The sequence below is a fragment of the Parasteatoda tepidariorum genome, chromosome 7 (assembly GCF_982258835.1).
Source record: "Parasteatoda tepidariorum strain Cologne lab strain chromosome 7, Ptep-v5.0, whole genome shotgun sequence".
Lineage (NCBI taxonomy): Eukaryota > Metazoa > Arthropoda > Arachnida > Araneae > Theridiidae > Parasteatoda > Parasteatoda tepidariorum.
Window position 1 is genome coordinate 96,895,531 of NC_141761.1, and position 143,278 is coordinate 97,038,808.

The 143,278-nt window shown below is 31.0% G+C and overlaps 3 protein-coding genes and 1 long non-coding RNA gene across 8 annotated transcripts; 2 read left to right on the top strand and 2 right to left on the bottom strand.

The window, feature by feature from the left end:
* Positions 1-10,469: 10,469 nt before the first annotated feature.
* Positions 10,470-14,772, bottom strand: LOC147807341 (uncharacterized). The gene is made up of 3 exons (XR_015435623.1): positions 14,572-14,772; positions 13,514-13,658; positions 10,470-10,711 (listed from the first exon to the last, which is right to left on the bottom strand). It is a non-coding gene; the product is annotated as an uncharacterized LOC147807341 (long non-coding RNA).
* A 12,559-nt stretch (positions 14,773-27,331) lies between these two features.
* On the top strand, positions 27,332-96,224 carry LOC107444912 (salivary peroxidase/catechol oxidase). 2 transcript variants are annotated; one of them, XM_087168315.1, is made up of 21 exons: positions 27,332-27,633; positions 37,875-37,984; positions 44,661-44,752; positions 48,696-48,980; positions 50,717-50,758; positions 52,857-52,925; positions 57,539-57,658; positions 62,542-62,673; positions 65,459-65,585; positions 67,387-67,556; positions 69,022-69,192; positions 70,661-70,825; positions 71,392-71,493; positions 76,907-77,002; positions 80,516-80,713; positions 82,043-82,179; positions 83,170-83,331; positions 86,717-86,919; positions 87,964-88,133; positions 91,486-91,591; positions 95,728-96,224. In XM_087168315.1, exons 2-21 carry the CDS (start codon positions 37,881-37,883, stop codon positions 95,786-95,788), a joined length of 2,712 nt encoding a protein of 903 aa, XP_087024441.1. In that variant the 5' UTR covers positions 27,332-27,633; positions 37,875-37,880; the 3' UTR covers positions 95,789-96,224. The 2 variants fall into 2 exon arrangements, with proteins under 2 accessions (XP_087024441.1, XP_087024440.1); XM_087168314.1 differs by lacking the exon at positions 27,332-27,633 and adding an exon at positions 29,235-29,285.
* A 1,569-nt stretch (positions 96,225-97,793) lies between these two features.
* LOC107444913 (uncharacterized) lies at positions 97,794-115,101 on the top strand. Of its 4 annotated transcripts, none has more exons than XM_016059183.4 (4): positions 97,794-97,932; positions 100,872-100,945; positions 109,562-109,846; positions 114,724-115,101. In XM_016059183.4, exons 2-4 carry the CDS (start codon positions 100,876-100,878, stop codon positions 114,996-114,998), a joined length of 630 nt encoding a protein of 209 aa, XP_015914669.1. In that variant the 5' UTR covers positions 97,794-97,932; positions 100,872-100,875; the 3' UTR covers positions 114,999-115,101. The 4 variants fall into 4 exon arrangements, with proteins under 4 accessions (XP_015914669.1, XP_071039206.1, XP_015914667.1 ...); XM_071183105.2 differs by having other exon boundaries at positions 97,858-97,932; positions 100,874-100,945; positions 112,493-115,101; XM_016059181.4 differs by having other exon boundaries at positions 97,925-98,167; positions 112,493-115,101.
* An 11,272-nt stretch (positions 115,102-126,373) lies between these two features.
* On the bottom strand, positions 126,374-136,408 carry LOC107444910 (uncharacterized). Its single transcript, XM_016059177.5, has 4 exons — positions 136,147-136,408; positions 134,039-134,127; positions 131,605-131,895; positions 126,374-128,030 (listed from the first exon to the last, which is right to left on the bottom strand). The coding sequence occupies exons 1-4, from the start codon at positions 136,218-136,220 to the stop codon at positions 127,975-127,977; spliced, it is 510 nt and encodes a 169-aa protein (XP_015914663.1). The 5' UTR covers positions 136,221-136,408; the 3' UTR covers positions 126,374-127,974.
* Positions 136,409-143,278: the final 6,870 nt, after the last annotated feature.

Here is a 143,278-nt window from a genome sequence, read left to right on the forward strand (position 1 = left end):
CTAATATCTTCTAAGAGCAGTTCTAAAGGATGTAACACCACTGACTGGATCTTACTTTCAGATGAATTTTAATACATTTTCGTTTTAATTGATGTGTGGCTTTCGTGTCTGTTTTCATATATTTTTTTGTGTACCGGAGATTGTGTGGCTTTTCAAAAAAGTGTCTCTATTTCTCACAATCATAATATGATTTTATAATACACAAAATTTGTTTATTGAACACAATATTAAAAAGTGTAAATAATTTACTCTAATTTTTATTTCATCAAAGTTTTTTTTAAAATTTTTTATAGGATTGTTTTGTGTTGAATGAATATCTAATTTAAATTGGTCTAAATGTTGCTAGCATATATATATATATATATATATATATATATATATATATATATATATATATATATAGATTTTTTTTTTCTGAAAAAGTTATGTATGAATGCTGAAACATGAAGGAAGAAATTTTTTTTACAGTACAACTATCGTTTTATGTTAAAAGGGCATTTATTTTTTATGCTTTGTTTAGAAACATAAGGAGACCAAAGAACATCTTAAGGGATTGTGGATCTCATTTCAAATCAGCTTAAGTAAATAGAATTAAATTGTTTTTTATTATTTGAATTAACAGTATTTGTTTATGCTTACATGGTTACTGCTACTTTATAGCCTAAAATAATAATTTCTTGTTTTGTAATCAAATGGAGAAGTGTATTATTTCTTCTTAGTCTAAATCAACTACAGTTTAAATGGTCATAAAAAGTATATTTAATTCTTAATTTATTTACCATTTGTATCAATGTTAATGTACTCAAAGTTTGGTATGAAATAAAACCTAATATAAAAAAGAAGCTGCTTTTGTACATAGTCTTAAAAAAAGCTACAAGTAAAGTAAAGTTTCATTTTTTCATAACATGTTACACATATATAATTTTTTTTTTTTCATTTTTTTATCATGACTAAAATAAATTTTCATAAATTTAATACAGAAAATGAGATTTGTTAAATATTTAGTTAATTTTTTACTCATGAAAAAAAATATATATATAATTTTTATTTTATTTGCATGTATAGAATTGGCCTTTTATGTATAATCTGCACTAAGGCTCTTTCTCATACTGTTTAGCAGTTTTGGAATTTTGACATTTTTTTCAAAAAAATTATTGAATATAGCTTTTTTTATTTTATTTATTTTTGTCATTTCTTAGATGACCCTTTGACTATCCTTGGGCTGCAACCCGCAAACAGTAAGCCTATACTTATCCCCATGATTCATGCATAGAATAAAAAGGCATACCCCATTAATTTAACAGTACTTTTTATTATTTATTTTTAATTGTTTATTTGTAAAATCGCTGTTTGAACTCTAATGCACCATTGAAAAAGATTTTCCTTAGAGCATGAGTGGTGAGTTTTCATTGCTTATTACTAAGGAAAATAGTGAGGTTAACTGGTAATCAATAAATAATGTTTCAATTTTGATTTGCTACGTTTTATATATGGATTAATTGTATTTGAAGAGAAGTGTGCTTAGGATAAAGCTCAAACTGGACTGACTCTTTCTAGATGAAATTTCAGTTATAGTTTAATGACAGCATTACCAGAATCGACTACACTGTTCCAAACATCAATGATATTAAAGAAAGCTCATCAATATTTGCAACATGCCTGATAAACCTAGTATGAAACACAAGGATAAAAGCAGCAGAATTTTATTATTTTTTTTTTTTCCAGAGTGCCTTCGACATTCTAAATGCTCCTCAATATCGTTTGAACACTAAGTTGTTCTTTTTTTCGTAAAATCTATGCAACTTTTTACAATAGCTCATTCTAAAGAGCGGTCGAAAATATGAGCACAAATGCTATGGCAATTCGCATTTCCGTCGTATCTATGAAGTTAAATTCAAGAATTTAAAAATATTTTCACATTACAGTAAAATTTATTTGTCCAAAACTAATGTTGAAGTTCCTTTAAGAATTAAAGATTATTTGTATTTTATTCATTAATGATTATAAAAAGAAGTGTATTTTAAAAGGTATGAAACATTTTATATCATTCTTAACATCATAATTTTTCAACATAATTTTGAAGAGACGTAGTAATTACAAGAAGTTAAAAAATGATATTTTTAAATTTTAGGTATTAGAAAAGCTATTTATCTTATTAAAATTTAAATTTGATTGTGAAAATTACCTAATTAATAATCACGTAAAATACTGTATATCATACAGGGTGTTCTGTAATTACATCTAACACGTTGTGAAAGCTGCAAATTGATATTTCATAGAGGAGAAAAAATGACAACTTCATCGTATCAGTTAAATTAATTGGTAAATAGGCGGTATGAAAAATAGAAAACCAGTTTGAATGGCCGATGACACACGAACGTGTTAAGTTTTAATCGCCTTCTAAGTTTTGTTTTCTCTAGTAATCACAAGTTTTTAGTCAATCCCACCTTCATCAGTCGTGATTCATTAAATTTTGATTTTTTTTTCCTTACCTAAATATTAATTTATGACCCTTAATGTGTGTACTCGTTTTTTTACTTAAATTTCATCAAGGATTTTAAAAATATACATTAAGGTTGAACTTTATGAAATGCCCTGTTTAAGTTGAAACCTTTTATTGTTTTTAAATGAAATTATTACGACAACCAGTTTCGACAACAATGATTGTAATAGGATGATTTGAATGCAGTCATCCAACTCCATCCAAACTCAAATATGTTATGCAGTTTAAGTAATGATATTTAAGAGCTTTAAATCTGACTCTCAAAAAAAAAAAAAAAAAATCGGGATATTACTGAAAAATATTGTGATTGGAGCGCGTGGTTTTTATTTTATTTCATAATCGTTGTTCAACAGCCGACCCAATTTTGGGTTTACTGTTACCAATGTTCAACAACGTCGCCTTGTAATTTTGTACCCAATCCAGAAGACAAGGGAACTCTTGGATCAAGTGTTGGGAAATTTTTTTATTGAAACTAACCCGCGTTTGCGTTACACGAAGAAAAAAACCACGAAATCCTATAATCCGTCTACCGTGGAGGATATTTTGCATCAGCACTGTAGTAGGTGCAAGCCGGGTGCGGAATTCGTATCGACCAGCCATTATTGGGATTCGAATCTGGTTCACCTCATTCGGAGGCGAATACTCTTTCCCTTGGTTCCATCTTCACTGAGTATTAACTCTACAGGATGTTCCAATTTTATTGATTGGTACCAATTTTATTGTTTTGTCTAAATTTAGTCATCTTCAAAATGTAAATAGCAATTCGATCGTAATTTAAGGAAATAAACGGTTTTTTTCTCTTAATCCGCAATGATTAATGAGAAGCAACCATGAGGGTTGATCAGCAACGTAAACAAGGGGCGGAACTTTCCAGTTTTTAATTATAAAATTACAAAACTACGGAGTTGAACATTACTGGTCGTAAACCCAAAAATTGGATCAGCTGTTCTACGACGGATATAAAATAAAATAAAATCTATCTATTATAGGCCTGGATAGTAGGGCACTGAACCCATGCCCAAGAGTTCGTGGGTTCATCCACAGCCGGCCGAAGACTGCCCGTGTAGTAAATGGTGACTGATGCAAGTTAAATCTATCGAGTTGCAAAGTCGTCCATGTTCCTATAACAAATCAATACCTCTGAGGGTACTGAAACAAAAATTTCCTTGTCTTCTGAATTTGTTCAAAATTACAAGGTTACAGAGTTGAACATTAGGAGTCGTAAACCTAAAATTGGGTCGGCTGTTCAACGATGGTTATAAAACAAAATCTATATTTTAAATAAGGCGAGTTAAAAAGTCTTTCTCACAGTTCAAATAAGGGGAAAAATCAAAACTGTTACTCGAGTAACCAAAAGTAGATTACAAGACAGGATGTGAATATTAAAGTGCAAGAGCGTTTAGTTTAGAATAGTAAATTAAGAAAAAGACTTCGACAAAGGAATAACATAAAAAGATTAGTTGAAGCGCTTTATGTTACACACACACATATATATATAGGGAGGGGGGAGGGACTCCCCCCACTCTATAGGTACTGCCGCTGTCATAATTTTACTTCTTATAATCTTAGCTTAACTAAATTACGCCGAAGGAAAAAAATGTAGCTTTAACTTAAACTAAACTCAGTGGCGCGACAGCCCCTAGGGGGCCAAGGCCTACTGGGCCCATCTCAGTTTTCTTGACATTGGGCTCTGGGGTACAGGAGCAGATGTTCCAGTTAGGTGGTCAGCCGAACGCGGAACCCCAAGTGTTTAGTTCCCAAGCATGCTTGGTACTCATTTGTCTCCCCACTTAAGCGATGAAAGGCTGAGTCAACCTTGCCCGGCCTGAGGATCGAACCCAGGACCGGTGGCACGGGAGCGCAAAGCACTACCACTCAGCCACCGGGCGTCTAGCTTTAACTTAAGATAATTTAAAATCTGTTCTCCTATTTATATCCAATTATGTTAGAGGCTATGTGTCCTTTTCGCTCGCACTCACTTGTTTTTTCCTATATTTTAAAAACATGAATGTAATTATAAATGGATGCAGAATTTAACAGAGTATTTATAGTTTGTCTAAGCTAAGAACTCCCCCCGCCACATGGTCTGAGGCCGTCTGCTGCTATGGATACAAGAATAGCGTATTCCAGGGAAGGTAGCTAGCCGACCGGCCTGTGGAGGGGTTAGGGAACTGCCTTTGCACCAGAAAGGTTCTGGGATCGAATCCCGGGCAAGGCATGGATGTTCTTTTCTTCTCTGTACTATCTGTCCTTACTGTGGGAGCAACGTTGGCCCACCTAATATGGTGCCCTTGTAAGAGAGGCCAACAAATCTGCCCTGTTAATGTCCGAATTGACGAACAATGTTAACACAGGAGGGCATTGGGGGGGAGGGAAGGTAGCTTCTCTTCACTCTAGGGCTAACACAATAGACTGGAAAAAAAGTCCTCTTACTCTCGCTGAATCTTAGCCAAAATCTGTCCTAAGCAATGACACCACATCCCTTGAAATAGTTAGACCTCGTTACCATAGTCACCGCCAAGGGTCTTGACAAATGGCTAGGCGAGTTTTTACTTTAGACAAACTATACATTAATTAGTTCATTAAACATTTTTTTAGAAAAAATTGCACGTTGAGACATAAAGGTTTGCCACCCCTGGACTAAACCATCCGACAGAGAGCAATGAAATTTGGCATACTAATAGTTCGTCGCACGAAGGTTACTGTTCACATTAAAACATTATATTACAAACCGTTCGAGCGAAAAACGGATTGGAACTTTCTTGCGTCATGTCCACTTAATTACATGTCGGATAATCGAATAACAAGCTTACACGAATGGAACCAAATCATTTTGTATGCAACTAATGTTAAACTTCCCCGTTTAAACTGACATTCTTTGTTTTTTGTCCCCGCCTAATTGCATGAAGAAGAGGTACTGAATTGAAAAAAATTTTTTTATTTTGGAGAAATGCTTCACTAACTAAAATGAAATTTTCGTTTTTCAGTTAAGATAAGGATACAATAGGTGGTCACTTCAAAAGGGTCCTGTTCATTAGTTGGTCTAAACAGGTGTTAGGGGTAAAATTGAAAAAAAAAAATCTAATCTTGCTGCTAGTTATACATTGAAGTGAGCGACGAGTGTTTTACCCCTCTTTGAATTATAGTTTGTTTACGGTAAGAACTCCCCCCGCCACTAAATCTGAGGCCGTCTGCTGCTAAGGAAACAAGAATAGCGAATTTCAGGGAGGGTAGCTTCTCTTTACTTTAGGGGAGTTTTTCCCAAACTTATGACTTTTGTGTACCCTTTCTAAATTTTTCGTAATGCTGTGTACCACTAATAAAAAAATGAGTGTATTTTTTACTATAAAAAAAATTGCACAAAAGTTAAAAATCACAACTGGCTGTTGACACCACTAATTATTAACTGCAAACTCCGCAAAAAATAGCAAATAGAAAAATACGTAATCTTAAATTTTCATGGCTAGCTTTGTTTTTAAATAAGTTTGTTTGAAATTTTCGTTTATTGCAAGATATTTCGCATAAGGACGCGTACCCTCGCTAAACTGTTCCCGTACCCCTGGGGGTACGCGTACCACACTTTGGGAAACACTGCTTTAGGGCAATATGAAGAAAAATGATTCCCTTTCTCTCCCCCACCCGAGACAAAATATATCCTAAATAGTGACCCACACCCCTATTTGAAATAGTTATACCTTGTTACCATAGTCACCCCCACAGGTCCAGACGAATAGGGGAGTTCTTACTTTAGACAAATTGTACTTACTTACACATCATTTAGAATTTTAAAAAGGTACAGAGTGATTTGTTTTGTAGTCAAGATTTGTGGTCCCCTCCTGGTGCGCTATTAGCTTTCATAAGAAAAAATTTCAAAAACGTAACAAATCAGTATACAGTGTGTCTTTCTCTTAAGTAAGAATAATTATTGCTTAATCCAGAGAATAACTCTGAGAATGATTGCAAGTTCATCAAGAAAAGGATGGATTTGAATTAATAGAGGAGGGGGGGGGGCAATGAATCTGGGAAACGATATATTAAAAAAAATTCCAAACTAAAACAGCTCATTAATTTGGAAATTCTCAAGACGAGGTTAGAAAAAAAAATTTAAAATAAATAATCTGACTATACGTTTGAGAGGAATACGCAATTATTCATGAAAGTCTTAATAGAAACTGAAAGGGAAAATCTAATTTTGATAAATTGACGAATTAAACGGGTATAAAAATAGTCTTCAATTATAGATTTTTTCGGAAGGGATCAAATAATATTTTAGTACCTAACCTATATATTATACTATTCACTAATATTGATTTATTTTTATATAACTTTAAATGACATTTATATTTTATGATACTAACACAGATACTATTAATCAAAATTGTTTATTGATCATAAAACTAAGTTTATTTAATCAAAACACTATAATTTGCATTAAATACCATTAAAAATAAAATTTCGCAGAAATTTAGGATAGAATATTGCACTATCCTTTTAATCGAATAACCCGCTCAATTGCATAGATTTGGCTGGAACTGATGATATTCCTTTAAGCGGGGTTGACTGGTTAAGCCTTAGCCGTTGTTTCCTCAAAAATCCTAAAGATAACATCATTGATACTTTATAGCTCTATTTAATAACAATAAAAAAGAGTTATTGCTTGTACTTTATTTAGTTTTTTTTTCTCGCTACGTCATAATTTCAATCAACAACAGTTCCGCAATTGACTGATTGTTGACACGTTCTCAGCAGATCACCGAAGTCGAGCATAACTGGCTGCTGTCAGCGTGCGGGTGAAAAACTACTTGGATCAATCTGTGAAGGGACCGAGGGTGTGAGGTATTGTTTCTCGTTAAAATGTTATACGTAAGTACTTGACTTCACGCGCATGTCGTCGGTCTATCGAAGCGAAGGGAGCCTCACCTCGGCAGAGTTCAAAATTGTGATGGCATGTCTTCAGATGATTGTCAGGAATGTTTACCAAACCGTTACCAATAGCCCATTGAGCAGCTTTAGTGCGACGTAAACAACAACAATGAAAAAAAAATTTACGTGGTAGCACTATGTCACCAAATTATCTCTGAAGTTATCTGAAATCACGTATTTAATTTGTCACGTCTGTCAAAATGTGTTTCGGTATAAGTAAATAATTTAAAAACAGCGGTAATTAAAATTAAAAAAAAATTCTTTTGCAATGAAAGGCAAAATTAATGGGAAAGTGGTACTAATTTGCTTAGGAAAAACGTAGAAAATTACTTCAGTTTTATTAACAGCTGTCCCTCTTTTCTTTTTCTCTGGCCTTTTAATTCCTAGTAAGAATATATATATTTTTTTGGTATTCTCTCTTTAAAAATAAAAAGTCAAACAGCTGATAAAAAATATTTGTTAGATTACGGAATTATATATTTTACTGAAATATAAAATTCAAAATAATTAGTTTGGAAAAATCTTTTTTTGATTCATATTCAAAAATGTATTAATGATTTTGTAAATTAAAGAAGTTTCAATTATAAATAACTGTTTCGCTAAGATTTAAATAACTGCATATTAGTTAAATTGTTTGGAAGTGAACCGCGTTTGAAATATTTGACTTTTTATGCAGGAAAAGACATGGTGTTTCACGTTATATTTCATCTCACCAAATATTATTAAACTTCTAAATTTATTTCTCACCTATCCTGACATGAATAAATACAAAGAAATAATGAAAAAAAATATATTTAATGAAAATTCTGAGTCAAAGTGTTAATGCTGACGCTCAGTTCATTTAAGTAATGTAATAGATGCATATTGAAATACTAAAAAGTAAGCCATTATGTTACAAAAAGCAACATTTATGGAGTTCAGGTACTTATTCGTATAGATTAATCGTAAACAAGCGCCATACTATTATTGTCGCCAATGATGCTTAATTAATATGGGTAATTCCTATTATATAAATTAAAAAAATTACTTATTTACAAAAATTCCAAGTTAATGGTTAATTTCGATATTATGCCTAGTAATGTTGAATACAGTTAATCTCAATTTTAATGGGCTGAACAACAAAAAACAGTTTTTGTTATGTTTTTGCTTATTAATTTTGTCAGTATATACCGTTCAGTTTTGTCCACGATTTCATTGGGTTGTTCAGTACCGAGTTATTGTCTTTTTGATTTTATTAATCCTGTTCGAAGAGTGGATATTTAGCTAGTTGAAAATAAAAAAAAGTTGAATTACAGTTCGTTAAAAATAAGTTAACTAACGCTTTTCGTTTCCCGAAACTCTTGTTTTTTTCTCAGGTCAAGAGCTAGCCCTTGTACAATACTTATCAATATTTTAGTCAAATAACTTCTAAACGTACTATTGGACGTATTTTCAAAATTTTAATTAAATATAGTAGCATTAAATTCTAACTTGAGATTCATTTAAACTGAAATAGTTGCAGTGTTATAGTAGTAGCACCTTGGATACATATGTACTATAAAATAGTATCTTTCTCTTGATATACATCTTCAAGAAAGAATAAATAAATGAGATAAATTTTCTTTTGAATATATTTATTTTTAGTGGTAAGAGTACAGCATATGTAAAAAGTATAAAAAAGGAAGAAAAAAAAATTATTCAAGTTGGATCTGAGAATTTGAAGCACGTATATTTGTTTTTGTTCTTACACAATAGACAGAGTATGGTAGCTAGCTTGACTCTATGAAGGTGCTTGCAGATGCAATCATATAAGGTCTATGACCACTATCAGTGGCATCATCCTGAGAAAAAGAGCAGCTAAGTCTTTCTTTATAACTATTGCATAGCTGCCAACCTTATGAATCAAAAATGAGGAACACTATATGCGACAAAATTATACGCACTAATTACGAGAGTAAGATAAAAATTTAATTATTAAATCATAACATTAATAGACATACATTTAAATATGTAAATTAGTAAAACAAAACTATAAACACTATCTTTTGTGGGAAACTTATAATATTAATGTTTTATAATTAGGAATACCGGTATAATATATTAAAAACAAACATTACCTATTAATATATAATTATTTATCTCCAAATTATAAAACACTGGTAAATAATAATCTACATCATAAACAAATATTTCTGATGCAAGTGTTTAAATACTACAAAAAAAAAATTTCCAAAAATAATAATTTAGTGAAATAATCAGCAACAGACAGCTATTGGAATAATATTTTCCAATAAAAAGCTACTAAAAATTACTTTAGCACAATAATCACAGGATGCATGCTTGTGGCGATCAGAAAAAAGGATTGGTTTAAAATCAAAAATTTTATGAAAATTCAGAAAATATCAGATTGGATTTAAAAATTAGGAACAAATCCGAAAAATTCTGAACAGTTGGCAGCTATGCTATTGTCTGCTTAGTCAGCTGTAAAATAAAAGCATTTTTCTAGATAAAAAAATAGAAATCATGTTACTTTAAAATTCTACAGTGGATCAGAATCCAATCAAAGACTTCAGTTATATTAATAACTGACAACCGTGCCCGAAAATAAAGAGCTTAATTATTTTTATGAATTTAAAAAATATACAATTATATTTAATACATATAGCAAAATCAATGACTGAAATGTTATCTTGTTACGGTACAGAGATATTCTTCAAACTAAATGAGACTCTGCATAAACCATTGTAGAAAATCAAGTCCTGGTAAATATATCTCACAGAAAAGCTTTAAGCAGACAATGCTGTGAGACCATTCCCCGGGACAAACATGAATCATCAGCAGAATACAGGCAAAAGCTAGAAGAGAACAAGTTGCTTCAAATTAATATTGTAATCAAGATACCTTGTTAAGATTTCAACCAATGGTTAAGTATATAGATAAAAGCACAACTCTTCAAATTGTGAATCTAATAAAGGATTGCATTAGTTTGAATCAATTTGAATTACAGAGTGAAAGAACTTTTAGCACAGAAGTATAAGTTTTAAGTTATAAGCACAGAAATTTTTTTTTTATTATTAAATCTGGCATATCCATCTTTTCCCACGCATATGGCATACTTGCGACACTTTCAGAGTGGTCTCACAACTCTTTTGGGAGGAAGCATCACTCAAACTCATACTCGGGGATTTGACACATCTGTCACTTTAAAATCAAGACATAAAAAAGGAGTGTAAATTATTGCAACATTAGCTTTGTTGCTCGATTTTTTCTTTTTGCAGATCCCCAATTTAGTCAGGTTACTTACATCTGAAAGAGAGGGAAAGTGTCTGATTAATATTATTTAATATTTCTATTGCAGCATCAATCAGGGTTTACATATAAAGACTAATGGCTTTAAGAACAAGACAATCACAGGACATTACATCACAGCATTTAATAGTTAGTCACAGCACAGATTTTATTATATTTTCTTTACACAACATAAATGACCCCACAGCCAATTGTTCAGTTGGTGTGTGCACTGTTGAGTCACCGTTTACCCTAGAGACAGCCACGTAGGCTTCTTAAAGGCACGAGTCCATGATGGATCATGGAATGTGCATGTTGTGTTATCCCTACGCTGACTTTTAATGATGAGCCAGTACATGTTGATGTGTTTGTCCATTGTTCAGGTTTGATTGCACTGTTCCCAGTTTTATAGTATCTAATCATCTAAATTCTGTCGACATCACCAGTTCCTTAATGAATATTATTTTCTAAACCTTTTACAAGAATAAAAAATAAAATCATAAATTAATTTTCTAAACTTATTAGTATCTAGATCAAACATTAAATTAGTTTTTATTTAGAATGCAATAAATGCCACTGATAAAAACAAAAGTAATAAATATTTTTGAAATAATCAAAGTAAAAGAATATATATTATTAATAAAAGAGGAATATACTAACTGGTAGGGCACTGTCTTTTCCTTAACCACGGTGTGATTAAAGACAAATACTGATAAACATTAAAAGATCATTTAATTCATTCTGACTTTAATTATTTTATTAATACTGTAATAATTTATAAACAGTGCTGTACTAACAGTAAACAATCCATACTATAACAATACAGTTGGGGAAAAAAAACTCACAACGATTAAGGTATAATGCCACTGTTAAAAATATACAATTCTCCGAATAATCAAAACATTATAGTAATAAAAGAGAAAGATACTAACTGAGACACTCATATTAGCTTCTGTTAAGTCTAGATCTCATTTAAGCTAACAAAGAATAGAATTAGATCAATCTCCGTGCAATCTAAAATTTTTTATAATCTCTTTTAGTGTTGAACATATACCCATTGCTATTTAGAAATAGCAATTGGCATTATTCATTAGCGTTATTAGCATTATTCATTTAGTATATTTTACCAAAGGCATTTAAAGTGGAAGAGTATTTATAATTCAGGTACAATGCTCTAAACAATCTTCCCTCTGTCCTTTAAGGGTAGAACCAGAATCATTGAGAGAGAACTAGTCATAAAATATTCTATTGCATCTAAAAAAATTTCTGTATTGTGTAAAGTAGCACAGATAAGAATATTAGAAAAAAACACTCTCTACTGAATATTTTTCTTTACAGCATCATAGTACTAAATCTGTTCAAGTACTGTCAGGGATCTGTCCAGACATTCTGTAAAAGGTCCGTATTTGTAAAATTGGAAAAAAATTACTTGTAATTTGTGAATATAAAATAAACGTTAAGTCACATTCTTTCAACCAGGGTCCTGCTTTTGTGAATTTGTGCAAATAGGGTCTGTTATTGCAAAAAAAAAAAAAAAAAAAAACTTTTTCAAGGAGTTTTTAAATTGTAAAGACTTACAAGATTAGGTCCAACACTGTAAAATTATAATTAAAAAAATTAAAATTTAAAAAATAAACAGCAATTGCTGCTACTAAATTAGAGATGCAACATACAAATATTTGGTATTTTGCCTATACTGCTGAACGCAGAATATTCATTTCGGACGAATAAAGGAAGAAGTGTCTGCCGAAGACAAAATTTATTTAGATTACATCTGTCGTTCTCTCCCCCGGGAAGGGCTTATTCGATTAACAAAACAATAATGAAGATAAATGAATTTGTGAAGGGTCTGAGTAAAGGATAAATTATTTTGTGAAATGTCCGTTTTTATGAAAAGATATTTTGTGAATAGTTCGTTAACGGACCCAAATATCTTCTAAACAGATATCTGACTGTGACTACTCTTTCTTATTTGTATGGGATGAGTTCTGGTTATCTGGCTAAATGTCAAGACAAGATTACAATATTTTTATATTATTAGTATATAAAGTTGTGTATAAATACACTTCTTTTTTTAGCAACTTTGCTATGCATTCTTCAAAGATGTTTGCCAGTTGAATATGGCCCTGGCAGTTTAAATGCATGTGATCTTAACCAATACATTCATCCACAGATAAAGCTGATTCACAGAACATTAACCCAAGTAAAATTCACAAAGTGTTAATTACTTCATTGAATCGCTTTATAGTGACGTTTTCAAGATTAACAAAATGTTGATGCATACGCTGATCTTTCAGCAAGAGAAATTTCTAAACTCTTCGTTCGAGAAAAACAACTCAGAAATATTTCTGTATTGTGATCTGCCGTGCCAACTACAATCGCCAAGGTGCTAAACAGATTTTAAACTTGCAAATTTAATAACAAAAAAAAAAAAAAACACATGTAGATAGTTGTCCGGGGGTGGTTACGAGTTATACCTTCTGAGTTCCCTTCTCTTTTTATTAGTTCCTGGCGGCTGGCTACCCAGAATTATTCTTCCACAGATAACCAAACAAAATCTCCCCAATAACCCCACAAATTTTATTAACCACACAAGCCAGTTTTTTAAAGTTGGGCATTGTACCCAATTGCACATCATTAGTTCCTTTATTTTTAAGAAAAGCAAAATAAATTATTATTTTATAGCACAACCATAAGTAATATTAATAAAAAAATAAATAAGTATCTGAATCAGAATAGTTACACAAGATACTAACAATGCCAACAAATGGTTTAGATACATAATCATTAAATATGTAAATAAATTACATTTCAACTTACCAACATGAATTAAGACAAAAACACAATCGTCCCTTCACAACTGCACACTTAATTTGTCCACACCGATTCCAGGGTGTGCAAACATCGATATCCCATTTTCATTCAGCATTTAAGTAATTAGCCAAATACTTCTCCAAGGAATCACCTAGTAAAAAAGTATTTTATGAAGAGAAAGAAGAAATATGAAAAGTTTGCTTTACATTGTCCACGCAAACTGTCAAAAATCTTAGGGTAATGAAAAAAATACAATTATAGATATAGTTTGAGAAGTTAAATAATTGAAAAAATTCAATTTCATATTAATATCCGATAAAGATAACTTAAATTTAAGATAACTTGCTAATCTGAATTATCTTCTAATTTATTATAGTATTTGTATTATGTATTTTAAATAAAACAAATTATTGAGTACAAATTGTTTTGCACATAATTGTGATACACCTATAGAATAAAAATTTTTTTTTGAAAGTATGCATGCTGATAATTTATTTAATAGTTAAGACAACCTAAAAGAATAATAATGAATGCAGTAACTGTGAATGAAAATGATAAATATTATCTAAATTTGTTCCATTTCTCTCAGAATTTTTTTTTAGATTAGTTTACAATAAAATTGAAACAAATTATTTTAGACATGATCAAAACCCTCTTCACTATTTTTAAGAAAATTCAATATTAATCTTTCTATATATAATAAATTTTAATTAGCAATATATTTCATAGAAAAAAAAAAGATACCTCTATATTATGTCACTAAAATAAACATAAATCAAGTAATTCAACTAAATGAAATTTCATTACTAAACTGCTTCACACAATTTCGGCAGATCAAACAAAGGATTTCTAAGGAAGCAGAGAAAAACTTTGATAAATGAATTTTTATAACGATTTTCTTAAAATACATACATTTTACAAACTATTTACTTTAAAATCTAACGCGTGGTATTCACAGATATTTAATAAAATTCATTAATCTTTTTAAAAATTTCATGTAATTTTTTTATATACTGCTATGAAACGTACACTAATATTATAAATCTTTAATTAATAAGAATTACCTGTAATTAAAACTTTCATGATGATAAAATATGAAATCCCGCGCAGCCAAATACAGAAAATGGCTTCCTCTAACAATAGCTTTTGTTTAAACAACGCCAATTGCTTTGGCGAAAAAGTTTGGTCACACAATCAATATAGGGTTATAAGAAGATTGATGGATAAAAGCTAGCGTCAAGCTCACTCCGCCCAGTTACCAATTCCTAAATTGACCAAATATCAGGGAGATGTGGCAAAAATAGAATTTTGTTGAAAGCCATTTATGTCGTGAAGCTAATGTACTCACTCCCGCTTCTTTGAGAAGGAGTGGAATGGGTGTCCATTGAGGCAAGCCTGTTGCTACACGTAGTGCAGCATTATATTATTATACGCCGAGGGTTCGTACGTTTGAGAAAGAAAAGTTGTGGCTACCAACTCGAGGACACTTCGGATGCATGAGTTTACAATTCAGAGTAGGTGATCTGGTTGAGCACCTTTGCGTGTGGTAGCGATGCAGTTTAGTATTTTCAGTTTTTAATATTCTGAAATGATGGTGGAAGGTTATGTTGCTAGAGAAAGGTAGACCGAGAATCCGAAGGTTTTGAACTCAGGGGATTGGTTTGTTAAAAACAATGAGACTGAAATTTTCAGCAATCCGTCTTCTAGAAAAATTAATGGCAGCACTTTTTCTGGGACAATTTCAAGGTCTCAATCCTTACACCATTTATGAATTTGGTGGGGGAAAAATTGCATCTTATGTTTCACTTCGTAAATAGCTTCACTTCCTGCAATAAGGTAGGTATCGACCCCAAATATAAGACATAATATGTCACCAGGGCGAATAAGATGGAGGTCAGATACGTAAATCATGAAGTGGAAAGAACTGACCTTTGCGGAACGCCTCTGTTCATGGACAATTAGCTGATAGCGTATTCCACCACCGCACAGCTATCTTTCTGTGTTTGACAAAATTGTGGACGAAAAGGGCAGCTCTGTCAGTAATACCGGATTTTAAGAGTTTGAGAATTAAGGCTTTCTGGTTGATATTTTCGTATGCTATGCTGCGTGAATGTCAAGTGAGTAGCAAATCCCAAATTTCTTTTTGTATCGAGCCCGAAGGACTTCGTGATGAAGGATGGCGAGTACTGGATTTACCCTTTTAGACAAGAGGGATCTGCAGTGACAGGGGTGGAAGACTCTAGTCCTTTGTGAAAAATCAGTGAGCCGTTTTAGAAGCATACGTTCGAGAGTTTTACTTAAGTTGATCTTAGCTATATAGGTCTATAAGATGATACAAGATCCGTAGATTTATCTTTTTCTGGACAGGGATGACGTGCGCTAGTTTTCAGGACTCTGGGATTTGTCCAGAAACCCAGATAGAGTTAAACTAATCCAGTAGTTTCTGTAGGGCTGCTTCGCAGAGAGAGTGCAGCACCTTTAAAGGAATTTTATCCTGTCCTGGTGATTTACGATTGAAGGATGAGAGCACACAGCGAAGTTTTTGTAAAGTGAAGAGTTGATTGAATTCCTGGGCTGCTCAACTGAAGTCCAGGGGAAGACGGTTTTTGGTAGGTGTTTTAGAGTAGAAGACTGCAAATGCATTTGCTTGTGCCAAGGCACAATGACGTTCTATGTTGTTCACTGTGATTATTTTTTGAAGTGGAGGGTGCATGAAGGAACTCAGAACGATTTAATATTAAAAGAAGTATTTTGTCACGATTAATATTGAACGAAGGATTTAGATTGCCAAGCGTTAATGCAGATTTAATTCCAGTATTGCCTATGGGCTGCGTGGATTGCCTTCCGCAACTCAGCTGCAGTTTTTTTAAATATGTTTTCCACAATTCTAGATTTTAGAGTTGGGCGTGCAATTCTTAAATATTTGCGTTTTTTACCGAATAAAAAGGAGCATTGACTATTCCAGGAGGGCGGAAAACGTGGGTTGTAAGTTGGTCTATATGAGCTATATTTCTTTAGTTTTTGCTGGTATATATTAATTCAAGACTTTACGTGGAGAAGTTATTTTCCGCAAGGATAGACTCATCGAAGTCGGGAATTAGGTGGTTCCAATGAACTTGAGTTTGTTTACTTGAGGAAGGGTTACTATTGAAGATTGCAAGAGAAATACTCGCAGGCGGGTGATCGCTTTTAAATCTGTCAGAGGCGTTTTTGAAAAAAGGTCAGTTGATGAAATTATAAGATCTAAAAGCGAGGATTGGCGCCCTGGCTTGAAGCATGTTGGGATCTTTGTATTTAGCAGCAGGCAATATTGTCCCCTCTGCAGAGGATCAAAATTGTGATGGCATGTCTTCGGATCATCCTCAGGGATGTTTCCCAGACCGTCGCCAATAGCCCATTGTGCAGCTCTAGGGCGACGTAAATTAGCAACAACAGCAGGCAATATTGTGCCTTATAAGCCACTCGAGAAACTTTTCTTCATTTCATGATGTTGAAAAGGCTACTGAAGCAGCGTGGTGTAGATTAAAGTCTCCTACTAAGAAGAATGGGTTAGTTAGCGATCGTCTAAGAGATTGCGACCAGTCTGCAGAATATTGGCCCTTAGAAGCAGAAAGGTTCACAAGTGAGAAGGGGTAGTCAGGCGTAGCAATCTGAACCGCGAACATTTACTTGTCTGCTGGTGGTAGATTTGGTAGATAGGTACTTTATTTACGTTGCACTAGAGATGCACAATGGGCTATTGGCGACTGTCTTGGAAGCACCCCTGAGGATGATCCGGACATGCCATCGCAATTTTGATCCTCTGCAAGGGAACAGCTCCCCCACTTTAGTAGTTCGATGACCTGCGTGCGAAATCTAGAACTTGCGGTAGAACAATTTTACGGGGACCGATACCGTGCACCCTCGGTCTCAACTCTGTCTGATCAAAGCGGTCACCCACCCACTTACTGACCGCAGCCAGTGATGCTTGACTTCGGTGTTCTACTGGGAACCGTGTTTTTACGACCAGTTCACTGAGGGGCATAGATTTGGTAAGGGTACGACTTTCGATGAACATCACGGTTAACTGCAATAACTTACTCGCCCCCCACGGCCACTAGTTCGATCCTAGCGGAATATTATTTTAGTGGAAACTTGGAAAGTGTCTGATGGAGTTAAAAATGTCTCTTGAAGAGCTATTATTTGAGATTGGGAGAAATAATTTAATTTCAACCATTGGAGTTTTTTTCTTATACTGCAGCAGTTCCAAGAAGTAATATTTATTGACATGCTGAAAATTGTGAGTTGGATGGCTAACTTTTTATAATGCTTCTACAATGCCAAGATATTATTTGTACGATTTGAATTAAAGCAGAGTGTAGATATTAGTGAAGTTATAAGCTTTTAGAATTCTTAACGTGATGTTTGTTCAACTTCATGATGTCACTGATCAAAACGTTTGAACGAGATTGTAGGTTTTTATTGGTGGTTAATTGTAGCAGTATGTCCAGGAGCACTATGTGTTTGTGGTGAGACGATGAAATAACATTTTGTGGGTGTTTCGATGTGTAGGTGGATGAAGATATGTTATTCTAAGGTATTGGTTCAGTGACAGAATTAGCTGGAAGAGAAGGAACAGGTTTGGGAAAAGTTAGAATAGGTAGATGATTGTTTTGATCGCTCAAGGGACGGAATTTTTTTCCTTGAAAAGTATGGCTCGGATGACGAAGTGTCTAGACGGGAGATTAGGTTGTCAATGACTGTAAATAACTTTTAAAAAGGGATATTCTGGCGTTGAGCGAGAACTTATAATTTAGCGTCAAAGAATGTGACTACCTCAGATAAGACGCTCTTGACGATAGACTTAATGTCTTCGACTTCAGTGACGTGGTCAGATTTAGATATGGTCGCATAAGTGGAGGGGGAATTCGTTGACTTAAACTATCATCAGGCTTCTGTGAATAATAGATGGTACTTGTTTTTTAATTCTAAGAAACTCTTCTTCCGTCCGAGATGGGCATGTCAAAGTATTGACTGGATGACAATTAGAACAATGTGGGAGTTAATTATCACATTCCGAGTCGGTGTGTTGATCACCACAGTATGAGCTGTGTTGGTATTTAGATAGAAATTTTTTTAGTGAGTGGCTAAATTCGAAGCCTTTAGAACACTGACGCGGACGATCACAAAAAAAGGGAAGTACGCTCGAGGTTATACCAGAATTTGAGTTTAGTTGGAGCTGATGTGCCCTAAATTGTAATTAGGTAGATCTTAGACAAGGCTGATGATTCCTTATTTGTAAATCTGTAAATGCTGTGGACTAATAAGTTGTTGTACGAGAGTTCAGATGCAAAGTGATCAATCGGTATTTCCTGAGACAAAAATCTGGAGGTGATATATTTGGGAAGAACATAAGAATGAGTGGGATTTCCCATAATGTTGGTTATTTTACAGATTTCGAGAGCAGTCCCATAGTTGACCGTTTAGATTAAGAGTTTACCTTGGCGGGTGTGCACACATGAAATAATATTTCCAGGTGAACTACTACTTCATTTGGATTGTCTTTTAGGAAGATAGGCTTCTGAGGAAAAGAGTTTTATCCAGTAGGAGCAAAAGAAATCGCATATGTAAACGAACCACCAGCTGTCGCATATTCCAATTGTTCAGAAACAGTATCCTCAAATTCGAGTTGTGTAGAAGTTGACACTCTAGTAGTTCGTGATGAACAGAAATTAGAATTAAAATCCATTTCATCTTCCCTCATGTTGAGGAAAGATAAAGGATTATATTAAACCAAAAACTATACTTACGTTAAAGTCGTCAACAATAATTCAAACCGCTAAGGTGGGTGCTACCCAAGTTAAAAAGATCAGGTTTTACTGCAACATATACTTGAAAAGCAAAAATAAACCAATAAGTTTAATCCACTAAACCTCAGAGGATGAAAATAAATATACAACAAACTAATTTTCACTATCCTCGCAAAACTCAATTAAACTCAACATGTACTGTAAACCAGTGTTCCCCAACCTTTTTATCACCGCGGACCTGTCAACGTTTGATAATTTTACCACGGTCCACTAAAGGGGGGGGGGGGGCATTGATTGTTTATTTTTTTGATTATTTTGATTTTATAATTTTAATTTAATTGTATTTAAACTTACCTTTAAAATAAAATACAGTTACACCAAAAAATAAAGTGATTTAACATTTTAACTTACTTGAACGTTACATCAATGAGAACCCTGAGTTTGTTTCTTTGCTATAAGACGGGCTCCATCTGGGGGTAATCGGAGACAATGACACCCGAAGTGTGTTGCTTATCTCCAGTTTATTCCGTTGCCTTGTTTTGGTTGCTGTTTCCGCAGAAAATCCCGCTTCACACAGATAGGTTGTCGGAAATGGCAATAGGGATTTAAGTGCTGTGGTGGCAATCTCGGGGTATTCTGCCAAGACTTTAATCCAGAATACCAGCAGATGTTGTTTCGAACGTAGTCTTAAAGCCGCCGTCATTTGCAATCTCCAACAGTTGATCTTCTTGCATTGACAAGCTAGATTCACCCGATTTGTTGGCAAATGGGTCGCGGATCCATTCCTTACCAGTTCGTGGGTCTTTTGTGGTTGGGAAGCAGCGCTCGAACTCTTTTAAAAGCAAAGACAGGTCGTGAACCAACTGGGAGAATGAATCTCCAGGCTCTGTCTCGCCTAAAATACCCGCTAATGTCTGAAACATGTCGAAAATGCCTCTGTTCACGCGTCGTCCCCATAACTCCAGTTTGGCTTTAAAGGCAGCTACTTTGTCAGCCAACTTGAAAACAGTTGTCATTTTCCCCTGAAGGCACAGATTGAGTTCATTCAGCAGATTGAATATGTCACACAGGTAAGCCAGTTTGGTGACCCATACCTGGTCACTGAAATGTGCTGCCAGCGGTGACTTCTTTTCTAAGAGAAATCTTTGCAATGGCCCTCGCAATTCAAATACTCTCAGTAGCGATTTTCCTCTGGATAACCATCTAATTTCTGTGTATAACAGAAGGCATCTGTACTATGCGTCCATCTCCACACAAAGCTGCTCAAACAGGCGCGAGTTAAGGGCGTGTGCTTTGATGTAGTTAATAACTTTAACGACATCAATCAATACGCTGTTAAATTCTGGTGACATTTTTCGGCTTGCTAGCACTTCCCTGTGAATGAGACAATGTGTAGCTTCACTCTCAGGTGCAACTTCCTTAATCCGAGCAGTTAAACCAGATAGACGTCCGGTCATAGCAGCAGCTCCGTCTGTGCATATGCCTAACAAAAGGACCACTTTAGTTGTCTTTAAATATATACCCATCCAGTGACTTGAACAGTTCTGCTCCTGTGGTGTTGGTTGGCAAAGATAGTGCACATAACAAATCCTCATGCACATCTTCCTGATATAGATATCGCACTTAAACAAGTAGTACTGCCTTGCTGTCAATATCTGTAGATTTGTCAACCTGGAGTGCGTACCACGGTGATGCATTAATCCTCTCCAACAATTGCTTTTCAATGTCTTCGGCTATTTCCTCAATGCGCCTAGTCACAATGCTAGCCGACAAAAGCACATGTGCTATCTTTTCCACAGCAGCTTCTCCTAGTATTTCACGGCAAATGTCTTTAGTGGCGGGCAAGATTAATTCTTCACCTATATTGAATGGCGTTTTAGCTTTAGCAATGCGGATTAGCCACCAAATATGATGCTCTTAGTGCACTCTCCTTTATTGATGTGGTGGTTTTTCTGTCCTTCGTGTTCCCGTTTTTTTCTTTCAAAATACTCCAGGGACTTGTCTTTTAATACAGGGTGCTTGGCGTTCAAGTGGCGAAGCAGTTTTGAAGGTTTCATTGCTTCATTAGAGAGTTGATCGCCGCAAACTATTGAGAGCGGTTTTGGTTTGTGTGAATCGCCTGTCCCGACAAAACCATACTTCAAGTAGGACTCATGGTATTGTCTGTTAAAAGTTGCATGTTTCTTTGATGTTGAAGGCTCTTCGGTCTCTTCACTGAGCCTTTTCTTTTTTCCAAGGAAACTTTCTAAGGACGTCTGTTTTGTATTCATGTTTGCTAACTTGTGAGTTAAATTTGTGCAGACACAATACACACGTACACCAAGCACTGTTAAACCTGAGAAAGTACCGGTGAACAGAGAGAGGAGTGATAGACACTTTCGTTTTACAAAAAACAAACAAATCCACATAAAGCACACAAAACAGTAGAGAGGAATCATGGTCACGTGGTCTTTGGGCGACTAAATGGCAGACGAGCCAGCTTCTCTTTTATAGCCTTACTATGCACTCTCGCTGTGTGAGGCGTCAGAATCGAGAGAGAAGACGAAGTTCTTTATTAGTTCCAATGCAAATGTCGCGTCGCGTTTTCTTTTTTTATTTATGATATTTACAGTTACGATGATTGTTTTTTTTTTTATTAAAACTAATTGAATGAGAAAATAGTTGCAGAAGATTTCTTTTTTTTTTCTTTTTTAAAACATTAAAAAAATTATGTTACTACCTTCGGGGGCATATTTTTTTTAAATAAATAAAATTTTAATGGAACACAGATATTTTTAATTTGGGGTATAAACCTAGGAATTTAAATTCAGTTTCAATGAAATGGGCGGACCGGTACCATTTGATCCACGGACCGGTACCGGTCCGCGGACCGGGGGTTGCGGACCACTGCTGTAAACTGTATAAAATAACTGGGCACCTGAGGCCACTTGTTTTCCCATTCATCTTGAGCTTGGTCTGTGTGGTGCTTCGTTGAGGTTGTGGAATGCAAATAAAGTAAAGGAGTATTCATGTGGATCATTGAGGTTGTGACTGTGTAATTACGTGCAGTAGTGTGATAAGACTACATTGTAGAAGTATGAACTTTAGCTAAGCAGATATGATGAAAATGAGGTTATGTATATGCTATTGATGTCGGGAATATGATGCATCACTGCAATAGTTATGCTGCTTCGGTTAAATTTTCTTGTCTTCAGTTAAATTTTCAATTAGAAATATTTAACTGAAATTTTCTATAGAGCAAGAGGTGGCTTTTTCGTGGAATTTGATATTTAATTTAGCTATATGTTTGTCTATTGCATCTATTTTGAGGCCAAGGTGCATTGTTCAACATGCGCTAGTTTTTTTTCATTTTTATTTATATTTTACATTTGTTCAAAGACAGCTATTGAAAATAATGATTGCCTTAATAAACAAGCTTAGAGCTTTAATCGTCAAACTATTTCAACATTTTGAGGCTCAGGGTTATAGGTGCCGTTCTCTCGCTCTTGTAAAAAACTCGCGTATGATTGAAAATATGACTGGTAAATTTTATTCATAAAAAGGCTTAAAAATTAAATAATTCGGTTGGCGAGCTAAAATTCATTTTAATTACCTATTAATTGTGTCAAATAAATGTAAAGACTAATTTTAAATTTTTAATGCAAATACTTATTTACTTTGTTATACTGTCTTCACAGTTCTTCAACAACGCCATTAAACTAATTCATCATTTTTAAAAAAATTATTTTTTGCTTTAAAATCTATTATGTATTACTATTACAAAAGATTAAGGATAATAGTGTATGGAATTATTAATTATCGCAATTATTAATAATCAATGTTTATTATTTACAATAATAGAATTATATAAGGGATGGGAGTGACATTACAAGTTTACCCTGCACTGTTTTTTTTTAAGGTTAAATACCATTGCCTGATATACATTAGTCGGTATACCCTAAATATAACTAACTTTGAAGAATAATTTTAATTTTTCTAAAGCAAAAGTTTATAAAAGTAGATTCCATGGCAAACACGGCAACAGCAGTTTTATCTTTCTTTTATTATTGCAACGTTTTAATTTCACATAAAGTATTGTAAAAAAAAAAAAAAAAAAAAAAAAAAAAAAAAAAAAAAAAACTGAACAGAAATTTAATACAAATAAACCGTCATTTTATCCCCCATAAAATCACGAGATAATAGTGATCAAATAGATTTTATTTTCTGCCAACCAATTTAACACAAAAATTAAAAAATAAATAAATAAATGATTTTATTCAAAAACTCCGACAACTTTTTTATCTCCTGATATAGATAACGCTCTGTAGTTGAGATGATTATAATGAGCCGACAAATTATCTCAGGGAATCACTTTTTTTCATGGTTGTAGTATTTAGCTAACCTGTTTTCTAGTATATTTCAGAGAATGTCGAAGTTATTATTTTAAGAACGTATAATATGCAACATAAAAACGGAACATCTCAATAAATTTAAACTGAAGATCATGAGGGTTAATCACCTACCAAGATGTGATTTTAATAATTAGAGGGATTTGACTTTAAATATGCTAATTAACTTAATCACGTACAAAGATGTGATTATTGTGATTAGAGGGATTGACTTTAAATATGCTAATTAACTTGAGCAGATGATATTTTAAGATATCAAATCTGACCAGGACCAAAACGTTCTTCCTCAGAATAAATATAAATTTTTTTTCTCGACAGATTTGTTTTCTAAATTCTCAAAAGACATAGGCAGAAGGGAGGGAAGTAGCAGGTATCTGGAAATTATGGCCCAATTTAAATAGGAGAGTTGTCGAAATTTGGGTCTCTTTTCTTAATTAGCTAGCATTTTAAATATTCATAAGATACACAGAATGACGATAAGTGCAAGTCAGTTTTCCTTATTAGACGACACTTTAAATATGTATTGGTTGCGCACTTCATCAATCTAAACACATTTTTGGAAAAAAAAAAATTATTTTGTGGTGAAAAAGAAAGTGTGAAGATCATGCAATGATTTTTTATTTTTTTGATTAATGGCGGGCACTTGGATCTATTTCCCATTGGCCTCAGAAATGCCAGAATTGCTACTCTCTTATCGTACCCAGTGAGCACCTATGGCTAAGCCACGGCGGTGGAGCAGCGTCACCCACGTTATACAACCACAAACCCGTTCATAGGGCGGGTTACATTCACACAGAAGAAAGGACATAGAACACAGAGAGAGAGAGAAAGAAACATCCATGCCCTGAGCGGGATTCGAACCCGCAACCATCAGATCATGCAATATTATCATAAAAGAAATTAATGAAAATTTGATTGTCCTTTTTTTTCCTTCTCTTTTTCATTGCCATAAATATATGTAATCTTTATAGTAAAATAATGGTTAACTCTTTCCTAAAAAAAATAATAATAAAAAAAAAATAATTGTGAACGCTTTATTGCAATCACTGGTTACCCATTGGTCTAATGTGTTTTTTTCCCCTCTCTGCGCCAGTCTAACATAAACTCCACATTTTCAGACACTGCATTAATTGATTTTTGACTTGTTATCGAATGGGCTGGATTGGTCATCAATTCCAATTAATATACGTTTCTTAAGACGTCACGACAGTCTTTTCCATCTTTAGTATTCATATTTATATTAAAATCGCCACCTCAGTAATTATGCGGTTGTTGTTCATTTACGTCGCACTAGAGCTGCACAATGGGCTATTGGCGACGGTCTGGGAAACATCCCGGAGGATGATCCGAAGACATGCCATCACAATTTTGATCCTCTGCGGAGGGAATGGCACCCCCGCTTCGGTAGCACGACGACCTGCAAGCGAAGTCGAGCACTTTACGGTAGCACAGTTTAACGAGGACCAATACCGCACACCCTCGGTCCCTACGCAGACTGATCCAAGTGGTCATCTACCCACACACTGACCACAGCCAGTGATGCTTGACTTCGGTGATCTGATGGGAACCGTGTCTTAGCGATCAGTCCACTGCGAGACTCCACAGTAATTATGAATAAGTGAATCTTGAAAAGAACATAGAAAGATTATCAAACAGTAGCGGTCGCCATAGCAACGCATGCAATGACGACGCATGCGCACTGTTTACTATTACTCTTGAACACAATTGAAAAGTGTGATGACGTCCAAATAAGGTGCGCACGCCATCAAACCCAAATACAACACCCATTTTGCAAATGGGTAAAAAAATAAAAATTTAAATGTTTATGCATTTATTTCCACTCATTACTTCTCTTAGTAATGTACTGAATTTATACCAGCGTTTTCCCAAATAACGTTTCTTATATTAGCAAACACGATACCTTACCTAATTTGATTAAAAGTGCTACATCTAATGTCATTCCGTTGCACACGAGAGTGCTTTAGATTGCGTTTATATTATTTGAATAATTAATTCAGACTTTCAATGAAAATATATCAAAGCACCAAATCTAAATACATCTATCTATCTATCAATCTATCTATCTATATATATATGCGGAAAGAAATAAAAAAGGATTTTTAAAAGAAAAACTGTAAAAAAAAGAAAAAGTTATAAAGTAATTAAAATTCTGAAATCTAGTAGTGAAAAGATGTAATTTCGTCATCAGCACACACGATTATATCCGCTATATATTTTATAATGCATTTTTTTTAATATTCCAAAACTAAATAAGAGAAAAAGTCATCTTTTTTGCTAATTTAAAAAATTCTTCTTAATGGTTTGTCTTGACACTTAATTTCAATTGATTTGAAGTATTATTGCTTTGAAGAACAATTGCTTTGAAGTATGATATCATCGCAATAAATTGTAACAATATTTATTTTACTAAACCACAGAGTACATAAGTAATTAATGCTTGATAGTCAAATTCGTGGATATAATTGAAAGACTATTTTTTACAATTCAAAAATCAAATTAATTTTACGAAGCTTTTCGGCTAAGGGAAAAAAAATGTCAAAAAACTTCAGCTATCATTGACGCCAGCGATGCTTAACCATTTTTTTAAATTTTATTTTATAACCGGCATTAAACAGTCGACCCAATACTGAGCTTACGACTATCAATATTCAAATCAGTAGCCTTGTAATTTTGAACCTAATCCTGAAGATAAGTTAACTCCTGGATTAAGCATTGGGATAAACTAGCCAACGTGGAGGACTCGTTAATGGATCTAACCCTTATTTGCGTTACACGAAGAGGAAAACTACGTAAACCTCCGACAGTTAGCCCGACGACGAGGACATTCTAACTCATGGTCCATCTACCACTGAAGATATTTTACGTCAACACTGTAGTCTATGTAAGCCGGGAGCAGAATTTGTATCAACCAGCCGAAGCAGGGATTTGAGCTGGGGTCACCTCATTGGAAGGCGAATGATCTATCTCCTGAGCAACTGTGGCTCATGCTTAACTAATTAACGGAATTCAAGTTATTAGGTATCTATTACCGTTAAGCATTACTGGCGTCACAACTAATAGTTGGACATATTTCTTCACCATCCCTGGTAATGGAATAAAACGCAAAACATATTAAACTATACATTCCACCTTGGCATAAAGAATTTTCTGATCTGTAGAAAGATTAAATTGCTTAATTCTTGAAAATTAATTAAAAGTTTTTTAATAAAACTTCATGTTCGACTAGATTTTCTCATCTCATATAAAATCATTAAAATTAATGATTAATTCTAATTTCGTTACAGTCAAAAACAACTACTACAAAATTCATAACAGTTATAAAAAAATAGTATATCATTCTCAATTTCATGGGACGAAAAAGATTTCGAAATTGTAAAAAAAATGGTACGTATTAGGTAATTTAAAAACAACATAGTGCCGAAAATGAAACAATAAAAATCCTTATTTTGAAATACATTTTCTTCTCGAAAACCACATTACTAGCAGTATTTACGATTGTGTAATTTCTAGAACATAGCTCAGAGTAGCAAACAAATTGAAACAATTGTGATTCAAAAATCTTGAGAGTTTTTGTATGACTTTGGAGGGCTTCAGATAAGATCTTTTTCTTAAGATGTTTGGCTTATCTTTCTAAAAGATGTAACTTATCTTTCAATAAGCACCGGTTATTGTCTTTTGTGCATTAATACCGTCAATTTAGAATTTTTGTTTTGTTTTATTGTCGACATCTTACTGATTGACAAAATACTTCAAGTTTCTATTGGCACTAAAACTTAGCTCCATTAACAGAAGCTGTTGGTGGTGTACTAGTACTTTAGAATTAATTATTGAAATTTATTTTGATCTATTTAGATATACATTTCATTTTATTAAGCTTCTTTAAGTTATTTTAAGACCAACGGAAGCTTTTTCAAGACTTTCATTATCGGTAAATAATTATTTATTTTTCAAAAAAATTATAAATGATTTTTGTTATATCTGTTTTATCATTGTCATTGAAGAAGAGAATATAACGATCATTATTTAATATTTTTATGTATTATTTTGTGGTATAAATTTATAAAAATAATTTTAATAATTTATTTTGAATTATTTTAATATATTGAATGATGGATTTTTTTCAATTTTTATTTTCGTTTTGAATTGTTTTTTGTTAATTTCATTCTGTTTTTATAATTGGTAGCTTTTTCTCGTTATTTGCAATATTAGTTTTAGTATTTTATTTTGAATTATTTTAACAAATTAAATGAACGATCTTTTTCCAATTGTTCAATTATTTATTTATTAATTCAGTGTTTCTGTTTTGGAATTGTTTTTTATTAACTTCATTTTGTTTTTATAACTGGCACTTTTTCTGTTTATAATTGTTATGTGCATTTCTTATGCATCTGTTTATTTTTTACATTAAATTTTGCACAAAAAAATACATTTCAGTTTTAAATAAGATTTAAATATTATATTTCATAAAATTACTTGTCAATTTTAAATAATAATTAAATAATAATAAGTTCTTTAAAGGTCTCATAAGAAATACCTGTTAATTTGAAATTGAATTTACATTAAGAATATGACCGTTTGTTGTTAATGCAATTAACATTTAATGTCTCAACGATGAATATATGCTAATCATAAATGCGATTAAATGCGTCGTATAAAAAAATATTTGCTAATTTTAAATAAAATGTTTGCTAAAGGGATAAATATTTGTTAATTAAGACTTACATTAAATACAAATGAAAAATACCTTATAGTTACAAATACGATTTACATTTAATGTCTTATAAATGTGTTTAAATGTGGTTTGATGGAAACGTCTTAAACACACGTGTTAATTAAAAGAATTATTACATGAAAACTGGTTTTTAATTTCAAATACGATTTACATAAAAAATATAATAGCGGTAAAGTTAAATTCATTTTAAATTTAATATCTAGATAAATTTACGTTTATTTTAAATGTGATTTGCATGAAATATATATCATATAAATATGCCTCTTCAAGCTAAATGTGATTTATATTAAAATGAAGTATGCACGATAGTTTTAAATACAATTAACTTCAAATTTCTGAAATAGTTTTCTAACTCTCGTAGTTGTTGGAAATTGTTTAACTTGAATACAAATAAGTGTAATATTCCCACTAGATTTTAATAAAAGTGCCAATAGAGATATAACGTATTTGTATGCACGTTACCTTTTCAACTTTAATAAAATTTTATAGGTCACAATGCAAATTTAACCTTGAAACGGTGTTTGTAGAATTTAAAATTCATATAAATCTGATTTAGAATAAATATACAATTGTCTCAAAATGAAATTGGCATTTATTAAGCATTTGATAACTCGATATTATATTTCAATGTCACTAATTTTCTGAGCTATCAGCTTATGAAACGTATTATTAATGATGCGCTATTTTGTCAATTGCTGTTGCGATGCTCAAGGCAAAATACAGCTTATATAAGAAATATTTTTGTTAAATTTTATCACGTTTATATTGATTACTCGATTTTTAACTTTTTTATTTGGAAGTAAAAATATTAAGAGTTGTAGTTTAGTGTCGACTCAACGATGAAAAAGGTGAGGAAATGTTTAGAAATAATTTTAATTTTTTTTATATTTAACAACAACCAAAACATAGCTTTTAATCCTAAATATCGTTGCTTTTTATGCTTTAAAAATGTTCTTAATATTATCTGAAACTATTTTTATAATGTAATTAACAAAAGTAGATTATTATCTATTGAAAATACATCTTGGACGTGATAATCCGATTATTATATCGGTTTGGTTTTTATCCAGTTAAAAGATAAACATGATTTTTTTTTAAAAATTTTAATTACTGTTCCGACTGTTCGTTAAAAGAATATTCTTCAGCCTTTTTTAAGCTGTATTTAAGTATTTTTTATTTTAATTTTATAACCGTCGTTGAACAGCCGACCCAGATTTTTGGGTTTACGACTACTAATGTTTAACTCCGTAGCCTTGTAATTTTATTACTCAATCCAGAAGACAAGGGAACTCCTGGATCAAGTGTTGGGAGAAATTTGCCTTCGTGGAGGGCTTGTTTCGATAGAACTAACCCGCATTTGCGTTACACGTAGAGGAAAACTCCAAAACAAAAAACCTTCTACGGCTAGCCTGACGGCAAGGGGACTCTAACTCATGATCGTTTACCACTGAGGAAATTTTACGTCAGCATTGTGGTCGGTGTAAGCCGGATGCGGAATTCGTATCGACCAGCCATTGTTAAGATTCGAAATCGGTTCACCTCATTCGAAGGCGAACGCTCTATCCCCTGAGCCATCACGGTTCTGTATTTAAGTATTTTTATTTTTATATTTTATGACCATCGTTGAACAGTTGACCCAATTTTTGGGTTTTCGATTACGAATATTCAACTACGTAGCCTTGTAATTTTAAACCCAATCCAATAGACAAGGGAACTTCTGGATCAAGTATGGGGAAAAATTTGCCTTCTTGGAGAACATTTTGATGGAACTAACTCGCATTTGCGTTACACGGAGAAAAAGACCACGAAAACCTCCCATGGTGAGCCTGACGGCAAGGAGACTCTAACCCATGATCCATCTACCACTGAGAATATTTCACGTCAGCACTGTGGTTAGTGCAAGCCTGACGCGGAATTCGTATCAACCAACCATCGCTGGAATTCGAATCCGGTTCACCTCATTGGAAAGCGAACGCTCTATCTTACGAGGCATCGCTACTCAGAGATAGCAGTACTGATGTATGGGCAATAGTAGATAGTAGGGGATGGTATTATTGATATTTAAATGCTGATAAAATAAATAATGATACTTTGGTTACAGAATTTTCATATCGCGATATGTTTTCAAGAAAATATTGATATTTTAAGACGCATCGCACGATATAATGTAAGCGTTGGTTAAGCTATAATTGTAATAAAGTTAGTAAGAATGCATTTTATTGTAAAACATAATGAAGAACGAAAATAAGAAATATATATATATAAAGAACACAAACAGATATTGCTGCTTCGATGAGAGCACGAATATATTTATATTGAAGAATACATTAATATTTTTTATTTTTATTTTATTTAAACGACTTAAAACTCCTCATGCACCACAAAGTATAGCATGAGGCTTACAGTTGTAAGTAAAAAACAAAAGGAGAAAAATTTACAAATTTACATTAAAAACAAAATTCCGCAAGGCCGCAAGACTTTCAATACTTTTGACCAGTTCTGATAAGACAGGTGGCCAACAAATTGAAAGACGTCTCAAATCAGTCTTTAAATTCATTCGGGCACTCGCATAGAGACTACAGTGAATGAGAATATGTTCAGCATTTTCATCAGCATCACCGCAAGCACAAATTCCACTGGTCTGCAGATGGAAACGAAATAAATATCTTTTAAAATTTCCATGGTTTGTTAAAATTTGGGTCAATTTAAAATCAGTTGCGAAGAACTTACATTGCAAACGGTGAAAAATGGATGGAAAGAACCTTTTCGTCCAGAGCGACCGAGGCGAAGCAAGAAATTCTGCATTCCAGTCCGCAATGATTTATACATTAATATTGAAGAAAAGAATAATATTGAATGAATACATTAATATTGAAGAATAGGTAAATATTGACTGAATACATTAATATTGAAGAATAGAATAATATTGAATGAATACATTAATATTGAAGAATAGAATAATATTGAAGAATAGAATAATATTGAATGAATACATTAATATTGAAGAATAGAATAATATTGAATGAATACATTAATATTGAAGAATAGAATAATATTGAATGAATACATTAATATTGAAGAATAGAATAATATTGAATGAATACATTAATATTGAAGAATAGAATAATATTGAATGAATACATTAATATTGAAGAATATAATAATATTGAATGAATACATTAATATTGAAGAATAGAATAATATTGAATGAATACATTAATATTGAAGAATAGAATAATATTGAATGAATACATTAATATTGAAGAATAGATTAATATTGAATGAATACATTAATATTGAAGAATGGAATAATATTGAATGAATACATTAATATTGAAGAATAGAATACTACTGAATGAATACATTAATATTGAAGAATAGAATAATATTGAATGAATACATTAATATTTTTAAAAGAGCAGCCAATTTTATTTCGCCAACTGTGCACCTAAAAGAATATTCGTCGGTCTTTTCAATGGTGAAGTTATTTTCTACTTGGGTAATAAGAAAATAAATATTGGTATTTGTGTTGAGTGATGTTAGAATTTTATTATCGCGATATATCGTCAGAAAATATCGTTATTTTATGATATATCATTCGATTTATTGTAATGTGATATAATGGTGAGCAAATTTAGTTTCATAATTCTTAAAATGTGTGGAATTGAATATTTTCTTAATTAGGATGTTACATTCTGAATAAATAAATAAATAAATAAATAAATGAATAAAAAGTTGTGAGGGTTGATGAGCGAAACGAGGAGGGTGCAGGGCACCCTAGTTGTTAAAATACTATTTTGAAAGAACTATGAAACTTATTGAATCATTGATAATTCTTCCAATTGGAATTTCTTAAAAAGTAAAGGTTGGGGATAAATGATTAGATTTAAATTGACTAAGTTTAATGATAATACAGCTCTATTCTCTTTTAGAACCTAATTTAATCTGTGATTATTAGCTGATTTCAACACGTTAACGGTAACATATAGGTCACCTTTTATGGCTGTGGGCTTGAATGGATTAAATCATATCAGGTAATAGAGGGTCTCACTTTGGAACAAGAAATGTTTCATTGCAAAATAAGTCAACTTTATCTCTTATTTTTTCAAACTGACTCTCTCAAGTTACTGTGACATCTAAAAAAATATTTTCCTTTATTTTTACTCCACTCGAAGTTAAATGATACGAGCAAAATCTTCCGTTTCGAATATCATACGTGAATGAACTGCAATGTCACTTTTATTTCTTCGCATGAGTGAGGCGAGTTGAGTTGTGTTACGCATACATTTTTACATATGACGGGAAATCTTGTTTATCTCTTCTCCTTCATTTTTTCTGGGTTACTGTCTTTTCTTTTTTTAAGATTATATATCAACTGGATTAATGTGCTAGGTGTTAAATCTTTTCTTGATACGTTACAGAAAGCGTCCCCATTTAAGGACAGGTATTAGTTTTTCTTCTAAAGGATTGAAATTCAAATTATTTCTAGGCTTTCTAGCGTCCTAAAAAAACTACTGAACTAATGGTTAAGTTTCTAATAGGATACTCGGAAACTCATTGCGTCATCTCTTCAATAATAATATTAATAATAATAATAATTTTACAACTGCCAATTTAATGATAATAATAACTGCCAATAATAATAATAATAATTTTACAACTGCCAATTTAATGATAATAATAACTGCCAATAATAATAATAATGTTCGATAATTACATGCCTAATATTATTCCTTAATGAATTTTTTTCATTGATTTGGATTTCTGGGAGAGTTTCCATTTCATTAAATATCATTGAACAGTTAATGATCTTACTGATATAGGGGACGCAAAGAAAAAAAACCCTTTCTGGATAATTTCCGATCCTAATGATGGGATTTTCACATTGTAGGACTCAATCTTAATGGTTCGAGGAGGTGACCTCAAATATTCTAATTAATTAGTGCAGACGATATTTTAAGTTACGGAATCAGACACGAAAACGTACTTTCTCAAAGAAATCGACTTTTAGCTAAATGACTTTTTTTTAAAAAAAAAAATTTGCTTTCTCTGAAGCTATTCAACCGAATTCGCTCAAATTTTGTATTTTGCCATGTGAAATTACATTCTTTAGAATAATGTCAAAATTATATATCTTACAGTTCAAAATTTTTTCGACTATTATTAAGTAAAATAATTAAAAATAATAAATATTAACTGAAATTTGTTTTTATCATGAAATGATCTTTGGATAAGCGAATTTTATAATAAAGTGCTAAATTTTTTTTAATTCGCTTAAAAAATTCTCGAGATATTGTGAAGTAAGCATAAAGTAAAAGTAACATTAAGGAGTTCGAACTTAAGATCGCACTCCTGACCAAACTATTTGGACTATTGAAACGTATCAAGCTATATTAAAACAGTTTCTTGTTTTATCAAAAATACATTTATTTAAAACCAAAACAAATACAGTAACGACATTAAATTACCCATATCGGGTTAATAATAATCTTTCAATAAAATATAGAAAATCCCGTAACGGGTACGAATATACTTACAAAAAAACATAGAAAGACCCGAAACGGGTTAGTATGAACTTCAAATTCAAAAACCAAAACTACTCTCCAAAATATCAACAACTCTCTGCTGTTCTAATTTTATCGTCTGCTTTTTTTTATTATTTATCTCTTTATGTGTTTATTTTATTTTATTCATGCTTTTGCTACCCCTTTATTTTTTAATATTTTTACTTTTATTCATGCTTTTGCTAGCCAATTATTTTTTTATATTTTTAGACTTTATACTATATTTCCCAAATTGGGTATAATATGAAAAAAACACAACTACTTCGATTTAGTAGGAACAACATATGACGCAATGCTAAACGAATGGAATTTAGTTTTTGTTTATTTAGTTATTGTTATTAGTAGTTGTTGTTATTTGTTTTAGTTCTTGTTGTTTATTTAGTTTCAATAACTTTTCTTTATAATGCAATAAAATCTGGCGAGCAGCTATTTAAACGATCGAACACTTCGTTTGTTTATTTATGGCTTGAAGTTAGGCTCGCAGAAAATGCCGTTCATGGGTTAAATTTAGTAGGAACAACACAACCTGTGACGTAGGCTATATTATACCCAATTGGGTATAATATAAAAAAAACACAACTACTTCCACTTAGTAGGAATAACATTTACCATGACGCAATGCTAAATTCTATGCCACTATCCACATAAATCAATTATTAATCAAAAATCGAATATCAATTACTTTTCTTTATAATGCAATAAAATCTGGCGAGCAGCTATTTAAACGCTCTAACACTTCGTTTGTTTATTTGTGGCTTGAAGTTAGGCTCACAGAAAATGCCGTTCATGGGTTAAATTTAGTAGGAATAACACAACCTGTGACGTAGGCTATAATATACCCAATTGTGGCTACCTCCCATATTTTGGGAAATTCTGTTGCGGCTTTTATTAATTTTATGCTGATAACATTCAATGATATTTTTATATTCTTAGTCTATGTCATGCGATATTTATGCAAAATGAAAACAATTAAGACAATTATCTTTTTAACCCTTTGACGCAGATGGAACACCGGTGTCTCCTATATATTTTTTCTGTTGCTCTAAAACAGTCTAATAGTTAGTAAAAAACTGTTAGATTAACGGATTTATAAAATATAAAATTTTTAAAAAAGCTGGAAAATTATTTTTTCATTCACATTTAAAAATTTATCATTAATTTATAGGTACATTGAGAAATCTAAATAACGACAAATAAGTGCAAATTTGAAAAATTATTGTTAGGAAGTGAACCGTGTTTGGAAGATTTTACCTTTAACGCAGAAAAAATACCGGTACTTCATGCTGTATTTCATAATCATAAATTATTAAAATGTTAAATTATTTATTTCGACCTAAATTAATCCAAAATAAAAAAAATTGTGATTGCTTAATTACGATCACTGGATACCCATTGGTCAAATGCTTTTTTTTTCTGGTTTGACTCCGATAAACGCCACAACATTTCAAATCTTGAATTGCGAAAACTGTCTCAATTGATGTTTGTCGTCGGATTGGTTTTCATATCCTATGTAATTGTTTCAAGACGGCACAAAATACTTTTCCTTCTTCAGTATTCATATTTATGTTAAAATCACCTTCAAGACAGTAATTATAAGCTAATAATAAAAATAATATAAAAATACTTTAAATTATCATTTTGTAAATACATTAAGAATGACTGCAGGTAAAAAGAAAAAGAAAAAAAAAAAAATTCTAAAAAAATTATCTAACAGCAGCGGTCGCCATGGCAACGCATGCGCACTGTTTACTATTACTCTGGAGCATAGTTGAAAAGTGTGATAACGTCCAAATAAAGTGCGCACGCCATAAAACCCAAAACAAAACCCATTTTGCCAATGGGTAATAGCACAAGTATTAAAATATGTTAAATAAAAATTTTGCGTCAAAGGGTTATGATAAACTACCCTACAATAATGGAAAAACACTTTCAGTTTTTGACTTTTATTTAAATTTCTCATGAAATACTTAGAGGATTGTTTTAAAACTTAGAGATGTTTAGTTCATGCGATTTTTCATACTTAGCAATAAGATTTAAAGCTGACAGAGGTTTGGGAGACATGCGATAAATTACGAAAAAAAAAAGTATTTTTGATCATCATATGCCAGAAAATCAAGCAACAAGCTTGTAACTTGTAACGATAACTTTAGTTGCTTATTTAATAACAAATGATAATACCTTAGGGGCCGTTCAAAAAGTACGTACATCCCGAGGGGGAAGGGGATTTGCTATTTTGTATGGTTTTGTACGATGGGGTGGGGGGAAGTATTATACAAAGTACGTACATTATAAGCATACACCAAATTTAAATTAGACTTTTTCCTACACACTCGTTAAATAAATATTTAATTTTATTTAAAACATAATTATTTTAATTTTTATGAAAAAGGGGGATAGACTAATAAAATGTGCGTACTCTAAGGGGAGGGGGGGAGTAAGACCTTATGTACTGTAATGTACGAAAGGGGGGGAGGGGGTTAAAATTTCTCCATTTTTTGTGTACGTACTTTTTGAACGGCCCCTTACAATAATCTTACGGTAACCAAAATGAGATGGTGATTCCTTATGGAAAAAAAAAACATACTTTTATGGGGAATGATCCCCACAATGCCGGTCTCATTTTTAATATAATCTTGTTTAATAGTACAAAGTGAAATTTGTTGATAACCCCTTATCGTTTCAAGCTTTCTTTTAAAAAAAATACAAGAACTACTTTCAAAATTGCTTGAAACTTTTTAAATTTTTAAGACATTCAAATCAAACTTTTTCATTAGTTTTCAAATACAATTCACTACAAAATTATGAATTTTTTTTTTAAAAACATTTTTTTCTGTGCATGGGCAGCATCAAATAACTACTTGAAACACACATATCTTGCGCAGGTTTAAAGGATTTGTTTTAAACCAATAATTTTAAACCAATAATTTTGTAATTAACTTTAAATTGCTCCAAGAATTTTAAATTCATTGAATTTTTTTTAAAGTTATAGCACAAAAACGAAAGATTTTTTTTTTTTTTTTTTTTTTTTTTTTTTTATAAAAACGTCTACATCTCCATAAATATTTGCACTACTTTTAGGAAATTTTATGCATTTATTCAAAATAACAACTTAAATAATCGCTACTAGTTATATGTTCTTTGATTGGATTTCTGGCATAGGGTGTTCAAAAATACTCGTTTTCTTTCGTAATTTTTTTATTGGTCTCCCATACCTCTGAAAGTTTGTTTGTTTTTGCTAAATTGCGAATTCTTATTGCTAAGCTTGAAAAATAGCCTGAACTAAACACCTATAAAGTTACAAAATAATCCTTTAATTATTTCTTGAGAAGTTTAAAAAAATGTCAAAAACTGAAAGTGTCTCTTCCATTATTGTTGGGTAGTGTATACAGAGATATTGTTACATATTGTTATTGTATCGTATTTGTCGTCATAGCCATAGTAAATATATCTGTTGTAAATCAATATTTTATTTCGAAATACCATTGCATTCTGAATTTGAAATAGAATGCTGATCAAGATATATACAAAAAAAAAAAAAAAAAAGAAAAAAAAGAAAGAAATAAAAAAAAGGTTTCACCCCACCGTATTGGTCGTTTGTAAACATAAGACAAGACAAGAAAAAAACCTCACCTTCGTTCATTCGTATTTCGTTACAAATATCAAGGTTGAATTTTAAGACTTAGTGATTCGATGATTAAGTAACTAGTTCTTATGGTTTTTCATTTCTTCCTCATTTGGATTCGTCTTATCTTCTTCTTTCATACATTCAGAGGAAATCACAATGACTTGAGAAACTTATTGAATTCTAACCGGAAAGAATTTATGAGATAAAAATTAAAAGGAGCATTTATTAGAAATTTATTTATTTTTTAGAATAAAATGGAAACTGAATTTCAACCGCTTCTTCAGAGATTCCCTGAGAAACGGAAACATATTTGCCGGCGTATTCCTAAAGAGGTGACTCTTACTTCCACTGTAGTAGGGTAAGTTACTCATTCTTATTAAACGTAATAGTTATAACATTTTTAAGCGTTGTTAACTTCATTTGAAATAGTTCTTGTTAAATGCATAATTATTAATCTTTTAAAGTCATTAGCAGAAAGTAATTTGCTCAATTTGAAATAGCTCCTGTTGAACTTTAGAATTAACTTTTTTAAAATCGTTTTCTGAAATTAATTTCCTCAATTTGAAATAGCTCCTGTTGAACTTTTGAATTAACTTTTTAAAAATCGTTTTCTGAAATTAATTTCCTCAATTTGAAATAGCTCTTGTTGAACGTTATAATTACAAACTTTTTTAAAATCGTTTTCCGAAAGTAATTTCCTTAATTTGAAATAGCTCTTGTTGAACGTTATAATCACAAACTTTTTTTTAAAATCGTTTTATGAAAGTAATTTCCTCAATTTGAAATAGCTCTTGTTGAGCGTTATAATTACAAACTTTTTTAAAATCGTTTTTTGAAAGTAATTTCCTCAATTTGAAATAGCTCTTGTTGAACGTTATAATTACAAACTTTTTTTAAAATCGTTTTCCGAAAGCAATTTCCTTAATTTGAAATAGCTCTTGTTGAACGTAATAATCATAAACTTTTTTTTTAAAATCGTTTTCTGAAATTAATTTCCTCAATTTGAAATAGCTCTTGTTGAGTGTTATAATTTAAAATTTTTTAAGTTTACGAAGAGTAGTAATGTCTTTGATAGTAAGCATTTTTGAAGTACTAAGATACATCTAGGGTTACGATGAGAATCGAACCCTCTACCTTCACGCTATAGAGCTTTAAGCCGAATGGTCATACAGTTCGGTTAAAGGAAATGATTTTTTCTAATTATAACGTCGTAATTTTTATTTAGATAGTGGTAGAAAAAAACTTGCTTTTGGTTTTTTAAAAGTATCTTTGTAACTTAATACTTTGAAAGCAAAATCTTAAAAATTAGAAATATACAAATTTACATTTCATAATTTGATACACATCTCTCTATATTATTTCGTAAGGGACTTCGACATCGCAATTTGTTTTTTGCTATGCAAAAACTATCAGGCTTAGATACATGAAATTACGAAGGTGAGTAAAAAAATGTACAGTAATTACGATGGAATAAAAAAAATAACATTCAATAATTTGTTTGAGAATTATAAATTGCTATTAAGTTTAGCTTGGTATGCTGAAAGGGTCATGTTTCTTTATGAACATAGTTTTTTTTTCATTAATTTTAATTTGTTCAAACATAATTGCAGTTTTAAGTGCTTTCTTTTTGTTGAAAATTTTGAATGTACATTTTATTTTGAAGCGTAAAAACTATAAAACTTAAAAACTTGAAATATATGATGGTATGTGAAAAGATGTACAGAGAATTTGATAAAATAAAAAACTTTCCGATTTGAATATTGGTTAGAGAATTATTAACTGTTGAGCTTGTAGTTAAAAAAAAAAAAAAACCCTGTTGGCCGATCTACTACCCTTTAAAATGTAACTGCAGAATTGAAATTAGAATGCTGATAGGATCATTTTGAAAAATAAGGTAACGGGAGTCATTTTTTATTTTTTGACTATTCAATGTGCTTGAAAGTTATTCCAATTATTAGTGCTTTTTGTATTTTTTATTTTAAATAATAATTATTTATACATTATTGTAGAAAAATTTATTTCTCTCGTGATTTACATTTTATAAACTCGCGCTTGACGTAATGCCAAAAGTAATAAAAAATTATCTAAAATAATATAAAATGAATAGCTAAAAAAATGTGTGTGTGTGTGAGAGAGAGGGAGAGAGAGGGAGAGAGAGAGGGAGAGAGAGAGAGAGAGGGAGAGAGAGAGGGGGGAGAGTTTTGATGTTGCCAGATATAAATCGTAATATTTATATCAAATTTTTTTAAATTTCGCAGACTGAAGCTAAGCAAAACTGTTTCCAATGCGAACTGTTCTTTGTTCTAAGTTTATCGTTACATATTGTTAACAAATAAAATTGCTTCTCACTTATTACTTCTTACAGCAGATAGTCCTAAGTTTATCGTTACATATTGTTAACAAATAAAATTACTTCTCACTTCTTACTTCTTACTGCAGATAGTCCTAAGTTTAATTTTTTTTCTAAGTTTAATGTTTTAAAGTCCACGTATCCTTTCAATGCGTTACCTTATGTACTTAGATAAAATTATAATTATTATATGTTTGAGACGCTTTCTTTTATCGAGTCTCATGCTATTTTAAATTTTTTTTAATTGCGTGTAAAACTTATTTACTGATTATCAATTTAAAAAAAATTTCCATTCGAGTAAGTTACTTTGGATTTGTATAAGTCTATGTGAGAAATCTGAAGATACGCCATTTACTACTAGAAACTATATTTGAGCATGATTTACATAGGGATTTTTAGTCAATTAGGGTAGAATTTCGTCATTGTTTTCTAAACTTTGTTCGTAACTCGGAAAAGAGAAAAACTAGTTGGTTGTAGACCAGTGGTTCCCATTTGGTGTTCCGTGGAACCCTAGAGATCCATGAAACAGTTTAAGAGGTTCCGCGAGTTGTTAGTTTTTATAACCAGTGATGAGTTTTGAAACCTCTGATTTTATTTAGATACAACCTATAATTCATAATTTATTTATTTTTTGGTTGAATTTAGGAAATATTTGGAGTAAAATGTCATTGAAATAGAAATGGAAGTTTTTTTTTTTAAAAAAAGAATGTAATATTTTTAGTAACTGTATATTGAACAAATTATGAAAAGAACAAGCAATAGGTAATACTAAGTCAAATATTGGGTTAGTACTTCCTATTGCGTTTTTGAAATCAAAACTAAATTCTTTGATAAATAAATATGTTTCCTTAATAACCATTTTAACATTTATAGTTATTATTTTAAGTTTTCATTTCGATGAAAGTCATAATTCGGCATATTTTATTTATTTTCACCTTATGCATATATACCAAAAACAAATTTATAGTCCGTCTAGATATAGCACGAGAACTAAAAATTTAATTGTAGCCCTTGGTTTTAAGTTAGGATAGGTTTGATTAAACATTAAACCTGATTTGAGAATACTCATGATTAGAAAAAAAAAGAAAAATCTTCATTCCTCTAATTAAAATTTACTTTAAATATTTTAAAAATAGTCTAACATAGGTTACGACTTTAACAATTACTGTGATAAACTTTGTTTATAAAGTTGGGATTCCGTCAAAAGATTGTTGATTATTTAGGGTTAAATAGCGAAAAAAAAAAATTGGGAACCGCTGCTGCAGACGATTCTGTTCAGAAGAAAAATGACGATGGTTCTTTTCAAACGATTCAGTCAGACGATTCTATTCTTTTTCCTTTCAAATATTTAAAAGATAACATCAGTGAGGTTTTCTAGGTTACAGCTTTATTTAATCATAAACGGAATTTATTCTACGTTTTTTTTAAATAATTAGCTGAGAAGGTAAACTCAAGGATCAACGTGTATGGCATGTAAGCCCCACTTCACCGAATTAGTATTTCTGAAGTAATCTGAAACTACGTGTTTATTTTATTTTTAGTTACGGTTATGTAATGCGTGGCTATAAATAAAAATAATTTCAAATTAAACGGTGACTGAAAAAAAACAACAACCTAAGTCATGAGCAAAAGAACAAAATTAATGGAGAAAAGTGTTTATGAGTATCATCGGTTAACTGCGATTAATAGCATCATTTTCGGTCTACTTGTGATACTAAATTTAGTTAAACTTTATTTTAATGAGTTGAACTTAGAAAAGCATGTTTTGCTTAATTTCATAACATAAAATCCCTAGGAAAGACAACAAATGATAATGAATAAATTAAAATTTAATTAATTACGCTTAATTCACCCAGTATCCGCTGTCTTCCTCTGACGTCATAGCAGCTCAGTTTAGTGTAAATCAATGCATTCGTATCATCCAGAGGAAGTTATAAATGCCTCTTATTGTACTGCCATCTGCCGATAATATAGAGAACCACACTTGGGAATAGAGTGAATTAATCTTGCTTGAATATGCCTTTCAGTTTGGTGCAAGATTTCGTAGGGTTGATTAATAATGATTTCTTGATTATTTGCTTTCTTTTTTAACCCCTTTCGGCAATCAGGGATATCTTACTCCTTTACAAAACCGATAAAAAGCCATAAAATTTGTTTTACTACCAGTTTTTCCTCATTTCTGGGCTACAAACAGCACTAGGATAATTCCCCCCTCCCCATAAAGGTGGTGGGACAAAAATTTAACATTTACAATTCACCCATAAACAAGATATTCGTATCAATCAAAGTTGATAGATAAAATAAATTATTAATATTTGAATCTGAGTTTATTTCATTTCACTTTATCCCAGCGGTAATTAACAGAAGATGATTTTAAGACTATGATTCTAACAGAAGAGGATTCAAGACAATTCCCTTTCCCACTCTGATAAATTTGTATAAATGCAAACACTTTGTAAAAATACTGGCAGCAAATACAATGTGAGGTGTCAGGGCTCCAGGCAAACCATTGCTGCAGCATAAAAACACACTCTGGCCCCACCCCTGACCAGCAAGCATTTGACAGGCAGTCAGTCAACACAAGCTGTTGTCCGTGAGGCTAATAAAATTTTAAAAAAAAAAAAAAGAAGAAAAAAACTCAAGCTCGATCCACACAAACAAGAGATGGCTTAACTGTCTATAAACGCACACACAATAAAAAACAGTAATCTATATCATGATCCGCCAAAACACTGCCTCAACTACTACTCATAAGAAAAATAGGTAAAACACGCAACACAACATAAACAAAACATACATACCACACAAGCCTCACCACTGACCTTGCTCCCAGTCCCTGGGGACAGACAGTGAGTCCGGAGCTTTTCAGCTACCCGTGATGGCCATTTATGTTAAATGTTAAAAAAAAGAAAAGAAAAAAGAAAAGAAAAAATTATAATAATCAATAAAAAAAAAGAAAAAAAAATAAAAAAAAAAAAAGAAAAAAAAATACTTGTGACGTGGCTAGCTATTTTATATTGTATTGTTATTGTCGATGTCCATTCTTTGTGGCTGTAATGTAACGCTGCTAGTTAATCTATGTAAAATTAAATTGTCGCTACTAGGCCGGGATAGCCTGGTCAGTGGGGTGCCGGGCCCATGTCCAAGAGTTCGGGGGTTCGGTCCCTGCTGGTCGAAGACTCCCCGTGTAGTAAATGGTGACTGATGCACGTTAAATCTGTCGAGTCTCAAAGTCCTCCATGTTCCCATAACAAATCAATACCTCTGGCGGTACCGATCCAGGAGTTTCCTTGTCTTCTGGATTGGTTCAAAATTACGAGGCTACGGCGTTGAACATTTGTAGTCGTAAACCCAAAAATTGGGTCGACTGTTCAACGGCGGTCATAAAATAAAATAAAATATAAATGCAAACACGGAATCCTTTTAAAGTGGTAGGGACATGACAGTTACGATTTGCTAAATATGTTAACTTTTTTCCATTTATTTTTAAAATTTAACTGCACGTTTAGCAGGTCTTACATGTTTGTTTAAATTATTTATTTATATAGGTTGTCAAAATTTATGGTAATTCAAATTCATGGAATCAAATGTAAAATAAAATTAACAGGATGTAAATAATCAGGGTAAAGAGAAAAGTGTTAGCTAAATTATCTAATTATCAATTTATTTCTGTGAGGGTTAATGAGTCTTGGATCTATTTAAGTCACCACTTCTTATTTCAAAACAAAAATTTTACAAGCATCTGAGAACTAAGGCTTGGATCCATTTTATTTCCCACTTCTCATTTCAAAACAAAAATTTTATAAGCATCTTAGAACTAAGGCTTGGATCCATTTTATTTCCCACTTCCTATTTCAAAACAAAAATTTTACAAGCATCTGAGAACTAAGGCTTGGATCCATTTTATTTCCCACTTCTTATTTCAAAACAAAAATTTTACAAGCATCTTAGAACTAAGGCTTGGATCCATCTTATTTCCCACTTCTTATTTCAAAACAAAAATTTTACAAGCATCTGAGAACTGAGGCTTGGATCCATTTTATTTCCCACTTCTTATTTCAAAACAAAAATTTTATAAGCATCTTAGAACTAAGGCTTGGATCCATTTTATTTCCCACTTCCTATTTCAAAACAAAAATTTTACAAGCATCTGAGAACTAAGGCTTGGATCCATTTTATTTCCCACTTCTTATTTCAAAACAAAAATTTTATAAGCATCTTAGAACTAAGGCTTGGATCCATTTTATTTCCCACTTCTTATTTCAAAACAAAAATTTTATAAGCATCTTAGAACTAAGGCTTGGATCCATTTTATTTCCCACTTCTTATTTCAAAACAAAAATTTTAAAAGCATCTTAGAACTAAAATAGATTAAGTACACTAGAACTAAATTAAAGTGAAAACAGAACCATGTCGGTTACAGGGTTGCCTCATACTGGCAAATTTTAAAGAGTGGAGTGACTGAGAAAGATTGAAAAAGGGAATTGTTTTTACTAACATTGACCAAAGTAATTTTGCAAATTGAAGGAACGTTTAAAATAAATGTAAAATTTCAGCCTGTTTGCATTGTGTTAAGAGACAATTAAATTGGATTTTGAATTGAGCCTATATACATTTTCTAGCTACTTTTTTTTCTACATGTGTTCAAAAAAGAAATTTATTGTAAATGTTAATATTTTTCCAGATTATTCCTTTTCGTAGTCACGATATTATTAGTGAAGGAGAACGTCATTTCGCCATCTGATGAGCAATTTTCATTGGCTGAAGATTTGAAAGGTAATATTTTAATCATGCTTCTTTTGCTTCATTGCATGAAAATCAAATATTATAACTGAAATTTTTTAAGGCAGGGTTTCTTAACTTTTACCCTCGCAGCGCCACCCTTACATGGAGAAATAAGTACTGATAAAATTACCGTAGTGTACGGTAAGGACAATTCTGGTAAAAAAAAATAAATCCTAATTCTGGTTTGTAAAGCCAAAATGCACTTCATTTAGCTAGCAATGTTGCAACAGTTATTTAGTAAAATATATTTATTTATTTAAAATATTTACAATTAGAATTATTGATATATATATATATATATATATATATATATATATATATATATATATATACATTATACAATATATATAAGGAAGCGAATTAGTGTATTAATTAGTTAATCAGATTTTAAACTGTTCCAATTAGTTTGGAATTGGTGTTTGAATTATTCGAACTATTATCCGGAAACGAATTAATATTCACAAATTCCGACAGGTATATTTTTTTCTGAACCTGTGGATAATTCACAAAACATAAAAATTATGCTAATCACAGACTTTAATGCGATGCACAGGCTTTTGCGGAATTCCAGCTTTTAGTGTATAAACTTATTTATATAAAACATTTTCGAGAAACTTATCTTAGGCAATTTTCATACCCTCATCAAAAAAATGCTTGATGAGAATTAATTTCTAGATTCATATTAATTAAACATTTAGAAGAGGAACCTAACTTATGTAAGGTATAAATTTGCATAATTTGCTTATCGCTAATTCTTTTGTGCATTACTAGCATGATTCCTTATATATTTATTTTTGACATGATATATATATATTTATTTTTGACATGGCAATGTCGCAGTAGTGTTAGATAAGTATAAATATGGGTTATTTTATAATTTACATTCATACCGATAAGACAGGAACTAAAAGGAAGTTATTTTTTTTCAAAAAAATAAGTTATCGTCCCATCACTTGTACCGATAACTCATAGACAGTCTTGATTTGATAGTAAGGTGTGTTTATGAACCATGTTTTAACAAGGTGCAAATCAAATACTTTATTATGATTTTCATATTAGTTGATATTAAGCATGTATCTAAAAATTGTTTTATCTAGAGAACGACATGATGTCATGCTTATCATTACAAATATTTCTAAAGAAAAAGTAATTATTTACTTAAGTTTTTTATTATTTTTCTACCCGATTAATTAGAAAGAGGTAAGCAAGTGTTTCTGTATAATAATTGCTGTGCATTCAAATACCAGTCAATTGTTGAACTGGGAACTTAGCCTAATATTTTTCACGGTTATTTAAATTAGTAGCAAAATTTATGCTCATAAGTTGGCAGCTTTCCATTTTGCCTTAATAGTTGACCCCGAAAGATTTGTCGTTTCCCATGTTTGAATCCAAATTAGCAAAAAAAGTAGTATTTTTAAATTTTAAGTAGGCTGCGCTTTTTTCCTCTTTCAAAAACGTGCTTATTGAAACTTTTTCGCCAAAGAAAATAAAATAGCTACAACTTAAATACCTTGCACTTGGGAAAAAGCCATAATTTTAGACAATATAAACTATGTCACTATAAATCTGGGCTTTAGAACAGAAAATTTACATATTTTTAAAGGCATTTTTTTAAAAAAAAATCGCCAATTTGGCGAGATTTTCACCCATAGATGAAAGTGATAAAAATCAGCGAATAATTCTCAATTTTCGCAAAACTTCTATGAGCCCAGATAATATAGCATTGTAGATACTTTTTGAACATTTAAAAATTATATCTCAAGCACTTTCCATCTCAAAAAAATTATAGCTTTTTTTTATATTGAGGGTTGCTTCATTTTCTGCATAAGCATATAGCGCGCTGACTAATCTTAACCTATCGGGCATGAATAACTGTTGCCAAGTCTCAGTAGTTAATGAAAATAGCATATAATTCTCAAAAAATCGTTATTTCATGCGAACACAGAGTCTTCGAAAAACAGCCTTAAGTTAGATACATTGATATTCATGTGATGAAAAAATAAAAACTGTTAAGAGTTTTGGCAACAATGTAGATTTTTGCTTTATTGATACTTGGCTCTTTACTGGCGTGTTAAAAAACTTAAAAGGCAATAAATGAGACAATGAAAAAATGAAAAAAATTGGATAAATATGACAACCAAAGCTGACGTCTTAAGGGGGTACCAGCTCCGGAAGTCATAAAAGCAAAACCTTTTCTATCGAGAGAGTAAGACAAAAGTCCAAAATTGCCCTCTCTGTCTCCCAAAGATTTTGCCAAAGTCCAGGAAAAGAATAGAATACATAATATACAATATAAAATACAGAAGAATACAATATAAAATACAGAAGAATACAATATAAAATACAGAAGAATACAATATTAAATACAGAAGCAAATACAGAATAATAAAAACAAGACAAATACATAAGAATGGTACGAACGAAAACTTACTTGAAATAAAAATCCAGTAACTAGATAACACAACTGATTGCGTGACACAACTATAATAAAATAAACATAAAAACAACTCTCCCTAATAAAAATTACTCTCTCGATAGAAAAGGTTTTGCTTTTATGACTTCCGGAGCTGGTACCCCCTGAAGACGTCAGCTTCGGTTGTCATATTTATCCAATTTTTTTCATTTTTTCATTGTCTCGTTTGTTTCAATTCCTTTTGGGTTCACTGCTGCTAAGCGCGTTTTTCCATTGGAAGTAATTACTGTTTTTAATTGCTTTAAAATTTTGAATTCCTTACTTAAAAGGCAATAACTTCTTTAACTTTTTTAGTTGTATTTTTCTTTTACATTTATTGTTTATGGATATACTGAAAAAAATACGAATATTTCGCTCAGAGCGAATTGAAATTTTCTATGATGAAATTATTGGGTTGCCACTTATCTCCTTTTGACAAAGCAAGTCACGCTAAAAGAACGTTAAGGTTAAAATAAATTGTACAAATGCAATGAAAGTGGAAAAAAAAAGCAAAAATATACATTTTCCGGATTCTAAACTTTCATGGAATGGAAATTTCAGCTATTAATATTAACATCCAAAAGATATAACTTTATATTAACGTCTATTATACAATAGAGAAAACGCATAGATTTCTTCATTGTAAATTGTTAATGCAAACCACGATTTTACTGTACACCTTTACTCTTCCCAGAAATTGATCAATATTAGGGTAATTTGTGTCATTTTGCAAAAATGTTAAATTTGTGACAATTATATAATATGGTCATCACTAATATTCTTGCAATTGCTGCGTTTGCAATGATCATTGTGGCATATTCGTCTTAGTTTGATTAACTTTTAACATTGACAATCTGTATCGATTAAAAATTGATTTATATTTAATTATTATTTTATTTTTATTTGTTGATTAACAGGAGAATAAGAAATAACTTGGACATAACGTTATGCAAATTTAAATATCACAATCAAATTTTTAAATTAGCATGCAAGCATTTCCACCTGTAACATATTTACCAATTTTCAAAAGGCCGAGCAGTAAACGTGTCGCTAAATGTTCTTAAGTAGGTCACATCTGACCTAGTAAGATTTTGTTCCATTTCTTGCAAAAGGATTATTTTAAGGACTTCAAAGTCTTCGCAATTAACATAAAACGTTGTCTTCTAATGGATCTGAAACAAAAATCCATTGGATTCAAGTCTGGTGAATAAGGTGGCCACTGTTGTGCTGTAAGAAAGCCAGGAAAAATTCCAGCAGAAAGCCAGCAGAAATGTTAAGTATCTAAATTCTGTGTAATGGAGCAGAATACTGTTAAAAAAATCTCTTCTATTTTTAAAAAAAAAATTCTTACGACTAAGATAGCATAACATCTTCCAAAATGATTTTGCATTAAAAATAAACCATGTTCGAATTATATCTTGTCACCCCGTAATTTTATTTATTGGTTGAAAACTAATCCGAGAACAAAATATTTATATTCAGGTATTACAAAAAACGCACAGAAGTTGTTAGCTAGTCCATCAAAAGATGTATTTAAAGATAAAAATAAAAATACAAGCAAAGAAATAGACTTTCCTTATGAAGAAGAAGAAAATGGAAAAAAGAATAAGGACAAGAAAAAGAAGAAGAAGAATCCGACGCCAAATTCTGTCTCTGAAGAGTTTGAAGAGATAGCAACGAATCAAACACATTTAAAGAAACAGAGTTACATTGAAAAATTGATTTATATTAAATGGAAAAAAGAATGGCTTCAGAATTTTGTAAAAGGTAAATTGAATTTCCTATTTAAAATTTTACTTATTGTAGGATCAGAATTATTGAATTCTTTTTGTGGAAGATATTTTCAAATGACAAACTAAATAGAAATGTTAAAATGTAATTAGAATTATTATACATTTTGATAGCATTTAAAAACATTAAACTATCGCGAAAACTAAAATTAAGCACGAAAAAACAAACATTGAATTATGTGAATTATGATTTGGTTGCGATGGCTCAATAGTTAATCCTTTGAGGCCGATGAGACACCGGTGTTCCTTTTATAGATTTTTTTGATGTTTTAATTACATGTAAAAATATATTTTGGTATTTTCAAATGATAAAAAATAGTCTAAGAGTTACTAAAAAATGTCTGTTTGATTATCGGAATCATATTTGAACTAAAATGTGAAATCAAAAAGAATGCTGTTTAAAAAAACATTTTTTTAATGTTATTGATTCAAAAACTTATCAATAATTTTATAAAATCAAAGAAATTTTAATGATGATTAACCATTTCCCTTAAATCTAAATAATTCCAAATTTGGAAAATGATTGTTTGGAAGTGAGCAAGGCGAGTTGGGAAGATTTTACGTTTAACGCATAGATATTAGTATTCCATGCTGTATTTCATAGTTATAAATTAATAAAATTTTAATGTATTATAATAATATTTTTCAAATCTTTTGACCGAAATTAATACAAAATAATGAAAAAAGTATGAGAAATATGTTTAATTAAATTTCTGCTTCAAAGAGTTAAGGCACGGAACTACCACTATGAATAACTGATGCTAATGGATCACAATTCAATGAAATATTGATAAGTTTTGGTATTTTTTTAAAATTCACCTAATACTAAATATCATCCATTTTTAATATTAAAGTCTGTATCTCACATAGTACATAAAACTAGTATTTAAGTTTAAAAGCGAAGCTTTTTAATTTGCAAACAGTTTTGCATTTGACTTGTAACTGGATCGATAAACCAATTATAATGAATACAGAAAGATAAATGATTTTAAATTTTCTCCCAGGTAGTTAACAGTGATAACTCACATTTTTATAGTATAGAGATAAACAGATTGATATTTTCAATAAATATATGTTTACTACACTATATAGGCAAAAATAGTCTGGCACAGAGTCGTACAAACTTTTCCGGAAGTATTAATATGATGTTAGTCACCATTTTGCATTGATAACAGCCTGGACACGGCTGTTTTCAATATTTATAATTTCTAAACTATCACATAAATTTTACTATGAATGATACTCGATATTAAATAAAACATATCAAACATTTTTTTCAGTTACAAATATTTGATGTATAACCTTTTTTGCAACACGACAAACATTCAATCTATAACCAAGTTCGTTCTAAACATTTTTATAGTTCCACGCTGCTAATGCTGTACAACAAATGCGTTCTTTCTGTTGGCGTAAGGTTCGGTGATCTTGATGGCCATGTGATTAAGTGTAAATTATTTTTCACTGGTAAGCCCGAGGAACTGATTTTTGAATCACCGATGCCGAAAACATTGCACGAATTGCATTTACCGAAACAACTGATAGTGCAAAAATACAAAATTTGTGAAACGAACTTGATTACAGATTAGATGTTTGCCGTGTTGCAAAAAAGTTTACACATGAATCCTTGAACTGAATACCCAAACAAAACGTGTTCAATATCACATCTTTTCACCATATTTTTTTTACATATTGAAGGACTGTTTAATTTTTCAGATAAGGTATCACCATCCTCTGAAAATCAGGAGGAAGATAATGGTAAGAATTTATAAATTAGAGCTAATTAATTAAAAAATTTTTGAGATTGTTTATATGTTTTGATAAATTATTAGGTCTCTAAGCCCCCTGTTCACTGCAGCTCGTCAACTCCGGTGATTGGATCGCAATAACTGTTGTTTCTAAACATAAAACAGTTTTTTTTTCTACAAAAGTTGAAATTATTCACTTAATATACTATGTTCGATGAAGAATTATGTTTGCTTACGATTTTGCCCCCGTTTTCCAAATCTAACATTCATATCTTTAAATTAAATGTATACTTTGCGCTAAATTTAATTGGTAAATAGTATGAAATATTTCGTAAGATTCTACTTCCCTTATGATTCTATGAAGGACTATTTTATCTTATTTTATAACCGTAATTGAACAGCCGACCAAATGTTTGGGTTTACGATTACTTATGTTCAACTACGTAGCCTTGTAATTTTAAACCCGATCCCGAAGACAAGGGAACTCCTGGATCAAGTATAAGGTGATCCACTTACCACTGAGGTGATCCGCTTACCATGATCCGCTTACCACTGAGGATATTTCACGTCACCACTGTGGTCGGAGCAAGCCGGATGCGGAATTCGTATTACCAGCCATTGTTAAGATTCGAACCCGGTTCACCTCATTGGAAAGAGAACGCTCTATCCCCTGTGCCATCGCGGCGCTATTAAGAACTATTTTATTTTATTTTATAACCGTCGTTGAACAGCCGACCCAATCTTTTGGGTTTACGACCACTAATGTTCAACTCCGTAGCCTTGTAATTTTGAGCCCAATCCAGAAGACCTGGGATCAGCTCCTGGATCGAGTATTGGGAGAAATTTGCCTTCGTTGAGAATTTTTTGATGGAGCTAACCCGCATTTGCGTTACACGGACCACGAGAACCTCACACGGTTAGCCTGACGGCAAGGGGACTCTAACCCATGATCCGTCTACCACTGAGGATATTTCACGTCAGCACTGTTATTAAGAACTATTAGTGAAAATCAATAATTTTGCTTAGTAATCATTTTTTGAATATAACATTTAAAATTAAAGGTATATAAATAGACCACACACAAAGCCATGAATTTAATGCAGCTGTCACGACAAATAGTCACAAACTCGGTGAACTTAATACAGCTCTGACCACAAGAGCTCAAATTCCGGTGAACATACAGTTCTTCCGGTCTTTCGCAAATACGGCAACTAGTGGTTATTCGTTCATCGAATTCTTTCAATGATAAAATTCTGGTGAGGGAGTCCTGTGGCAATCTCTATATCAATCTAAATAGCAATCTAAATATCAATTCTCTAGTATATAAGACATGTTAACTCGATTCGAACTTGAGGTACTTTTTGATACAGGAAGGTTAGCATTGTTGATTTCTACTCTCCCCAAATGATTCTTTTAGTTTTCAATTCTTAATTTAGAAAACAATCAAAATCAAGGGCATAATAATAGAGTAAAAAAGGAAAAATAAATATAACAAGCAAAATAAATACCTTTAAATTTGGGATACAGAAACATCCTGCAGAAAAACTATACTTTTATGACTTTTACTAATTTCATGCTGATGACAACCAAAAAAAAATACGAAAATCGATGTGTGAAAACTGCATACTATCATGTTATTTCAGGAAAACAAAAAAGTACAGACAAAATAAAACTACGACACCTTCATTAGTTTTTAAAAAATCATTAGATTAAAAATTATTATATTTTTCCAATTTGTTCACTTGAAAATTGTGTTTTTACGAATCTTTTCAAACCATTAACTACACCGTGTTTTTTTCAAAAATGAATAAATTAACTCAAATAGAACTTAGTGTATTTGTTTAGCTTAGCTTACGAACATACAACAAATTTTCAAGAAAGATTTATCTATAAGCAAATGAGAGAAAAAATTAAATAGTAGTAGAGCAGCGTGTGTCATGTTAGTAAAAAGGTAATAAATATTCTTCAAACCGAAAAAGAAACAAAGTCTATCAAATATTTGTTTATTTTTGCAGCTCAGGGTGCTTATTAGTTTTGTTTTTTAATAGCAGTTATTGTAAATAATTCTTTTTAATGATTTAACATTTTTTTTTTTTTTTTTTACTTAGTGAACGATAAGTTTGGTGATGACAGTAGTTCAGACGAAAGGAACGAAGATTCGTCGATTAAAATCTTAGGTAAGTATCCGTTTTAATATCTTGCATTTTCTATTGAAAAATTAATAATGAATTACGAAAAATAAGAAAAATGGAAGGATTTAGAGCAAAATAGTGATGCATAGAAAAAGGATGAAAATGATGAAATATGTACTGAAATCAGGGGTCTGTCCAGACATTTTGTGAAAGGTCCGTTTTTCGTGAAATTGTGAAAAATTTACTCACATTCTTTCAACCAGGGTCCGCTTTTATGAATTTGTGCAAATAGGGTCCGTTATTGCAAAAAAAAAAAAATTTTCAAGGAGTTTTGAAATTGTAAAGACAAACAAGAATATGCTCAACACTGTAAAATTATAATTAAAAAAATTTAAATTTTAAAAAATAAACAACAATTGCTGCTTCTAAATTAGAGATGCAACATACAAATATGTGGTATTTAGCATATACTGCTGAACGCAGAATATTAATTTCGGACGAATAATGGAAGAATCGTCTGCCGAAGACAAAACTTAATTCGTATACATTCATCTTTCTTGTTTTCGGCCCTGGAAAGGGTTTATTTGATTAACAAAGTAATAATGAAGGTAAACAAATTTGTGAAGGGTCCGATTAAAAAAAAATCATTTTGTGAAGGGTCCGTTTTTAAGTTAAAATATTTTGTGAAGGGTCCGTTTTTAAGTTAAAATATTTTGTGAAGGGTCCGTTTTTATGAAAAGATATTTTGTGAAGGGTCCGTTAACGGACCCAAATTTCTTTTAAACAGACCCCTGGAAATGTGCAATGGATCAAAAATATAAAATTATACAAAATTGAAATATTTTCAAAAAATGTATTTTACGATGTCAAATCCCCGATATCTTCCCCTGGGGATGGCAATTTCTAAGTCCTTAAATAGGAACACTTATTTTTTTATTATTGATTTAGAATTCCCAAAATAATAATAAAAAAACACTAATACTATTTGACGTACGGAGAATGAAAATCGCGAAAAAATTGTTTAAAATCGAGATATCACGAGAAATGCATGTCAGATTAAAAAGAAAAAAACAGACTTGATTGCCATTTTGAAAGAGTCATTTAATAGCTGCGCATTTAATAGCTAGAGTTGGTCATTTAATAGCTCCACACTATATTCCAACTTCCTGCCCTAAACTAGGAAAAACATTTCCCCCACAAAAAATAATTTAACCCCTTAACTTGTGCGCTCGAGTTAATTCGAGCGCGCTAAACCGTTACCTTCGAGCCGTGACCTTGGCCAAACTGTGCACACTCGATATAATTAGAGCGGCGTTGTATTTTATGCTGCTATAATTTTTCACACTCGAATATAATCGAGAATTGAAAATAACAATGTGAAAGGTAACAAAAAAAATTGTTTTATTGATATTTATCATTTACATAGGATTGTAAGCTATAACACTTATTTATTAGCGTTTTCCTATCGAACAAAAGCGCATATCAAAATTGTCCCCCATACGAAAAGACAATGTTCTAAAGTGTGGTTTTTTACATAAAAAATACACTTTAGAGTATTTTTGGCCGGTTTTTTTTCAAAAAAATCTGTGCGTTAAGAGGTTAATTAAAAAACAAGTTATAGTAAAAGAGTTTTATAAAGTATTGTATGTAAATAAAGAATTCATCCAAATGTCTGATCCAAATGTCCGGCATGATTTATAGAGTTCTATGATTCATTTCATGTTATGTAAGTGACCTTGAAATTATTTAAATGCATTACTTTAGAAATGTAACTTAGCCGAAGGCTCGTTATGTAACACAAAGTAATAAAAAAGTTAAATTTAATGCCTTGGAGGCATAATTGAACGGAAAATTATATAACGAGAAAAAAAAATCAATTTAAAAGCAACTATCAAGCAAGAGTCACGCAAAGCGTTAATATTTTTTTCATTCTCAATCGCGCAATAGGCAAACTACAGGTGAAGAGAATACAAAGCAAACGACCTTCAATCGAATAAGAAAAAGAAGACGGGATGAAAAAGTTCAGGAGAAGTGATGTGAGGATGTGAGGTCGAACTTCAAATCACGTTTCATAATCCTTAAACGGATTAAATAACGCGTTTAAGTGCCATGTGTTATTAATGCGCGTTAATTAGTTTTTAAATAAGTTTATCACGCATAAAGCACTTCATAAAATTTAAAGTGATCTGTTTAAATAAATTAAACTGTTATAATAGAAACATTATTAAGCATATGGCGTTCAATGAGAGTACTGCACACTTTTAGAAATTATCTGCATTAAACTGAATTCAATGATAAATAGTTTATAAGGTTTTTCTTTCTATTTTTGTTTTTTTTTCGTCTTGGGATAAAACAACAAATTTTTTTTCTTCCTCTTTATTATTGCATAATTAGAAAGTATTTAAAATAAAATGGTTCTGGCCAATCATATGCTTAAATCAATCCATAAAAACACCTGAGTATTTCGCATTATATATATCAACCAATATTCTTATATATCAACCGTTACATAATCAGTTGTGGGCCAGAGGGGGTTCATGGAGGTTAAGGCTAAATAATTAGCGTTAGGCAGGTTATGTTTCGATAATTAAGTTAAAAATGCGAAGAAGTCACGAAGAAAGAAAATAGATAAAATTTTTTAGGGAGAAGAAAATAAAATATTAATAATAAAAATATTTAAAAAATATTAAAAAAAATAAAATTAATAAATAAATATTTTAAGAAATAAAATTAATAAATAAATATTTTAAAAAATAAAATTAATAAATAAATATTTAAAAAATATTAAAAATATAAAATTAATAAATAAATATTTAAAAAATTAAAATAAATTTTAAAACAAAAATTTCTGTCATTTTTCAGTTCATAAAATCCCAAAAAAGTAAAGTGAATAAAAAGCTCTGAAACTTTTTATATGAATAGAAATATGTAATGGCATTATAAAGAAAGTATATATCCTATAAATTATACTTAATATTTAAATTAATTAATTTTTTAAATAATTAATTTATAATTAATTAATTTATAACAATTAATAATTAATTAATTAATTTAATAAATAAATTAATTAATTTAATAAATTAATTTATTAATTTTTCAATTTATTTTTCAAATTAATTAATAAGTAAATTAATTATTTTCACTATTTAAAAAGTGAGGGAATGACACTAATAGTGAGGGAATGATATTTTATTTTGATACATGTTTTTATCTAAGTTACATCTACCTAAAGTTTGAAAATGATAACATACTAAGTATATCTAATATTTATTATAATTTAGTCTTATATATTAAATAGTTTTTACAGGTTTGAGAAATAAAATTGGCTGGCACGATTGAACAAAAAAAAATTTAATAATATACTCATCTTGAATCATTCCCTCACTTTATACACTAGTGAGGGAATGACGAATTCAATAAAATTTGAAAATAACAGTTAGGCCTAATTAATTTCTGAAGTCAATCACATACAATTATATTCATACAAGAAGGCAACATATAATTATCCACTTTCTCGATGAAGTTGTATTTTATTTTACTCTAAAAAATGACATGAGGGAATGACAAATGTAAAAAATTTTACCTGGTTTGATTCATTCAAATTTATTCCACAGCAAAGCTTCTTTAAGTGGAAGATGGAAACATACTGCAATTTTGTTCTATGATGCCAGTTGTTAACTTCTGAAGTTTTTATTAAAATATTTTTATTCTAAGAAGATTGCAGGTGATAAGAACATTGTTGTGAGGGAATGACGCGAAACACTGGGGACAAAGTTTAAAATAGTGCTGTGTTAATATTTTTACCAGAAATTAAATTTAAAATTTATTTTCTGAATTCTATATTTCAGTATTCTGAAATAAAAAACACGAATTTGTAAAAAAAAATTTTTTGTTTCAGAAACAATTTTTTTCTTTTTTTAAATCAGCAGTGGGGACAAGTGAGGGAATGACATATTGGTATATTTTAATTACCTAAAATAAATAAAAAATAAAAATTGATAATTTTATTTTTATTCTTTTGTTAGCTTGCATTCTGAAGGACACTTTCCCTGAATTTTTTTTTTCGTAAGCTGTAAAACAAACATAAAATATACTGGGGACATGAAAATGACTGTTTTTGTGAGAATGTTTTATATATATATATATAAATATATATATATATATATATATATATATATATATATATATATATATATATATATATATATATATATATATATATATATATATATATATATATATATATATATATATATATATATATATATATATATATATATATATATATATATATAAAGGATGATTTTCGATATCGAGAGTGAGTCAAGAAAAGAAGAAAGGAATTAATTAAAAGGTTAAACCTGTTGCAGACGAGTAGAGAGTGAAGTCAAAGGTTAATACTTACAATTTATCTATTTGGTAGAACACTCTTTTCTTTCTTTTCTTTTTTTAAAGACAAAATAAATTCGGAAATTAAATGCCTACTTTAATTTGTGACATGTATTGTGCAATTTAGTGCTTTTATTCGATTGAATTTGATACTCTTCCGAAAATATAGCGTTTGGAAAATTTTTTCATGTTGATCTATAACTTGCTTTTTCTTCCAAAAAAAAAAAGAAAAAAGAGAAAAGAAAGGTACATTTGAAGTATATTTTTAGGTTCACCTTTCAAATTCAACAAAAAGGTTCTAGATGATACTTGGCAAGATAAAAAAGAAAAATATGGCGGCAAAAAAGACGATTATAATTGGAACAAGAGTTGGAATGGACTTAAAACAGGTAGTTATATAACGCGCTATTAAAAAATCCATGTTCATATTTTTTTTTCTTTAATACCATCAGAAGTATTTCATATAACCTTGTTTGAGAATTATATTAACGCAATACATGCGCATCCCCATGTTTTGTTAAAAAAAATAAATAAATTAAGCGTCGGGTTTACGTTCGTGAAGGACATAAGATTTATAACTCTATTATATAAGAAAATGCTGTGGAAATTTCTAGTTTAAATAGTTGTAATTGCTTCGTCTGTTTATGTTATTTTCGTCTCACTTGTTATAACGATGACTCTTATTATATAAGTAAAGAGCAAATTTGGGAACAATAATGATAACAACAGCTAGCTTTGAATTCTATTAACATATATGTTACATGCCTTAAATATTCCCTACTTATGCGTAATCTTAAAAGGTAAATTTATCGAAAAACTATCGGCGTTGTATGAAATTTATTTACATGGATTGGAGGATATTGGAATATTAGTCAGATAAATATTTTATAAATTTACTTTATATTTAAAAGGATTCGTAATGGCTTAGGGCAGTGTTCCCCAACCTTTTTATCACCGCGGACCTGTCATCGTTTGATAATTTAACTGCGTCCCGATGGGGGGGGGGACGTTGATTGTTTATATTTTAGATTATTTTGTATTATTAAATCAATTTAATTGTATTTAAACATGCCTTCAAAATAAAATACTGATATACCAAAAAATAAGTATAAAGTGATTTAACATTTTAACTTACTAGAACGTTAAATCAATGTTAACCCTGAGCTCGTTTCTTCGCAATGAGACGGTTCCATCTGGGGGTAATCGGAGACAATGATACATTACAAATATTAAGAAATTTATGTCACTACCTTCGGGGGCCACTTTTTTTAAATTAATAAAATTTTAATGGAACACAGATATTTTTAATTTGGGGTATAAACCCAGGAATTTAAATTCAATTTCAATTATTTGGGCGGCCCGGTACCATTTGATCCACGGACCGGCACCGGGGGTTGGGGAACACTGGTTTAGGGGATAGAGCGTTCGCCTTCCAATGACGTGAACAGGTTCGAATATTAGCGATGGCTGATCGATACGAATTCTGCATCCGGCTTGCACTGACCACCGTGCTAACGTAAAATATCCTCATTAGCAGACAAATAATGAGTCCCCTTGCCGTCAACCAAACAGTAGGAGAGTTTCGTGGTTTTTCTCTCCATGTAACGTAAATGCCGGTTAGTTCCATCAAAAAGGCCTCCACGAAAGAAAATTTCTCCCAATACTTGATCAAGAAGTTCCTTTGTCTTCTGGATTGGGTTCAAAATTACAAGACGGCGGAGTTGAACATTAGTAGTCGTAAACTCAAAAAATTGAGTAGGCTGTTTAACGACGGTTATAAAATAAAATACTTTAAAGAGAGTGCCGTGGTGGCTCAGGGGATAGAGCGCTAGTCTCCTAGCGCTCTATCCCCTGAGCCACCACGCTAGGTAACCCATACCGCTAGGTTCAACCGGGTTCGAATCCCATCAATGTCTGGTCGAGTCGAATTCTGCACCAAGCTCGCACCGACCACAGTGCGGACGTAAAGTATCCTCAGTGGTATGGGTTAGAGTCCTCTTTCAATCAGGCTAACCGTGGGAGGTTTTCTTGGTTTTCCTCTTCATGTAATGCTAATGCGGGTTAGTTCCATCAAAAAGTCCTCAACGAAGGCAAATTTTTCCCAATACCTGATCCAGGAGTTCCCTTGTCTTCTGGATTGGGTTCAAAATTAGAAGGCTATGGTGTTGAACATTAGTAGTCGTAAACCCCAAATTGGGTCCGCTGTTCCAAGACGGTAATAAAATAAAATACGTACACGAATATTTTGAGGGCTTATAAATAAGTTTAAAATTCTTTATTTTATTCTATTTTTTTTATAAAATAATATCTCGTTTACATCTTTGATCATGCAACAAATACCGAATTGGTTTTTCTAAAAATATTTCACTCAGTAAAATATAGCTGCTACAATTTTTTAAGGATAATATCAAGTTACCGTCGTATTTAAGTCTGTTACTTTCTTTAGTAAATACTATTTTAAACAATTTTTTCGCGTTAGATTGGCTCAGTTAACATCATTTAGTTCTAAAATTTTCCTTTTCGGTTTGAAAAAAAAATATTTTTAAGGTATTTATAGAAAAATTTTTCAATAATAAATGGTACTTAAACAGTATTATAAATTTACTCCAAGATTTTTACTGTGAATTTAAATATAAACTTAATTGTTGTCAGAGTTAAGGGTTTATATCTGTATTATACACCCACTATAATGGAATATAATATCCCACTAAAATATATTTGAGTGGGATATATATATCCCACTGAAATATATTTGAGAACTGCCCTAATTTTACTTATAATGAGAGAGTGGAAACCGAGGCAATTTACTCATTTGACTCCAGTCGGTTTTAAATATCGGACATTTAAGTTACAATGAATAAAAATGGGTTAGATAAATGAACTTAAAAAGGGGTAAATTTTTATATTCTATGAAGGAAGGAATGAGTGGGCATTTAAACTTCGTGTCTTAATTCAGAGAGTGAACATTTTATTAAAGCGTCATAAAAAGTTTCATTCTTTAAAAAAATGTCACATTCTTCTTTGACCGAATGAACCATCATTTTCTGTTTACTAGTGTGTGTTCCAAGTGCACACCCCCAAATTGAATTAGGGAGTTTATATAATAGCTATATAAATTAAAGATGAACTCCTCTAATGCTGCGGAAGCGGGCTGTGGTAGCCTGGTTGGTAAGATGTTGGACTCGTGTTCGTGTGAACGGGAGTTTGAATCCCGCTGGCCAAAGATCGAAGTGCATCAAATGGTAACTGGTGCACGTTAAGTCTGTCGGGGTCTCAAAGTCCTCCAAGTTCCCATAACGAATCAATATCTCTGGAGGTACTGAGTCGGAGATTGATCATTCACTGGTTTAGGTCAAAATTACTATTTATGGATGAATGAATGGAGTATGAATGGGTCCGCCCTTTAAAACGAGCTGCGACGTGTGTGTGGCTGAAATCGTTTTCCTGGCTGCAGTTAGCATCCCGCTGAGAAACACTGAGAAACAAAAAACACACGCTCTGCGTTAAATTTGCTTGGTTTCCCAAGCAGGCTTGCCAAGTAGGCAATAGAAACAACAAAATAACACTTTAGCAGAAGCTTATTACAATTACGTGTTCTGAGCTTTTTTTTTGTCAAAAAAAGAGATGGCAGTATAAATTAATGGCCAACTCTCTGAATTTTTACAAACATTTCTTAGAGCGTTTCTTCATTTAATTACCTTTCACTGAAAAAATTTTCGGGATTAAATTACTATATGAAGTAGTAGTATTTTGGGTTAATCTTCCGTAAATGTCCATTTTACGGAAAAAATCCATTTTTACCGTAAAATATTATACTGTAATTTTTTAGGGTAATATTTATTTAATTAGAATTATTCAGCAATTTTACAGCAATTATTACTGTAAAAATTATGGTATATCATATTTTTTGTACCGTAATATGTTTTAGCAAAAACGGATTTTACAGTAATAAGTACCGGTACCCTGAGTACCAGCACTATTAACCGTAATATGATCTGGGATTTTTACAGTGTATGTTGATTAAATGAAGAGTGGATTTGACTCACACTTTAGGAATTTTTCGTAAACTTTTAGAATAGTTCATGAATACATAATGCAATCTCTTCTTTTTTGGACAAAACCCCAGTATCCGTTATTGTAATAAGCTTCCGCAAAGTTAATAAAGTTGATCGTTAATTTATGCGGCTATTATATAGAGCTACGTAATTTGATTTGTGGGTTTTCATGATGGTTACAGCATCAGGTTACAAAGACAAAGGTCATACGTTCGAACCAGGGTGGTACCAAAGAACATTTCTCTTGCAATTCCCATACATGAAATCCAAGTCATCTTCATTATAACAGAGTTCATGCTCGCTTTTTAAAATTAAACCGGTTGCTTATGATAAATTTCCTCTTTAAATCTGGGATCAGATTTGATTAGTCCTCGCAATAACCGAGTTCGAACTGCTTTTCCAATCTAAATAAATACTGTTTAAAATTAGAATGAACTTGTTGAAGAACTTTATTCTCTGTATTACATTTATTTTACAACCGCCGTGGAACAGATAATCCAATATTGAGTTTACGACTACCGATGTTCAGCTCCGTAGCCTCGTGATTTTGAGTCCATTACAGAAGACAAGGAAACTTCTGGATTCGGTATTGGGAGAAATTTGCCTTCATAGAGGCCTTTTTGAGGAAAAAAACTTGCATGTGCGTGACATGGGGAAGAAAACCACGATAATCTCCCACGGTTAGCCTGACGGCAAGAGGACTCAAACCAACACCTCCTAGAAGAAGGAAGGTCTCAGTACGGGTTACCATAAACAAGAAATTTGATCCTTTAGTAGTCCAAACGTAATGACATCTTTCGTATAAACCACTACTGCGCAGTTTATGTTCGTTACGTTGAACTACTAAATTGATCAGCGTTGAGGCCTTCTCTTTTCTAGGAGGTATTGCTCTTACCCATGATCCATTAACCACTCAGGATATTTAATGTCAGCACTGTGGTCAGTGCGAGTCGGGTGCGGAATTCGTATCGACCAGCCAATGGGTTACCTTATTGGGAGTCGAGCACTCTATCACTTGAGCCCCTGTCTAAAAATGCCCAGAATTTATGAGAATATTTTTGCGGAATTCTTCTATTTAAATTCTGTTAGCGTCGAAAGAAAATGAACCACTGATGGTAATAAGAGATCAGTTTATGAGACGAATTTTTAAAAGTGTTCAAATTTTAAATTTCATTCATTGATTTTCATTGAATTTTTTTTAAATGTTTACTTTTTAGGTTCTCCATCTGATGGTGGAACAGAAATCGCAAATAACGGGCCTCTTAAATCGGGATCAAACTTCAAAGAAAACACGAACAATTATAAATATGATAACGTTGATAAAGGTTGGAAAAAAATTGGCCATAGTAGTAAGTATTTTTTTAAAATTGTTTTTATAGCTAAATGTCATATTTCAGAAATTACTTATAGATTAAATTGACACTGCAGTGTAAATAACATGTAAAAAAACTACAAATAACTAATAGAAAAAAATTGGCATATTTAAAAATTTCAAAGTGTTCTTTGGTACTTTTTGGTTAGCCAGGTGCAAGGAAATTACACCATTTCATTTAATTTTTATGGGTTTAAAAATATAAAATTAAAATATAAATGAAGCAAAAAAAAAGTTGGCGTGGGTAGAAATTTTTGGCGACTTTTAGCTTGTTTTTAATCGCCAAAAGCTAAAAGTTGGCGACTTTTAGCTTGTTTTTAATCGCCAAAAGCTAAAAGTTGGCGACTTTTAGCTTGCTAGCTATATATATATATATATATATATATATATATATATATATATATATATATATATATATATATATATATATATATATATCATATCATATCATATCATATATACATATATATATATATATATATATATATATATATATATATATATATATATATATATATATATATATATATATATATATATATATATATATATATATATAATATATATATATATATATATATATAAATATATATATATATATATATATATATATATATATATATATATATATATATATATATATATATATATATATATATATATATATATATATATATATATATATATATATATATAAATATATATATATATAAATATATATATATATAAATATATATATATATATATATATATATATATATATATATATATATATATATATATATATATATATATATATATATATATATATATATATATATATATATATATATATATATATATAAATATATATTTAAAATGGAATTAAAAAATTTTTTTGTTGTAGTTCATTTACGTTGCACTAGAGCTGCATAATGGGCTATTGGCGACGGTCTGGGAAACATCCCTGAGGATGATCCGAAGACACGCCATCACAATTTTGATCCTCTGCAGAGGGGATGGAACCTCCTCTTCGGTAACCCGACGACTTGCACGCGAAGTCGAGCACTTTACGGTGGAACAGTTGAACGAGGACCAATACCGCACACCCTCGGTCCCTGCGCAGACTGATCCAAGTAGGGAAATAAAATAAATAAATAAGTAAAAAAATAAAAATAAAGGCAGTCTTTCGATGACTACGTCGTCATTCGAACTAACTTTCTAATAAATTATTTTATAACTTCTATAAGTTTGAAACTTTTCTTTATGAACGGTTCCATGCTAATAATTAAAATAGCGCAGAATGTCAAAAACACCACAGTTTTCCGAAAATAAAAAGTATTTTTGATTCTGATTGATTTTTGATTTTGATTAAAAGTATTTTGATGTTTGATATTGAGTTCTCAGTTAAATAATTTGCCGCTTAATAAAAGTTGTAGACCTGGTGCTTCGTAATTGCAGCTTCAATAAATATTTTAAAAACCCTTGTTAAAGGATAGTCATATTAGGAATCACAATTGATATTTAAATGAAGGAAAAGTAAAAAGGCTATCGATATGCCACACATCACTACCGAGGAAAGTGGGACAGAGAAGAGAATAATAAAAGAAAAATAATAAAAGAGAAATAATAAAAGAGAAATAATAAAAGAGAAATAATAAATAAAAGAGAATAATAAAATAAAATTCAAGTTTCTCCAGGTAACCAAACCGATTTTCATATGTTTTTTTCATCGCCCTCGTCTCTCTAGAAATTCAGCAGAATTTGATAGCGTTTTTGTTTTCCCTCCCTCAAAAAATAACTTTAGATTCCAAATGAGCATACTTTGATAACTAGTATAAAAATTTACAACAAGGGCGGTCATGACAGCACACCTTGTTTTTCTTATTGACCTCGATAAACAATAGTTAGTTTTTGATAACAATTTTGATACCCTTGCACTTTATTATTACTTTGTGAGGAACGATGTGTAAGCTTTTGTGATTTCTTTTTTAGGAAGTATTCTTAACTAAGAGTTTTTATTTCATATTTTATACCCGCGTCGTTGAACAGCGGACCCAATCTTTTGGTTTAGGACTACTAATCTTTAACTCCGTAGCCTTGTAATTTTAAACCTAATCCAGAAGACAAGGGAACTCCTGGACCAAGCATAGGGAGAAATTTGCTTTCGTGGAAGGCTTTTTGATGGAACTAACCCGCACTTGATTTACATGGAGAGGAAAACCACGAGACCCTCCCACGGTTAGCCTGACGGCAAGGGGACTTTAACCCATGATCCGTCTACCACTGAGGATATTTCCCGCCAGCACTGTGGTCGGTGCAAACCGGATGCGGAATTCGCATCGACCAGCCATCGCTAGAATTCGAACCCGGTCCACCTTATTAGAAGGCGAACGCTTTATCTCCTGAGCCATCGCGGCTCTTAACTAAGAGTTATGATTAAGTTACCTGATTAAAAACATCAAAAATGTACAAATAGGAAATTAGAGTTGACATGTTTCAAGCACTTCAAAAATAGGCCCCTGTTTTCAAGACTTAACAGCCGTGAATGAGAAGATGCGGAAGTGATTTGAAAAAAAAAATAAAAAACTTAAGTTTGCCAACGAAAAATGAAAAAAATGAAGGTGAGAAACAAAACTAACCCAGTAGCCGAGAGAGAAAAAAAAGATGATAACAGAACAAAGAAAAAACCCCAGTGGTCTAGAGGGGCAGGATAAAGTACATAAGTAAAATACATTGTATAGTACCTTTAAAGGTATTTTAATCCACATTCATTTTTTTAGTTCAGGCACCATCCGTTGGCTGTCCATTCAGACCCACGAATCCTAGTGCAGAAGATATAGCCTTACAGCAAGCTTATATGGAGTGTGCATTTCTTGTGGAAGAGATGATGAAAAACTATGGGAAATGGTTAGGTTACTTTTTACTTTTACGTTATATGTACTTTAAGCTTTAGGTTATAGGCATGAGTTTTTTTTTCCTTCTTTCTTTTGTGTTTTAAAAATTTTTTTAAAAATTTTGATGCTTTTAATTATTGCTGTCACATTTTTTTTGTTGAATTTGAGAAAAATGCTTCACTTTAACAAGCAATTAAATTTTTATTAATTTTATTTGAGCTGCATATTTCCCGGCTAGATATACTTAACTTATATTAATATACTTAAGGAAAGGGTAATTAGCATAATTTGTCATGTATATATTTGAGACAGTTATTGTTATAGTAAGAAAAATTGGCACAGTTGGATCTATATGATGGGTAATGTTAAGAGAAAGATAATTTGGATCTGTATGCTAGTTAAGGTTTAAGGAAAGGAAAATTGGTATATTTGAAGCTGTGTATATTTTTAGACAAGTTAATATTTAGATAAAATTTTTTATAATGTTTTATAGAGTTGAAATTACATTTAAATATGAACTTTGATCAATTAACTAAAATAAATTGAATGTTTCTTCTTCTTTTAATCTAACGTTTCGTTTTATATTTTATCTCGAAAAAAATTCCTCGATCATATTTCGTAGTGAAATCTGAAAAAGTATTTTCCTGAAACACTCTTCCATAATAACATTATAGCAATTTTCGTATTTAGTAGTATTTTTATATTTAGTATCATTATTTACGTTATTCTATTTATTTTTCTATTTTTTTTAAACATTGGTATTTCCCTTTTGTCTAAAGAATGTAAATCAGGGTTAAGTCCTAAATGGTATTCTATTCACATTTCTACCTAAATGTTTTAATCAATTCTATGTAATAAATTATTTAAAAAAAAAAAATAAAAAAACTTTTTCTAAAGGCTTTACAGTTGTAAAGTATTTCGTTAATACTCCCATTGCTTTATTTAAACCTAAGAAGATTATATATATCATTTTCTTCCAAAATTAAACACTTTTATCCTTATTATTTTATTTTTAGCACATATCTTCCTTTCTTGCCAAAGGAATGTAAACCGGAATTAAGTCCTTAATGTTATTCTATTCACATTTCTACCTGAACGTTTTAATGAATGATATTCTACTTAATAAATTATATAAAAAAAAGCGAAAACATTTTCCCTTTTTTTAGAAAAAAATGTCTCCAAAAGCGTTACATTAGTAAAGTATTTCGTCATTGTTCCCATTGCTTTATTTAAATTTAAGAAAAATGCACTATTATTTATTTTAGCATAGATAATTCCTTTCCTCTTAAGAAATGTAAATCGGAATTAAATCTTAAATGTTACTCTATTTACATTTCTATTTAAATATTTTAAGCAATGATATTCTACTTAATTCTATTTAAAAAAAAATTTTTTTTTTTACTTTCCTTTTTTTAACTAAAAATTTCTTCAAAAGCTTTACATATGTAAAGTATTTTGTTAACACATCCATTGCTTTATTTATACATAAGAATTATATTTATAATTTATTTAAAAAATTATACACTTTTATTATTATTATTTTTTAAGTAAAGATCTTCCTTTTTTGCTTAAGGAATGTAAGCTGGAATTAAGTCCTAAATGTTTATTCTACCTAAATGTTTTAATGAATGTTATTCTGCGTAACAAATTATTTAAAAAACAAATTTTTTTCCTTCTTTTTTTTAAAAAAAAACATTTATTCGAAAACTTTGAATTTGTAAAGTATTTCGTTAATATACCCATTATTTTATTTAAATTAAAAAAACTCTATTTGTCATTTGCTTCGAAAATTAAAAACTTTTTTTTTTTTTTAGCATAGATCTTTCCTTTTTGCCTAAGGAATGTAAGCCAGAATTAAGTCCTAAATGTTATTCCACTTACAAATATCGCACTTTTGACGGTTCCTGCAACAATCGTATCCATCCTACCTGGGGAAAGAGCAGGACGCCTTTCGCTCGGATGTTAGCTCCAGTTTATGGCGATGGTAAATGTTTTTAATTATAGTATGTTAGTGATATACTACTCTTTGTAAATGGAATAGGCATGTAAAGGTTACAGGATTACCTCATTTTTTATTCTTTTCCCCTCTCTGTCATGGATACGACAAATCTTGCCTTTTCCCTAAGCCACTACATTTTGAGTTGGAAGTTGATACAAACTGGCAGGGAAAAAAAGCAAAACTTTTCGAAACTATGGTAACGGAAGGGGAAAAGTGTGAAGAGTGGGAAAATTGCGTAACCTTGAGGTGAGGTTACGCGATTCCATTCACAAAGACTGTAATGATATTCTTGATACTACGAATAAGGACATACTGCAAAATACCTGAGTGTCTTAAATTAGAGTGGCGGTTTTGAAAGATTTAAAACTTGAAAAACGGTTCAATTGAAAAGAAAGAAAAATCTTGCAACATATTCATGAAACAGGTTGGAAGTTTTCCTTCTAAAGTTCTTGTTTTTGATTCCAAAATCTTTTTCAGCATATATCTTTGCAATTAGTAAAACTGTTAAACAAAGAGAAAAAATGTACATCACATTTTTCACTTAGCATCACAAAATAATATGCATCACAAAATATATGCATCATATTTTCAAAAACAAGAACTTTTCGTATGAAAAATGAATGCCCTGTTGCATGAATTTTTCCAGAATTCTAAGAATTTATTCAAATCTAAGAATTTATTTTATTTTATTATTATTTTTTTTCTCACTTTAACATTATTTATTGTTATAATTATTCAGAATCGTAAGTCTAATTTAGGATCCCTCTGTATTTTGATTATATGCATTAAAATAATTTCATGCAAAAATATGCTTTTTTAATTATCAATTACTTATTCTTGTTTAAATCTAACAATGGCCAACGGAATTTTTAATTTTAAAATACACAAATCTTTGCCCCATTTTAAGAAATGTAATTTTAAATAATAACATCGGCCTAATAGTTTCTGAGTAAAAAGAATAGGGGCATTTTAAACTTTCTATTTCTCTACTATTCGATCTATTTTGTTCTGAATAAAAGATTAGAAGCATTTCAAACTTTTTATTTCTTTACTATTCGATGTTCTGAGTAAAAACATAGGAGTATTTTAAACTTTTTATTTCTCTACTATTCGATCGATTTTGTTCTGAATAAACATTAGAAGCATTATAAACTTTTTATTTCTTCACTATTCGTGCTCTGAGTAAAAAAAATAGGAGTGTATTTCAAACTTTTTATTTCTCTACTATTCGATGTTCTGAGTAAAAAAAATAGGAGCATTTTAAATATTTTTTTTTACTATTCGATCGATTCTGTTCTGAATGAAAAAATAGGAGCATTTTAAACTTTTTATTTCTCTACCTTTCAATCGATTCTGTTCAATTTCTGCGTAGTTGTAATTTTCTGCTTTGAGATGAAATTGCATTCTATAATAAATATGTAAAATAGAATGGAAAATGTTCTTTTTGTAGGTGTATCAAGTCTAAGAAAAGCAAAAAGTGGCAACGAACTCCCCCTCGCACGATACTTAAGCCAGAAACTATATTCAAAGAAATTGAAACCGGACATAGATGTTTCCATGTTAATCCTCATTTTTGGATTATTTGTTGATCACGATATGATTGAAACAGCTCTACCTTCTGGTAAATAACATAAAATGAATTATTAATAAAGATGTACGAATATTGCTTAGTTAATATTTTTAAAGTAAATTACAATAGTTATGCATATCTATATATTCAGCTTAATTATAACGAAAGGTTATCACTAAAACGTATGCTTATGACATCGATATTCATTGAATGAACTTTGTTTTGTTTTTAGCAAAAATCAAAAATGAATAATGTTTGGTTTATACTAAAAAAATTTTACTTTTGAGAGAAGGGCCAGGATAGGCTCGTTGGTAGGATGTTGGGTACGTATTTCTGAGAACGTAAGTTTGATAGAGTCCCGCGTATTAATTGGTGAATCCCCGTACATTAAATGATGCCTGGTGCATGCACAGTTTGTCGGGGTGACAAAGACCTCCTAGTTCCTATAAGAAACCAACACCTTTGGGGTTACTGAATTGGATCTCTGGTTCCGGTAAAAATTACGATCTGTGGATGAGTGAATGGATGAAGTAGGAATGGGTTCTCCCTGTGAAACTGGCCGTGACGTGTGTGTATCTGACATTTTCAGTGATAGCCATAGAAGGAGCCACTGAAAAACAAGAAACGCACCCCCTTCCTTAAAAATTCGCTTGGTTTCTCATGGCTGGCTTGATGGAATTGGCAAGTAGCATAAGTAACAACAACAACAACTTATTCTCGAAAAATTAACAAAGAATTCGTATTTCCCGTTGTTTGACCGAAAGTATGACCAGAAATTCTGGTTTCATAAAAATATTCTAAGTTTATTTTAATAATGGTCTGATAATATTGTTTATATTAATATAAGGAGAGATTTATATATAGAGGGGATTTCTAAAAATTTAAAAAAAAATATATGAAAAAACGACTCAGGTAGATATTCTTAATGTTATTATTCTCTTTTTTTGATTCTCTGAAATTAATTGCATGAATAATTTTTGAAAATATAACAATTTTCCGTGCAAATGTTAGACGCGTTACAGAGCTTACAACAGAAAACGACTTAAAAAGAATTAGGTTAATTATTGATTAGAAACTTATATAACTATTATAAACTAATATTACAATTTTCCGTTCAAATGTTAGACTCGTTTCAGAGCTTACAACAAAAAACGACTTAAAAAGAATTAGGTTAATTATTGATTATAAACTTATATAACAATTATAAACTAATATAAAAATTTTCCGTACAAATGTTAGACTCGTTTCAGAGCTTACAACAAAAAGCGATTAAAAAAGAATAGGGTAATTATTGACTATAAACCTAATAGAAAGGTTTTTAAGTAAAAGGTTATAAAAATTTTGACCATGTTCAAGTATGTCATGTCATGCAGTAGTTAAAAGCATAAATATTTTTTTTAAGAAGTTGAATGGGAAATAATTTAAACTTGTGTACAGATGAAGAGCTTGAATGTTTAAAAAAGTGTGAAAGAAATTTTTAAACATACCATGTATTTATTATATGGTGTGGACCTTTTAGGTACTCTTCCTTGCTGCGACAGTAATTCTTGGAAGCATCCTTCGAAGGAGATGACGAGTAACTGTTTACAGATCGAAGTACCAGCTGACGATCCATTCTATGGACCAAGGAACATAAGTTGCATCAATTTGAAAAGATCAGTCCCTGTTCAGGGTGAATGCATTGGTAAGTAAGCTGAAATAAAGAAAACGTTATTACTTCCATGCAATATACAGTTAAAAATCTCTAAAAAATGGGTAAATAACAATGAATTTGATTGTTATTTTACCGTATTCAAACAAAACAGTCAAATTACCGTAAATAAGATAGTATTCAAATTTTCAACTGGGAGAAACTTAAAATTTATCGCACTAACTAGTCCCACCAAATGAAACCACTTAGTTCCTTGCAGATAGGTGTATATTATAACCGAGAGGGCTAATCTGCCAATCTCATGACCGATGGAACGGGGGTTCGAGTCCCGGTGTTGACACCACTATATTTCCTTCATTCTTTTCAGCAGATGAAGAGCTTCCAGTGCCCTGCACTCCCTAATTTGTTGCCCTGAAATATTAGAATACGATATTGTCATTTACGTATGGATGACAGCACCATAAAGCTGCTAAACTATCTCTAATGTCCAGTTAACTTTCTTTTTTTTTTACGGTTTTGAAACCATGCTAGTTGTAAATGGTTTCAAAACAGTAGTATAAATGAAGCATTTCTTAACAGATTTATTGACACATATCTAGGTAGAAGAGAACAGATGGACCTGGCAACATCTTTTATTGATGCTTCTACTATCTATGGATCAGATGCATCTAGTGCCAAACCATTGAGAGCATATAACCATGGTAAGTTTTTTTTCCTCAATACTATACTATCGAATGTTCGCAACCACATCACGTCGCTTTATCGTAATTGTACCATACAGAATAATCGAATCACGTCGCTTTATCGTATTTTGATTTGAAATATCTAAATAGTATTAAATCAAATGATTAAATAGCTAAAAATTCTTACAATAATTCAAAAACAAATATTAATAATAATTGAATAAAATAAAATAAATCTTGTTTTGCGCAAAATTGTACGACACAAAACAATTACGAACTTATCCCGTTTTTTTTACTAATTTTAAATTACTAAAATTTTAATGTATCAAATATATAAATAAACAGCTAAAAATCTTTAAAATAATTTTAAAAAATCGATATAAAAAATAAACAAATAATCTCGTTTTGCGCAAAATTAAGTTAATAATAAATTTAGAATTCCTGTAGTAGTAGCTTTCTAAAAATACTTTTGTTTGTATTCCAATTATTTACAGTTTGTATCCAATTATAGCAGTTTTTGTGCAAGTTGATAACAGTGGATTGACTAGTGATTTTAAGTCTTCAAATGCGTTTATCTCAAAATTAGGTTTTTTCTCTCCACATTTTACACCACTTTTCTAAAATTTTTCATGAGTGTTTATGATTATAGCCAGAGCCGGATTGTACCTTTCGTAGGCCCTAGGCATAGCCGTTTTTGGGCCCTCCCCCACTAATCCCCTCTTTTCAAAATATATGCTAAAATTTTCTTGCATATTTTTTTAAACATTTTTATTAATATGATTCACTAATGATTATGATTTTATTAATATGATTAATATGATCATAAGATTCTGCAAAATAATTTATTACCGAAAAATATTATATTTTTATTTGTATCTTCATAATTTTGTGCAAAATACACTTGTTGTTTTTAAAGCTAAATTATTTTTGTCTACAAATTTTTTTCTCCCAAGTTTTTCGTAGGCCCCTGAATTTCGTAGGCCCTAGGCACGTGCCTAATGTGCCTATAGGTTAATACGGCCCTGATTATAGCACACAGTGGCGGATCCAGCGGGGGGGGGGAGGGTCATGACCCCCCAAATTGAAAAAAAATAAAAATAATAATTTTTTTAATAGTTCACAACAGAAATAAAACATTTTAAAAATTATTTAAGGGAGTATATACATCTAGGTAGGTCGGAAAAATTGATTTTTTTTCTCCATCTAATTATGTTCTTCACTGTTTCCAGAATCATAATCCAAAAGATTAAAACGAAATTCATCTTAGTTTCATTGTAAACTTTAATAATGTTGAAGCGCTCCAAGCGCGTTTCAACAGATTTAACCAAAGATCGTATAAAGGTGAAGATGGGAAACTTGCTAAACTCGTAACTAAAATCTGGATGCCTCAAAACTTGGCTTAGAGCAACTCAAAATCAAGAACGATTAAATGAACTCGCATTATTAAACATTCATCGAAGAAATGGATTTGGATGTTGAAAAAATCATTGACAGATTTGCCAAAGTTTCTAAAAAACGCATTACATTTATTATTTAAAGATGTTGAATACTTGAATTATTTATGTATTGTTCATTATGAAAAAAATAAATGAGAAGACTAGCATTAAAAACCTCAGTTTTTTTCTTTCAGAAAAGTATTTAAAAAAAATTTTTTTTTGATAAAAAATTAACTGTGGGGGGGGGGGAATCTGAGTCTATGACCCCCCCCCCAGGAAAAATTTCTGGATCCGCCCCTGATAGCACACATGTTTTGAAGTACAAACTAAGAGAAATAAAGTAGAATTTCATTCTTTATGCAAGTTTTTTCGCAGGCACGTGTAGAAAATTGCTCTTTTTACTATATTGATCCCAGGCTCAGTAGTATATACCCTTGATTTTAAGATAATAGTTCAAAACATAGTTCATATCCTTCTAGATAAAATCCTCAAAGGATTTTTTGTTTTGGATGATAGTTGTTTAGCACGATAGTTGTTTTACGTTGTTTAGCATACATGCAAAAAAATGTCTCATTTTTACAAAAAAAGGACCATTTTGAAAAATAAAATTAAAAAAATTTTTTGTGCTAATTTTATAATAATAAAACATAGAAACTAGTTTTTTAAAATGTCATATTAATATTTAAAAAAGAAGTTGTCGAAACCAGTCGGATACCTTAAAGCAGGGGTCCCCAACCCTATGCCCGCGGGCACCATGGCGCCCTTCGATGGTTTTAGGTGTGCCCGCTGCTTGTGCCCGACTATAAAATATTTCAGTTTTCCGTTTTCCCTTAAAAGACTGCATTTTTAAAAAAAATTTTAAGCTTTTTTAATAAAGATGATAAACGCTAACAAAATAGAAGTCACCAGGAAAACGACCTTCATCCCCCCAGAACAGAGCTAAATGTAGCTGATCTATTTTCCACTGTCGCCCACACCTGAAATAAAATGAATCGGTCCATTTTTACAGTAGCTGTACTACGAAGGCGTTTTTTCGAAACTCGTCTCTTGAAAATCGCTTTGAAATAACGTTCATTCATTCGTTTTGTCGATTTCTTTTTCGATTTATACTTTTTATGTTCATATTTTTTGCATACAGCGTTTACTTCTTCATTATTTTTAAATACTTCCTTTGTTTACACTAAAATGAGTGGATCAAGCAAAAGGCAGCGTACCTATAATTTTAATACCGAATGGGAGGAATCATATTGCTTCGTCAATTCAAAAGATAAATGTGTTTGCTTGTTATGTGGAAATAGTGTTGCGGTGCCGAAAAAACATAATGTTGAACGTCATTTCCAAACAGTTCATTCTACCTTTAATACGAGCTATCCACTTAAATCTGCAATTCGAAAAAAGAAAATAGAGCAGTTAAAATCAACTCTTTCTGTACAACAGTCGCTTTTTACAAGTACTAAGATAAAATCTAAAAATGCCACTATTGCTTCTTTAAAAATTTCTCATATGCTCGCAAAGAAAAAAAAACCCTTTCTGGATGGTGAGTTAATAAAAGAAGCATTTCTTACTGGTGCTGATTGTTTATTTGAGGGATTTTCCAACAAACATGAAATAATTTCAGCAATACAAGACTTACAGTTATCAGATAATACTGTTACAAGAAGAATAGGAGCCATTTCAAGAGATATGCAAAATCAATTGCAGAGTGATTTGGAAATATGTGAGTGGTTCTCACTACAAATCGACGAGTCTACAGACATAGCAGACACAGCACAGTTAGCAGTTATGGTGAGAATGGTATTAAGTGATTTTACAGTAAAAGAAGAGCTACCAAAAATGTTGCCCATGAAAGGACGGACAACAGGAGAGGATATTTATAAAACATTTATAACATTTGCAAGTTTGATAAATATGCCTCTTCAGAAATTGTCAGCGATAACCACTGATGGGGCACCAGCAATGGTGGGAAACGTGAATGGTTTTATTGCTCTCTGTAAAAAAGATGAGACATTTCCAAATTTTATGTCATATCACTGCATTATCCACCAGGAAGTTTTGTGCGGTAAAGTACTACCATTTGGGCACGTAATAAATATTGTTACCAAAATTGTCAATTTAATTCGAGCATCTCCTTTGCAGCATCGACTTTTCAAGGCCCTGTTGCAAAATCCTGATGATGCTGACCTCATTTTACATACTGAAGTACGCTGGCTCAGTAAAGGCAAAGTACTTGATCGATTTATACACTTAATTGAAGAAATAAAAAATTATCTTGCAGCCAAAAACCAAATATTTTTAGAGCTAAACGATCCTCTTTGGCTAGCGGATCTATCTTTCGTAACAGACATAATGGAAAAACTAAATAATTTAAACTTGGAGCTGCAGGGAAAGGATAAACATATAGCAAGAATGATAGGGGCTATAAACTCTTTCAGAGCTAAGCTGGTTTTGTGGATATCACATTTGAAAACGAAGTCTCTTGCCCATTTTCCATGCATGAAAAAAATGATAGGTGACAGTGAAATTGATTTATCAACATTTGTCATCAACCTCCAATTACTTCAAGATCAATTTGAAAAGCGCTTTCAACAATTTAATAGCATCGAGCCTATGGTCACCTTTTTTGTAAATCCTTTTACCAACCAAATAAACGTAACCGAAATAGCAACATACATTTCAGAATTTCTTCAAGTGAGACAAGAAGAAGTGGAGATAGAAATTTTGGATCTTCAGAATGACATTATCCTCAAAACTATTATATCAGATGAGAAATTCTGGAATATAGTTGACAGAAATAAATTTCCTTTCTTAAAAAGAGCAGCATATAAAATAAAGTCGTTTTTTGGTTCCACATACTTGTGTGAATCATTGTTTTCAACAATGAATATTATAAAATCAAAATATAGATCACGACTTACAAATGAACACCTTGACGATTGCTTGCGAGCAGGAATTTCATCATATTCTCCCAATTATGAAGCTCTGGCCAATGAAATGCAATGTCAAAGATCACATTGAGTGTATTCATAAATAATTTTTATGCTACATATGTTTTACAAACAATTTAGTAATAATTTATTTTCCAAAGGATATTAATACTAATTATATTTATATGATAAATTAATTTTTAAAATTAAATTTTTTGTGCATTATATGTGGTGTGTATTATTACCTATGTTTACCATACCAACTATAAATTTATCTTGAAAAAATAAATGGTGCCCGCCATTGGACCGATATTCTGGTATTTGCTCTTAGGTACAAAAAGGTTGGGGACCCCTGCCTTAAAGCCTAAAATGATCACGAACGCATTATTTCTTTCATAATAAATTTTTTATATCCTAGTCATAATTAACTCAAATTATTAAACAACAGTATAAAATAACAGTTAAATTTAAAATAAATAAAACAGTTCACGCATTCCTCTTTTAGCCACGTGCTCATCGTGTTGCATCATTTTACTAGAACATATTTAAATTTCGGAATTGAATATTTCTGAGAGTAAAAATAAAAAAATAGAAAAAACTTGACCTTCAAGTTAGATTATTCAAGCATTTCACCCCCCCCCCCACTAAATCATTGTAGAGAATTTGCATAAATTTCTTCTACTTTTTTTCCGTTACACACGTGAAGCAGAAGAAAGAGGGGAGGTAGTGATTGCGGGTGGGGGAATTCATCAACAGTTTCCTTGGGTATGAAAGAGATAGCATCTGTTGCGCTATTGTTACGTTCTTGCAAACTGTTTTTCACTTGCATTGTTAATTTTTTAAATTATTATTGATCGCAAAATGTTAAAATAGATCAGTGTAAATCAATGCAACTTTTTTTTTGAATAATTAAAAAATAATTTTTTTTAAAAAATACTTTTGAAAAGTATTTTTAATAATTTTCTTCTCTTGTCATTATTTTTTATTATTTTTTCAATATTTTTACTTACATATATATATATATTACTAGAGTTTTAAATAATTTGTTTCAACTTTTTCTTTTTAATTTAGGTCAACTGCGTACCCAAAAAATCAACAATGCTTTTTTTCCAGTGTACGGAAACGATTCAGATATAAACTGTGGAAAATATCGATGTTTTGCTTCAGGTTATATTTATATTTTAATTCTTGATTTGTGTTTGGTTTATAGTGTGCTCTCCTGGAAAAGTGCTATTTAATTTTGTGCTATCTTAAATGGAACACGATTTATTCTGACTTTATCTCACGCAATTATATTTTGAAACTAGTAGCACAATATTAAATTTCGTGTACTATAAAAAGGAAATACTTAAAATTTTATTTATTTTTGACAAAATAATTTCCAGGATAATGTTCTGAGGGTATGTTTCAATAAAATATTTTTACTCGTTTAAATATGCGAATTTCGTGAACAACATAAGGATTAATAATGCATACCGAATAGCACAATCGATAAGTAAAATATGTTCAACAATAAAGTGCAATACCATCTGCACACCACAGGCTGAGCGAGGCCTTAGATCAGGGATGGGCAAACTACGGCCCGCGGGCCAACTGTGGGCCGCCGGAAGGTTTTATCCGGCCCGCGGATAGAATTTTAATTTGCCGATCAGTGGCAAATATAAACAATATACATCTTGACAACTATTTGCAATTATTTCTGTTTTTCCTTCTTTAACAAAGTACTGATGACCTTTTTACTTTCTCTATTTTTGTTCTACAAAACATAAATTGATGGAAATAGTTAGCACAGACAGCTTCAATTGGTAAAATGTTGAAAGTAGAAGTTCATAGAATAGCCGTAGATTGGCTCTAACTAGCGTTTGTCTTTCTCGAGGAATCTAATATAGTTAAATTATACTTCGCATTTGGCAGACTGCGCATTTTAAGATCCAACGAGCGGACAATCTAACAATCATCTGAAGCAGTTGTTTCTAAATATGCCAAAGTTTGACAAATCATTAACAAAAGCTAGTTTTCAAAATTTAATATTTCATGCCCAGAAAATCAGCGCTATGTTTGCTTAATCTTATATATGTGAACAAGAGTTTTCAACTATGAACCTTAGAAAAAAATCATTTCAGAAGTAGACTAACAGAAAAACATTTAGCCTTGTTCCTTAAAATAAGCATATATCACTTTGAACCTTAATATAAGGTACTTTTAAAAATGAAATCGCAATTTCATTCATCTCACTAAATATTTAAATTAAAACTTGTATATCGCTTTTTTTTAAAATTCCCATCAAACATTTTTTCCCCTCGATTTTTGGCCCTCGACCAAAAAAGTTTGCCCATCCCTGCCTTAGATAAAACTTTTTAAATATTTTACTGCTGCGATTCGCTTAAGCAAATGAATTTCTCATCATCCTAGATTTTCGCCTATGTTATTGAAATGAGCCGCGGTGGCTCAGAGAATTGAGCGCTCGTCTCCTAATGAGGTGACCATGGTTCAGTGCTGACGAAGAATATCCTCAGTGGTAGACGGATCATGTGTTAGAGTCCCCTTGCCGTCAGTCTAACCGGGTTTTTTTTCGTGGTTTTCCTAACGCATATCCGAATCAGTTCCATCAAAATAGTCCAACACGAAGGCATATTTCTCCCAATACTTGGTGGAGTTTCCCGTCTTCTGTATTGGGTTCAAAATTACAAGGCTACGGAATTGCCATTGGTAGTCGTAAACTCAAAAATTGGGTTGACTGTTAAACGATGGCCATATATATAATCTCATATATAAACTATATTTAGTGGACTATATGTAATAGTCAAGCTAACCATGGGAGGTTTTCGTGATTTTTCTTTCTATGTAACGCAAATGTGGGTTAGTACCATCAAACGGTCCCATACGAAGGCAAATTTCTCCCAATACTTGGTGGAGTTCCCCGTCTTCTGTATTGGGTTCAAAATTACAAGGCTACGGAATTGCCATTGGTAGTCGTAAACTCAAAAATTGGATTGACTGTTAAACGATGGCCATATATATAATCTCCTATATAAACTATATTTAGTGGACTATATGTAATAGTCAAGCTAACCATGGGAGGTTTTCGTGATTTTTCTTTCTATGTAACGCAAATATGGGTTAGTACCATCAAACGGTCCCATACGAAGGCAAATTTCTCCCAATACTTGATCCAGGAGTTCTCTTGTCTTCCGGATTGGGTTCAAAATTACAATGATGCGGAGTTGAACATTGGTAGTCGTAAACTCAAAAAATCGGGTCGAATGTTCAACGACTGTTATAAAAATTAAAAACAAATAAAATGCCGTTGATTGCAAATAATTTAGTTTTATCGAAACATCTTTTAAATCATAACTGTAAATGAAATAGACACTAAAATATTGGTTACAGATAGCTTTAGGAATACTAATTTGCTGACATACTTCACCTATGCTACCACGTTCATGGTGATAATTGAATTTATCAGTTACAACGAATAAAAATAATTAAATCTTAATATATGGGTAATAAAATGTGTTTTCTATTGATAGCTACAATCTAGGAAGCCTCAATTACGTTATCTTTAATATATAGGGAAAAAAAAGAATCATTTGCAGTTTAATTCCATTGCAAAAATTCCCTTTTTTAAACATCTTTTCCGAACGGACAAATTGGAATTTTCGAACATATTTTTTAGGGCTAAAATTGCCCCTTTAACCCACTGTCCAAATTTCAGCGTTGTAGAACAAATGGTTCAGAAAATATAAGACAAACGAACAGACAAACTCTTCATTATATTATTATAGATATGTTCCGCTTAGAGAATCAGTTAAAGTTATTTATCGTATTTCTTATTCCATAATTTTTACCAAAAAGGAATTTTTTTTCTTCTGTACGAGGTACTCAGAAATGAGATTAGTTCCTTATTTTCGATTTCATTTATATGTTTCTTTATTTTATCGTGATATTTATACGTATCATTTTTATGTTTCTTAATTTCAATATTAACAATAATTATAAAAAAATGAATTGTTATAATTATATACAGATATAATAACGATCTAATGCCACCAGTGTGGGACCCTGGGTAAAAGGCTCCATCCTTACGATTGTTCCATTTCTTGGGTATATTTCGTTCATCAGGAGTTGGCACTTGGCTCCACCTCCTCTGACGAAGTAAGAGCATTTCAGCTTGGAAGTAAGAGGAGAAACGTCTCCGCTCCTGAAATTGAGACAACCCTTAATGCGTACCAAACGCAAACAGTGAATTCTTTTTCAGTCACTTACTTCACTTTATCACCTGCTATTATACCTTTCGTTACTCTAGTTAATTAAATATATTGCAGCAAAATGTCTCAAAAAAGACAAACTATTCACTCAAAAAAGAGGAGCATCATCAAATTTAAGAAATATTTAATGTTAAAAAAAATGCACATAAAGATTGCGAAATTAATATTTTTATCATACGATTGCTAAACAGCAACCTTGTACACATCCTTCTCCCAAAAATAGCGAAATAGTATCGTTGGATACTACGAGATGAAAACGGAGCCAAGTGTCAACTCCTGGTGAACGAACTATAGTTGCTTGCCAAGTATGTAAAGTTCTAACCCTTTTTTCAGGAGTGCAATTTACAGGAATGGTTTTATATTTTTTGAGGAATTTTATTCTAGTACACTAAAAATACCAATCCATATCTAGGTGATCGCCGTGCAAATATGCTGACAGAACTGACTGTTATGCACGTGTTATGGTATAGAGAACATAACAGAGTTGCTGAAGAGTTACATGACATAAATCCTTATTGGAACGACGAGAGATTATACCAGGAAGCTCGTCGCATTGTAATTGCTGAAATTCAGAACGTGATGTATTCTGATTGGTTGAATATTATATTAGGTAATATATGCCAATATTTAAATAATAGTACCTCTTTTTCCAAAACTATCAATTTTTTGTAAGATTAACTAACTGAATCTGTTAGTTAAATGCACGAAAACTATCATTGATTTTTTGAATTTTTTATTATATATATTGGCTTTATTGACTAGATTTCAATACTCAAAAATATCTTACTGGACAAACTGAAAACTATTCTTAACACTTTTCAGGGTAGAAAAAATTTAAATCAAGAAATGACTAGGGAATTATGGTCATCATTTGGATGTCCACAATGAAGCAATTTGCTTTATTTTAATGTTTTTAAAAATAAAAAGTGGTTGGTCAAAAACCTCGTTGTTAAATCTGCACCAGTTTTAGCGGTCATTTAATATAATTATCAAAAATGAGAGGGTCATTTGTTTATCCTCAAAAAAATAATTTTTCCAAATGTTTTTGGTGTTTTCAGAAGAACTAAGGAAAGAAAAGCATATCCGTTTCAGCCAATTATAGTTCAAGGGGAAGGCCACGTTTTCGAGACAATCGGTATAATGTGATCGCGAACCCTTTTCACATCAACAAGATGAAACCGATCAATATGGAGCTGGAGCGACAACAAGTTTACCCAGTATCACCTTCTGGCCAAACTAACTGAAACCTGGAAGTATCGAGTTCGAATCCCTATCTAACTCTTAAGTTGCCTTTGTGCTTACCTCTTAAGTTGCCTTTGTGCTTGTTATCTGTTCGTCTTTTGGTTGAGTTTTTGATTCATACGCCTCTTAGTTTTGAGCGCACAAGCCAAAAAGTAAACAATACCAATCCAAGACTATTCGACTTCAAGAAGAGGAAACGGACCATTCTAAATAACTTTTGATCTAATGATCGGATCTTCATGTTCTTGGACTCAATCTTAATAGTTTGAGAGGCTGACTTCAAATATGCTACTTAGTTAATGCAGACGATTTTTTTAAAGTTACAAAATAAGACATTTAGACTTTCAGAATTAATTTGTGCTATCTCTTACGATATATATCGTAGAATTATTAAGCAGACAACAGAGAGAATTCTTGCAACAGAGTATAGAACAAAATACGATCCAATTTTCGAGTTATTAGCGTATATTCATACAGACAGATTTTCTCTTTTCTATTGATAAAGATGATTAGGTTAATAAACTAATAAAATATCCCGAAGGTCTATAAAATTTATAATAGAAAACAAAAAGATGATTGAATCAGCTTTAATTCAAATGATTATTATGATTTTTAAAATACTTAAAAAAAAAACACATAAACAAATAAAACAATATTTTTTCAGCGTTGTAATTCTGAACACCTCATTTATTTTTAGGTGACGAAGCAATGGATTACTTTGACTTGAAGATTGATCAAGACAAGCCATACGAAGGATATGACGAAACTATTAATCCAACAGTATATAATGTTATGGCAGCAGCTGCCTTAAGATTCGGACATAGTTTCATACAGGTAATTATTATAATTTTTTTTACAAGTGGACTTTTAATCTTTTCTTTTGATTATTTCGTTATGGGATAGATTTTCATGAGTTTTCATTTATTTTTCAGTAATTAATTTTTTTTTACTTAGAATTAATTGCAAAGTTCTTAAATTTAAAATTTCAATCGATTTCTGTGTCAAAATAAGTTATATGAAGTTTCAAAGTTCTCGTTTAAGTTATAGGGTTTTTTTAAGTTGGAGAAAAATGATTTTTTTCCTTAAATAAAAAGTTATTTTTTTTTGGTTTGGAAAATATTATTTAGAAAGTTTTTCTCACCATAGCATATAGATAATTTGTTTTATCTCTAGTAGTAATAGTAGTGGTAGTACTTTATTTACGACGCATTAGTGTTGCACAATGGGCTATTACAACACTTCCTGGCAGAGAGAAGGCCTCGTTACGGATCAATTTAGTAGTCCGGCGTAACAAACATAAACTGCGCAGTGGAGGAAAGGAAGATGTCACTAAGCCTGGGCTATTAATCTGCGCAGTGGGGGAGATACAAAAGATGGCATTACGTTTGGGCTTGTTTATGCGTGTTACATGTGCTCAGATCTTCTCTCTTCTAGGAGTTGTTGGCTATTCGCGGAGGTCTGGGAAGTATCCCCGAGGATGATCCGAAGACGTGGCATCACAATTTTGATCCTCTTCGGAGGGAATGGCTCTCACACTTTGGTAGCCTTAGTGACCGATGACCTGAGGGCGAAGTCGAGCTCTTTACACCAGAACAGTTTAACGACGACCGATATCTTGCCCTGAGTAGGTTGATCAGAAAGGTCACCCACCCGCTCACTGACCCCAACCAGTGATGCTTGAATTCGGTGTTCTACTGGGAACCGAATCTTTGCGATCAGTTCACTGCGGGACTTGTTTTATATATACCTTATAGTTGTAATTTACCGCAAGTGTTGTTAAAATTTAAAAAAAAATAACATTATGAGCTTGTGTTGCTTTTTTAGGAAGACATTTTGTTGATTGGTCCAAATCAAAATACTACGAAATTGATGCTTCATTATACATTCTTCAACGTGAGTTTATTGCACAACAAGGGACTTGATTGGATTATAAAAGGGGCTACTCAACAAAAAGTTCATACTGTTGACAGCTTCATCACTAATGATGTAAGTAGTAATTTTTCTTATAAAGAAAGGAACAGATAACTGTTTTTCTAAGTTCATTTGTTAAAGAAAATAAAATATCTACAGTTTATATACCTTATATTATGTACCATATTATATTATTTATATACCTTATATTATATACCTTAATATGTTATATTTCAAGCAAAGCTATAACTTTAAACTATATGTACTATCTGACCGTAAAAAAATATCCGAGCTTTAGAACGGATAAATAACTTTAATATTTTAAAAATTATTATTATTTTCTTATAAATTACCGATTTGGCGAGAATTTTTCACCTCGATAAAAATTATCAAGGTCAATGAACAACACTGTGAAAAATTTTTTTCTTCTTTTCTGTAGCTTTGGATTTTTTAAGAAATTTTAAATACTTTTGTTTCGCTAGTTTAAAATTTGCAATTGGGTTTTCTCTCCCGCGCTTTTTATTAGTGAGATTTTATTTTATTTTTTTAAATCGAAATGTACAGGTTTAAAATCTTTAAACGGTGAGTTACATAAATATCGCAAAACACTTCTGGAAAAATTAGAACACATCATCAGGATTAAAATTGTATAGGAAACCATGACCGGAAATGTCATCATGCGCCACTAGGGGCGTTTCCCTAATATGAACTGTTTTTTTCTTGTGCTTCTAAACAAGTAATGATATGGAAGTACCACAATGCGATAAAATTTCTTTGTATGGTTTTCTATGCAATTTTAATCATGATGATGTGCCCTAATTTTCCTAGAAGTTTGTCGCAACATTTCTATGACCCCCTGTTATATATATTGTTTTTAAACTCATGTTTTTAATCATGTTAACTTAATGTTTTTTCTACAAAAATAGACTAAAAATGTCATTAAAAAAACCTGTAGTTAAGGAAGCAAACCTAGTTTTAGATTTGAAACCCACACATGAATTTGTATTAGGAATAAATTAAGAATAAAAAAAATGTTCCTCACTCAATTCTTTAATTTCTGCTGATTTTTATGAGATTTTTTTAAAATTAAAAAAACCAGATCACAAACATTTTTATATTTCACAATGTTTTGACTTTTCTTTACAATCATATTTCGCCCAAATTTTAGAATTAGCACAGAGGGCACTGGTTAAAGATGTGCTAAACTTGACCCAACAGTCGCGAATAACTGTTACAAATTCACAACAGTTTTGAAAATAGCCTAATATTCATAAAAAAAATATTACTTTATATGAGAACAGAGGTTTCGAAAAACATCCCTTTTCTTATAACGTTGCTTTCATTTTGCTCATTTCAGTACAAAGATAATATTCATTTAAATAATGTTGTTACCTACATAGCTGTATAGGAAATAAATCCATATAAATTCCATATAAAATCAATATAAATCCATACCATTTACAATACAAACAAAAAGAACTCTTAAACTCAACAGAATTAAACACGGGAAAAACCAGGCATTTCTCCATATATGATTAAAACGCAATAGCAAAAATAGCCATTTTCCATATTGTCGGTGCATTTTTATTGGCCAAAAAAATCATGTGGTATGACTCAGTTTTTTTCATATAAGGATTCCTGATTTTTTTTCTTGATTTCGTCTAAATAAAATAAAATTAGTCCCGCAGTGGACTGATCGTTAAGACACGGTTCCCAGCAGATCACCGAAGTCAAGCATCACTGGCTACGGTCAGTGTGCGGGTGGGTGACCACTTGGATCAGCCTGCGCAGGGACCGAGGGTGTGCGGTATTGATCCTCGTTAAACTGTTCTACCGTAAAGTGCTCGTTTTCGCGTGCAGGTCGTCGGGCTACCGAAGCGGGGGTGCCATCCCCTCTGCAGAGGATCAAAATTGTGATGGCGTGTCTTCGGATCATTCTCAGGGATGTTTCCCAGACCGTCGCCAATAGCCCATTGTGCAGCTCTAGTGCGACGTAAATGAACAACAACTAAATAAAATTAATACAAGTTGTAAGATATTTTTTGAACAATAAAGTCTTTCTCAATGCCTAATTTAAAACTTTATATTTGTAATATATATTTGTCATCCCTTCTTAGAATTCTCTTCTTTCATTGCGTTTTTGATCTTGGTATTTATGTCAAATTAAAGGCTTACAACTAAGAGTGGTGCTTCTTCATTTAAAAAAAAAAGATGTTACCTAATTACGTCCAGTTTTAAGACAAACATTTTTAAATCGGGATTTAAACTTGTAAAAAATTGCTAAAGAGTAAATAAGTTATGTTTTACATTGTGTGTTTTGTGTAAAACTATGTCTAGTAATATAATCTATTAAAATGATGAATACGAAATTGAAAATAATTATGAAAGTGTAACTTTTTTGCACTAATTTAAATTTTTTGGCGGAAACATTTAACGAGGTTAAGTAACCAAAGATTAAATAGGACATAAAAAAAATTACGTCGATGAAGTTGCAACTGTAGCCGAGAAAAATGATAATGCCAAAATTTTATTTCAATAGAATCGGGATCTAAATATGAGAAGCCAAATCTACATTAAGATAATAAATCGTGGAATATTTTAATCGAATATTTTTAATTTCTATACAACGATATTTTAATAGACCGGAAAGAAAATTTTACTGTGGCAAATATAGTTAGTTGTTGGTGAACGAAACGAGAATGTTCTTGAGTATACTAATAAATAGTGAAAAAAAAAATATTTCCATTTGAAAATTTCACAGTTATTTTTTTACACTTCTTTACACTCAGTTATAGTTCTATTTTTCTAAGGAGGCAATAAGAACTGTACACTCTAAGAAATTTTCATAAAATTTGGGGAAGTGACCGTTATTTTATGCAGCCTGATCCCTATTTTTGGGGAAAAATCCCAGGTATACGGTTATTATATAAAGCTTTTTAATTCGAGAATATATACACTCATGACGGTTTCAGCACCAGACTATAGTCACATGGGTTTGGTCCAAAGAACAACTTTCTTGCATTTTTTCTACATTACTGGTAACGAGCACGCATCTCTCTCACTTTCCGGCAGAGGGCACCACTATACTATGTAACGTCATTCCACGATTTAATCGAAAAACAAATCGCCTGAGTCTCATACAAGGGTCTAAGTCCAGCCGAAACGTAACTTTTACCTGCATATCGTTAATTTTCAGTTAGTCGCCATACATTTTCCAAAAAATAAAAAAAAAATAAAAAAAAAAATAAAAAAATTACATGTTGACCTGCATTTTGACGTCATTTTAACCATACAGACATAGATTTATTTTTACGGTCAGTGACTGGAGTATTTTTTGCTTGTCACTGACCGTAATCTGGTGTCTTCTTTTGGAGAGTATAAAACAGATGCTCATACAAAAATTGTCTCAAGCATGATGTGTCAGCACTAATAACTCATTAACTATTTCTTTTTTTTATAGGCTCGAACGAAACTGTTTCCATTTACTGGAACTGATTACGGATTTGATTTGGCATCTCTTGGTATTCAGAGGTCAAGAGACCATGGAATACCACCTTACACAAAATGGAGAGCTGTTTGTGGATTATCAGAAGTCAAATCTTGGGATGACCTCTATGACATTATGGATCCTTTCCGAGTACAAATGCTCCGAGAAGCTTATGAGTAAATACTAATTCTATCCATATTCATTAATTAACCATGTATAAATTCCATAAATTAATTGTTTATCAATAAATTACCCACCAATTTTATATAATGGTTGCCCAAATGAAAAGTAGACATGTGTGATTGCGTCAGAAATATTGTTTCAATATGAGCTACATCATTCAGAGTTATAAGGGAAGGTAGGAAAAGTATACTTCAGGTTATGTATGATTGATTAATCAGCTCGCAGGAAAGCATTTAATGCAAATGTAAAGTCATACTGAGGAGGGATGCTTCAAAAACATAACAAAGCTTATTGATACTGTTTTTTTTTCGGTAGTACACATGTCAAGAATCGTAACTCTTCGATCGAACGAATATTTAATCAGCAAATATTTAATACGAAATTTAATCAGCGAATATTTAATCAGCAACGACGGTGCATTTATTGAGGATCACGATATTTGCTTATCTTAGTCTTGGCTAATTGTGGACTATTGTATATTATGGCTACTTATTTGCATTTGACTGGTACTTTTATATACTCAAATTATTTTTGCATCATGTTAATTTTGTGTTTTCTGATAATTATTGACGAAAATTGCATTGAAATAATAGTTTTTACCTATTTATTATAAACTTTTGTAATGTCCTGATTTGACAGCCAAATTAGTGTGCTATACAAGTTAAGCGCCAAGTCAATAACTTAAAATAGAACAGCTAAGTTTGAACTTTCAAATAGGCTCTAAAAAAATTATTATTATTTTTTTTTGTGATTTACAGATTTGGCAATCAAATCTCCAGGCTCTGCCACCTAAGCGTCAAACCAGTAACTTGAAATCGAACAGCTAAATTTGAGCTCATTAGAATGAAATTTTAGTCAATAATAAACATTTTAAACACATAAAATTAAGTTATTATGTTACTGTACAATTCTTAATCTTGAGGATGAGCCCTAATCTTATAACGCTGCTCTGAATCTCTCTGTCCAAAAAAAGAAAAAAAAAAGAGAAATTGACACGTTTAGTATACTATTTAATGCATTTATGTTTTTTTTTTCAGAGACGTTGAAGATGTTGATTTTATTCCTGGAGCATTGGCAGAAAACCACGTTAAAGGCACAATGATAGGCCCCACTCATCTCTGTCTTATTGGGCGACAATTTAAAAAAACTCGCCATGGGGATAGATTTTGGTTTGAAAGACCTGAAACGCCAGCTTCTTTTACAAAAGGTAGCAGTCATTCAACATTATTTTATGTAGTATATATATATATATATATATATATATATATATATATATATATATATATATATATATATATATATATATATATATATATATATATATATATATATATATATATATAGCCAGTGGATGGACTCTGATGATTTAATGCCCAGTGTTTCCTTAATAGGTTGATATTGATTGTTTGATTGGTCCTTTTCATTTAATAGCAAATTTTTGCCAAATCTTTTTTGCTGTTGCTTGGATTAAATTATATTTTTAAAAAATTTATATTAGAAAAAATGGACGGATATAAATCAAAACAACCAACAATCAACAATCAAAATAATATAAATATGCGACAAAATTTAGTTAAACATACTGACATACTGAAGAATTTAAGAATTTTTGAGAAAGCAAAATATATACATTTAATGTATACATTACAACTGTGAAATATGTGAATTGTTAAAGAAGAACTCTTCTTCCACATGAATCTTTCCACGAAGAATTGATGAGTTTTGAAGGATCAAAATTTTGAATGGAAGCATTGGGCATTTTAATAAAAATTCTGTCTTCCAGAGTATCTTTCTACATTGATATACTTCTATCATTAAGCGATTAAAAAAAATGAGCCGGCTGTTTATTTAATTTAAGTCGGCCCCTTTTTATGGTTGACTCGCCACGTAGTGAGTGCTTATTTTCAGTTCTGAATTGAAGTATTATGAAATATTCTAAGTATATTATAAAAATATCGGTGTATTATAAGAGTTATATAATTAGCAATTCTATTATAAACATTGTACGAGTTTTGTATGCATTTTATAACAATCTTTTTTGATAAAAGCGTTTGTGAATGTGACAATCTTATGCTACCAGCGATGTATAATGAGAATTTCACGAGAATTCGAATCATTTTATTGTAAACATTTCAAAATTAAGTATTCTGTTTCAAACATTCTACAAGAAGAATTCTATGTGTATTATAAGTATTCTAAGAATTTTAGTTTTGTTATAAGAATTATAAAACTATCAATTCTGTTATAAGCATTTCAAAGAGCAATCAATTTATACTAAGCATTTCCAAAAAAACAAACAAGAACATTCTACATATAAATATAAGCAATTCGAAATTAAGCTTTATTTTACAAACATTAAGTAAAAAAGTATTATTCGAGGAAAGGATGTAGGATGAGTAAGGATGAATTAGATGTAAAAATGTCATCCCCGTCTTTTCATTATATTGCCTTGAGCTTTTTAATGTGAAACAGACGCAGAATTTCTAAAAATAACTATCAGTTCTATCATTTTCTAATCTATTTTGTTTTCCATTTTCTTAAGAAATATATCATTCTGGTATTTATTACATTTTTAATTATAATTTTTGAGTAGTAGCTCTGCTATATAGATAAAAGATATTAAAAAATATTAAAAAATAGATATATAAAAATATTATACAAAAGATATTAAGAAAATCGATAGCAAGAACATTTTAATTTTTTCGTTCCATATGCAGCAGTAAAAGTTTTGTAACTACCACTTTTTACTACAGTTATCAAACACATTGAGTAAACATGTAAGTTTTACCTATTAATAAATGGTAAAAGTCAAGTTCCCGAAGAAAGATTAAAAAAAAAGTCTTCTTACTATTGGTTTTTATCTTTTCCGGGTAGATATCAGCCCTGTAATAGTTTTCAGTCTAATATACACTAAATTTGCATACCAAGAAAGAGTTGTCAGAATGAAAGAAATTTTACGTACAACGATGACATAAGTACGTGATTAAAACATGAAAGGAAAATGATTATTTACTTCAGAAAAAAATACAAAAATAGCTTGAGTACACTGTTGGGACACTACTAGCCTGAATGCACGATGCGATACGGTAAGGCAGAAGTAGTATAAACTCAAAGATTATCCAACTTGCCGTCCCAAGTGATCCCTGATATGCTCGATCGGTGACAAATCTGGGCACTGTGCAGGCCAATGAAGGGTGGTAATGTGGCGGAGCAATTCTGTGTCACCCTTGTTGTGTGTGGCCGAGCATTGCCCTGTTGAAAAATAGCTCCTGCGAGATCCATCACGTAAGCAGTAGAAGCAGTGGGGCGTGTCGCTAAACAGCGTGGGTAGGTTTGAGATATTCAACATGAGGTCTCCATACATGTAAATGATTGTCATCAATGCCCAAATTGAATCTAGATTTGTCGGTGAAGACGTGTTGGTTCCATTCGGTTGTTGTTCAATCCCGTCCAGCGTGACACCACTCTAAAAGGAGACTATGGTGGTTGTCAATGGCAGCACATATATTGGACGCCAAGATAGAAAATGTTCTTCCGCCAGGCGCCTTGTGATGGTGGTACAAACCGATACAGGTACAAACCGACACAGAGGCCCCTAGTGAAGGTGCTGTCGGTGTCCGGATGGAGGACAATGAGACAGTTGGCGCTATGCGTGCGTGACGTATGTGACAATCTTCCCAACTACTGATCTGTCGAGGACGTCCTGTGCCTGCCCACCGTGTAAGCTTCCCTTTCTCTAGTCCAACGTTTCCAATACCTTTTCACTGTGGAATTGGAATGGTTAAAGTGGCTGTTTCTTCGCCAAGTCGACCGCCCGGCTTCCCTCATCCCGATTTTTTTCCTTTTCGAACTCTGACAGCTGTTTATATTATCTTCATTGGCGGAGTAACGGCATCTAAATTTAGAAATTTTTTCTCTGTGCAACAATATAAATGCATACAAATAAGCTCTGCTTACATGTTTGATACTTCGAAGAAAACAAGTTCAACGCCTTCCGGTGGTTTTACGTAAAGCATTTCTAATCATCATTTAGATATCTGCCTGACACGTACCTCCATGCCAAACTTCGTTACATTCCCACAATTCTTTTTTGGTGCGCTAATTTTTATGGCGATAGAAGCTGTTTTTGTTCATTTACGTCGCACTAGAGCTGCACAATGGGCTATTGGCGACGGTCTGGGAAACATCCCGGAGGATGATCCGAAGACATGCCATCACAATTTTGATCCTCTGCAGAGGGGATGGCACCCCCGCTTCGGTAGCCCGACGACCTGCATGCGAAGTTGAGCACTTTACGGTAGAACAGTTTAACGAGGACCAATACCGCACACCCTCGGTCCCTACGCAGGCTGATTCAAGTGGTCACCCACCCGCACACTGACCGTAGCCAGTGATGCTTGACTTCGGTGATCTGCTGGGAGCCGTGTCTCAACGATCAGTCCACTGGGGGACGGCGATAGAAGCATTTTATGTCTAACGCTTTTAAATATTCAGTTTAATATACAATAATTATTAAATTCTTAATTAATTTCTTATGATTATTTTTTTCTTTTTTAAAGATCAATTGAAGGAGATATACAAATCAAACATTGCCAGATTGATTTGTGATAATTCTGATCATCTGAAAGAAATTCAAAAAAATCCATTTTTCGTTCCATCTGATCGGTAGGTATCACAAGCAAGCTTTACTGGAAATTTTTAATTTATATATATTTATCCTTTATATCTATATCTTTCATATCTATTTTCAGAATTCTTGCTAATAATGAAGTATAAAAAAGTATACACATTTGTTAATATTTAAGCGAGAGCGAACGCAAATTAATATGTAAGCGAGAAAAATACACAAAAAAAGTTACCGTAAACCGGGGCGAGTCTACCCATCCAGGGGCGAGTCTACCCATTTTAGTTTTATTTAATTTTCACTATTTTAAATTGCAAATAAAAAAATTTTTACCGACGGAGGACTTAGTTCAGACTCTAAGGAAGATGGCGCTGTAGTAGTTTGATCCGTTTTTATTTATTTGGTGTCTTTTTAACCGACCTGTTCAAACGTCTTTTGAGAGATTTGTATTGAAAATCAGAAAAATTTTAGTTGGTGCTCCGTAAGTATATTATTATTATTACTATTTTCACTTTGGTTACGTGATAAACTTATCTAAGACTAGGATTACATTAATTTTATATGAAAAAAAAAACAAAAAGATTGTAAGTTTTGCTGTTGTAAACAAAAAGCCAGAATTCGTGGGGCGAGTCTACCCATTCGTATTTAGTTTTAATAAAGCATAATAATATAATTTAGAACTTTGTTTATATTAAAATTAAGTCATTTTAAATGAATTTGAGTATATTATTTTAATCCTGCATTGATATATATATTATTAATAAGAAAATTTATAGGTTAAATATAAATGTAAATATAAAGTATGTTTATTTTACCTATTTTTTCAATTTTTATATTGCAAAATTAACTTTTTTTATTTAATTCAAATTAAATAAATTATTATTTATAAATTATTATTACCTCCCAAAAGAATGGGAAAAGGATTTTTCATGATTCCCAATGTTTGAATTTCGATTTTGTTAATAATCTTTAATTATTATTATTTATTAATTATTTAATTGTAAATTTATATTAATTTTAATTTATTTTTTTCAACAATAATCAGAAAAAAATGTTATTTTATAATGTTAATGAACATAAAAACAAAACTGTGATCAAAATGTGATAATCGATCAAATACTCAATTTGTGTTATTTTATGAATAAAAAAATGGAATACATAATAAAGTTATGAATTTTACTTCATAAATATCCTATATAGTAACTAAAATAACAATTTAATAATAAAATTTGATTATTTACAATGTTAACATTCATTTTAGTAGAATGGGTAGACTGGCCCCATACGAGAGATTTTTCAGCAGTTCTATAAAAATATACAGTAGCAGCGTAACTGTTAATATGTTCTAAAATCGATTTCACAGCTTTAAAGAGGGATAAATAGCGATTCCGAAACACCTATTAAAAGCCTTTTTTCTTTAATATTTACAAAAGTTTGACCACTTGAAAATTGACAAACTGAAAAAATGGGTAGACTCGCCCCGGTTTACGGTATCGAAATTTAATAAATCATAATTAACGAAGAAAGGAGGGTAAGATATCAAAACCTGTTTCATTGCCGGAGGAAAAAGATTTTAGTGGAAAGGCGACTGTTAGAAACACCTCTACGTTTTATCAAACTGGTTTTGATGCTTTTATCACGTTTTCCTCATTCTATTTCGATTGCATTTTTTAAAACAAAAATTTCCCAACCCTTTATTAGATTAATTTTACATCTTCTCAAAAAGCTTCGAATCTTTGAAAAGCTTTGACTTTAAAAGGTTTGCATTATTGAAGGCCGAATTGCAAATTTCCACGTTGTAAAAAATATTTGAAGACTGAAAATCATTTTAATAAATGTTTATTCAGTGACCGGGATGGGTCACTAAATAACTTGTACAACAACTGTGCTCGGTTCCCAATAATGCGGTGGTATAAACTCGAAACTCTGTGAATGCTAATTGGTTAATACAATGCACGCACCGACTATAGTGCTAGTGTAAGATATTCCTCAAACCCTTAACTGAGCACCCAGTGTTAGGTGGATTGGATAAAAGTTCGAGTTTTGCGTGAAAAGTCATTGGCAAGTAATTTGCACATGCGCTTACCAAAACAATCAACTGTTTTAACTCCGTGTTGTGTTAAGATCACTCCGAGGCATCAAAGCTGTTTTCCGAAATCTCTGTGGTCGAAAGAAATGTTTTTTGTGTGAATAATATGCTATTTTCATAACTGATGTGAGTTTGAAACAGTTACTCATGGCCGTTAGGTCAAATTGAGCCTATCTTTAGCCAGCGCCCTCTATATTTATTCTGAAAACGGCTCAAAACGTCAAATATGGAGAAAACTACAATTTTGAGAAAAAGAAAAGCGTTTGTGATCGATTTTTTTAATATTTAGAAATTTACTCCTGTGCTCCATTATCTGGGCTCATAAAAATTTTCGAAAAATAGGAATAAGGCATTGATTTTGATAATTTTCATCAAGATGGAAAAATGTCGCCGAATTGGCGAGTTTTAAAGAAGTTAGATAACTTTTTAAAATATTTTAGTTATTTTCTTGTTCTAAAACCCAGAAAATTCTTTACCGCAAGATGACATAAACAGTCTAAAATTATAGCTTTGCTTCAAGTGTAAGGCACTTAAACTATGGCTTTTTCTTTATTTTCCTTGCCGAAAGAGCTTCGAAAAACTTTGTTAAGTGTTCGATGCCTTATAGAAATCGTGACAATCTTTTCTACTTTTGTGATACTACCGAAGTGTATACTGAACAGCACATTGTTGGAGCTCTAGTGGCAACAGCATCTTGACGTGCGTGGCAAGTCTCTTCAGCGCATCCTCGGTCCCTACACAGGCTGATCAAAGTGGTCACCCACCCGCCCACTGACCGCAGCCAGTGATGCTTGACTTCGGTGCTCTACTGGGAGCCGTGTCTTTACGATCAGTCCACTGCGGGACGGATTTACATTAGTTATCGGAATTACATTTGTTTTAAAAGATTAAATCCAAACAAGTAGTCCGATGAAGAAAAATTCATTCAAACATTTATCAATAATTGATTTTGTTAATGAAAGAAATTTCATTGATGGAAAACAGCTTCTCTAAGATCAAAATAAATGCAAATTTAAAAATATTATTGTTTGGATGAGAGCTGTTTTTGGAAAATTTTACTTCTAACTCAGAAAAAAGACACCGGTGTTTCATGTTGTATTTCATAACCATAAATTATTAAAATGCTAAATGAAATATTTTTCACTTATTTTGACCTAAATTAACACAAAATATTGAAAAAAGCACAAAAAATATGTTTAATAAAATTTCTGCGTCAAAGGGTAAATGGTGGTAAAACTCTACATTTCTCTGACCATTTCATTTTATAAAAATGATTCATGTTATTATAATTAAAAAAAGTTTTATAGTTTTACCTTGAAAGCATATTTTAAGGCTGATAGAAGCGTTAATCTACCAACTTGAACAGTAGATATACAGCTAGCTAATTGAATAATTCAATTGATTGCAAACAAACAGCGTCATTTGCAATGAAACTGGCTAATTGAAAAATTCTCTAATATTTTATAATTATTGCCGTATCCACACTTTCATTTAGAGTAATTGATGAATGTACACTTTATAGCTCAATTAATCTGACTTATTTCAGGCAGTTTGCAATAAGCTTGGAGAAGTGAAGCCTTACTGCAAACAAACATATTAAAGGTTTATTGCAATAAGTCGTGAGAAAATTCTATCTAATTGAATTTTCACGCATGTCGTTATCAGTCGAAGAGCATATAAGCCTAAAAATATTAGGCAGATTAGAAAATACTGACTTCTTTAATTAACCATTCGCATTGCGCAGTACCGGTGATTTTTACAAAAAGCCATATTTTTCAACAGTCAATTACCTCTAAAAAAGTGTTATTTTGAATGTTGTTTCAAAAAGCAAATGTGAAAATTTATAATGTAGCGCCATCTGCCGAGGAAGTTCGGTACTAAAGATTTTATAGCAATATATTTTATAAAATTTTATATACGAGATTTTTTTTTAGCTAAATGATTTTGCAAGAAATTAATTTTTGACTAACCACTGTTTATAAAACAAATTGCTGCTACATTTTTTAAAAGCATATCTTCAAGTATATTTTTGAAGTGTTCGTAAACAATTTAATTTAAGTTGAAAAGAATAATCTAATTTTATTACAGCAATCCTGTTGTTAATTGCAACGATATTCCTGGAGTTGATTTATCAAAATGGAAAGAATGAATTAAAGTAGATAAAGATGGAAAACTGCCCTTAAGATTGAAGTTCATGATTGGCATTGATTCAGTCAGTTCCTAAAGACCTAAAAATACAAATTGAACCAATATCTGGATTTTTCCGCACTATTTTACGTATTTACATATGTAGCAGATTTTTCATTTGTAATTACTTCAATGCATTATTTATCATTTCATTGCATTTTAGCGATTGTGTTACCAGTAGTGCTTAAAAATGTGATATGTGAGAAAAGATTGTTAGTGAATGTGTGTACAATTAATTTATGAATCAAGTTTGATAAATTCATTCAGCTTAATGTATTTGCATTTATTGTAATAGAAGTAGATATGCTTTATTGTAATTTTTTGTATTCTGTTACTTTAACAGTTGTTTTAGTTTTTTTATGTACTTTAGTTACAATAAACATTTCTCATGTTATAAATGTAGAATTATTATTATAAAATTCATACTACAAGCATCAACTCAACATAGCAAGACCTTCATCATTACAGCAATAGTAAACTAACACACTGTGCATTGCATTATAGTTAAATTCTTAAATTTCTTTCAAAAATAAAGTTTAAGGATATATAAGATTCCTAATTACTAAAAAGGGAGTTTAAGTTAATAAGAGTGCCGGGATAGCCTGGTCGGTAGGGCACTGGGCCCATGTCCGAGAGTTCGTGGGTTCGTACCCCGACTGCCGAAGACACCCAGTGTAGTAAATGGTGACTGATGCACGTTAAATCTGTCAAGTCGCCAAGTCCTCCATGTTCCCGTAACAAATCGAAACTTCTGGGGGTACTGGAATGGAGATTGATCGTTCTATGAATCAGGTCAAAATTAGGATCTGTGATGAATGAATGGATGTATGAATGGGTCCGCACTATAAACGGATGTGACGTATGGGGGCAGAAGTCGAATCCCTTAGTCGAAGCCATAGGTGGTGCCACTGTAAAACAAGAACAATTGCACCCCTGTGCCTTAACAGGCACACGAATATATATATATATATATATATATATATATATATATATATATATATATATATATATATATATATATATATATATACACTTGTATATTTGCAATTTGTTTATATGTTGTACTGTTTGATATCATTTTATCGTTATTAGATCTACGACGCACTTTCTTATTCTAAAAACTGTCCACAATCAAATTTCCACATTTTAAAACTGCCTATATGTTGTCATAGTAGCATGAAAAGTAATGTCGAAACTTAAAACTGTAATACTTAAGTCCGGATCCAAAATTCACTCTGCAAAATTATTTGTGTAACTGAATACATATATCTGAAGCGTTCCCATGCAAGTTTGTAAATTTGAAGCGTTCCCATTTGAACTTATATATTTGAAGTGTTTCCATTTGAACTTATATATTTAAAGCTTTCCCATTTGAACTTATATATTCGAAACGTTCCCATTTGAACTAATATATTTAAAGCCTTCCCATTTGAACTTATATATTCGAAACGTTCCCATTTGTACTAATATATTTGAAGCTTTTCCATTTGAACTAATATATTTCAAGCGCTCCCATTTAAACTTAACTTACATATTTGAAGCGTTCCCACTTGAGCCGCAATAAAAAGCCGGTGGTAGTGACTAGTTGTTAGTTTGTTCTGTCTTAGGCACGGGTTTCTTTATAACATAATTAGCTAATAAATTCAAATTCTTTTGCACAAATAGTTTATTTTATAGCGCATAATATCAGATTTTCAGAAGTATCCGTTTTAAAATGGGAACGCGAAGAATTCACTTCATTTTATTTAATTATTTTTTCCTTTTTTGTAATGTCAGTCGACCTATTTCTATATCAAACAAATTTAACTAAGTTGAATGATTTTTTACATTAGTCAAAGATATTTCTTGCGAATGTCAGCTACACCAAAGCTTGTCTGATACATCATTCACACACTTACTATAATTTTCGCAATAGTTTGTTTCATTTTTAATAAAGTTTAAACACACCTTGATCTAGATGTTGAAAAATAAATGTTATTAAACAGGGTTTACTTTCCTTATCTCTATCCGTCTATCATGTCAAAATTTGATCACTTCGGATCATTTATCAGTAACAGCAACTGTCAATTTCTCTGAACTTCACTGATTATTCTCTTAAAAAACAAGGTAAGTTTCATTTCTAACGTGTCATGCAATCCATAAAAATAATTGAATACTTTTAATAGTTTTTAAATTAACGATTATTTTAGCGATTTTTTTTTCTAATTTGATATATTAAATGCTAAATTTTATAATTTAATCTCAAAATTTTCCATTTGTACAATTTTTTAAATAGTTTTTAATTTCAGTTATTAAGCTAACTTAGTATTTCATTTATCTCAGCAACTTTGATTAAGGAAAAGTAAGTAACAGTAAAAATGTTTTTTGAATTTTGTGTTGGTTATAGAAAAACACTTCTATAAAAGTTGTGGCCTTTTAAAACTTAACTCTTTCATCGCGACGGACGAGATAATTCGTCTTCCAAGAATACTCACTGTGCTCTGTTGTTGTATTAGTAAATATGGTTATTGATTGCAATTGATTATTATTTTTTAAAATAAAATAATTAGATTTTAAAGGAATTTGCGTTTTGCTTCAATTTTAGGGCTGCGGGAGAACTCTAAGCGCAGAGGGTGGGACAAAGGTACGTCATTGCCGTGATGAAAGTGTTAATATTTCATTTATTAATATTCCGCTTTCCAAAGTTCAAATGTTATAAATAATCTTCTTACTTTCACTTACGTTAATAGTTATAATTGATTCAATAATATTAATATTTATCAATTACTTATTGCAGTTATTACCAGACACCCTAGTAATTAAAAGCAATAACAGTTGAGTAATAAACGAGGTATTGAGAGGTTGAGATATCAAATGCACGTCATGCCGATTTTAATTTTATTTCTTGTTACATAAATATGCTTCAGTTTGTCAAAATGTAAGTAGTTCCCTCAAAAAAGGATTTAATTCCAATTCGCGACATTTGTCTCTTTTTTTTTAAAAAGAGTATAACACCATTGCTTAATTATCAAATTAAATTTTTATAACTCATGTTAATATGATTTAATGATTCCCTACAGCACAAATGATGTTAGAATTACAAAAGAAGAACAAACGAATTAAGCTTTATTAATAAAAAATTAAACTTCGAAATTTCTTGAAATCGTTTGAAGGATGAAAAAATAGTAAAATAAAGCTGCGTGTTGCAGGGATTAACTTTCTTGATAATATGACCCAATAATGTAACACTTTTCAAAAATTGCGCATAGAACTTGACCTAATATTTTTTTTAAATCAAAAGTTCAATTCATCTGCAAACTCTGTGTAAGTTGACTGGTGAGATTACGGGGGTTTAATTTAGACAAATTGTCAACTTATAAAAGGAGAATTTTATTGCTGAGGCTAGTTTGGTACACACTGGTATATTAAGATCAACAAACAGATGCGGATATTTTACTAGGTTTAACTGTACAGTGAAATCTGTGTAAGGTGACCACTTACGCACAATTTGATGGTCCTCTTAGACCGGATGCCAACTTAGAAAGGGGGAATCTAATTGTTTCCACCAGTTTAGTATTTAATCATTAAGTCCAGCTTAAACAGTGGATATTAACAGGCTAATTTAACATGTTTTACATCATTAATAAAAGCTTTAATTGGTACTTTTCGGTTAGTTCTGCACTAATTTCGCTATTGTTTTGGCAACATTTTAAAACTTCTTCCACAAGTGATCGATACAAATTGTGACACATGCTATTTTATGGGTTCTTCTCTGTGGGTGGCATTTCAATTTCAATAAATGTAATACAGTGTTGAATAAATACTTTTCCCAAAAGTGTATGTAGATAAACAAAATGTTTCGTAACATACACCTTTAATCGTAACATACACCTTTTAGAGATTCTTTTTTAAGAATGAAATGAAAAAAAAAACTATGCAAATTAATTGTAACAAATTAATATTTAAGAGACAAAGAACACAAACGTTTTAAAACTATCTCAATCATTTTTGAGGTTTTAAAGAACAAGGTAGGGATAAAATCATTTAAAAAAACAGTATATTTCTTTATAGGAACTGGATTATGTCCTAATCTCGTAATGCACAGCTTTTTAACTTTACCTCCCTATAATATATTGCTTCAGGCAGTTTTTTAACACAAGAAAAACTGAACACTGCTGTAACCAAGGAAGTTTAAAGGGGCCAATGTGGCCCTTCCCTGATTGTCTGTGTGTTGATCAATTAGACATCTAAATTCTTTAAACTAATCATTTCATCAATTAAATCATAATCATTCAATCATTTCATCAATTTAATCATAATCATTCAATCATTTCATCAATTTAATCATAATCATTCAATCATTTCATCAATTTAATCATAATCATTCAATCACTTCATCAATTTAATCATAATCATTCAATCATTTAATCAATTTATAAAAAAATATTTTAGTGACTATCATCGAAATTCTAAGGTATTTTATTCAATTAGATTAACGAAAATATTTGATTAAACGGAACACTGATTATCGAATTTTACATTTGTTTCCTTTTCTACCTGAAGATGTGTTGAAATACTCTTGTTTTATTTTAATATAATTTGGGTACTTTATACTCAAACCTACCCGGGATTATGGGGTACCCAACAAAATCCCTTGGGACCCTCCCATCATTCTAGGTGTAAGTTTCCAAATATACGCTGCTATAGGATTATCACATGAATGATTAAATAGGAACTTTAATTAGATCAAATTATGAAAAATCAGAACTACGCAATACTTTCAGTTAGTTACTTTTTTGAATTACGGAACAACAAAAACGATTGGACCCAAAGTAGCCTCATTTGTTTTTTTAGAGTGAAACCCTACTTAGTTCTTACGAATCTCAATTGTGATTGTTCAGAATTTGTTTTTTTAGCATTCAAATATTAATTAGTGATCTTTAATGTGTATGTTTTTTTAAAATGTTTTCTAGAGATATCTACAAAGATTGAAAATTACAGACTAATAGTTTATATTCAGTCTAGCATTCTTTTCTCTTACTGACTGTAAAAAATTCTTTTTCTAGAGATATGTCCAACGGTTCAGGCACATTTGGTCTTTTACTTTTGGTTTTATTCCACTCATGCCAGGCAGGAGATGGTAAGAACTTATTTTCATTTCTTTCTTTGACCATGACTCAAGATTAAGAGTCCCTTTCAGACGGAGAAAAGATTTTATTTCCTCCATGGTTAACCATCGCTTAATTAAGTGCTTGGAATTTCCTTATTAACGCCTCGATGCAGAATTTTTATTAAACATATTTTTTAGAGTTCTTTTTTCATTATTTTGTGTTAGTTTAGGTTAAAATAAATGAAAAATATAATATTTAACATTTTATAGTTTATGGTTCTGCAATACATTATGAAACATTGGTGTCTTTTACTGCGTTATACACTGGTGGACAAAATTAAGAGATGGAAGACATTTTCCCAAATATCTCAAAAAATACTGAATATAAATAAATGAAATTTGGTATGGATATAGCTTATTCCATGATAATAAAGTATGCAAAGCAAAAATGAAAGTGCCATTCACTGGCAAGACCAATTGCCAATAAATCCAATGTAGTCTGAACTTACAGGTAAAAGAAGACAATAAAAGTGAGGCTTGTACAGTGTGTGTTGTCTCTAGTATGGTGTATGGTCACCCTTGACAGGCAGAGAGCATGCACAACGAGTATGCATGTTGTTAATAAGGGAGTTAAGGAGGACTTGTGAAAGACCCTCCCATTCTTCCACCAGAGCAATTTTTAACTCCAGAATGGTTCTTGGGGGGGGGGGGGTTGGCGCATCGCAATAGCTCTCCCAAGAGCATCCCAAACATGTTCAATAGGATTCAGGTCAGGGGATTTGGCTGGCCAATCCATTCGTTGAATATCCTCGCTTACCAAATACTCATCAACCATGAGAGCCCTATGTGGCCGCGCATTGTCGTCCATAAAAATGAACTCATTGCCAACAGCGCCCCTGAAAAGACGCACATAGGGCTCTAGGACCTCCTGCCTGTACCTCTGGGCATTAATGGAACCATTGTCAAACACATGGAGCGGTGTGCGGGTATTTTGCATGTGCGAATGAATGTGCGAAAATACTTTCCATCTCTAATTTTGTCCACCAGTGTAGGTAATATTTTCCAAACACAGCTCACTTCCTAACAATAATTTTTCACATTTGCACTTATATAGATCAGAGAGAAACAGTTATTCATCAATGAAATTTTTTATTTAAAAAATAAATTATTGATTAATTTTTGAATGAGAATCAAAAAATGTTTTGTTTTTCTGAATTTTATATTTTAGTACAAACATAATTTGATTAACTAACAGAATTTTTAATACAGTCGGATTTATATTTAGCGAACTTCTATTTTGCGAATTTCTCTGTTTTGCAATTTTTTTCGAGCAACCAAGAACATTTTGGAAATTTTTTCGTAAAATACCTTCTAAATAGCTAAGTGAATTTTCTATGTAACGAACTTTTTTTTTTAAGATCCTCTTTCCTTATTTTCCAAAACATTTCGGAGCATTTCCCACTTGTTAACGCGTTTCATGGGAGGAATGCCCTTGAATTATATTTTCGCTGTTATTTATTTTTAAAGAAAGCGGTAAAATCCGTTTTCCCCTTTGTTTGCATTTCATACAGTAATCCATGCCGAAAATCAATTGACGAGAAAGCCTAACAGAAATTTCTAAAGCATGAAATTATGATGTTACAGATGGTAACATCATAGATGTTACAGATATAACTAACTATTCGTAGCACTTTTGCTAAAGCTGGATTCTTAGTCAGCGCGAAGATGATAATCCTTTAGAACAGGAGGCCGGGGGGCCACAATTAAAAACACAAATCAAATGGCGGGCCGCAACTTTATCAAAATTTTATGTAGGTCTATTTTATGTTTGAAGGAACATTAAATATCACTGTCAGATTTTTACCATGTTGTACGAAACAAAAGTATTGAATTATAAATTAAAATAAGAAGTAGATTTTAAAAAATATTAAATTGCATATTATGAAATTCTGGCTACAATAATTTTAATGTGCACCCATGTATTAAACAATTAATGTGCAACAGATATCTAATTGTTAGGACATAAAACTTTAAAAACGCTGGTATTCAAACTTACATAGTAGCAGACAAAATGGTCAATGACAAAATTGAGGTTTGTCTGCTGCAACCACCAGAGGATAGATATTTACATTTTAAATTTAAAATAGACAAATGTGCGTGTAAATATTTTCGACCAAAATGAGTGGTTTCAAAAAGTTCAATCGGAGAATTTCTGATACACAAATGCTAAATTATATTCACAAAAAAAAAAAAAAAAAAAAAAAAAAAAAAAAAAAAAAAAAAGAAATAAAAAAGAGCTACATACACGATTATTTTTGTATTTGAATAAGTATTTTCTTGGATGCAAAACCTGAGAAATAATTTTTTTTGCACCGTTGGTAAGATAAATTTCACAGAAACGAAGAAATTAGGTTTTTATTAACGAGAAAAGTATTTTAAACCCATATAGATTTTTTTCGAAATTTGTCCACAAAAAAATGACAACTAATATATTTTAGTTCACGGGCCACAAAAAAGGCTTCGCAGACCGGATGCGGCCCCTGGGCCGGAAACCACTGCCTTAGAAGAACTTAAAAAAATGTTGGTACATCTAAGAGAGAACCACGAAATTAATGATGATGTGCTGATTAATTATTTTCTTTTTATTGATTCTGAAGCTGCAACCATAGAAACATTAACTGAACCGGATATTTTGGGCAGTGTGAAAAATAAAAACAAAAACAGCTATAAATAGGGAAGAAGACGAAGAAGATGAAGACGGAAATGATGAAGAAATCACCAAACCTTCATATGATAAAATGTCAAAATCATTTCTGTTATATAAAATGTTAAAATCATTCGATAGTAGATAATAATTTACAAGATAAAGGTGCATCAATTTCTATTTTAACTATGTAAAGTATTTAGGAATTTAAAACCTGTTTTGTGTTGTTTAACTATTTCAAATGGTGTTTTTCTACGTATTTAATGAATTTTTCATATAACGAACTTTTTATCGGGATTTAACAACTTCGTTAAATAGAGGTCTGACTGCAATTGTTGAATTGTTTTTATAATTAAAAAAATACCAAAATATATTTCTATTTGTAATTAGAATGTTAGAAAAAATATATAAAAGGGACATCCGGGTCTCATCTGAGAGTCAAAGGGTTAATTTAGTAACTACTTAATATTTTTGAGACTAATTTAGGTTTTACTTTATTCACTGAAATGCTCGACTGGATGTAGTAACTGAAGCTCAAATACTTGAGTTATTAGTATTTTTTTAAACTCAAGTTCAACTAATAATAAATTCAATCAAATGCACATTTCAACGAATCAAATGAAATAAAAAATATGATCTAGTTTCATAATGAAAAAGGAAATTTAGGACATATAATTCTCCGTAAATTTACATTGAGGAAGTAAAATCTCTTTAACCCCTAAAAGGGACCCTGAAATATTTATTGAAATTTGTTGACAAATTGTTTATAACTACAAAACTATCTAAAATAAGTCTTCTGAGACTAAAAAGAGGAATTTAGAAATTAAATATTGTTGTAAATATTTGTTAGTACAGTTTTCGAGTTTAAAAATTATAGTTGATTTTTGAAAACCATGATTATCACTCGTTTTTACCGAACCTATTTAAGCCACGGGCATTTTTTTTTAGAAATTTCGTTTTAAGTACTTTCTTTTACCTTTACCCTTATTTTAAAGAAATTAAAGCGCAATTGACGCATGCTCAAATTTGCGGAAGGTTTTTCGAATCTATTAAATTGAAACCAAACAAACTATTGCAATTTTTCATGGGAGTTATTTCACCAGCAAGCAAAATCGAGGAACATGCAAAGGGCTCGGTACAATACAGTGGAAAGTCTTACGTTTTCAACAGAGGGTAATTGTTGCTTATAAGTAGGTATTTTACAAGTGTTTTTGGAATTGCCATTGAACTACCACACAGTACATAGAATTAACTTAAAACTTTTTTTAAGTGCAGTAAAGCTGAGCTTATACATTTTTCAGGAAAGCAATGTAAATCGGCTTATAAACTAAAAGACGTTTACTTTGCCAGTAAACACGGACCATCCGGAATAACTTTTAATCGCATCTTCCTGTTCTAGGACTCAATCTTAATGGTTCGAGGGGATGATCTCAAATATGCTAATTAGGCCGGAATAGCCTGGTTTGTGGGGCATTGGACTCATGTTCAAGAGGTCGTGGGTTCGACCCTCGCCAACCGAAGACTCTCCGTGTAGTAAATGGTGACTGATGCACGTTAAATTTGTCTAGTCTCAAAGTCCTCTATGTTCTCATAACAAATCCTACCTCTGGGGGTACTGATCCAGGAGTTTCCTTGTTTTCTGGATTGGTTCAAAATTACAAGGCTACGGAGTTGAACATGAGTAGTGGTAAACCCAAAATTAGGTCGACTGTTCAGTGACGCTTATAAGAAAAAAAGCATCGAGACAAACTATCTCTCGTGGATGACGTTTTGATGGAGCTAACTCACATTTGCGATATATGGTGACAAAAACCAAGAACACCTTTCACGGTTAGCCTGAAGGCAAATTCTGCTACTGGCTCGTATAGACTACCATGTAAAGAAAAATGTGTGCCCGTGTTTGGCGACATCGTGGAGAACGCCCATAGGCAGCTTGCATACGACATCGTCATACTGGCCCATCATCTGGAGTAATGGTATGGGGTGCCATTGGATACACGACTCTTGTTTGCATTGCCGGCACTTTGAACAACCTAAAATAACCTAAACGTTAACCTAACAACCTAAACGTTAACCTAAAATTGGGTTGGCTGTTCAACGACGGTTATCAAATAAAATAAAATATGCTAATTAATTAGTGCAGACGATATTTTAAGTTTCGAAATCATACGTAAAGACTTTTCTCTGAATAGACATACCCGTTTTTTTCAAAGGATTCGGATTTCTGATACTAAAATATATGGGGGTAGGCGCAATGTGATAAATATGGTCTCCGTAGTTTTGTCAGGGGAGCGATCCAAAATTTGGACCCCATGATGTTAATTTTACCTTTCGTGTAGAACGCCATATCTTGAGAACTTTTTGCTATTTTTTTTAATCATTTTAAAGTATCTAATATTCCAAAGCAAAATACAAAATTCGAACTAAATCGGCTGAAATTCGGGCTAAATCGGAGAAACTGAATTTTAAATATACGACATGGGGAACACCATTTGGGAACCCCTGGTCTAAGAACACTGAAATAACCATCTCCTACCCTTTCTATGACTTCCTCTCAGCTGGAATTGAGGTCAGATATTCCGATTTAGACCCTCATCAAGAGTTCTCGAGTCTTGGCCGAATATTTATGTACTTAAACAGAAAAAAAAACATCGCATAGTCGATAATTTATGTTTCTTTTCGTCGTATTTTCTATTTTGACTTTGCATACTTTTAGAATGAAACGGGACTGCAATGAAACATCGCACTAATGGAAAAGGAGTATAAACGATGCGTTGCTGTATTTAGATATTACCGAAATCAAGATAATGCAGACTTTCAACGGTGAATGTCAACAATCACATTGTCGCTTTGGTGGATATCCGAAATATTTGTTATATCCGATTTGATATTAATTTGTTGATATTATTATATTTATTCGATATTTTAATATCTGCAGAGGATACATTAAGAGAAACATCAGTGTTCGGAGTAGTTAGTTTGGTTTTACCCTGTCCCCATTTCGGGGCATCCAGGGAATACTGTTGAAGGATCGGCTTAAGCCTGATCCTCAATTCTGTTTTCAAAAAGTCTTCTAAAAATATATTCAATTCCTTTGTTTAGTTTCTTTTGGTTCCAGTTTCTTTTAATGGTATCAAAGTTGAAGTTTCTCGGGAAAAATTTAATTCTTAAATCATCATAAACTGGAGGAACAGTAAGTCTGTGTTCGATATCTTCATAAGTTTTACAAACTTTACAGTTCGGGTCTTTCCCGAACAATTTTGACTGATAACTACCTTGGGCTCCATGGTTAGTTAGAAATTGTTTGATGTAGAAGTTAGAGTAGATTTTTCGATTAATGACTTTTGGGATAAATTGGTCGGCCTCTTGTATCATCACTATCCCATCTTTGCTGCTATGTTAAAAGGTTATTCTTCAGTATTTGGAGTAATGGTTAAAAGCATACTGGGCAGTGGAACTTGATCTTACAAAAAATTGATGTAGGACATACCGGGCAAATGTGTACCGGGAAGTGGCACTTACCTAGACCTAGTTTATATTTCGGTCATTTATCAAAGCACCTATGTGATTGTTAACAGTCACCAATGGAAGTAAAGGACCACCAATTCCAGTCATTCACAGTAACATAGATACTTTATATCAGACAGTTATTTTCTAAGCTTTATTTAAATTGGGTAAAATAATTGCTTGTGGTATTGTTATAAGCCTCTTGGCTGAGGAATGAATGAAAATTAATTATTAAAAATTCATTATTTTCCAACAATGAACTTTACAAACAATTTCGAAGTTTAGAAAACATGTAAGAGTCTGTCAATATTGTTGCAGTAGGGAAATTTAGCTAGATTATGAATAACTTATTTTTTATACCTGAAATAATGATAAAATAATGAATGAAAATAATATTTGCCGGCGATTACGTAAATATGGGAAGATTGCCACTGAGTTTTTTGTTGTATTGCTTAGTTGTGCGTTACCGAAAAGTTTAATTTTAAAACTTATAGGATATTTATACCCTCATGGTAAGTTTTCAAAATTTAAGATAGTAATTAAATTTTGTCGTAAATTTATAACATATTTTAACCATGTGCGTGAAAATATCTAATTACTCTCTGAAACTGAAAAATTGCGGTATTTATGATATGAGATAAATTTTGTTGTCAAATTATAACGTTTTGCTTCTTTCAAAATAATCGAAAATTGATCGCGGTATGAAATTGTCGTAAATTTGTACACTCGTGGAATGACTTCAAAACTTCGATATGAACTATATTTTATTGCAAAGTTAAATTTTTTCTCTCTTATGATTACGATAGGAAATTACTTTTTTCTCAGTCAACTTACAACGAATTTGACCTACGATCACATCTACTCAGTGTTACCGCTTTGCCACTTTCAGGAGTAGTTGTATTTACTAGCATGTGTTTACGGACTTTGGTAAAACTCCAATACTTCGTAGCAAGTAAAGAAACGACCATTGAGGTTTAGGATTTAAGTAGTCATCCGTGATTGCATATAGTTCCGTTTTATTTCGTTATCAAATTATGAAAATATGCTTTTAAAACAAAATTTTTGAAAGTTAAACGCGTCTGGAAGAAATTTAATTCATGCTATCCTTTACGCTATATATCATAAAATTATTGAAAAAATGTTATAGTTTCGTAGTCATACTGGAAACATAGACTAGGCGATATATTTGAATAATTACGCTGAACATTCGTTCTTGAAATTAGAAACAACTATATGACGTTGCAAAAGCTTTAGATTTGATTAGAACACGTCTTATACTGACTGCTCTAAACAAATCAAATGCGAGAAAAAGAATTTTTACTTTTGTTTAGCTATAAAAGAAAATCGTCTGTACGAAACAATATTCATTATTTTTTCATCAGTTTTTTCGAATGCGAACAGAAAGACGTATATTTGTGACGATTTTTAGATAATATTATTTTTCATTCTTATAACTTGCTAAATAGTTGTTGTTGTTAACAAGAAAGCAAGCAAAAAAAAGGCTGTGCAAAAAGTTGTTGGTTGGCGATGTTTATATACGTTTGGCTAGGAGCAAGGCATCCATTTGGCGTACACTTAGACGCAAAAAGGCTCTTTCTATAGGGATAATGGTTTTTTCTTAACTTGCAACAAGGTATAGAAACGATATTCCTTTTTTAATAATTTTAGCACTCAACTGTTAAAAGTTTGTTGTGGCATGGGTAAGACATGCATGTGTCAGATGTGTCACGCATTTGTTTACTGCTGCCATTGCATGTTCTGCAGAGTGTATTTCTCAAACCCGTAATTAATTTTGCTACATGTCTGTTTTCTAATAATTTTAATTTAATTTATTTAGTAATTAGTCCAAATCTAAAAGGAAATTAGTGAAAGAAATGTCTAGCAATAAAACATTTAAATTAAAGAAAAGCATTTGTTAATGGAATTTGTTGAGCTTAAATTTCAAAATACTATTTAATTTCTCAGACTATTTTTTTTTATTACCTGTTCGTTTCTTGATAGTTTTAATTCCTATATTGCCTGTTACTGGAACTATATTTGCGAAAATTCCAATAATTATTCCTATTTTGCAAGCAATTTTACAAATTGTATTAAGTTTGTAAAGAAGAATACTTAAGCTTAAGCTAGTACTTAAAATTGCTTTAAAATAAGACATTAAAAATCAAATTTTTTAAAATTTTTTTTAATATTTTTTCTTAGAAAATAATATCAGTGTCAGTAACTGGCAAAATTTATGCAAGTTGTTGGTACTAACTTTATAGTGGTTGTTTGAAATTGCTTCATTATATTTTTGTTATTGATGCCTGTTACTTTTTGATCGAATGTTTTCGATGCATGCTATCGCTCAAATACCAGCTACTTTTGTACACTTAATAGATTCTGTTCCTATTATTCATTTTAATTACAATTGCATGTTAAACTTTTATCTGTTACAGACGCAGTTGGAAATGCCAACAACTACATAGACGAAGTTTTGCAGAATTTTCGAAATGAACCTTGGATATTGAGTAAAGTAGAACCTTTGGAAATACCGGATGTGGATGAAAAAAACTTCAAAATTCGAAAAGGCACAGTAAAAGGTCTCTCAAGTTTGTATAGACATGGAGATTGCACTCTTGATTATGAAAATGAGGAGATACTTGTGGTAGCTGAAGTTGCTGTTCGAAATGTGACAGTTGATGTCAAATACGAAGCAAAAGCCCTCTTCTTCTGGATTAAAGGTAATTTAAAATTTTCTGCATTAACATTTTTGTTGCATAAAATAGGCATTGGTAGCACAACGGTAAAAGACTAGCTTTAGATAATAGAAACAAATATTTACAGTATATTTCGCTGTATAACTGGATCCGTTGGATAAGCCAATTCCCCCTTTTTAGAGCCGTGGTGGCTCAGGGGATAGAGCGTTTGCCTTCCAATGAGGTGAACCAGGTTCGAATTCCAGCGATGGCTGAACAATACGAATTCCGCATTCGACTTGCCCCCATTACAGTGCTGACGTGAAATATCCTCAGCTGTAGACGGATCATGGGTTAGAATCCCCTTGACATTAGGCTAACAGTGGGAGGTTTTCGTGGTTTTCCTCTCCGTGTCACGCAAATGCGGGTTAGTTACGTGAAAAAGTCCTCCACGAGAGCAAATAATTACTCCCACTACTTGATCCAAGTATTTTCTTGTTTTCCGGATTGGGTTCAAAATTACAAGGCTACGGAGTTAAATATTAGTAATCGTAAGCCCCCCTCCCCCAAAAAATTGGGTGGGCTGTTCAACGACGGTTATAAAATAAAAAATAAAATCCCCTTTTTTGATTACCAGAAAAGAACATTTCACAAAAGTCGAATAAGATGGCAATTGCAGAAAAACCAAATAAGAAAAATTTTAAAATTTAAAAAAAAAGGAAGAAATTTAAGAAAGAAATTATTAAATTTACAATATTTTCTCAAGTAAAAAAAAATGTTTTAAACAGTGTTGAGTTTCAAATTATTTGGAAGGGGTGAGGACGATGTTTTACGGCACTCAGATGAGGATGAAGTAGAATTTATAGCAAAGTGGAATCCGTCTGACGACACTGCTAAATTTACTGAATCTGACACAGTTCAAGATTCATTTAATTTGTGATTTTATATTGTTTTTGTAGTTTATTATTTGTCATTTAATTTGAGGTTTTAAAGTTCTCATTGCTTTATATTTCCATTTAAAATACTCTTGAATAAATTATCTGCACTTTTTTTATTATTACTCTTATTCGGAACATAATTTAAAGTATTGATCCTAAGTATCCCTCTATATTTAAAGAAAATGATGAGAGAAGAGGCAAAATTAACTGTAATTAAAACAAGTTAAAAGTATTTTTTGAAAGAAGTAAATTGATACAGAGTTATTCATATCAATCTCATTGCTTATAATGAATCGACATTTCACGATCAGCAAATGTCTAACCCTTGAAGGAATCAGCCTACTACTGCAATGGAAACAAGAGCACAATTGAGAGAGGGGTGATATAGTTTTCATATTGAAAAAAACTCCCCTCGGCAGAAAGTCTGAGGCCGTCTGCTGCTATGGAGACAAGAAAGAACGGATTTCAAAAAAGATAGCTTCAGTCTTCCCTGATTTCCTTACTCTCACCGATCCGATTCAAAACGTGTATTAAATATTGATCTCAACATCCCTAAATGAAATAATTTAACCTTTAAATCTCGTAACCATAGTTACCGCCATTTCTCTAGACGAATGACGATGGAAGTTCTTCGCATAGATAAACTATACTTTCTTCACAGACCTCTGTCCAAACGTGACCTAAATGTTTTACCACACATCTTTACTTAAACCTCGTAACAGTAGTCACCTACAGGGCTCTAAACTTACGAATGATTTCTTTAGATAGTAACTCTGCAATTTATGGTATATATGGTATATATGGTACAGTGGTCTAGGTCTTGATTCAAATTCATATTTCTTAAACTCAGCTCAGTCAATTTTTGCTACCCGAATAAACACGAACTTTTATTGCTAATTCGTTGCCTAGGAATTTTATTTTCAATACTTAGAGTGTTAAGTATGATATGTATAGTATAGTGGTCTAGGACTTTATCCAAATTTATGTTAATTTCATACAACTCAGCCAATTCTTTTTAAATTCTTTAATTCAGTTGCGAATTATAAACACCTACAAACAGAAAATAACATGTTCGTTTTTTCTTTCACGTAAAGTTATCATGAGTCACGTTGACCCAAGGGAGGCTATATTGTTTTGCTAAAAAATTTCCTAAAAATCAATTCAAGAAAATTTTGAACAAAAATTTTAAAAAAATGTGGTCAAGTTTCTTTTCTCTCTGATTAAAGTTAGAATAAAATGTTTCTTTCATTCCATTAAAATTTATTTTAAAAAAAAAAGGATTTTTTTTTGCTTTGCTCGTTAATACCTATGTAACCTTTTAACAGTATGGGGGGGGGGGCAGAAGAATTGGAACCAAAATTTCAGTCATGAAAAGTAATAAGAATTGTGGTGAAGCCACCTGCTTTATCTTTATAGCTTTCAAAATTTATAGTGATGGACAAAAATTTGCGTTGTTCCAGAAATAAAAACTCTAACAATCTTAGTGGTTGACGCTATTGTAAAAAATAAGTGGGGCAGTTTCTATACCACCGACCTCGAAAAGGTTTCATTCTTTTTTACATTTGATTACACAATAGCAGGGTTCAACTTGTTCGGAAACTTGTGAGAATTTAACAAGTCATTAAAGTTTCAGAAAACTTGTACTGCATAATGTTTCAAAGTGCCTAAATTGTGATTCAAATTTGAACCAATTTCTTCTGAGATTGTTGTTGCATTGACCTTTTAAAGACTCCCATTTCCAATATCTTTTCAGGTCATGCAACACTGAGAGTGGATGACCTAGCCGTGAGAATGGTTGTCTCCATCAAGGAAGGCAAAGCAACGCTCCCCCAGTTCAAATTGGTTCAATTGGGCAAATACAAATTGAAGAAAATAACTGGCATGAGTGTCGTACTCAACTGGCTACTTAAGCTTATTTCGAATGCTGTTGCCAAAAACTCTCGCACAAAAATTACAAATGCTTTAGAGGAAAATGCCGCCATAGCCGTTAATGATTTAATCTCCAAATACGAACTTCCGAAAGTGTCAAAATCTAGATCAAATAGATTAATGACGCAATACTTTTATAATTGATTCTGTAATATTAGAAGCAACAATTATTATAAGAAATGTTGTTCATTAATACGAAACTCTGTAATCTTTGACATTGCTTTAGTTGTGCAAAACAATTGAGCAATCATCATGTAACTTTAAACAGTATAAATGTGTATAAAAAAATTTTACAGCACATTTTACCTTTACCAGAAATCAATAAACTAGTTTCAGACGAATTGTCTTGTTCTTCTTAAAGGTTTTTTACTGCAATTAGTTTGATACCAAAGCCATTTAAAAGTATTTAAAGCTTGTTTTAAGACTTTATCTTTTGGTCATCAGATTTCTAGTTTAATACTACTAGTAAACCAGTAAGGAGATTTAGTTTAGAACAAATTTTTCGACATCCGTAAGTAAAAGTATAGTAAAATATCATCTCAACTGTAATATTTTATTTTGAAGAGCTAAGAATAATTCACGTATTCTTATTATCCGTATGATTAGTTACTACGTTGGAGTTATTTTCCTTTATATAAGAAACTATAAAAATATAGTCTAGACTGGCAAATGTTCAATAATTTCAGAATATAAGAATAGTTTATGTTTTTTTAACTTATTAGCAGATTTATTCCCTACATTGGAGACATGCCATTTTTGATAAGGAACTGATCACTTCAACAAGAGTAAAATTTCAACCAAAATATCTTGCGAGTGCTTTTTTGTGCACGTTTTTTCGTTTGTTTCAATTTTTTCTCTCACTAAAGGATACAAAAACTGAAACCACTCTTCAAAATTCACAAATGTCGAGTGAAAAACCAAAAACTGGAAGTATCTTGCCTTTTTATCAGCCTCTGAACATGGCATACTAAAAAATAATGACTTTTCTGAAAATGATTATTTTCAACCGTTTTTAGAGAAGTCAAGCCATTTTTGTGACGTTAAATAATCATGGAAGTGAGTGTAATCAAACGATTCGTAGATAAAAAGAAACTGTTGATAATATAAAAAAATATTGTAAACCAATAAAAAAATTTTTCAATCAGAAAAAGCAATTAAAACAAACATCACAAGAATCTTGAAATGGTACCCATTAACTCGAAAGTTGTAATGTCAGCCGTTTTCATAAACACTTCTATTTTGTTTTGCAAAATATGCGTTTCGTTTTGTCCAAATAAAAATAAAGTGTATGTTAGTCAATGGAAACTTCATTTGTTTGATAATTAAAGTGGAAATATTTCTAACTCTCAAAAAAATTTAAATTTTTTCCACTTTAATTACAAAGCGAATGAAATTTTCAATGATAAGTATGTCTTTCAACTTCCAGTTTATTTTGTTTTTTCATTTTATTAAAATACATCTTATTATAAATTGGGCATATGAAACTATCCAAATGAAGATATGGTATAATCTTTATCTCCGTGTTACAGATGATAACAAAATAGTCTGTTTTTGACTGTTGCCGAAACAGAATTGTCTGATTTTGTGACATTATTTGTCTGCTTTTTGTGATATTTTTTTATTTTTGTCTGTTGCCAAAAAGTTCTGTTTCTCATTTTGTGCCATCATATGGTTATTATTGTGCTTTTTTTAAATGCCATTGTTGTCTGTTGCCAATTTTTTTTTCTTTCAGAATTTGTGTCATTATTTGTCCATTATTGTGTTGTTTTTATGGCATTTTGTCTGCTGCCAAAAAAGATTTTTCTGATTTTGTGCCATTATCTTGCTGTTTTTATGCCATTATTGTCTTTTGCCAAATCAGAAGTGTCTGATTATCTGTCGTTATTGTTTATATGCTTTACTTCCATTATTTGTGGTTTATTCATATTATTTAGCTTAATTTATATAAAACTATCACCAAATTATAAAGCTCACCGATCTTTATTGTTATTGCCACAATCAATAATTTAAGCTTCACAATTTTCGATGTGTATTGTGATGAGACATCTATTTCAGGTCATGCAACGTTGAGGGTAGATGATCTGGCTGTGAAAATGGTTGTATCCATGAAGGATGGCAAAGCGAGACTCACCCAGTTCAAAGTGATTCATTTGGGTAAATACAAATTAACGAAAATAACTGGCGTGAGTGTTGTTCTCAACTGGTTACTTAAGCTCATTGCGAACGCTGTTGCTAAAAACTCGCGCAATAAAATTACAAATGCTTTAGAAACTGGTGTTGCGAAAGCTGTCAACGATCTACTTTCTAAATTTGCTATTCCTGATTTGTAATTCTCAATAACATTCTGTGACAATATTTCTTAAATAGGACTGTAATTTTCATTTGTTGTAAAATAATAATTTATCTTTGATCATTAAACAAAGCATAACTATCTCTGCATGTGGTTTCACTTTTATTAAAATGGAATATGTATTGTTGTGTGGCAATATTTACATTAAAGTATCAAACGTCAAATAGAAGACGTTTTATACATTACCGTAGGTATCTGTAATAGTTTTAGATGAACTTCTGTTATTAGCTTTACATGAGATCGGGATAACCTAGTTGGCAGGGCACTGGTCCCATGTCCAAGAGGTCGTGGGTACGATCACCACTAACCTAAGACTCCCCGTGTAGTAAATGGTGACTGGTGCAAGTTAAATCTATCGGTCACTAAGTCCTTCATGCTCCCATAACAAATTATACCTCTGGCGGTACTGAATTGGAGATAGATTATTTTCTGTTTCAGGTCAAAATTACGATCTGTGGATGAATGAATGGGTCCGTCCTATAAACGTGTTTGGCAAAAGTCGAATTCTTGGCCATAGATGGCGCCACTGGGAAACTAGAACAATCACACTCTGCATTAATGGCCTACGATCACAACAGTATCATTAGCGTTATATAGCTTCTGTAATTTATAAACAAATAAATGCCCATTCGTTTATTCGAATATTATAAAATCAGCGAATTTATTTACTCAAACTTTTTAAGAAAACAGTTCATTTATTTACAAAATATATTTTAAATGTATAAGAGAGCAGCGTTAAAATTTAGATCAGAGAAAAAAAATTGAATAAGTTCTTCACCCTACCAATTCGGCATAAAAAATTCAGGATAGTGTTAAATTAGAATAGTGTTCAAAGTTAATTCAACCATTAATATATCAACTAGTTAAACTATATTATGGTGCAAATAAATTTTTTTTTAATCTATGTTCAATTTGACTGGAAACACAATTTACTTTAGCAGAAACCTCAAATGAAGATAGAAGGTCTTCACATGGATTATCATAAACTAGAAATCCGATATTTTAGTAATCCATTCTTCTTAATTTCCTCTACTGTGCATTATAGCAGTTCAAAGGTTGAACTTTTTTTAATTTTCTCCCTTTATGTCAGTTCCTTCGGACTATTAAAGTTTGCCGTGTTAAGACCATCTCCTTTCTAGAAGGTGTTGCTCGTATAACATGTAGCTTATTAAAGAATAATAGTTCCTTTATTTACTCAAGTTTTATCATTGCAGCCTAATTGTTATCGCAAAATACTAAAGTGTATAATTCGCGTTATAATTTAGATTAAAGTATCAAAAGTTACATAACTATTGCGATTAGTCTTGCAGAATGTTCATATCTAAATAAGCTAATTATAAACAAATGTGCGTCATTTTTATTGTGAAAATAATTGTTAATTCATTAACGAAAAAAATTGTTTTCAGAAAATGTGTAATTTTTGTGTAGCATACATTCAAACCTTTCTCTCTTTTCATTCTCACTTAAATTAAAAAGAGATGACATCAAAAATGTTACGTTAAATGTTAGTTAAGTTACAAAAAGAAAAAAGAAAAAATTGTTTTCGCATTGAAACGCATCTTTGATTTGAGGATTATTTTATTACGTTGTTGTTACTTATGCAACTTGCCATATACCAGTAAATCTACTAAGGGAAATCGTAGCGAATATTTAAGGCAGAGGGTGCGTTTCTTGTTTTACAGTGGCGCCATCTATAGCTAAGAATACGATTTCAGCCACATACACGTTACAGTCCGTTTTACAGTGAGAACCCTTTCATACTTCATTCATGCATCTACAAATCCTAATTTTGACCTGAACTAAAAAAAAAAAAAAAAATCAATTCAGTACTCTACTTTACATTTGTTAAAATGCTGGCTTCTGAAAGTTTAAATTTTACTGAACTTAAAACTGCTTGTAGACACAAGATTTACAAATTTATAAAATTTCTAAAAGATGGCAGCACAATACAAATAAATATCTTATAGAATGTATGAAAATCATGATGTTTTTCACCCAAACCGCTCTTCTGAAACGTAGCTTATCATTATATCGCTTATCAACAATCTAATTTACATTCAATTTCCATATTCAGTCCTTTTTAAATAATTCAAAAATAAAAGCATCCGCCAACTTCAAATATGATAAAATTTAAGTTGACACATAGACAAAATGCATAAAATATATATAACAGCTGATAATTACGCGGTGTTGTTTTTTAAGGGCTGCTGATATTTAAAAACAAAACATTGTGCTTTAAATTGACAATTCAACTGTTACATTCGAACCACTAGGAAACATTTTCCCTAAAAAATGACTGCAAAACATAATTAATAATTTTTAGGCTTCCAACACATAAAATCAGTCTTATATTTTTGAAAATGATATTTTCAACATTATTCTATAGTATTTACACATTATTAATCCATAGTAATGTGTAAAATTCACATCAATTTATATACCCTATGGTTAATTTTTACAATTATGATTAAAATTATTTTTACAAATGTAAATATATTCACAATTATCTAATGAATAATTATAGTTAACAACCATTACTTTGATATTAAACAGTAAAATTGCTTATAAGATTTTGCTATTTCATGTACCAATAATAACATTTTATTTGCAAACTTACTTAAAACTTTATTAGTTTGCAAATAAAATCTTATTTTTGCAAATGAGATATTTCGTGAGAAATATTTATATTTTCATTTGTATGATTTGATAAAATTTTCATAAATAAAATACTTATTTTAATTGCTGGGAACGCAACATTAGGACTTACATTTTTATGCATTTTCACCTCACTTTATGAAATTGTTGAAAATTGAATTATTGAAAATTGAAAAGTTAATAAGCCTATTTTATTAAGTTTATAAACCAAGTCACTTAATCAGTCAGAGATGTGAAGAAGCGTAACTTTGTATAAAGCATGGCAATAATTTTATAATCTTTTATAACTAAACAGTGCCAAGCTTTTGTCTAAATTAGCAGTTGTGTAAAAATAATTGGTCTTATCTTGTAGCTTCCCTAATGCATAAAAAGTGATATAATGTGTGAATTTCGATATAAGCAGGAAAATAATTGAGAGAATTAAAAACTAAACTATTCAATAACGTTCATCAAAAAATGAGTACTCGGACATGAAAAATAATCTAAAAAAAGATTGCAATGTATAAATTTAATTAATATTAAAATTAATTAATTTAATGTTAAATTAGCAATTGTGTAAAAATAATTGATCTCATCTTGTAGCTTCCCTAATGCATAAAAAGGGATATAATGTGTGAATTTCGATATAAGCAGGAAAATAATTGAGAGAGTTAAAAACTAAACTATTCAATAACGTTCATCAAAAAATGAGTACTCGGACATGAAAAATAATCTGAAAAAAGATTGCAATGCATAAATTTAATTAATATTAAAATTAATTAATTTAATGTTAAATTAGCAATTGTGTAAAAATAATTGATCTTATCTTGTAGCTTCCCTAATGCATAAAAAGTGATATAATGTGTGAATTTCGATATAAGCAGGAAAATAATTGAGAGAGTTAAAAACTAAACTATTCAATAACGTTCATCAAAAAATGAGTACTCGGACATGAAAAATAATCTGAAAAAAGATTGCAATGCATAAATTTAATTAATATGAAAATTAATTAATTTAATGTTAAATTAGCAATTGTGTAAAAATAATTGATCTTATCTTGTAGCTTCCCTAATGCATAAAAAGTGATATAATGTGTGAATTTCGATATAAGCAGGAAAATAATTGAGAGAGTTAAAAACTAAACTATTCAATAACGTTCATCAAAAAATGAGTACTCGGACATGAAAAATAATCTGAAAAAAGATTGCAATGCATAAATTTAATTAATATTAAAATTAATTAATTTAATGTTAAATTAGCAATTGTGTAAAAATAATTGATCTTATCTTGTAGCTTCCCTAATGCATAAAAAGTGATATAATGTGTGAATTTCGATATAAGCAGGAAAATAATTGAGAGAGTTAAAAACTAAACTATTCAATAACGTTCATCAAAAAATGAGTACTCGGACATGAAAAATAATCTGAAAAAAGATTGCAATGCATAAATTTAATTAATATTAAAATTAATTAATTTAATGTTAAATTAGCAATTGTGTAAAAATAATTGATCTTATCTTGTAGCTTCCCTAATGCATAAAAAGTGATATAATGTGTGAATTTCGATATAAGCAGGAAAATAATTGAGAGAGTTAAAAACTAAACTATTCAATAACGTTCATCAAAAAATGAGTACTCGGACATGAAAAATAATCTGAAAAAAGATTGCAATGCATAAATTTAATTAATATTAAAATTAATTAACTTAATGTTAAATTAGCAATTGTGTAAAAATAATTGATCTTATCTTGTAGCTTCCCTAATGCATAAAAAGTGATATAATGTGTGAATTTCGATATAAGCAGGAAAATAATTGAGAGAGTTAAAAACTAAACTATTCAATAACGTTCATCAAAAAATGAGTACTCGGACATGAAAAATAATCTGAAAAAAGATTGCAATGCATAAATTTAATTAATATTAAAATTAATTAATTTAATGTTAAATTAGCAATTGTGTAAAAATAATTGATCTTATCTTGTAGCTTCCCTAATGCATAAAAAGTGATATAATGTGTGAATTTCGATATAAGCAGGAAAGTAATTGAGAGAGTTAAAAACTAAACTATTCAATAACGTTCATCAAAAAATGAGTACTCGGACATGAAAAATAATCTGAAAAAAGATTGCAATGCATAAATTTAATTAATATTAAAATTAATTAATTTAATGTTAAATTAGCAATTGTGTAAAAATAATTGATCTTATCTTGTAGCTTCCCTAATGCATAAAAAGTGATATAATGTGTGAATTTCGATATAAGCAGGAAAATAATTGAGAGAGTTAAAAACTAAACTATTCAATAACGTTCATCAAAAAATGAGTACTCGGACATGAAAAATAATCTGAAAAAAGATTGCAATGCATAAATTTAATTAATATTAAAATTAATTAATTTAATGTTAAATTAGCAATTGTGTAAAAATAATTGATCTTATCTTGTAGCTTCCCTAATGCATAAAAAGTGATATAATGTGTGAATTTCGATATAAGCAGGAAAATAATTGAGAGAGTTAAAAACTAAACTATTCAATAACGTTCATCAAAAAATGAGTACTCGGACATGAAAAATAATCTGAAAAAAGATTGCAATGCATAAATTTAATTAATATTAAAATTAATTAATTTAATGTTAAATTAGCAATTGTGTAAAAATAATTGATCTTATCTTGTAGCTTCCCTAATGCATAAAAAGTGATATAATGTGTGAATTTCGATATAAGCAGGAAAATAATTGAGAGAGTTAAAAACTAAACTATTCAATAACGTTCATCAAAAAATGAGTACTCGGACATGAAAAATAATCTGAAAAAAGATTGCAATGCATAAATTTAATTAATATGAAAATTAATTAATTTAATGTTAAATTAGCAATTGTGTAAAAATAATTGATCTTATCTTGTAGCTTCCCTAATGCATAAAAAGTGATATAATGTGTGAATTTCGATATAAGCAGGAAAATAATTGAGAGAGTTAAAAACTAAACTATTCAATAACGTTTATCAAAATATGAGTACTCGGACATGAAAAATAATCTGAAAAAAGATTGCAATGTATAAATTTAATTAATATTAAAATTAATTAATTTAAAGGAAGTCCCAGAAAAGTTTTTATTTCTCATTATATTAAAAATTTGTAAGAGTAGATACAAACTCTAAAAGAAAAGTTGGTAATTTTGATTTTATGGCGCTGTTTAATTATAAATAATATAGATTATAATTATAATAAATTTATTAAATTTAAATTATAAAATTAATTGCTACTTTTGTCAATGCAGAAATGGTGAACAAAAGACTGCTTTGCAATTAAAAAATCACCTTAAGCGACAAAAAATTTTCAAATTGAGACTTTTATAGATTTGGCATCTTTGCATAGTGGGGCAGCATCCAAGGTTTCGTGGCCAAAATTAGTGTTTCGATAAAATTTGTTTCAAAATTCGTATTTAGGGGTTTTTATGTGCAGGTAAATTGAATTCATAGTTAAAATTTTGAAATACACTAAACATCCCCCCCCCCCAAAAAAAAAACAAAAACAAAAAGGCAGCTGAAATATGGCGAGCAAAAATAAAAAAATATTATAGTACGTTTAAATAATTAAATATAACAATGAAAATATAATAATTTTCGTAATTTTATGCTAAAAATGAAAAGCAAATTATATTTCCGAAGTAATATTATAAAATAACGCGAAAGCATGAAAAAAAATCATAATTTTTGTTTTTCGGTATATTTATTTCACCTTTGCAATACGGGCAAAATGGGACAGGTTTTTTCGAAAGAAGAAACATCAAAGAAGACAACAACAAAAAAGTTTAGCTAATTACCTCGTGGAACTTTTTGGAACTAATTTTCGAAAGTTATTCAAACATTGTAAAATGTCAAATGATAAGATATAAACTATAAGTTTGTCAAGAGTATTAACTAATCCAACAAATTGAAAAGTTGTACTGTAATTTAACACTAATTACTCTGATAAAAATGTAACAGTAAGGTGAAATTCCTATATACATTTCTGAAATAAAAATTTAAAAGTTGCATTTAAATTAATATTTTAAATATAATTTTCATTAAATTATACTCTCGTCGGTCCAAAAAGTAAATTATAATGTTTGGAATGATTATGAATACTTAATTTGGAATATATTAAAACTGCCTACACATATTTTAGTGGAAAAATTAATATTTTACTTTTGGCCAAAGATCATAGTTTTCTGGCTCACAGTGCTTTGTATGGCATTATTTTCAAAAATAAATTTTATTTTATCAGTTTTTGACATTCGATTTCAGAGTTCATATCATTCGCAATAGAAGGAAAATAGTTGTACCACTTTTCTCAGAATCTACCGTGAAGCACTTACGTTATTTTTACAATTGCAGGGAGATGAGACCTGTTAAACGAGTTAAGGTATTCAAAGCTAATAAATAAATCCTCAATAATTTGAATATTAATTCTAAAATTTAACTTTATGTTTTACTTTATTTTTATGAAGGTCATGTGTTTTATATTCCAAACACGGATTTCTATTTTTTTTAATTATTGTTGAAGTTCGAAACTTTTGAGACCTATTTCATTTTGCATGTTTTACGCATTATCTTTCTTGTTCAAGGTCTCGAAAGAAAGTTACTTTTTCAAGGCCAAAATATCATGTGTGTCGGTGTTTTGTTTTTGGCAAGAATATTATTTTAAATACTGCATAAGAAGATTGTTTTATGAATTTGAATTGTGTTAAATTTTGAAAAGCTTTATAGTCTAAAATAATTTATTAACCATAAATTAAAAAAATTTTTCCGTTCAGATATTTAGTTTTTATTCCTTAAAAGGTTCACGGAGGCGATCGAAAGAGAAAATTATATTATGAAGGACATTCAAGTTGACATTATGTTCTTTAACGTAGTTATCATCTTATGTGTTTCTCCTTAAATTAATGAAATTAAGAGAGCAATTTAGAGCTAAGTGTTTAAAGCTTTACATTAATTAAAAACACATTTATCTTATTATCTAATTTCTGTTAAATTAATGTTAGTTATTAATAACTATATACAATAAACAACGTTTTAAGCTACTTTACAATTCACAAATTTCGGACAAGAAGTAATTTAATCAAGACAAAATATGTCATTAATAATTAGATATTACAATAAGTTTTTAAAATGCTTAGGGAACACTGCTAAACCATTTATTACTAACAAGCTAACGACAGCCTATTTGCACCACTTTTTTTCTCGCTAAAATTGATGAATTTTGATAATTAAAATTATTAATGTTGAAAAAAATTAATTAGAATATAACACTTTTACTTTTTTTAAAAATAATTATCAAATATAAATTAATAATCACAATTTTAGTTGCAGTAGCTCAAAAGACCTTCTAATGAGGTGAACAAAAACCTCCTAAAAGAAAGAAGGCCTCAGCACGGAGCAATTTAGTAATCCGATGTAACGAACATAAACTGCGCAGTGGATGAAAAATAAGAGAGATGTCACTACATTCGGGTTACTAAAGAGCGCTTTGGTCTTAAATACGAACGATGTCATTGCGTTTGGACTACTAAAGGATCAAATTTCTCGTTTATGGTAACCCGTGCTGAAGCCTTCTCTCTTCTAGAAGGTATTGAGTGAGCCAGGTTCCAGTCGCACCGATGGCTGATCGATAGGAATTCCGCTAGCACCGATCACAATGCTGACGTAAAATACATATAGTAAAAGCCGGATCATGATTTAGAATCCCGTTGCCGTAGGGCTAACCATGGGAGGTTTTTGTGGTTTTCTTCTCCATGTGACGCAAATGCTGATTAGTTCCAGCAAAAAGTCGTCCACGGTGGCTGGTTTGCTCCAATGTGGATGATGGAGTACCTTTGTCTTCTGAATAGGGTTCAAAATCACATGGTTATGGTGTGTCATATTTATAGTCGTAAACCATATAAAAAGGCTTGCTATTCAACACCGGTTATGAAATAAAAAACCTAAAAATTTTTAAAATCTGATTCCGATTAAAAAATGTAATCATTTTTCATAGGTTTTACAGATGAATGGGGAGTAAAGTTAGAAGTAGTTTGAGAACGTAAACTAAAATTACTGTCCTTAGTATAACGATTCTTTATAAGAACAATAGAAATGTAAAAATATAGTTTTCCTTATTTTGGAAAGCAATAAAATTCAGGTAACTAAAATATAGCTTTTGATAAAGTTTTTAATTGCAAAGGAAGAAAATTTACCCTGTAAGAATGTTATTAATTATTAAATACAGTTATTTAATAAAATACTAATTCGAAAAATTTCTTACCAGGAACAAATCCTAAGATTTAATAATTGGAATTTGGTTTAATACCTTTAAAAGTGATTCACTAGTTGTGAGTGTAAATAAAAATAATTTTAAATAAACTGAATAAAGGGAATTCAATTTTTTGAAGCAACTTGAAATGTCCATCATAAAGATTTGATTTCATCTTCTATAACTAGCAAATATTAAAAATATTTTTAAAAGTACAATAGTTTTGAATATAAAGAAAAATATTTATTTGAAAAAAATAAATTTGTGAACGATTCTTTCATTTAGCATTTTTTAAAATTTCTGTGTACGTTAATTCAATAAAAATCATTTTAAATAAATTTCATAAAGAGAGCGAATCAAATTTTTTAAACATTTTTACATTTGATTTCAACTTCTAAAAATAGTAAATAACTATATAATTCTCGATTCACCATTATAATCTTTAATTTTTTATTTTATTTTACTGCAGATATTATTTTTCAAAAGTCATTAAAATTCAGGAACATCATATCGGATAGTTGTTGTTGTTGTTAATTTACGTCGTACTAGAGCTGCACAATGGGCTATTGGCGACGTCATATCGGATAGAATAGATAAGATATTATAATCGATGTGAACAATGTGTTAATGATCCCCAGTTCATCATTATAAATTTAGGCAATTTCAGAATTGTAAAGTTTATAATGAAAATCCTGCTAAAAGAAAAAAAAAAATCCCGAAAACACGGAATTCCGTAGGTACATACGTAAGAAAATAGTATGTCTTAATTACGTTAATTATTTGGCGATGTGCTAGATACCGAGAAAAAATTATTTTTCTTAATAAAATTTGGAGCATAATAATACCGTAGTTAGCTTGTATTTTCGATTTTTTTTAAAATAATAATGCCCGTATATTAAAAATTTACGAAAAATTGAAAATAATGTGGAACTATCTTTACTGTAGCCATTTTTTAATATTATGGGGGTACGAATTATCGAGCATTTACGACTTAATAAAAAGATTTAATGATTAAAACGTTAAAAATCAACAAGTCTTAGAATAGTTATCATAAAAAATAACATAAAAATACTTACTTAAAACGTTAACTTTCATAGTCGCTTCAAACTACATTTATTTATTGCTTTATTGAAATTATATACAATTGCAGGCTTGTGTGCTCAATTTAGGCTTATAAACCTTTGTCAAGTCGAATGACAGATAGAACAATTCAGAGAAGGACATCAAGAAGAATACATTCAGAGTTCGGTGGGATTCGAATCCGCCACCTTCACACTTTACACAGCGTTTGGCGAGCGATAACGCTCGTTCCGGGAGGCTCATATATTCATTTATCTGTACAAGCATGCATACAAGTTTGTGCGCTCATTTACATAAATGAGCCTTATAAGCTTTTGTCAAGGAGAAGTTGTTGTTGTAGTTCATTAACGTTGCACTAGAGCTGCTGTTGTTGTTGTTACTTTACGTCGCACTAGAGCTGCACAATGAACTATTGGCGACGGTCTGGGAAACATCCCTGAGGATGATCCGAAGACAAGCCATCCCAATTTTGATCCTCTGCAGAGGGGATGGCCCCCCTGCTTTGGTTGCCCAACGACCTGCACTCGAAGTCGAGCACTTTACGGTAGAACAGTTTAACGAGGACCCATACCGCACACCCTCGGCCTCTACGCAGACTGATCGAAATGGTCACACACTGACAGCAGCCAGTGAAGCTTGACTTCGGTGATCTGCTGGGAACCGTGCCTTAACGATCAGTCCACTGCGGGACAGTGCGAAGATGCATACCCTGGTAAGGGTGGGTTTCGAGCCCGCTACCTCCAAGCTGCAGAATGTTTGGCGGGCTGCACCATTCGGTTAGGGAGGCCCCGTAAGCTAAGTGAGTGGTCTTTATACCGGTTTACATTTGATTTAAATTTTCGATTGCTCATTTCTTTTACGTTTTCTAACACTTGAAATATCAAATTTTACCTGAACCTATAATGACGAAACAGTTTGAATAGTTTTAGAAGCTCAATCTTATTCTCAGCCATAATTAGCTGATTGTGACCAGTTACGTGCACTTTATGAACTAAATGAAACGTAACTTGGTTAAAGTTTCTTGCTTATCAAAGTCCCGCAGTGGACTGATCGTTAAGACACGGTTCTCATCAGATCACAGAAGTCAAGCATAAGTGGCTGCGGTCAGTGTGCGGCTGGGTGACCCACTTGGATCAGTCTGCGTAGGGGCCGAGGGTGTGCGGTATTGGTCCTCGTTAAACTGTGCTACCGTAAAGTGCTCGACTTCGCGTGCAGGTCGTTGGGCTATCGAAGCGGGGGTGCCATCCCCTCTGCAGAGGATCAAAATTGTGATGGCATGTCTTCGGATCATCCTCCGGGATGTTTCCCGGACCGTCGCCAATAGCCCATTGTGCAGCTCTAGTGCGACGTAAATCAACAACAACAACAACAACTTGCTTATCAAAATTTATGTAAAACCTTAACACTCTCTGTAAGAAAATTAAAATTTTAATTTGAACTCTGTAATTTAGCGAAACGTTAATAAAATCACATGAATGTTAAAATTGTATTAATTTTTAATAACTTATTAATTATTCTTCATGTCACACTTTAAAATTTTCCTTTATAAAATCTACATATTTTCTTCACATTTCTTTTATGAAATGTGCTAATCTTCTATACCTTTCCGTTAAAAAACCTTACATTCTTTGAAATAAAAGAATTATGGTAATTTTATCAATCAGGAGTTGGCTTGAATTATGCCAAATAACTCTAAATATAACTATCTTTATTTTGAAGGGATGAACTTACTTCTAAAGGCTTGATTCGCTTAGTCTGATGACATAAAGTTAATGGGAAGGGCATAAGTAAGGAACCTTACTGAAAAAATTATACCTGAAAAAAATTGTTGTTTGTGGTAGTTTTTGACTATCAGGAGTTAATCTCAACAATAATCTCAACTGTATTATTCCAAATAATACTGAACTTGATTAATCTTTATTTTGCCTGGATGAACTTCTAAAAACATATTTTATTTAATCTGATAACATAAAGCCATCGGAAAGGGTAACAAATAATACAATTAAAAAAAAGGGAATTGTTTTAGCTTAATTAAATGAGACGGTATATGTCGTTCAGTTTTGTCCATGATTTCTTAGTGTTGATTATTACTAATTTATTGATCATTTACTTTTTTCTCCCGTACGAAAAACGAGTATTCAGCTAGTCCAGAATAAACTCGGACTTATGTTGTTGTTGTCGTTGGCCATTAAGACAAGGGGTACGGTTGTTCTTGTTTTCCAGTGGCGCCATCTATAGCCAAGAATTCGACTTCTTGCCCACCCATTTACAGGACGGACCCATTCATTTATCCAAAGATCATGATTTTTATCTAAACCAGAGAACGATTACTCTCCAATTCAGTTCCCCATAGGTATAATTTGTTATGGAAACATGGAGGACTTTGCAACCCGACAGATTTAACGCGCACTTCTCATATTATACTACACGAGGATAGTTCGGCAGCCTGGCTTCGAACACCAGTTCTCACGAACGTGAGTCCAGCGCCCTGTCAACCAGGCTATCCCGGTGTCACTGAACATATCTTTCAAATAATTATTTTTTACAAGTCATGTTTTTATACAATAATCCATAGCGTCATGTTAGTTATTATACAACAATCACATGTCAAGTTGGCATACAATATTATGTTATTATACATTAATATGCAGCGATCCATACAACAATTTACGTCCCTATACAACAATCTATTTATATTTCAACTGCAATTTTGCAATTGAAATATTGATAAATATCCTTTTTAATGTCTGTTTGACGGCACAACTCACAATATTTCAATTGCAAATTTTCAAGTAAATAAATGTCTCGATTAACTTCTGCTTAGTATCACAACTTTGATGTACAGATTATAATGTACAGTTTGTTCAATTTTTATTTCACTTTGATTGATTTTCTTTTAGAACTTTCAAAAGACAATGTTTTTTTAAAAGTTTTCATTTTGTATACAGACAATGATAAGGAACTATTTTGGATTTCACTGAATTGTTCTCATTGTATCATTCTTTTTCCGGGAAGACTTCATCAGTTTTTCTGAAAAATATAAAGAAAAAATGGTTATGAAACACCAACATTAACACGATTAAAATCTTACAATTTAACTTATGTCTAAAGCAGCGGTTCCCACGAATACGGAACACTAAATAATCAACCTTCTTTTGACGAAACCCGACTAAAGTTTATTGTTGTTATTGTCAACGTTATAACTTATAGAAGACTATTTTTAAAATATTAGAGGAATAGGAAAGTAATGTCGTTTCGGAGCATTAAATATTCGTTAGTTTTAAAAACCCATTCATTTTTTTGATCCGTCATTGAAAGGTTGCTGCTAACGAGGGTGAATACACTTTTGATTAAAAATAAAATCTTGATAACGAATATCAAATGCACCGAAACGGCATTACTTTCCGGTCCCCCTAATATTTAAGTAGAAGAATGCTGCAGACTTTTCGTTGTCTTATCCCTAATAATTTCAATTTAGGTTTTATGCCCTACTGTTAAATTCGTAGTCCTTGTGCTATATCTAGTCTAGTTATGAATTGGTTTTTGGTGTATATACATAAACTGAAGATGAATAAATAATCCGAATTATGGTTTACTTCGAATTGAGAACTTAAAAGAACTGCTATAAATGTTGAAAATAGTTTTTAGGAAAATATATTTCTTTTTTAAGAAAATAAGTTATTTTTATTTTAATAAACAACACAGTTAAAATTTTTTATATATGCTTGCTCTTTTTATTATTTGTTCAATATATTTTTACTAGAAATATTATAGTTCCTTTTGAAAAATGCCATTTCTATTTAATAGGTCTTTTACTTAATTTCTCAAAGGCAGACTTAAGAATAAATAAGTTATGAATTATAAGTTGGATCTAAATATATTCGGAGGTTTCAAAATCTCTCACTGGTTAAAAAAAGAGTACTAACTCGCGGAACCACTTTAAATCTTCCGTGGAATCCTAGGGTTCCACGGAACACTAGTTGGGAACTGCTGCTATAAAGCATAACATTTCTTTACAGAAACATCAAAAATGCATATGAAACATTTTTAATCATAGCCATCGGAGCCGTGGTGGCTCAGGAAATAGAGCATTTGCCTTTAAATGAGGTCACCAGGGTTCGAATACCAGCGATGACTAGTCGAAACGAATTCCACACGTTACTCGCACCGACCAAAGTGCTGACATAAAACATCCTCTGTGGTAAACGGATCATGGGTTAGAGTTCCCTTGCCGTCAGGCTAACTGTGGATGGTTTTCATGGTTTTCTTCTCCATGTTACGCAAATGCGGGTTAATTCAATAAAAAAATTCTTCCTCAAAGGCAAATTTCTCCCAATACTCGATCCAGGATTTCTTTTGTCTTCTGGAATGGGTTCAAAATAGCAAGGCTATGGAGTTGAACATTTTTAGTCGTAAATTCAAAAAGTGGTTCAGCTGTTCAACGACGGTTATAAAATCAAATATCATACCCATTGTGCAGGAGAGACAAACGCTCGAGGGCTTCGCATTCCTAGAACTGTAGGGGACACTGCGCCGGTGTTATTCGTAACATATTTTAATGATAATAAAAATTTCTCTTCATGTTAAAAAAAATGCAAAGGCTGTTTCGGGTAATCAGCTTTAAGTTACATTTTAGTTTGTTGTACAAAAAACTATAAAACTTTGAAACTTGAAATTACACAGATATGTAAAAAGTACAGGGAGCACACCTAGTACAGGGAGCACACTGAATAATTTGTTCGAGAATTACTAACTGTAAAGCTTGTAGGAAAAATTGGTAATCTTCCATTTCATTATAATTAAGATGTTAACAAAATATTCTTACTAATGTACATCTATATTTGTATTATTTGAAAATAAAATATTCTGTGTGTTTGTGGAAAATAGTGATGTTTAAGGGGGGGGGGGTAGCATAACTGAATGCGACCCAATAATGGGGTTTGGCTGGTGGAGTCTCCTAACCTATTTTAAAATTTATAATATCTTTTTAGTTTTGAAAGTTCAGAAATATAGCTTACTGTATAATCACACAGATGAAATAGGAAAGGAGGTAATCTCCAAATTAATAGCTGAAGGGTCTAGAGAAGCCTCACAAAAAACTTCATATAAATCAAAATAATGAAATGGAAAATAAAATATATCTAAATACTCTTAGACTATTATTTAAACGCTGTTCTTAAACGCAAAACTCATTGCGTCTAATGATTGGATCTTCACTTTCTAGGACTCAACCTTTATGGCTCGAGTGGGTGGTCACAAATATACTAATTAATTAGTGCAGAAGATATTAAGTTAATAAAATCAGACACAAGAACTTATTTTCCCTGAATAAATATACCTTTTTTTCAAGGGATACAGATTCCTGAACCCAAAATATAGGGGGTAGCCGTAATCTGGTAGATATGATCCCAAAAATTCAGGCAGTAGAGTTTTTCAAAGTTTGGACCCCTTAATGTGAGTCTTATTTTTTGCATATTTCACCATATCTCCGGAAATTTTTAAGTAAATTGAAATTTTCTTTGCATACAATTATAAAATTCGTTTAGCCAAAGAAAATTCTCCTCAAACAAATTTTAGTGAGTTTTTGTTATTATTTTATTTAATAATAATCGAAACTTTTTTTGAATAGTAAGGTATGCAATTTTTTACATCATTTCAAAGAATGTGTTTTTACTTGACAAAATACAAAATTTGAGCAAACTCGGTCGAATAGTTCCTGAAAAATTGAAATACGTCTTTTTCAAAATGTGATTTTTCAGAAACAATTCTTCCGATTTCGCTCATGTATTATGCCATTTAAAATTGCATTCTTTAAAATGATGTAAAAAACTGTTTACATTACATTTCAAAAGTTTTTCGACTATTATTAAATAAAGTAATAAAAATAAATATATACCTAAAGTTATATTTTGCATGGAATTATCTTTGCATAAGCGAATTTTATAATTGTGTGCGAAAATTTTACAATTTGCTCAAAACTTTCTGGAAGCGTGATGAAATATGCAAAAAGTAAAATTAACAATAAGGGGTAAAAACTATAGATAGCTCTATATTGGGACTATATTTCCTAGATTGCGATTACTCCCAATATTTTCAGGGTCAGAAATCCGTTTCCATTAAGAAAGGTATATTTATTCGGAGAATGAATAAGCAAATAAATAAAACTATATCAGCAAAAAAGTAAATAAAAAATATGACTACATGCACAGTAATTTTTTTTACCGTAACAGTAAAAGGGGGCGAATGTACTGAAATGTTTTTACAGTGTGCAATGTTTTCTTTAAAACTATCAAAATTATTAGGATATTTTGATTTATTAAACTTTATTTGAATCCTCGGGCCGAACAAGGTTGACTCAGCCTTTCATCCCTTCAGTGGGTCGATAAATGAGTACCAAGCATGCTTGGGAACTAAACACTGGGGGTTCCGCGTTTGGCTGACCACCTGACCGGAACATCTACTCCTGCACCCCAGAGCCCAAGGTCAAGAAAACTGAGATGGGCACAGTAGGCCTTGGCCCTCTATGGGCTATCCTGTCGCTGAGTTTAGTTTTTAAACTTTATTTAAATAAGTTAAATACTACAAACATTCACTTTTATTTTACCTTTTACTAAATTTCGTAGTACATCTTGATGCCATTTGCTGAGAGTCACTTTTGCTTTGAAACTTCGTTTTTTCGAGGTTGCTTTAGAATCAGTTGCATTTTCATCATTTATAGGTTGAAGTTGATTGGCTGAAATATCAGTTGAGTTATCTTTTACCCTTTCTGATTCAGTATCGTCCTCTATATAGAAAGTATCAGTCTCAGAACTATTTCCTCTCTCCGGGATGAACGTTCTTGACAAAAATGTTGAAAGCGGACTTTGTATAACTTGTAGTGGCTCACTTGCAATTACTAAAAGGAAACATTTAGTATTTATTACAAAAAACAAATTTAATACGTAAATAGATATAGTTCATTCACCGTAAGAAGATGATTGATCTTCAGAGAGTTCATTTCAACGAGGGGAAGTTATGATGCTAAATTGTCGTTCTTGCTTTTCCCCGTCTTCCCAAATCTTCCTTTAATGCGTGACAACTTAATCCTGCTTTAATTTATAGACTCGTATCATGATTCGGCCTTCAATCGCCTTCTTACGGTTGCTGCACTGTAAATAGTGACAAGCAAGCAAATATAACTGAAGTTACCTATTATATTTGTAAAAATCAGGTAGGTAGATACTTTATTTACGTCACACTAGAATTGCACTACTGTTTTTCGGCGACGGTCTGGGAAACATCCCAAAGGATGATCCGAAGACATGACATCGAAATTTCGATCTTTAGCAGAGGGGATGGCTCCCCTGCTTTGGTAGCCCTACCACCTGCGTGTGGAGTTCAGCACTTTATGGTAGAACAGTTTAACGAGGACCGATACCGCGCACCCTTGATCCCTACTAGATGATCAAAGTGGTCACCCACCCGCCTACTGATCGCAGCCAGTGATGCTTGACTTCAGTGTTCTACTGGGAGCCGTGTCTTCATGATCAGTCCACTGTAGGACTGAAAAAATCGGAATCATTTATAGTTTAATATGAAACATTGGCTACTGTTAAATCATTTTTTAAAATGAATTTTCAAGCACCTTTTTTTAAAGGATACAAAAGAAAAATTTCTTTAAACGACTTCTAGGACTGGGATTTTTAGGACTGGATCACAAAACTAAAACTTATTTTAACTAATTTCATTTCATTCTTCATCATATATATATATATATATATATATATATATATATATATATATATATATATATATATATATATATATATATATATATATATATATATATATATATATATATATATATATATATATATATATATATATATATATATATATATATATATATATATATATATATATATATATATATATATATATATATGTGTGTGTGTGTGTGTGTGTGTGTGTGTGTGTGTAACATAAAAAGCTTCAATTAATCTTTTTGTTATCCTAATATTCCGATTAATATATTCTAATCGAAATACTTTCTCACACTTTTAAAAGCCACATCCTGTTCTTGAATCTATTTTTGGCTCAAGTATGCATTTAATTAAGAGCAGGACATTTTCCCCTTTGCTCTGTGTGGGAAACGCTCGATCTATTTTATGAACCAATAGCAACTACTAAGATTTCCCTCTTTCCCTAAATTAAGACATTTTACGGATTTTACTTTGCAAGATTTTCCCTAACATATAACCAAGGAGGGCAACTTTTCATGTGCACTTTCACTCACTCTCATGTGCACTTCACGCAGTCTCTTTCATGACTGCTCTTGTCTAATAATTAATAAATAAATTTTGTACCCTCCTTCCCGACCGACCTATGACCTGTTTTAATCCTTCCACTCGGCAACGACGTTATATATATATATATATATATATATATATATATATATATATATATATATATATATATATATATATATATATATATATATATATATATATATGAAGTCTGAAATTAAATTATTTAAAATCAGTTTTAGTTTTGTGATGCCAGCAATGCAACGTTCCTCATGTTCTGAAGAAATAGAGGAAATATTGTAGTGCTACCTCTGGGATTCGAACCCCTGTTTATTCGGTCATGAGTTTGACAGATCAGGCTTCTCGACTTAAGTATGTACCTAGCTGCAAGGAACTAAGTGGTTTCATAAAGTGTATTAAATTCGCGGATAAAATTCTAGTTGCTTAACCGCATATTAAGTGAAAACAGCTAATAAATAATTTTTCTCACAGTTGACAGTTTGAATACCATCTTCTTTATAGTTATTTGACTATTTTTGTTCAATATGGTTATAAAAAACAAAATTAAGCAAATTGCTACTTAACTATTTTTTTCCGAGAAACTTTGAACAGTGTATTGCCTTTGAGTAAGAAGCTACAATTTTTTCCCCGAATTATAAGAAGATATTTATCTATTACCGAATAATAATAATCATTAACTTCAAATTCATAACAAAATCATTGTTTATTGGTAACAAATTGAACATTCATTACCTATTGATTTTTCGATGACTAATAATTGTCTATCCGGTGTTCTTTGGGTATGTAGAAAAATAACCATCATGGCTATGAAAAGTAATGATCTGAAAACGAAAAAATCTCCTTGCAGAATATTTGTTTAAAAAACTTTTACGTTCATAAACTATTTATAAAATATTATGTAAAAAAATTTAAACAAAAGAGACACAAAAAACTGTGTCAAAAGTTTATTTAATACGTAAGGAGTACTATGTTTTTTTACATTTAGAATTTAAAGGGAAAAAAAAAACATGCTAATTTTTAAACACTGCTTGGAGAGCTTTATCTTAGGAAAAAATATCTTAACTATAAGAATAGTTTTTGGAGTTTAGTTATTACTCAATAAATTATAATTCATACAACGGATCGAAAGTTTTTTTCAATATAAACATGTTTATTTTAATAATATAGGGGAAATTTCGTGGTCCTAAAATGTTCATTTTCCCAGAAGCCGCGCAAAAGGCGAATATTTAAAGAGTAGTTCCTAACCTTTTTAGATAACTGATCCACTTTTCGAGTCAAAAAACTTTCAATACTAAAAACGATAATACTATTAATAATGAGTAAATAATGAAAAAGACTTTGTCTCATTTTAAGTCTCGTTTAAAAGATGTTGGAAATATACCTTTCGACCATTGTTAGAAACACTTTTTATTCTTCTTAAATTAAAATAATAATGTGAATTTAAATAACTCATATGTAAAAGCTTTAAATTGTTTGCATGAAAATAAATTCCTCATATCACTTCGAAGTTTAAATTAAATATTTAATTAAATGTTATTTTTCTTATATGTTATAAAAATATGAAATAATTGATATCGTTAATGTACATAATCAGGATATAATATGGCTATAATATATATATTTAGTACAGCTATTACTAAATAAAACATATTTTAAAATCTAATGAGAGAATTAAGATAACAACATGATATAAGGAAATAGTAATATTTTATAGTATCCCCTTGATTTCTTAAACAAAAACACATAAAGTAATTTGAAAGTATATGAATTTTTTTTAATAAAACGAGTTACAAGGGAAAAAAAAAGTAAGCAATTTAAAAACTTTTTCAATTTTTTTAAAAAGCAATTTATTAACATAACTAATTTAATTATTTTAAAAAGATACCGATTTCTATTGCGAACAAAAATAATTCTAAGCCATCAAACCAAAATACTAAACAATTTTAATGTGCACTTAATATTAATTTTACCTTTAATTTGCTAAAGACCCTGTTCGACAACAGGCCCTAACAAATGCCCTTAACTTTCTTAGCACCCCTTAAACATTTTCACCTAAGCCATCAAACCAAAATACTAAACAATTTTAATGTGCACTTAATATTAATTTTACCTTTAATTTGCTAAAGACCCTGTTCGACAACAGGCCCTAACAAATGCCCTTAACTTTCTTAGCACCCCTTAAACATTTTCACCACCCTCTGGGGGGATTTCACCTACGTTGGAAAAACTACACGGGGAAAAATATTCTGATTAAATTACCGTACGATATAATAAGGACATTTCTGAAGAAAACCACAACATAATTCTGCTTAATAAAACCAAAATATACCGTGTATAAACCATTCATTTGGTAATTTTTCCACTAATAAGGTAACGGTTTACCGGAAAATCTAGTTTTTTTAAAATTATAGTTTTCATTACCACACATTTAGTGAAAAATACAAAACTGAAAAGCAATTCATCCGAATAAACGGTTTTTTATCTCATTCTCTAAGGTTTCATGATAAAATTACCAAAGTTTACCTCATTTACCAAATTTTATCACACATTATAAAACCATATTTTATAGTAAATTTTATCAAAATCATTGCCGAAACGCTTCGGTAAAAATTGCAGAGCTTTTATTGTTTCCATGGAGCCAGAATTACGGTAAACTTAAAATTTTCTGGTAGTTTGGCTCATAATTTGTTTTCTCTGTGTAGTATTTAAAAGAGTCCCACAAACTTAATGCACTGCTCAACACTTAATTTTCTGTCAGTTTGCATGAAACTATAATAAAGAAAATGTTTTTCCGAAATTGCATAACATGTATTTTTTTTTGAAAAATTATAATGACTTACCCTAATAAGGCCCCAAATGATAACGATTTTCCAAACTTTTTTGCTGGTATTGTTTTGTGACATCCAAATTCCATTCTACTAAAAATTTCAGCAATCGTTCTTTAAGAAATCAACTTATTTTCGCAGCACGATTTTCTAAATACCTTTAGAACCTAAGAAAACTTTTCACTGTTAGATGACGTAACAGAAAATGGAGTACTAAACTGGCAGAGAGAGAAAACAAAAAGTTGAATTTGTTATCTTAATTTTATACAACAGACTGACCAAGTAATTGCGTCCTTGATATTCTTGCGCTGCGTTTAAAGTTGATACTTTTTTTTTTGAACTTTGAAAATATATTACGGAATGATATAACTCTAATAATTAATGTGATTAAGAATGCGTTTTTTAAAATCCAAGTAAAAAATAATTTGAAATGAAATATTTCTTTTAAGGAACTGAAAATGTTTACTTTTTTAATATTATGATCTTTTTTCATGATACGATTACAAACGAACATCAGCTAATCATAAAATATCAATGATTACAAAACAACATTAACAATAGAAGTGTGTTAGAGGAAATTAGGTTAAATAATGTCTATATTAATTATATATATAATAATGATATTAATTTCCTCTAGCAATATAATAATATTGTTAGATGAAATTAGGTTAAAAATATGTCAATATTATTAAAATGTCAATATCAATTAGACAAATATTTTGTTCAATTATTCTGCAAAATAAATAGGAATATTTTTTAGCGTTATTCCACATAATAACGTTAATGCTAATATATTGTTCGATAAAATTAGGTCAATTATACAAAGTAATATGAATTAAACTAAATGTTCGATTAAAATAATGTTTTACAAAAAATAGGAATACTTTCATAAATTTTTGCACAAAATAACGTTAATAATAGAATAGTGTTAAATAAAATTAGGTCAAATTTACAAACCGATATTAATTAGAACAAATGTTCTTATAAATTATTCTGAAGAATAAACGGTTCATAAATTGTTGATTTCTTTCATAAATTGTCGCACAAAATGACGTTAAAGAAGGAATACTGTTAGATAAAATTAAGGTAAATTTACAAAGCAATATGAATTAGACCATATTTTTATAAATTATTCGGAAAATAAACAAAGAATAATTTCATAAATTATTCCACTAAAAAACATTAATAATGTAGTATTTCTAGATTAAATTAATGCAAATCTATAGACTAGTATTGATTAGACCAAATAATTTAATAAATTATTCTGAAAAATGAAATAGCAATACTTTCGTAAATTATTCTGAAGAATGATCAGGAATATTTTTATAAATCGAGAAAATATTCATATTCTTTTAAAGTACATAGCAAGCGATAATAATTAAAAATGTGTATAAAAAGTCGTGAAAATTTTTTCTCAACAAATTGAAAATTACAAGGAAATCAAAAGGTTTTCAGAAATTGTTAATGGATTAGGTTGAATTTTAAGCAAAAATAATGTACAAAAATTATACTGTTAAAAACTATATGTAAAAGCACACAAAATAATTAAAATAATTTTCTCAAGTTAAAATGTTTTTTAAAAAATTGAGAATTTTATTTTACAATATCTTTACTATAACTCTTTCCATGTGAAACTTATTTTCAATAACATATTTGAAAAAAAGATCATTCATACATAATTATTACAAGGGGTGATCAAATGAAAAGGTACGAAACGACATGGTGGGTACAAATGTAGACTTTATTCAAAATATACACCATAGGCCTGAGCACAACGATCCCACTGATGGACAAGCCGCAGGATTCCTTGTTCCCTGAATTCTTGTGGCCGTGACGAGACCCAGTTCTTCACAGCATCCTTGAGTACGTCGTCCGAGTTGAAGAGCTTCCCTTTCAGGCGTTTCTTCAGTGGACCAAACACATGGAAATCGCAGGGTGACATGTCCGGACTGTAGAGCGGATGGTCCAACGTCTCCCACTTGGACTTGGCCAGTTCCATGTGTGTGACTCTGGAGACGTGTGGACGGGCGTTATAATGGAGCAGAACCACACCCTCCGTGAGCAGCCTCGGTCTTTTGTTCCTGATGGACCTGCGTAGGCATCAGAGTGTCTCACAGTACACATCGGAGTCGATGGTTTTTCTGTGCTCGAGGAAATCGGATAACACCTCGCTGCTCCTCAATCGTCGAATTTTGCAAAGCGAACGCCATCCTGTCCTCATACGGACTGTCGCATCATTTGGACGTCGCTTTTGATAAGAGCCTCTGCTCTTTCCTGCTCATGCGGGCACCCGCGCATGCTCCGATCTCAGTCAGAGAGTCTAATCGCATCCCGAGATGTCTTGCTACGTTTTCCCATAGCGGAATATGCAAATATTTAACTGTTACGTTTTTACGTATTTTCGTACCTTTTCATTTGATCACCCCTTGTAGTAATATAAAGGGAGTTAGTAAAAAAAGTAGCTAATTTTGACAGTCAAAATGATGAGACAAAATGTAGGGTAAACCAACCAGTGAAGGAACACTACCCAGTGAAGGAACATTTCATATCTATTGATTAAAAATAAGAATTTAAAAGTTTTTCTTCAGATTGATTGGTAACAATAACTTACTGCCAAACAATAGGAAGTCAACTAGCAATGTTTTGGATTACCTGGTCAAATAGACTTCTTTGGAAAAATTTTTGAATTTGTTATTTTCTCTGCAACACCTTCTTTCTTTGAAAAAATTATAAGGTGAGTGTTTGTATTTATATGTTTGAAGTGGAATTAATTGCACGTAATAGTTTTATTTTTCTCACTGTGAAAAAAGGAATTCAAAATATAGTTTTGCGTTTTATTTTTTTAAAAGCATCATAGCATTATAAAGTACAGAGATAAGGGGTACTTATTCTCTGGATCACCAAACGATGAAAAACCAGTGAAGGAACAAGTGTTCCTTTACTGTTTTTTTTTTCTAAGTTAATGAAAATGAAAGATAAACTTTAATTTTTTTGTACCTTTAGTGATGTTCCGCATCAAAAGTATGTTAAAAATACGAAAAACAATTTCTAACCAGTAAAGGAACAAGCATGTTCTTTTACTGGGCATAGATTACCCAGTGAATGAACAGTATGTGCTAATATGTTGACACTTTAATTTTCAATTCATGATTATAAAAAAAAGTTAACATTTTCCAAGTATTTATATGTTATAATTTCGAGAATAGGCTTGTTTTTAAATATTTGTATGGCTTGTAAATTCAAAAAGAGCATTAAAAAGTAACCAAAATTAAATGTTCCTTTACTGGGTGCTCAATTACTGGTAAGAGTTGTTCCTTCACTTGGTCTTCTTACTACTTGTTATTTGAACCTCCAAAACTTTAAAACAATATTATGTAAGTTCTTTAAATTTTTTTTACATAATTTGCAATTAGTAACAATTATGTTGACACTGTCATTTAACTAAAATTACGAATTTTGAAATTAATATGATTATTTAAATGGCTAGCGAAGCTTAAGTGTTCCTTCACTGGTTAGTTTACCCTATATGTTACTGTTAAAATGTGAAATCCGTTATTGCATAGAGTAGCTTGGTATTTCATGAAATAACTAGACAAGTCAGTTAAAGTATATAAATTATTGAATTCCACGGTTTAACTAAGAATTCTATAGAATAACGATTATTGGACTGTTAAAGTATGAAATACGGCACTTAAAAGCTCTTTGAACCGGTTTTAGCTGCTTTGCAATGACGTGTGTGTACACTTCATTCTGTTGCTTTAAGTTTAAGGGGTCACAGTACCCGTGCAACATTTTTTTCAAATAAAGGTATGATCATTCCTTTTGTGGATGCTTTACATGCTCATTTAACTTATAATCAATCATTTATCTTCAAAAAATAGTTAAATTGTTTAATTTTTTTAAGATTTAAAAAAAAACTGAAAAAATTCAAAATTTTTAAATCTTTACGGCTTTTGTATTTTAACATATTTTCAAACATTTTCGTTTCTTAGTGCTTACAATATTTATCTTAAAAATTTTGCTCATTCATTTATTGATTAGAACATTTTTTATAGATTTTTATGCAAAAAAGTCGAAAAAAAAGGTTAAAAATTCCTGTTAGATATATATAACATGCCGTAAAAGTTATAATACCTCATAAAATGTTTATTCCATGCACAGTTGAAATAACTGTATTATACTTTATCTTATAAGTATAACTTCATTATACTTGTAAAGCTTTATGTTAAATAGTAAAAATTCCTAAAGGATTTAATTAACATTAAAACACAAAATTATCATCTATGAGAAAAAACTCTTTAAAGTGGAATAATTGGAGTGAAGTGGCTGATCCAAGTTTTTGTTTTAGGGCTATCTGAAATCATACATAACTTTTTTAAAAATGTAGACAGAGCGATGATATTTTTTCTGTGCGTTTGAAATAGTTTGAAGTTTCATTATAAGTGACCCCTTAAGATGCAGAATTTAGACGGTGTATTTATAAATTATATATTTATATTGAATTATATCATTTGCTTTTGCTTATTATTTGTTAATTAATCATCCGCAAGAAAGATAAAATGCGTTTTTCGAGAGATTTTAGCTATTTATGATCAATTAATTCATATAATAACTTTGAAATTGTTTAATTTTCACTTTAATGGTCTATAATCAGTTCTTTAACAGAATAACTTTTTTTTTTATAATGGCGGGCACTTGGGGGTTGCCCCATTGGCCACAGAAATGCCAGAATTGCTACTCTATTCTCGTTACCCAGTGGGCACCTGTGGCGAAGCCACGGCGGTGGAGCAGCGTCGCCCGCGTCACACAACCACAAACCCGTTTATAGGGCGGATCACATTCACACAATCTCACACAAAGGAGAAAGGACGTAAAACACAGAGAGAAAGAAACCCATGCCCTGAGCAGGATTCGAACACGCGACCAGCGACTCAGCAGTCAGGCACGCTAACCACTCGGCCACCAGGTGAGCTTAATAGAATAACTAGTTATTTGGATTTCACACTTAAACGGTAACATATACAAAGAGTTATTCTATGAAATAACGGATTTCACACTTAAACGGTAACACATACAAAGAGTTATTCTATGAAATAACTGAATTCACACTTAAACGGTAACATATACAAAGAGTTATTCTATGAAATAACGGATTTTACATTTAAACGGTAACACATACAAAGAGTTATTCTATGAAATAACTGAATTCACACTTAAACGGTAACATATACAAAGAGTTATTCTATGAAATAACGGATTTCACACTTAAACGGTAACACATACAAAGAGTTATTCTATGAAATAACGGATTTCACACTTTAACGGTAACATATGCAAAGAGGCGTGGCATAAACAGAAGTTGTTATAACTTCGTTAATTTTTTCCTTAACTTTTCTTCTATAAAATATTTATTTGTAGATCATAAAAAATTTTATTAGTGATTTTAGGTTATTTGAAAGTTTTCTGCCGCCTTAAAATCTTTAGGAAACAAAACAGGCAAAAGTCTAAAAAATGTGTACGTGTCTTAATGGTTTTAAAGTGAAGCATTATGTCTCTTAAAGTCATGAAACTAGATGTTGACACCCATTCTGCATTTGGGAAAATAATTAAGTCCTCCTAAGGTGTGAATGAGAACAATATTTGACTGGCTTCGCTATCTGAACAGTCAACATTTGTTCAAGTCAACGTTTATTGGGTTTCTCTGTTGGCCTTGTCATAAAATGTGTGATAGATCATTAAGCTTAATCCTGCTTCGTGTATTTCTTTTAAGGCTGTGAAATCGATGGGAAAAAGGCTTAATGTTAGGCCTAATTAAGTACAAATGGAATTGTCATCATAAAAATATACTTAATGATTTATAATTAACACGATGTCTAAAAAATTGTGTGAATGAGTTTTTTAAAAAATTTACCAACATTATTAGACAAATTATTTTTACAACATGATTGGTATTAGACAAATTATTAATATTATAGTCCCCTCAAAATTTAGACCGCAATTAAAAACTAATGTCAGAAATGTATGTTATTTACAGATATGTAGATTAGAAAATTAGCTCATAAATACAAGAAATTATTATTTAAAAAAATCAATAAACTATACTTAATTTACTTTATCTCACCTAATTTTATTTGTTACATAAAAAATAAAATAAAAATTAATTTTGTATATTATGTAATACTTTTATTTTTCATATTTTGTTCAAAAAATGAAATCCACTAGTCTATAAAAAAAGGATATATATTGGCAATAGAACTTTCCAAAAGATTATTCGAATCTAATTACGTAAAATATTGTTTAATATACTGGAAGTTGAGTCTCAAGATAAAAATTCTAAGACAATCAAAGTCAATAAAATATTAGTATTTTATTGCGTTTGTATTTACTTCCTTTCATGTCTGTAACATAACGTTACAGACATTTGAAATTTTTTCTGAATCTTTTTGTCCGATGGTTATGCAAGTTATAATCTATTATTGTCTTCTTAATAAGACAACCATAATTTAAGGCGATGTTATCGCCAAACGGAAGGATTCCCGTTCGATTAGTGAACGGAAATTTTAACTAAAGCTCTGTGATGAATATTACACCTCAAATATTAATCAACTCTTGACAGCTGTAAATAAAGTTTATAGTCATAATATCAAATGGAATGAAATTCTTTGATTAACTAATTTCACTAAATTTCAATTGGAGTTCAATGCCGTATGAAAATGTATTAATGGCTTCCTGGCTGTAGTAGACAGAATCAATTGTATATTTTATATAATCAGAATTATTATGATGAATCATTCAAAATTTCGGCTTTTTTCGAAGGAGGTAGTTTCAATTTTCAATTGGAGTTCTATGCTTGACGACAAAGTTATAGTTGTTACCTAATTGATGCAATAATTGTTTTATCGTCATTTTATAGTCAAATATACTTTATCATCAATGAAGATTTTGATCTCTTTTGAGGGTGGTGTCTAATGCCATTTAAAGTTACTATCGTTTTTTGATGGTGAAAGCAAATTTTATCACCAATCGTTATTTTGTCACCAATCGAAATTTTGATATATTTTCTGTAAAGAGTTTCTTCTTGTTTACTAGTTTTTAAATAGAAGTTTTATCGGCATTACTGAAATTTGCAATTCTGCATAATACTGCG

What these genes read in the sequence shown, in the direction of transcription:
- LOC107444910 (XM_016059177.5), bottom strand. Translation starts at nt 136,220, where the DNA reads ATGGAATTTGGATGTCACAAAACAATACCAGCAAAAAAGTTTGGAAAA. An exon ending in TCATTTGGGGCCTTATTAGG is followed by an intron (nt 134,128 to 136,146) that starts GTAAGTCATTAT and finishes TTTCGTTTTCAG; the next exon opens with ATCATTACTTTTCATAGCCA. An exon ending in ACTACGAAATTTAGTAAAAG is followed by an intron (nt 128,031 to 131,604) that starts GTAAAATAAAAG and finishes TATATTTTTCAG; the next exon opens with AAAAACTGATGAAGTCTTCC.
- LOC107444913 (XM_071183105.2), top strand. Translation starts at nt 100,876, where the DNA reads ATGTCCAACGGTTCAGGCACATTTGGTCTTTTACTTTTGGTTTTATTC. An exon ending in CTCATGCCAGGCAGGAGATG is followed by an intron (nt 100,946 to 109,561) that starts GTAAGAACTTAT and finishes TATCTGTTACAG; the next exon opens with ACGCAGTTGGAAATGCCAAC. An exon ending in CCTCTTCTTCTGGATTAAAG is followed by an intron (nt 109,847 to 112,492) that starts GTAATTTAAAAT and finishes ATATCTTTTCAG; the next exon opens with GTCATGCAACACTGAGAGTG.
- LOC107444912 (XM_087168314.1), top strand. An exon ending in ATTGGCTGAAGATTTGAAAG is followed by an intron (nt 44,753 to 48,695) that starts GTAATATTTTAA and finishes ATTTATATTCAG; the next exon opens with GTATTACAAAAAACGCACAG. An exon ending in TTGGTTGAATATTATATTAG is followed by an intron (nt 80,714 to 82,042) that starts GTAATATATGCC and finishes ATTTATTTTTAG; the next exon opens with GTGACGAAGCAATGGATTAC.